The sequence below is a fragment of the Brachypodium distachyon genome, chromosome 4, assembly GCF_000005505.3.
Source record: "Brachypodium distachyon strain Bd21 chromosome 4, Brachypodium_distachyon_v3.0, whole genome shotgun sequence".
NCBI lineage: Eukaryota > Viridiplantae > Streptophyta > Magnoliopsida > Poales > Poaceae > Brachypodium > Brachypodium distachyon.
In genome coordinates, this window is record NC_016134.3 from 11,537,729 (window position 1) to 11,679,783 (window position 142,055).

Here is a 142,055-nt window from a genome sequence, read left to right on the forward strand (position 1 = left end):
AACTGATGAGATCTTCATGGAATATGTGGAACCATTATGGACATCCAGGTCCCGCTATTGGTTATTGATCGGAGAGGTATCTCGGTCATGTCCACATGTTCTCAAACCCGTAGGGTCACACACTTAACGCTTAATGTCGCTAGGGTTCAATGAAATAATAGATGGTGGTATCGGATATTGATTCGGAGTCTCGGATGGGATCCAGGACATCATGAGGAGCTCCACGTACGTGGGGAGGCCGGACAGAAGGAAAAATCCTTCCGGGACTCCCTAGCCAGCCCTAGCCCCTTCTTGGAGGAGGGGCAAACCCTGGCCACCACCTCCTATATAAATAGAGGCGAGCGGCAGGGGGAGAGAACACACCAAGCCCTCAGCTGGATCTCTCTCCCCTGAGCCCCTCTCCTTCTCTCCCGTGCGCAGCGAAGCCCTGCCCGCGGAGCTCTCCACCGTATCCTACACCACGCCGTCGTGCTGCCGGGATCTCGTCAACCTCTCCCCCTCGTCTTGCTGGATCAAGAAGGAGGAGACGACATCAAGCCGTACGTGTGGATACCAAGGAGGTGCCGTACGTTCGGCATTGAGATCGATCTCATCAAAAGTACCACTACGCCAACAATGATCCCGTGATCGTAACACTTTGTGGTCTACGAGGGTACGATGCTCATAATCCCTCTCGTTACTTACATCTAGTAGATATTATCTTGGGTTTCTTCCGCACTTCTCGTAGGAATTTTTTTGTTTTTCATGCAATGAACCCATCAGCGACCACATAAAGAACTGGACTTTGCCCTCCCCTTTGTATCAGTGTGACAGAAGATTCTGCCGGTGGATTCCTGGTGCTGCTCAACGGGTCTCCAGATGTATCAATGAAACGATCTCCAGATGTATCAGTGTGACGGAAGATTCTGCCGGTGGCAATTGAATTGCATTTTTCCCTCCTGGAATTCTGAGTTACGGTTTTATTCATTTTTCCCTGTTCTTGTTATAACACAAGTTTGTTTGTGAAGATATGCATTTGTACATATCTATCACCATCCTTGTACATTGGAGAATTTGGAAGGAACGGAATGCCAGAGTCTTCCATCAGGAAGCGAGTTCGTCGGACAGAGTTTTTGAGCTTATATTAGATGATCTTCAAGTGTGGAGAGCCGCAGGTTGTGTTGTAGCTCTTTAGTAGATCTCCTCCTATCTGTATTTGCTCTGTTTTTTAGATGCTATCTGAGAGATGTTCCTATGTAGTCGCTGCCTGAGAGGGGCGCAGGTCTGTGGTGTGGTTGTTGTTTCTCTATCTCCTTCGCCTGTACCCCTGTACTTTGTCTCTTGTTCCTTCTAATAAAATTTTCGGCCTCTGGCCCTTTGAAGATATGCATTTGTCCTGCAACCTGTTTAAACGCGACAAAAGGGAAAGAAAAAGCATGAACTTTGGCTACCGACATTTTAGCACTGTCGTAAGTCTCGACCATTTAAAATTGCATAGTGCAATATTATGCAGTTTCTACTCCGTTGGTACATCTGTCCTCTGTACGAAGATTTGAATAGAAACGATTGAAATTTGGATGATACAGATTTTTCTTTTTCCAAAAAAAAACCTGATTGACGAATACACTTGCAATTTCATCCAATCAAACAAACCGTGCGTCGGGAAGTAATTACTTCCTCCGTTTCATAATTTTTGTTAAAATCTTACATGTATGTATCTAGACACTTTAAAATAGATACATTCATTTTTGGGCAAATTTGAGACAAGAATTATGGAAAAGAGGAAGTACCAAAAAATTGAATGTCAAAAGAGTGATACGCTTGAGCCCACATAGGCCTCTTAGACTCTTACCGGCTTGCTCGTCTCCTCGACCTGGCATCTGCCAGCCCAAACTGCACCTGGGTGTAGCCCTTTTCAATATGGGAGCGATTGGCGCCGGCTTCATGAGCTTGTCTCCAACCCAACGACGCCTGCCATGATCTCATCCTCGGCAGCCATCATCGAGTTCGCGTTGTCTTCTCGTCACCAAACACGCCGGACTTTATAGATGTTCAGGTTTTAGAGGCACAGACACCGAAGTCGGATTTGGGTCTACTCATATTTGTTTTTCTCCAAAATCTCAGGATTTGGACAGAACTAAAACAAAAGGCCTACAATTACAATACAAACACTGCTATGCAGACGAAGATTTGTTCCGAGAAGCATACGCACCAGAAAGCATAGACATGTGTATATATGGAGAACAGGGGATGCATATATAGCAAATGGTAATTGCTAGTGTCATGCATTTTGATCCACTCTCTCGGTTATCATGCATTTCTCATGAAAGCAATCTCTTGGTGGATCAGCATGATAGAAGAATCAGTCGGTGACAACTGAGTTAAATTTTCTCCTCTAAGAATTCACAATTGCAGTTTTATTCAATTTTCTCACTCTCTCGGTTATCATGCATTTCTCATGAAAGTAATCTCTTGATGGATCGGCATGACAAAAGATTCAGTCGGTGGCAACTGAGTTAAATTTTCTCCTCTAAGATTTCACAATTACAGTTTATTCATTTTTCTCACTTTTTTTGCATGTAAGTATCTGAAATTCTCACTTTACCGGTCCATGTCCACGGAAGCCCACAAACAACTATTGATAAGTGAGGTTTGCTCCATTTTATATGTTGAGCTACCCACAATCAATTTCCGATATGAAACTAAACCCGACACAACGTGGACGTGTATGCTGGCCCTTATGACCCCGACAACAGCCACATCCAAAGCAGCAAAGCTCCCTGCTGACTTGCCGAGTATATTTGGCACCTGTTGCCACCTTGCTGGCATGACCTGCAGTGTTGACCTCGACGACGACGACCTACGTCATCGGAGTGCAGATCCTAAGGCCATAGAGAACGTGTTGGGTTCTTGGGGACAATTCTGTCACCCGCGGAAGCCCTCGATTATTAAGGCTTCTGGCTGTTGTTCCTCGCCGCGGACTGTTTTGCCTGCTTTGCCTTCCGAGCCGCTGTCTCGTTATGAGCCATGGCTCTGCTACCAGGCTTAGTGTGAAATCATAAGTGATGTGTAACATTGGCAAGTGTTTTAGATGAAACATTGATGTGGATATTTTGAATAATATGGATACTTATGTAATGACATGTATCTTGTGTTGAAACTTACCCTGAATCAAGTCGTGAAATTGTGTTTGTACTGGTTATTTGTGTTCGCTTTCAGGTGTTGCTGGAGCTAGAGGAACGTAGTCGATGACGGGATCGAGAGACGAAGCTTGGGAGAAACTGAGGTCGAGGGATCAAGGTCATGCGGGACGTTCGTGCGAAGGAACAATGAAATTGAAGTCTGCGATGATCCGGGAGGGCACCGGTTTGTCGTACGTTGTTTATACCGGAGATGTACGGTACTGGAGATATTCGACATGTGATGGTCGAGTTTTGAAGACATCACAAGAAAAGTTGATGTCATGGAGTGGCATTGACTGGCATCGACGTGAAGACATGTAGGTCCAATCGTGGCTGGATGAGAGCTGTTTAAAAATTAAACAGTAGCGTCATCAAGATGGCGTCCTATGAAAAAGTGGTCCACATGAAAGTTGTGTGCGTCGTCGAAACGAACAACTTTGTTTTTTGACTCATCTCAATCCGAGATTGTATGCGGGCCCCACAGGCAAAATACTGACCGGGACAGAGGAGTTGGTGTTGGATTCGGACTCGGTTTAGGATCGCGAATTTTCTCTTATAAATAGAGGCCGTCCTAGCTAGGTTTTAGTAAGGACGTGAGGGAACTCAGAGATTTGGATCTAGATCAATTCTTGGAGAGTTCTAGGATGCATGGTTGCATCTTTTGTAATTGAACGACATCGTTGCAATTAAAAAATTCGTTGGCGGTGTCATCTTTGTTCTTCTCAGATCTTCATGGATTCTTCGTGCTATATCTTTCTAACACTTTGCTGCAGGTTTATCACGAGTTCATAATACTTTGCTGCGGGTTTACCACGAAATGAAAGAAAGATCGCGATTACTTCATCTTTCTTGTTATTCCTTAAAATCGATTATAGATTAATTCTCGTAACTTTCTGTCAGCTGTTACTGTTTTGATAATATCTTTTGATTGGTACGTCAGACTGAGCTGATTCTTGTTGCGTTAGTTAGATAATTTCAATACCTTTCTTTTGCATATTCGTACGTATTTTTTGGTTCATCTAATCGAAAGTTACGGTTGTTTTACTATCACGGACAGAAAAATGATTTAGGGTTTGAACTTTCGAGAAAAGTTTTAATTTGCTTCTCCGCAATCATTCACCCCCTTTGATTGCCTATCTCGATCTCACACTTAGGCTTGCTCTGATCGTGGTTAGCAATAGCGAGGTTTTGGTGGAACAGAAGAAGCGGCCGGCGCTGGATCCAGGGGAAGACCGACGGTCGAATCGAAACGTATCGTAGTAAATGGAGAACTGTCAATCTGGTGCGCTAATGGCAGTTCAAATACGTAAAAAATCTCTTCATAACTTCAACAAATAGATCAACCGGCAAACTGCATTCTGAACTTATCGTTGCGGTAGTACATCTTGTACTGTAATTATGTCCAACAGAACATGTGCTTCTTTCCTCGGATAGTCGGATATAGTGTTAGGAATCTCCTCTACTTCTTTGAAAACATCATGAAAGCATGGAAACCAAGGTTATGTCCGGACTCGTCGCATTACAACGGTAGCTTCGATTCATTTGGCTCTCTCCACTGTCTCACTCCACACTTATTATGCTGAATCATGGTACATAAAGGATATCTCGTAACGAAATGCAGCTTCAAACACATTCTAATCAAGATAGATGCGTATAGATATAGAGATATCCCATCTCGATCTCTCTTTATATAGATCTCTTCTGAACTGTCATGAGTTTGTGAATGTTTGTGGTTGGTTGCTTCTTGTTTTCTGTCACATAATACTGGTGACAGAGCATCCTAGCGTGGATCCCACTATTTTGGTTCTAAAATCTGGAGCAGAACACAAAATCTCTAGAATCATGCTAAACAACTGGACAGAACTTCGGTACGGAAACTTTTAGTTCTCCACGACTTCTCTAAGTTCTAGTCACTTAAAATTGCAGTGTGGGCATAGTTCAACATAATGCTATTTTTAGTCCATAGGTTGCATGTAGAGAGAGAATGGAATGAAAAGGACCGAATTGTACAAAAACATACGTAGGTGACCGATACTTTTTGTAACAAAACCGACAGACTTTTTCATGTAAATATAATTAAATCCAAACAACAAACCATGGGTCTAGCTGCCGATGTTTTGAGGAACTGGAGTCTAGTTATTTACTTGCTAATCGTTGTTTTTGAAAAAATGGTAAGTAACGTGTCAATTTACGTCTTGGCTCTCAACTATCTCTGTGGATCATGGGAAAGTTCACCCAACATACGAAACTGGACTTTCTTTTCAAGAAATATTATGTAAATAGTGCCGGAAAGATTTAATGGTACTCTTTTTTTTCTGTTATTGCAAATTTATCAATATCGTCACATTTTAAGGTCTTACATACAATCTTAAGAACAAGAGAGTTGTCGAGAGTTCTTACGGACATGCATCATCGGGCTCGGCTTTGTGGTGAAGGCGATCTAGATCAGAACTCTGCCAGAAAGGTGTTTACACAGGTTCTGCTACCCCTTCTCTTGGAGGCAGTTCTACGTCATGCTAAATTGTATTACCGTGTAATATCGATTACAGGAGATTGTCTGCCCTGTCGTCGTGCGCACCTAGCCCGGGTTTATATAGTCGGACGGCTAGGGTATTGCTACCAACTCATTCACGGATTCTAATGTTCCTAATATAATAGGAATCCTTCTTTTACAAGTTTTCTACTACACCGATTTAGGAGTGCCGACTTGTACAATAAGCCGTCCCTACCCTTAGGTCGGCCTGAGGTTACACGGCTGGTATATATCCTCGACAAAAGTGATTTCATCAAAAGAAAGAAAAGGGTATTGCTACCGACTCATTCACGGATTCTACTGTTCCTAATGTAATAGGAGTCCTTCTTTTACAAGTTTTCTACTACACCGATCTAGGAGTGCCAACTTGTACAATAAGCCGTCCCTACCCTTAGGTCGGCCTGAGGTTACACGGCTGGTATATATCCTCGACAAAAGTGATTTCATCAAAAGAAAGAAAAGTGTAAATATCTCATCACACTTTTTCTTACGTTCTTAAATCTTGTTTGTGGGATCATCTTGTTCTCCCATCATTTTCTCCTTGTCGTTACCCACGAGATAAGCTTTCTACCAGGAAACGCCATGTGCTCAATTGCATAGAAACCAGCACTAAAAAGACAGATATTTCTTATCAACCTCAGAATACGTTGTTGGTTTTGCTTTTCTCCAAAATCTCAGCATCTGGCGGATACAGAACTAGAGCGAAATGCCAAGAATACAAGAATTGTCATAACGATGATGATTACCTTTGAGAAGCATAGGCATGCATGCATCTAAGGACATCCATATATAGTCGGTCGTAACTGTTATCATGCATTTGGATCCTCATTTATCATGGAAACGGAATCATGCATTTCTCATGGAAGCAATCTCGAGAGATGAATCGGCGTGGCAGAAGATTCTGTCAATTGCAATTGACTTGCATTTTCCTGTCCTGGAATTCACATTTACAGTTTTACTCATTTTTCCCCAGTTTAATGATGATGTAAGTTTCTGAATACATGTATTTGTCCAGCCATCTGCTAAAAGAACGCCACAAGTGCTAATATATGCTTTGTGCACAGGTTCTGAGATTTCAAGCAAACTGATGAACCTTGTGTGCACATAAAAACATATATACGCAACAAACGGTCTTCCGCCATGGAAGAAATGTTTGGCAAGCATTCTTAGCTCTTAGGTCGTGAGAAAAGGTGATTCGACTAGGCCAGATCTGAACATTGGCTGGCTACTGACATTTTTTTAGTAGTCTGGAAATGCTGTAAATTTCAACCATCTAAAATTGCAGCAGTGCAACTGAACGCAGTTTCTTACTCCATTGGTTACATCTGGATACAGACACAGGAATGGAAGTGATTGAAATTTGGATACAATGGCGAACAGGCTGCAGCGCCGGTGACGCAGCAAAGATACTCCGGTACTCCATCTCGAAACCCGGCAAACACCAGCCACGACCTCATCGATCGTCAGCAGCAGGCGGCCGTGGCGGCATCACCATGTCGCCCACCACCTGTTCGATGAATGGCTTGAACTGCAATGTGGACGTGCCATGCTGTGCCAGAGCCCAACCACCTGTTCGACGAATAGCTTGAACAAGCCGCTGCTGAATTTTTGGCACCTGTTGCCACTTGCCACCCCGCCGTCTATGCCTACCGCAGACGTTGACCTCCACGTCTTCAATGTTCAGGACTTGGAGTTGACCATGGAGAACGTGTTGCAGAGCACTCTAATATTCGAAGATGAGGTCTGATAAACATGGACATGCATGTATATTTATATGGATCGAGATCGATGCATACGTACGTAGCACCTCCCTGGTAATCGTTGTTATCGTGCATTTCAATCCTCTCCCTCAGTTAGCATGCAGGCTAACAAAAGATTCAGTCGGTGGCAATTGTACTGCTCCCTCTGTCCAACAAAAAATGTCTCAAGTTTGTTAAAATTTGGATGTATCTAGACATGACTTAGTGTATAGATACATTCAAATTTAGTCAAAGTTGAGACATCTTTTGTTGGACAGAGGAAGTACATTTTCTTCTCTAGGAATTCGCAAGTACTGTACAATTTAATTTGAACCATTCAAAATTACAGTATAGTAGTGAAGTTCTCAAGCTGAATACAGTTTGTAGTGTTCACGGTTACTTGATAGAGTCACGGAGATAGGCGCGAAAATGATTGGATTTGGATATCAAGATACGGAGATTGAAACTGATTGATAGGCGTACAAACTGATTGAAAATGCCCACAGCAATATATATAAGAATTGCCATGTAGAAGAAGATTATCTCTTGAAGCATAGGCATGTATATATGGACACATCCATATAGGTAACTTTTCTGTTATCATGCATTTCGATCCCTCTCCCTCATTTATCATGCATTTCTCATGGAAAGGGAATCCTGCATTTCTCAAGGAAACAATCCCCATCCTGGAATGCAGAGTTACAGTTTCTGAAGAAAAAAAAAGGAAAGAACGCCACAAGTGCTAATATATGCCTTGATGCACAAATTACTGAGTTCTCGAGAGAAATGCGGGAAGCATGCGTAGTTCGTGAGACAAGGTGATTTCAGTGTTCCATCGAGCAGGCCCTATCTGAAATTTGGCTACAGACATTTCTAGTCTAAAAATTTCAGTCTTAACCATTTGAACATTTCAAATTGCAGTAGTGCAACTCCATTGGTTACATCTGGACAGAGATTGGAATATAAATGATCGAAATTTGGATACAAAAATTACAGATTTTTTTTCCAAAGAAAACTGTTCGACAGACTTGTGAATACACGTAGAATTTCATCCAATCAAACAAAGCCCGGTTTTCAGGAACCAGGAACTAATTACCAAAAATTGAATTTCAAAGTCTGATACACATGACGCACATACGCATACTCTTGCTCGTCTCTGCACTTGAGCTCTGCCGGTCCAACTACAACAGGGCGTAGCCCAGGTCAGCTGCGAGCGATTGGCTTCCGAGTAGCTGGTTGTTGGAGGAGCCGGCTTCCACGCTCGCTGCTAGACATGATGAGCTTGACTCGAACCCGACAACTGCTGCCACTGCCTCATCGATCCTCGGCAGCATCATCGAGGTCCCGTTTATCTCCTTGTCACCAAGCCAGTGGAATCACCATGCCGCCTACCACCTGTTCGACGGCTGGCTCAAACTATGACGTCGACACGCCCACCTGTTGCCACCTCGCCGTTGATGCCTAATCCACCGACGTGACCCCCAGTGTTGGCTCCAACGTCTTCGGTGTTCAGGTATTCGAGTTACACATGGCGACGCGATAGGTCAGCGCATTTGGGACAACTTATATTTGTTTTTCTCCAAAATCTCAGAATTTGGATGGAAGTAAAGCAAAACGCCTACAAATTACAATATAAAAACTACTATGAAGACGAAGATTAGCTCTGAGAAGCAAACGCATCAGAAGCAGACATGTATATATGGAAGAACAGGAGATGCATATATAGCAGATGGTAATTGCTGTCATGCATTTTGATCCTCTCTCTCCGTCGTAATGCATTTGTCACGGAAGCAATCGCTAGATGGATCAGCCTGACAGAAGATTCAGTCGGTATTGAATTACTTCTCTCCACAATTACGCCTTGTTTGTTTTTTAGAGGAATTACGCCTTGTTTATCACAAAACCCCTAGTTTCTGACGAACTGTATCACAGAAGTACATATTTTTCTTTTCACTTGACCCGTATTTTTAGACTAATCCGTATCACAAAACCCGTAATTTTGCTATCAACGTTGCTAATAGGAAAACTGCCATGGGGCCCCCACATGTCGGCCTCTGAAGCGAAATTTTACTTATCTTAGTAACACCTGCCCTACCCCAAGCCCCCTCCCGCGGGTCTTCTTCCCCAAGACCGGCGGAGCGCCGCCCGCGCCAATCCCCCTGTTTGCAACCTCCCGCGCCAAGACGACGCCAGCAAAAGCAGCGTGACATCTCCAAGATTCCTCTGGCGCACTCGCCCTCATCCACGGCTTCCCCGAGCGCCCCCGCACCGAGCTCCTCCTCCACCGTCCGCGCCTCGCCGTTGACTCGCCTCAACTGGCTTCCTCTTCCCCGACCGACCCCGCCTACGAGTTCGTGGTGAGCTTCTCCTTCTTTCCCCCTATTGTTGTTCTTGACAACAATTAGAGTAAGGGGTGCCAATGCACGATGGCACAAGTTCGGATATATAAGTAGGGCGTGTACGCCGGCCTTATAGTGAAGGTCGCCGTATACTTGGACAAGTTGACACGTCGATATTTTTTGAATAGATTCGGTTGACCCTGCGGGTGCGACTTAATCCTATGTTAGGAAAGGCTTCGAGGGGGTTGTTAGCCGAGGGTTTGAGCCAAGCGGATCTTCCCAAGACACCTTTTGGCGAGAGACTTGTCGGGACCGCCTCGTACTTGGACCGAACGCGTCTTTCCAAGTATCGAGGTTAGGATACCCTCGGAACTCTAACCCAACCCCTTCTCCTTCGAACCCGTCCCAACCAAGGTTAGTTCGGAGCCTCGAAACTAGAGTCCCCTAGAAGGCTTCCTCGAGGCCGATCGACTTTTAGTCGAGAGCGGCGCACGAGAGCGAACCTTAGAGGGAGCACTCTAGCCCTCTCCCCTTGAGTTTATTCAAGTGAGAGTGAATGGTACATGCCCCCATGGGGGGTATTTATAGCCTAGGGGTACATGACAAAAGACCATGGCTACCCTTAAGGGAGAGAGAAAAGTGAGGGCAAAATGGTAAAAGTAGCTCCTTTGGTCTATAACTTTTGTGTGCACCATGTGAGAAAAGGAAGACTTGGTCTATGGTCCACCATGGACTAGGAGCCCCCCCTCACACCTTTCTTGCCCCCTATTCTAGCTCATTTGACCATTTGACCATGGCATGAGAGGCTTGACTTATTGACTTGTCTTCCTTTGCCATGTAGGATTGACCGCGCCACGTGGGCGTCTTGACTCATGCTTGGGAAATGTTGACTTAGTCGTCGCCGCGTAGAATTTACGGCCCGGCCCATATAAGGGTTTTATTTTACTACAACACCCCCTATTCCCCCCCTCGGATCCACCCCCTAGAGCTCTGCCGTGTTGGACGCCGCCGGCGAGTTTCTCCCATGAGCGTTCTACTCCCCTGCGCCGTCCATGGTGGGAGCATTCCAGTCCAAACCAGGCCCGCAGCCCAGCCGCACCTGCAGCCCCCCTGGCTAGCCGCACCGCCCGCTCGTCGTCCCGGACGGAGGCAAGGCCGCCACCGCCCGTCAGTTTCCCCGTTAGCGTCATTGACAGCAAGATTTAGAGTTTTGCGATACAGTTTAGTCCAAGAATACGGGTTAAGTGATAAAAAACCAAAAAGTGTAGTTTTGCGATACAGTTCGTTAGAAATTAGGGTTTTTTTAGTGGAGTCAGAAAGGTTTTGTTATATTTACTCAGATTTTTATGTGTGTTTCCTAACGTTTTTGCCGGCCCAGTCCAGAGACACCAAAAGAAAAACGGAAGTGCTCCACGTAGGACGAACCAGTGCGTCCGACGGTTGTACGACGTGATATCAACCGCAAGATGATTTGATCGATGGTTCATGCCTTGCGTCGGACTGAATCGTAAGTGAATCTGGTACGTATAGCAGTGCTCAAAGAAAAAAACACTAGTGGCCCGTGGCAGGCCGGTTTTGGTATGTACAACCCTTAGAAAACCCACCAAAACACTTCGGGCCGGCTAAACACCCACACGCGGGTCGTTCTCGCGTCTCCGCACTCTGCGCCGTCGCCCGCCTCCGCCACCGCCCACCGTCGGCCGTCGGCCCCCGCCTCCCCGCCGTCTCCTCCAATCTCAGGCCGCCCGCGACCTCTGCAAACCCGACGCGTGGCAACGGCGGAGTTGCCGTCCTCCATGGCCGTCGGCCGCCCGCTCCACTCTCCGCCGCAGGGGCAGCGACCTAGCACCTTCGCCGGAATTCTGGGCTTGAGTTTCCTGCGAAAACTCCGCCGTTGGTTGGTTCTTCTTATCCTTGTGTCTGGTTTCCCAAGTCTACACTCAGGTACCTTACTCAACGCCGTTGTTCTTCTCTGCAACCCAACCCAATAGACTTGATGTCTAGCACCGTATCAGTGCTTGAAGCACATCAAAAAATCTGTTTTATTACATTGCATCAGAAGATCAAACATATGTTGTGCACGTCATGGATCTTGGAATTGCACTCAAACCAAAACATACGTAGGATGATGGTGGCTTTGTGCCAATATTGCCAACAGTTAATTTTTTTGCGACGAAGCGGATCAGATAGTGTTTGGTTCCATGTCACTAGCAAGCAGCATGTGCTCTATTTTGTCAAATACCTTTTGTTTGACAATGTAACCATCATAACCTGCATATTAGAGCCATCCCATTTCTCTAATCCTATAATATTCCAGTTTCCAGTCGTCTTTTAAATATAAATTGTCTTTTTCTGCTTAAACCAAGATTATCTTGCAATTAGTTTTCTTTGGTCCTACACATCTGCCAAGGAATTGCTGGTGTTTTTTTTGTCTAATAAAGCTCATTTGTCAGTCATTCTAATGCATTGCATTTACACTTTTGGGACCATGAGCAAAACTGGTGACTGTTGAGTGCGACTTGTACCACTAGATTCAGCACATCAAGTCTCAATCACTGTGCGATGTTTGAATGCCCTGTTCAGAATTGCATTAATGTATTTTTCAGCATTAGCACAACATTGTTTACTGACCATCTCTTCGCATTTTGATGTAAAAAAATACCTTTTGATGTATTTTTAAACTGGCTGTGTTTTACAGGTAGAGGCATCTGATATCTGGATTCAACTCCTAGAGAGAGCCCAACGAATCAAAACTGGAGGCTTGTCAAAAACTGCTTCGGCTCAGAATGTTTCATCTGAAGACATCGATGTTTTTGTTGCATTATGATTTGAGGCTTGCCAAAAACTAGAGGATTTGTATTGTTTCATCTGAAGTCTACGAATCGATGTACTTGCTTGCCTCAACTTCCATGTACTGGTATACTCCAACATTCGCTTTTGAAATCACTTTTGAAAAAATAGACCGAGCTGAAGTTGTAAAAATTAGATTTTTTATTACAGTTCCATGTATTGATATACTTCAGTTTGAAAACCCTTCTTACAAAACACTTGTGACAAACACTGGAAATTGAGGGAATTAAGGAAATAAGTTTTTTTGGTGATAGGGGTGTTTTCACTCAAAACACTAGGTAAAAAACTAGAAAGCACATAAAAACCCCTGTGCCAAACAAAGCCTTATCATTTAATTCTTTTTCTATATTATTTCTTGTAAATGTCTGAAGACATGCAGTGGCTCCAGTAAAGCAGAAGGAAAGATAAAAAGAAAGCCACGACCCACAAGTGCTGTGATGCTTGATACTTTCATGCACATATTGTATAAATGTGTACATTTCAACAATTTAAAATTGCAGTACTGAAGTTGTTGACCTGAATGCAGTTTCTAGCTTTCTACTCTGTCAGTTGCATCTAGATAGAGATAGATATGAAAATGATTTAATTTGGATAGAAAGATGACATAGCTTCAGTCTCCTACCTCATGTGCTGCGGGGTGTTAATAGTCCCGGCCTTACTTTTGGGTTCTCGATTGGATCTGAAAATATAACTAGTGCTTCATGTAAATAGTGGTTCTCGTACTGTAGTTTGTTTTGCATGTGCGATTCTCAATTGGATTCCGTACTGTAGATTGTTTGCATGTAGTTAACAATAAGAGTTACGTTTATGATTTTGTATATGTAATTTTAATGTTAAGAGTTACTTTTATGATTTTGGTAGATGTAGTTGCAATATTTTTGTGGATATAGCTTCACATCTTATTTCAAGTAAGAATTATTTTCACATATTAAATAGTTGGATCTGAAGTGGTTCATGTAAATCATCATGCGTAACTATACTTGGTTGTAATTAATCCTGAGAGCTTTTGAATTACCTAGGAATTAATCAAAGTAACTTCTAGACGATCTGCTGTAGATAATCCCCGCTGCATGTTTGTAATTCTTGCATAGTTGCTCCTTGGTTCATGGAGATCTGGTGGGACAAAGGAGGTGGTGGAGGGGAAGAGAAGTAGAAGGGGAAAGTTGGAGTAGAGTTTCTCAACTCTTCCCTCTTTCGGGCAGACAAATCCACACGACACGCCCACCTACCCCTTCCTTTATCTCTCTTTCTCTCTCATTCTCTCCACCGTCCCCCAAGATCTAGACTACCAAAACGGTCGCTCTAGGGCGTGCCCATTCCTCGCACCGTGCTCACGCCCGGCTCAAGGGAGCCGCCGTGCTGGCCTTCCCTCGTTCCGCCTTGCACCACCGTGCCCGCCTCCCCTCGCGTTGCTGGTGGCCCTCTTCCTACGCTTTACCGTTGTGAGGCCACCGCCATCATTGACGGGATCCGACAGATTCAAGCCTGGTGTTCCGAGATCTGGTGGATCTCGACTGCGTCGACGAGATCCGGAAGATTCAAGACTGGCGTTCCGAGATCCGGCGGATCTCGACCTTCTTGACGAGATCCGGCAGATTCAAGCCCGGCGACCGGATCTCAACTTCCTCCCTGCACTCCGTCATTGCAGCGGATCCCCCTCACGGCCGCACGCTCCGCCATCGCTTGCCGCCGGCCGACGCACCAGCAGGAGGCTACCACAGCTCGCCACCAGGGCCAGGAGGTGAGTCTCCTCTTTGTGTCTCTGTGTTTTTTATTTAAATTTTATAAAGGCCGCAAAATAAAAAGGTTATAAAAGTATAAGTGTAAAAGAGAAACTTAAAAAATAAAAGTTGAGAAACCAAAATTTGATACTAAAAGTTATTACAAGAAAAGGTCAAAAATAAAAGTTGATAAAAGTAAAAGTTCAGAGATTGAACAGAAAGTAAACCAAAAAAAGGCAAAAAAAACCTATCCCGACAGCATCTTTTCTTTTGGCGGAGCACCGCCAAACAGCAGCTTTGCCCAGATTTTGCCTTGCAAAAAAGCCAAAAGTAACTTGCCGTCTGCAATGAGTGCTCCCGCTCCCGCTGTTACTAGCACCCCCATGCACAGTAGCAAATTAGATTGGTGGTGGGGGACTGTTTGGCTTGGTAGAAGGGTCTCCAAAAAACAACCTGTAATTTTTCTTAGTGGAGATTTCTTTGTACAAATCTTCAAAACATCTGTCTTTATCGTTGTCACATGTGTGTATGCGTCTAACTTGTTGTTTAATAAATTACGTGGCTACTTTTAAAAAAAAAGAAGTACTCCCTCTGTCCCATATTAAGTGACGAAATATTACATGTATCTAAACGCTTTTTGGGTATAGATACATCCATATTTGGGCAAATTTGAGTCACTTAATACGGGACGGAGGGAGTAGCAAATTAGATTGCTTTTGTGGAAATCTTGGAACCACAGGTTTGTTTCCTAATACGAACTGTCCCCTTTGGAGAACACAGATTTGGAATGAGGCCTTATGTACATGGAAGGACGGAGTAGATTTTTGACATTTACAACTATGAGATGCGATATATGTACAGATATTATGATAAAACGCGACACATAAATCCAGCAAGAGACCTGCACGAAGATTTGAAGCTGCCAATGATGCACATCCGTGTATATATGTCGAGCAAGGTACAGAACCGGTCCTCCAAGAAGTGTGCACCAACCTTCAAGACTACAACACCTCACCACCTACTGTTGTAGCGGAGATGGGATTTATCTCTTAAATGTTCTTCTTAACACTAGACAATATTAGGCATGGTTTTGATGGGCCACTATTGCCCAAGATCTTGGCCCATCCACATGGAATTTAGTTCAATGTGTCCCAGGCCATCTCGGCGCAAACAAGGCCGTATTATGTTGCTATAACAATTTCAGACAACTGAACTTACATGTGAATACTAAGAATAATCAAAATCATGCAAATGAGAAATAATATGAACAACTAAAAGCAGCACTTGTCAAATTGAAACTATCGACTTATGGTAATCCAAGATTTTCCAACCTCCTCTGGATTGATGTGTATGTAGGATCACAGGTATCACATTCGTTTTTATACTGGTGGCATTAGTTATTTCTATGTTCTTCCTTCGGGGCCTAAGAAAAGTTCTAGAACTGCTCTAATTTCTACTGAAACTGGAGTAACATTTCTTTCCTTAGTAAAATCTTGATTCAGATTAGTTGCAGTTATACCTTATTTACTGCTGCAAGAAGTTAGATTTTCCAGCAGGATCCGATCCTATTCTTGGATACTTGTTAGCAAAAAGATTTAATGCTATCTTACTGATGTAATATCTATGCATATTGTTTGGTTCTTTGTGCAGGCACTTCTTGTGTGTGGTTGTGCGTGCTGATTTCGGTGGTTTCCTGTGACACCACGGGAATCGAGGTGCTTGCTAGCAAGGATGCCAGGTCTACCATTACCTAGCGATGATGCAACGTAAGGCGCTATCCACTTTTCTAATTTTACTGTTCTGTTTGAGGTATGTTTCTTTTACTTTGAGCATCCATGATCACTACGACTGATGAAGTTACGCTATTAAATTATTTTACAAAATGTCAGAATGGTTGGGAAGTGCGCTGGTTAGTGTCTGGTCAGGTTCCATGTGAGCAAGTATTTTTTTTTATGGTAAATGACCATTAATTTATGGTTCCATGTAAGCAAGTATTTTTTTATGGTAAATGACCATTAATTTATGGGAGTTAATGATTACTCACTGGAAATCTATGTGAAAACACTAGTAGTGACAGAACCAGTTAAGTTACTTTGCTTGTATGGTGTCTAGCTTCCTTGTTTTTACAAGAGATAGATTCCTCCTTTATTTTGATGCAACTATTGTTTGCGTAGGAAAAATGGAGGTGGATCCAGGTCTGCAGATGAGACTTGTGAAAAGGATACAAGAGTTGGACTGCTTCCAAATGAGGAACTTTCACTTCAGGAATACTGCAAGCCAGTTATGCTTTATGAAATTTTTCAAGCAAGGGCTATTGAAAAAGTAAATTTTTATCCAAAAATTGTGACTTTTCTTTTAGCATTCAAAATGGTTTATGTACCTTTGGTTTTAGATACCGGTGACTCAACTCAATTTTGCAGCCCCCTTGGCTTCAAAGATGCCTTCGCTATAGGATAGACGCGAAACGGAAAACGAGGTAAAATTATTGAATGGTTCAAAATTGAAATATTTCCACTTAATAGATGTCTTATTACATATTTAGCTGAGCATCTTGAGAAACTTGATTTGGTATTGTTCTTGAATTTATTTCATAGTAGAAACATGAATGGTAGCTCGGTCGAACAATGCTTAACAACTTACTTAAGCTTTTTCAAAGAGCAATCACTGTAATATGCTAGTGACATGATAGAAAGTTGGAACTCATTATGTGGAATGGGAGTACTGACAGATGTGTGTATTAATAAATGTAGGAGTTGGATAACAGTATCAATTTCTAGAAACAGAAATGATGTATTGCCAACACAGGGTATATTTCCACTTCACATTTTATATGCCACACCAGCTAGTAACGTTTCGCATGAAGGGGTAAGTTATTTTGTTATTCATACAATTAGAAGTTAATTTGTGTCTATCAGATGGTATATTTTCTCATTTATGGCTTCATGTTGCATGCAGCATTCTCCAGTATATCAGTTCAGTCGGGCTTGTCCACTGACCTCTTTTATTGAATCTGGAGATAGTGGCCAAGCTAAAGCCACATTCTGTATCCCTGGGTTGGAGAGTTTAGCAGACTCCAAAGATAATATAATCCTCATTAGCTACGGTATAGTGTGCATCCTATGTTATTATTTGTGCATAACATTTATTTGCTGTCATGAAATTTGATTCCGCTTATTTTCTTCATTTCAAAAAGGCCAACGTGGACAAAATCTTTGTGAGAAATACCCAGAGACCCCTGTGCAGTATTCTTCTTCTGAAAGTAAGTTGTAGTTGACATGAATGTGGCTGACAATTACAATGTATTGTTCGTTAAGTTGGATTGGTCTATTTGTTTTTCCTGAAACACCAAATTCTTGGCTGAAAATTTTCTTTTTTTCTTTGAAGGATAACAAGGTTCTGTTTCAACTATATGTCTAGCACACACCCTGTATTAATAGGGAAACAACCCAACCCTTTAAATCTAGGTGTTACACTGTGAACAGCAACATGCCAAGCTTTCTTTTTATGTGGATTCATGGGGAATATCCAAAATTTTCAGTTCTACTCCAAGCCTAAGAAACAGCAGACACGACATTCTAGTTCCATCTGTAACTACTCAACAAAAGGAAGTGTTGTGTTAGTTGACCAAGAATAGGCTATATTTGCCAATCTTTTTGAGTATTTAAAATGTGGATTGTTGTAGCTTGTTGTGTTAGTTGACCAAGAATAGGCTATATTTGCCAATCTTTTTGAGTATTTAAAATGTGGATTGTTGTAGCTTCCATTGTAGTAGCCAATATAATCTCAAACTTGTGACTTCTAAAATAATTAAGTACATGGAAGGTTTAATTTCTCAGCAACCAGCAATATGTTTGTAGTCTTATTTAATGGTCTGACTATTGTACATTGGTACATTTTATCAGAGCTTGGAGGCAAATGTTCCTGGGGTACAATACCAATTGATTTACTCGTTTCAACTCTGGAGAATTCCATACCTTTCAGCTTGGGGCACACTGTTGAACTGACAAAAGAAATTAGGATGAGCCCAGGCTTCGTAGAGGTATGCTGCAAAGTTCTTGAAGCATGTGTTACATATTCTGACAACCATTATATTCAAAATTGTGGGATAGATCAGCCCCACTTGTTGTATGACACTAGTTTCAAGAAAGAAATCACTTTACGACGTTCACTTGCACTTTGCGACCTGTTTGAGTTTTAAGAATTTATTAAGCATATTCCTGCCCATACTTTCATTTTTGACACTATTTAACAGCTTGTACATATTACAACCAAAAATATCCAAGCTTCAGTATTTGATGCAAATTTCTAATTACATGCATGGTGCAAATTAACAACTATTCTTATTTCATTGATTTTTTAAATGCTTGCTAAAGTGTACGGGTATGCTTGTTCTATAACAGTAGAAGACTGAAGTGCTCGTGGTAAATTAGCACCATACTTCAGATGTACCAGTGGCAAATTTCCCACATTTAACACTATTGATCGTATATCAACTTATATATTTGCATGCGAAAAACTCAAAAAATGAGAAAACGGCAGGAAAGCTGTCTTTCATTAGAAGAAATGGAGTATGATTTATAAAGAGGCTTGGAACTAAACTCTAAAAATTAAAAGCACCACAATCTGTAGTTATGGAGTATCGATGTGTCTTCGGCAATTTATCCTTGTTTTCATTCCCAGCCTGCTCAGATTTCTCTCTTGTCTTTGATTTCTATATAGATTGTATGTTGACTCTTCTTTTCTTCTTTTTGTACACACACAGCAAACATTTCTTGAGAAAAACAATTGCTTGACATTTTGTTATCGTAAGACTGATGCTACAGTAAGTCCTTCTCTTTTTCTTTCAGTAATCTAGTTATTATCGCTTCCGAATATGAGGAATCAATATTGTTTTTTTTAAAGGTGGAGTCAATATTGTTGATGTAGTATAGAAGCACCTTAGTTTTCTGAAAATTGCAAGTTATTTCCCACAGTTTTGCTTAGATCCAACATTTTTGTTTGTTATATACAGGGTTCATATGGACTACATGCAAGTATATATGCGCAAGAGGCTGGTGCAAGAGGCTTATCTCCTTACAGTTCTTACTCTGACGATGATGTTCCACTTTTTTCATCACCACGTGTCATAAGGTAACAGTACAACCAAGCATACATACTCCCTCCGATCCACAATATAAGTGTCTCAGACTTAGTATAACTTCGTACTAAATCTGAGACACTTATTATGGATCAGAGGGAGTAGCTCATTTCTGATATTTAATGGTGCTTTGTTCTCTTGTTACACACTGTTGCCATGCATGTTCTCAATGCTTATGTGTGTTATCCCCCGAATGCGATATTTTGTATGTTCCTTTGGAGTATCATGTGATGGTGCGTTGCATGCTCTCCTTAGGTGGCTGGCGTAAAAGCGTTCATATCGATTAGGTCGAGTATATTGCAAGTGCTTGCTCTCATGAAGTGCGCTGGAGCATAACTTCTAAAGATGTTTTTTTTCTGGATTGTGCTGCAATTGACAGTATCTTCTATAATACCGTGTAAATAATATAAATCCATATATGAATTTATATTCAACACTTCAGCTCATATCAGCAGCATCGTGGTACCATCCCATCTTCCCCACTATTGGATTCAAACACTTCCAAAATTCAGCGTTCTAACTAATATTCACAAAACGTATCGATTCAGGGATTTTCAGCTGAGGTTTCAAACCGACTCTGAATTGAAGAATTTTCAACCGAGATTGAAATGATCTTGCCCTACATTGAGGGCTTGCAAGCTGTCCTGGATTTTTATCCAGCGGACTTCGGTGACTTGCAAAACCAAATAAACATTCTATGCCCACCAAGCCTATTCTGTAACCTGGTTTAGCCTGGGAGAGGGTTACACCCGGCCTAGTCATTGCATGTTTAAACCTTGCTTGAATAAACAATTACCGAGTTCCATTCTTATCTAATACTCCCTCCGATCCATAATAAGTGTCTCTGATTTAGTGCAAAGTTGGACACTTACTATCGATCGGAGGGAGTATTGAAATGTATGTTTTAACTAAAATGTAACAAATTTCACTGCAAACTATCTACAGGATAAGAACAGGAAATGTGTCCTTTATCTACAAATGTAAGGATAAGAAATTTATTGATGGTTAGTTCTCTCTCTCTCTCTCTCTCTCTCTCTCTCCTATTTGGTTGTCACATGTTTGCATCATGTATTGGCATTTGTCCCTAGGTCCAATGTTTTTCCCATTCCATTTTTTGTATCTTTGTTTGAAATAGAAGCTAATGACTTCGCTTTTGTATCCATGCTGTGTATGATAAGTACATATAGTTATGGACTTGTGAGGTTTGGTTTGGGAAGAAGATAGGCTTGGAGGAGATGAACAACAGGCGTTGAGAGAGGACGAATTGCAGAAACCAGGCAGACATAACAGCAGGGAGAAAGAAAAAAGAACGTACAGGAATAAATAGAATTTTGGAAACAATATATTTGTTTGTTTCTTGCTTAGTTAAATAATATCTTTAAGCAAATGTAAAAGATTAGGACTATGTATGCTAACTTAACAAAACCATAGCTGACTTAAGTATCCTGAGTTTGTTTAGTCCCACTACATTGTTAATACCTACTTCTCATTGAATAGACAGAAACCACCTTTCTTACTTTAATATTTATTGTGTGCATTGGTACTATACAAGAAAGTGAACTAGTAGACAATTTTATAATGTTGAACTTTTGTCATGGAGTTAAACTTGCCATTCATCACCAATTATACTGATTTGATTCTCCAGTTCCAGTACCAGTTTTTGAACCTAAGGGAAAATGGCTTTTCAGAAAATACTTTTTCACAAGCTGTAGTCATCTCTACTTTATTGTGTGTCTATCTTTCTTACATCAAGCTACATGCATCTGCATTGTTATCTGTTGGCACTTTCTTCGACCCCTCTTCATGCTCAAGGTCCAAAGTTTAGTTACCTGTTTCAGTTCAGTTATGTGTCACGTCACTAATGGATATGTGTTAGTCTAGATTATTTTTTTCCTATTCTTCACTATTATGATTTTCTGTTTTTTTATTAATACACTTATACATTGTTACCAGTTACAGCAGATTTTTCTTGCTCCATTTGCTTAGTACGCTGTGGAAGCTTCAAGGTAAAGTTTGAAGCAAACTTTCTTTTTCTTTTTCTTTATCTTTCGCCATATATATGTTTCCAGTTGTTCCGCAGGAATGGTTCTAAAGATCATGCTACACACCTCATTTATGTTAAAGTCAAATATTTTTTTTGTTACTTCACACAGCACCATTGATGTTTCTCTTTTCTTGTCAGGAAATTAAGTGTGCATTTCCTTTCTCCATAGCTCCAACTCACCTTTATGTTAAAATCAATAGCCTTTTTTTTCATACTCAAGTCATATCTCATATTCTGATTTTTTTTGTGGTACAAGGGTTTGGAATGCCATTTAACCTCATCGCATGACCTACTATTCCGCTTCGAATTCTCGGTTTGTTAGCGTCTTAACTCTTCATTGCAAAATCTTATTCAATCATGATGTCTGATAATTAGTTCCTTTATTTCAATTCAGGCATCTAAAGACTGCCAAGCTGTTAATGTTAGTCTGAAGACTGTTGCCTTGGGACCAGAGGTAATTGTGATAATGAACTACTATCCAGTAACTGAGAAACAAAATGACGTTGATACATTTAGAGTCATTGTCGCTTAATTCGGTACTTCCCAAGTGTTTCAACTATAGAGAAAGATAAAGATGAGTCAGAATATTTCCCTAAAAAAACATGTCTCAGAATATTACACCAATGCAATCTCAACGTTGGTCCTAGCATTGTTTTGCTTTCTTTAAATTCAATAGGCAAGGGTGCACCCAGTGGGCTCAATTTGGATGTGCTGGTACCAGATGGGAGCCCACCCAAGCTGTGCAAATATTTGACATGCATGGCATTAAAGTTCCACGTTCATTAAATACTGCTTTCAATTGGGAAAACTAATTGTCTGTTCGATTTCCAGCTCCTGCCTGCAGGGATGGATCCGAGAGAAAGAATGTTTTTCTACCGCCGGTGCGCTCATATATACTTCATTGCTTTTAACAATAGTAAATTGTCTCCTCAAGTTGCCTAACTGTGTTCCATCATATGAAGGTTTAAGAGGTGTAGAAGATTAGAAGCGACAACTGAGAAGATCAAACTTGTAGATCCAAATATTATGGAACCAGGATCACCCAGAAATATGGGCCATATACACGCACATATTACGGAATCAGGATCGCCCGAAAAAGCCCAGAAGGAATCTGATGTGGACCATGTCCCAAAGGAAAATGGTACATTACACATCTTATGGGTAGTACATTAAAATGGAAACACAGGAGTATTTATGATGGTATCTTTATTCAGTGTTCAGTGGATTGAAATGATTCACATTTCTCATCTTAATTGATGTGTGGTCTTCAAATTATATGGCACCGGATGTTGAAGTTTGATTTTGCACCAATAAAATATATTACTTCAGTCCCACCCGTTTCCAAAACATGCCCTTATTTTGCCACTATCGTGTCGCCAACCCCAATAAATCTGCCAGTCTTTTCGCCTAAATGCCTCAAGGATCTTGTCAGATTACAGACCCAAGTGTGAGTTCTTCTCTCCCAATTCAACCACCCTATCCAAATCCCAAACCAATGTCTCCAAACAACAATGTTTATAGTAGCATCTGCTATCTGTTATCATTGAAGCAGCAAGGTCCAGGAGTACGGAGCTGGATTCTTTTTGGCTAAATTGAGACAGAGCTTGCCATGTTATCACTTGTGTAGATGGTGTGGAGGCGATGAGGCATGGCAACTTTTTTCCCATATGCTACTGAGTTGCCCACAAGGGCAGGTAAGGGCGATATGTTCGCTTGGGAATCCACTTACAGCAGCTGGATCGTGGACGGTGGTAGTGGGGAATTCATGCCAGGTTTCAAAATGGATTTTTTTTCTGAAAAAAAAGCAAAACCTCCCAGTCTCTGCATCCTCGGATGCACAAGACCATATTTTTATTAGAAATATGCCACATGTCAATGCACTGAAGAAAAAGGAATTTCTTCCCTGGTAGATTTGGGGGTGCCTTCCACCGTTGGTGACTTTGTGGCAAGGAATTTGTTGTGTCAGCTTGTTAAATTGATGGAAAGAGCCACCCGTCATTTTTTTTTGGAGAGACAAAGCCTAGAGAACCAGAGCATCACCGAGTGAGTTGCACGGTTAAAAATCCTGTCATTTCTCATCTTCCAGATCTCCCAAGCAGCAGATATGAAGACCACGCGGTGAATGCTCATAGGGAGGAGAGTCTTGGACAGCCCCAGACGATCCTTGCAAGTGGGGCTTGCACCCAGCGAGGACCAGCTGATGCCCAGGCGCTGCCAGCAAGCCCGGCTGAACGAGCAATTGAAGAAAAGATGACCACGTGTTTCCCTAATACCATCAGAACAAAGAGGACAGGCAAGCATCCCATACCTGTTACAGTGCCTTCTATCCATCATATCACGCGTATTCAGGCGATCCTTTGGTTTTCAACTTCAGTTTGACAGTTTTATCGTGGATTTATACATTGTGAAGAACTAATTTTATAAACACTTTATGCACTGGAGCCCTAGAAAATTCAACACTGCAACAGTTTAACCTGTACCTTAGTATAGAGTTTGGTAGAGTACTGATATGGTCTCCAGATCGACTAGCTACTGTATGGTGAACTAGTTATTGTTAGATTTGCAATTGTCATTCTGCTAGTAGTTGAAAACCTACAACTAGGTCTGTTTCCTGTTGATTTGGCATGATCCGTGTTGGTAGTCATACCCCCATCGTTAATTTCGTCCCTTATTCTGGTGGGTAACTGATTTGGTATTCATGTATTCATCCTGAAATCTGTTGCATATCATATCTTGTTCCTGATGTTATCTAACATTTTGAGGGATTTTCCTGATGTTCCTATATTTTCAGGAATTTCGGTAGCACAACCTTCAATTGATCCTTCTCCTGCATTACATGGCCGCAATCATTTACCACCATCAGTTCTCAAGTTTGGGAAGACAAGAAAGCTCCCAGTTGATCAAGATGATCACCACAGAAAGTAGTCCACTCTGTTTATGTTCTTGAACTACTTACCATTTAATGTTCCTCAGACTCTTCTGTAGAAGTTCTTCAACTAACTTGTTTGTTTGTTATTATATCAATCATTTGGCAGCCGTCTACTTCTGCAAAAACGTGAGTTCTTCCATTCTCAGAAGGCACAGGTGATTGAAATAGTAGTGCAGCCTTCAGCTATCTCTTGTGCTCGCGTGTTTGACCGGTGCATGTGCACGCACATGTTTGTTGCAAATTAGGCTTTCACCTACGTCGCTTGTTGCATGTACCTGTTGAGACTTTAGGACATGCATAATTATGTTTGCAAAGTAACTGCACGTACTGAGGACTTTTTGTGTATGCACATATTGAGGTTATTTAAATATTATCTTTACACATTAATTTATGACTGTCTGATGCTGCTTCACGTTTATATCATGCATGGGAAAATAATAGTTGAACCTTGTTTTGTTATTTCATCGCTGCCCTGTCAAAAAATACTCCCCGACAAAAAATGTTTCATAGCTAGTTTCTGGATGAAGCATGTGAAAATGTATGGAAGGCGTGCTGACATCATTTTCAAACAACTGTGAAAAATTGATCATGTTTTGCCACTTAACATTATTTCTTATGGTACTGCTAGATCTAGGTTTCGTTATCTCACATTGAGCTTTGCTAGACTTTCAAGTTATGTTCCTACATTTTGTTTCATATGCTCGTTAATGTAAGTTGACCATCTGTACTGATATTTTATTTCCTAAGATCGTAATGATGTACTCATTTTTAGTTATTTTGCAAACTCCAATGAAATTTATCTTACATTGTAGAGAATGGAACTAGAAGAAGTTTTGGGGGATCATGACAGTGAAAAGGAGATTGATTATGACATAGCGGACCTTGAAGATAGAAGGGTAAGATCAGATAGTATTTTTGTTCAGCTCATGCAGAAAAACTTGAAATATGTGCAAGCTTCTTATATTCACCTGAGCTCAATCAATTCCTGAATGGATGTTTAATTCTGGTTAACTTCGCTGAGTAAATGCAGTTGCTTGATGATTTTTCTGATGTTCGAAAAGACGAGAAGCGTATTATGCATATGTGGAATTCATTTGTTCGGAGACAAAGGTTAGTCTATCCCAAAATTTTCATGGTACATAAGAGAGATTTGATCTATTGCAACTATTTAGTATTTTGTTATTTTTTGTGGTACCCAGTTTGGGCCTTGGTGGACCAAGTCTAATTGTTTTTACTCATAATCTGTTTAAGGCATTTTTATTGTTAAAAAGCAACTGTTGGGATGGCAAAACAGATAAGGACTAGGTAATTTCCTGGGAAGGGCATCAGTAGAGTTTAGAACCAAGTTTTGGCTGAGTTCTGCCAAGTTCAGATTTACTGAATTTTGATACCTACTTCGTTTGGCCCTTTTATAAATTATTTCATAATTAAGCATGTTGGATCGTTTTTAATCAAATGTTTGCCTATTTTGAGCTATGTTCAGTATGGTGGTTAAGGTAAATCTTCCTTGGCTTAAAGCTTTCATGAGAACATGGCTATATGGGGGGGAGACTGCCTATTGTTAACGGAGCAAGTAACTCCTTTTCTAGAGAATCTTAAAACAACATTTGCACATCTTTTTATTAAGAGAGCATGTATACACATACAAGAAATGAGTTTGAATTGCAAAACTTACATGTTAACTTAGCCAGTAACTCATTTTTGCATGTTGGGATAAAATGAGCACTTCAGCCACGGTGCATGCCTTTGTTTGTAAAATTCAAATTATGAAATTTGCTGCATTAGACGAAGAGGATTTGGGCATAACAGGGATAGGGCCCATCCCACGCGTCTCCTCTGGCGACTCAGGAGGCGACGCCGCCCAGGAGCGGCCGACGCTCCGCTGCCTCCCCCCTGTTAACAAATGCCAAATCGATTTTTCCATTAGGTGACAGAACAATATACAGAGGAGTTTACATGGGCCTTGGGCCTAGGATATCTAGAAGCATATAATACTCTAATACTCTTAACAGCCCCCTACAAACTCAAGGTGGATCTGAAACATTGAGTTTGAGAATATGGAATTTGTGTTGTTCTCTAGTTTGAGCTTTGGTGAAGAAATCTGCCACTTGAAGCTCCGATGGAACATATTGGAGATGAATAGTTGATTGTTGACAATGAGAACGTGTAAATGATGCATCCACACCAATGTGCTTGGTTAGCTCATGTTTGACAGGATCATTAGCAATCTGAATCGCTGCAGTGCTATCACAAAGAAGTGATGTTGGTGCATCACATGAGACACCAAGATCAGCCAATAACCAACGAAGCCAAACAATCTCTGATGTAGTAGTAGCAAGTGCTTGAATCTCGGCTTCAGCACTAGAACGAGACACATCAGTCTGTTTCTTGGACTTCCATGCAATGAGAGATGTACCAAGAAAGAGGCAGTAGCCAGTGACTGACCGACGATCAACTGAGTCACTCGCCCAAGTAGAGTCAGAATAAGCACAAAGTTGAAGCTTATTATTGCGAGCATAGAACAAAAACCGGCGCGATGTTGTCCCCCGCAAGTACCGAAGAACACGAAGCAAGTGACTAGTGAACTGAGGTAGGAGCACTGACAAACTGACTGAGGATGTGAACTGCATGTGAAATGTCAGGTCAGGTCACAGTGAGGTACACAAGACTGCCAACAAGATGACGATAACGAGATGGGCCTTCAAGCGGAGTGCCATCAGTGTGGCGCAGTTGCAGATGGAGCTCCATTGGTGTAGCAGCAGTGCGTGTATCACTAAGGCCCGAGCGAGAAATCAATCATGGGTATACCTTTGTTGAGAGAGATAATAACCATCATCATTGTGCTTAACCTCAATTCCTAGAAAGTAAGTGAGAGACCCCAAATCTGACATTTTAAATTGCTCACTCAACTTCTTCTTGACAAAAGCAATATACCCCATATCATCTCCAGTTATCAACATGTCATCAACATAGAGTAAAAGAAGCGTACGACCACGCTCAGAAGTATGAATGAAGAGTGCAGGGTCATGGTCACTGGGCGAAAAACCAGCAGCTCGAACAACAGAACTGAACCGCTCAAACCAAGCACGAGGGGCTTGTTTGAGTCCATAAAGAGCCTTCCGAAGGCGACATACATGACCCAGCGGAACCTCAACACCTGGGGGCGGCTGCATATAAACTTCCTTGTGTAGATCACCATGAAGAAAAGCATTTTTCACATCCATTTGGGAAAATTTCCATGACCGAGCTGCAGCAACAACAATTAAAGTACGAATAGACGTCATGTGAGCAACAGGAGCAAAAGTCTCATCATAATCTCTCCCATGAGTCTGTTGAAATCCTCTTGCAACAAGCCGAGCTTTATGACGCTCCACAGAGCCATCTGACTTGGTTTTGACCTTGTACACCCATTTGCAAGTAATAGGGGCTGACCGAGGAGGAAGTGGTACCAAATCCCATGTACCGGTACCTTCCAGGGCAGCAAGCTCCTCAGACATAGCTTGTTGCCACTCAGGCAATACAACCGCTTCCTGATAAGTTGTAGGCTCATAAGCTGCCCCTACAGAGAAATCATTTCTATATCTGTTTGGAAGCTCAAGAGAGGAGCGATCACGAAGAGCATACCTTATGGTTTGAGAGGAGTCATCAGTGCAAGGATCTATGGGACTAGCTGGAGGAACATAAGATGAAGGAATAGACGTTTGAGTATCAGGTGAGACTCTAGGATGACGAGTGTAATGGAAAGGAAAGCTATCTAGAAGAGGTGGAGCTAGTGGAGCTGGCGGAGGAGAAGGTGGAGCTGGCGGAGAAGGTGGCGCTGGTGGAGGAGAAGGTGGAACTGGTGGTGACTGATCAGGAATAGACTCATCTGAAGAGAAGATAGGTGGAAGTGAAAGAAAAGAGGTGGACTCTAAGGAGGTGGAAGATGATGGCTGAGTCGAAGAGGAATAGAAGAAAGGTTGATCCTCAGCAAAAGTGACATCTCGAGAAAAGCGAACGCGATGAGCAGAAGGATCATAGCAACGATAACCCTTATGCTCAAGACTGTATCCAAGAAAAACACACTGAACAGATTGTGCAGTTAACTTGGTACGCTCACGAGGTGCTAAAAGAACATAGCAAGTACAACCAAAAACACGAAGATGGTCATATGTGGGAGGAGAACCGAACAGAACCTCACCAGGACACTTGCCCTGAAGACGAGAGGAAGGTTGCATGTTGATGAGATACACATCCGTAGAGATAGCTTCGCCCCAAAAATGAGTAGGGACAAAGGAAGAAATCAAAAGTGTATGAGCTGTCTCGATAATATGACGATGCTTACGTTCAGCGACACCATTTTGAGCATGAGCACTTGGACATGAAATCTGATGAAGACTACCCTCAGAAGAGAGAAACTCACGAAAAGTTGTAGATAGATACTCCCCCCTAGAGTTTGAACGAAAAACACAAATAGCACTAGAGAATTGTGTATGGACCATGCGTGCAAATGCTTGATATATGGAAATCAGTTGAGAACGATGCTTCATGAAATAGACCCAAGTATACCCAGAATGATCATCAACAAAGATGACATAGTGTTTGTGACCACCCTTCGAAACAAAAGGAGAGGGACCCCATACATCAGAGGGTACTAAATCAAATGGGCGACTAGAAAAAGTGGTGCTCGAAGGATATGGAAGCTGTATCTGTTTTCCTAGCTTACAGCCCTTACAATGAAAACCAGTGTCAATCGGAACACGACCCAAAACGCCCTGCTGAACAAGAGTAGATAAATGAGAACCACATAAATGACCTAAACGATGATGCCACTGGGCAAAAGAAAAAGGCAAAATGGATCTCGACAAAGATGCAGCAGGGTGAAACACGGATGAAGCAAAGGATGGATGAAGGTATAAGGTGTCAAGAACATAGTGGGATGTGGATCCTCTGTGACGACGACCAATCCCAATGATCCTCTTGCTCTGACGATCCTGCACATAGCAAGAGACATCATCAAATCCAATAAAATAGTTTTTATCAGCCAACTGACCAACTGACATGAGATTCATTGAGAGCTTAGGAGCTAGGGACACATCTGAAACTGCAAACTGAGAGGTGGAAAGAGTCCCCTTATGGATGACTTTGCATGAAGTACCATCAGCTGTATGAACACAAGTACCATCCGCAATAGGTCGACATGATGTAAGGCAAGAGCTATCAGATGTCACATGGAAAGAAGCCCCCAGAGTCCAACACCCAAGGAGAACCAACACTTGACACTGAACATGATGAAACATGATTGCCCGCTGATCCATCAAGCAATGCTTGCAACCGACATAGTTGGGTCTGAAAATTGCTAAGCTGATTCTGAAGTTGACTCAGTTGAGTTGCAAAATATTGCATACTTGTGGAGGCCGAAATGGAAACATTAGCATCATCTCTGTGACACAAGGAAGGACAAGGACCAAGCAGACCATTAGAGTCCATGATGTGCAACCAAACAATAAGGAGCAACACTACACCGGCACCGATAACCAAGTTCTGATCCAAACAAATGAGTAGATAAGTAAATATCCCCAGCTTCTCTGCTCGTAACCGGCACACTTATGCAGCAGCAATCTGAGAACCAAACTGCAGAAACAGACCGAATACCTCTGTGTCCCCGCACACAACACGTACAGAAGAGAGCGAGCAGACCAGAAGCACTGTAGCAGCAGAGGAAAGGAAATCCAATGGAGACGGAGGGCAAACAGACCAGCACCAGAGGAAGGAATCCAGTGGGAGAGGCGGAGCAGAACTACAGGAGAGGTGGATGCGGAGCAGAGCAGCAGCAGGGGAGGTGGAGGCTGAGCAGAGCAGCAGCAGGAGAGCAGGGGAGGCAGAGGCTGAGCAGAGCAGTAGCAGGGGAAGAGAAGCACGGCCGAGTCCGACGTGGACTCATGCGGTCGGCGCGACGGGAGCAGTGGCCGGCGAATCGCCGCCGGCGGCGGCGGCCAGCAAGGGTAAGCTACGGTGGAGATGGCCAAGGCTCTGATACCATGTTAACAAATGCCAAATCGATTTTTCCATTAGGTGACCAGAACAATATACAGAGGAGTTTACATGGGCATTGGGCCTACTATATCTAGAAGCATATAATACTCAAATGTATCTCTGTAGCCGCATACTTCCCTGAAGTAGAAAACCGTCTAATTTAGACCCTAAAATTCTTAATACCAGATAAATCACCCCTTTAGCGGTTTTGGGGCTGACGTGGCACATAGGACGGCTTACGGGCTGATTCACACTGCAAGTGGGCCCCGATCCAGCTCCTGTGCGTGTCATCTCTCTCGTTCTATTCACCGACCACATCAGTCATTGGAGCCTCATCCTTCCCCTGCCGGTGCCATGGCGCCGTCCCCTCTCTGCCCACCTCCTCCATCTCCGTATTTCTCCTCCTCTCCCGAGATCTCTCCCCCTGCGCCTCTTCTCTTCTCTTTTCCGTTAGATGAAAGCTTCCTCCTCCTCTGCCATTTTTGGCGAGCTCGTCCGGCACACCCCAGGCTCAGCGTCGGCCGCCTCTCGCTTCGCATCGCCTCGCCAACCTCCCACGCGAGCGCTTGGACCCACGCGTGCTCTGAGCCGCCGCCAGTGCTTGTCTTCCCCGACACCGGCCGGATGCCGCCCGACACCAAGCCACGCTTCCATCCACTTCGCTGACTCGCCTTCGGCGATTCGGCCCCTCGAGCAGCCCTCGAAACGGGCAGCAGCGACTTGGCACGGGCGTCGCCATCCGTCTCGTCCGACCACGGCCTTAACGGGAGGCGAATGTCGAGGACGGAGACGGCGGCGGGGCGGGGGATGAGGGAGGGCGCCGGCCGCGACCTCACCGACCACCGGCGCAAGAGGAGGCCCGTGCGCGCGGCGGGGCGGGGCGGGGGACGAGGGAGAGCGGGCCACGACCTCGTCGGCCACCGGCGCGAGACGAGGCCCGTCCGCGCGGCGGCGCGGGCACAGCGTAGGCGCGCGAGGACCTCGAAGAGCGTGTCGTCGGGGAGGGCGCTGACACGGTCGTCATCTTCGCCGACGGAGCGAGCTCCATGTCCAGGCAGCGCTGGCGGCGTGGGTATGATCTGACGCATCGGCCACTAACCCATCCAAGAAGAGAATGAGCGGGGACCTGCAAACTTTTTCTTAGAAAAAGAGTAAGAGTCTCAACAGTAGCCCTTTCGGTCAGCCAACACCACCTCATCGGTCAAACAAATGAGTCAACAATCCTTATCAGTCTCTAAACCGCCTTAAATGTGCCACGTCACCCAGCAAAACTGTTAGGGGGTTGATTTATTAAATTAGACGGTTTTGCACTTGAGAAGGGTATGCAGCCAGAGATACATTTGAGGGTGAAATATGAACTTCTTCTGCTCTAATACTGTTAACACCCCCCACATCAAGCCCAGCCTTTGCCCCCACCGGTCCTCCCGTCTGCCATGTCTCTCCCCTGCTCCTGTGCCCGTTGGCTTCGATCTGGATCTGGATTCATATTCATCGGCAGAGAAGCTCGATTGGGGATCCTATGGGGATTCCGACGGCTTTGGGGTCCCGGATTCCCCTGCTGCGGCACGGAGCTCACCCCCTGCCGCGCCTCCGTGCGATTTGCTGGCTCCCGTTTCAATTCCTCCGTCGCTAGCCGTGTCGGGCGAGTCTTCGGTGCACAATTCGATTCCTTCGCCTTCACTGCCGCCGCCGGCCGGGCTTTCGACGCCGCTAGTGGCTGCTGCTGCTCCTGAGGTCAATGTTGCTAGGCAAGGATGGATTGAAGTCTGTGGAAGGCACCGCCCGCAGCAGGTTGTGCCGTCTCCTTCTGCTCCGGGGGAGGGATCTGGCAGCAGGCTCGCCTTCCTGCAGAAGCTGCGCGGCAGGTGCTTTCGGTGCCTGGCTCATGACCACTTCGTCTCGGCCTGTCGTGACCCTGTTTGATGCCTTGCTCGTCTCTGTTCGGGTCATCAGCAGCGCGACTGCCGCCAGCACCTTCCTGCTCGCTCTCCTCTGCCGGATTGCCTGCTACCTCGCTCTTGGGCCTCTGTTGTTGCGCCTTCTGCCATGCCTGAGAGGCAGCATGTAGCTGAGAAGCAGTTTGTTCCTGAGGTGTTGGTCGAGCATGTGGCTTCTGCTGATATTTCGGCGGCGATTGAGGTTGCTCTGAAGTCCCTTATCCCTGCACAGGCTGAGCTGCTGTGTGTCGAGCTGCAAAAGATGGCGACCGTTTGCTTGGACGAGACTGTCCAGCCCCTGCATGATATCGCCGCCTCCATTCAGAGTTTGGTCTTGCAATTGGGAACTATCCTGGAGCGTTCCGAGGTCACTCTTGGTAAGCTCGCCTCTGTGCCTGTTGTGCAGGTGGAGGCTGCCCCTGACGCTGATGCTTCACAGGCTTCTCCAACTCTGCTTGACCCGCCGAAGAAGCTTGTTGTCAACTTCACTGACGGGGGGCAGACTGTCATTTTGGCCATTGCTCTCCTCGTTGCCGGGCTTCTTCTGCGACTGATGAGGTTGATATACCTGTGGCACATCCCGCCGAGTTGGTGCCGGATCTGATCCGTGCTCCCTGGAATCTGATGTTCAGTGTATTCCGTCTGCTACGCTGTCGTGCGCTGAGCTCGTCCCTCCCGTGGAGATGTTGTGCCCGCTTGAGGAGATGCCACCTCGGGTGGGGCACCCAATCTCCTCCCATACGATCAAGAAGAATGGTGGTTTCAATGTGGCGCGCATGATGAAGGCCTTTGGTGCTCCTGATGAGACTCCAGCTAATGTTGATGAGACTCGAGATGAGGCGTGAGGTGTCGCCTACCACGATGGCGGATTTCATCAACAAGTTTACTTGCACACCCCAGTGCTCTGCTCGGAACCCCCATGCCCCAGCAAGTCAAGATGGTTGCTTCCCCTCGTGTCGTTCGGTGTAGCGGCAGGCTGGTCAAGGAAAACAAAGGTTGCACTGTCCCGGTGGCTAAGAGGGCCGAGATTAGGTTAGCTGAGGCTTTTGGAGAGATGCCAAATGGTAAGGAAAAAGAGGGTGACCCCGAGGAGAGCGCAAAGACGACGATGAAGGCATACCTGGAGATGTACAAGAAGACGCTCACGCTCAAGGCGATCGAGGCGATTCATGTCTTGGCTGGCATCAGCGGAAAGGCACAAATGGACCTCACGACGTTAGGGTTCACTTGTGATGATCTATCGGTGGATACTCAGGAGGTTAATGTATAAACATGTGACTCCTGACAGTTGTTCAGCCTCTTTGGTTTCGAGCCGTTGTCGTCGCCAAGAACCAGCGCTATTCGAATGGAGACACGTCGGCATATGGAGCTTTTCAAGGGTGGAGTGAATGTGCAAGTTGTTTTTGAGTTGCACCTTGTAGTGACCTTGAGTTTGGGTGCTTTCGTGTCCGGATCAGATGATGTTCCTTAGGTTGTTTTTCGACCGTTCTTTGGCAATAAATAATCCGTTGATGGTTGTTTCGTCAAAAAAAAAATTTGCTGCATTATTTCCATATATAGCGAAAGAGCCATTGGAACTGACAGTTGTGCTCCATTCTGTTTAATTTGACAGAATACGTAATTATGGTATTCATCTGTCCTGGATTAACGTACATGCTATTCCCTCCGTCCAACAAAAGATGTCTCAAGTTTGTCAAAATTTGGATGCATCTAAACATGACTTAGTGTTTAGATGCATCTAAATTTAATCAAAGTTGAGACATCCGTTGTCGGAAGGAGGAAGTACTAGATTTGGTTCTGTAGCAAATAGCCATAGAAACTGATTGTTGTACTATACTACTACATTTCTGTTTGCTTGTATCCTGGAGATAGATATTGTGGTTTTCCTACTGAAGAGTGAAAAGGGTTAAGTGCAGGGTAGTTGCCGATCGTCATGTACCTTGGGCTTGTGAAGCATTCTCCCGGCATCATGCACAAGAACTTGTGGACGACCCTGATCTACGATGGTAAATGACTGCTTTAGAAACCTGCCATAAACATCTCGCGGTTCTTGCTGTTCAGTTTTTTTCTTTCTTTTTTTGCTTGTTTTACAACATTCTTGCTTGATGACCAAACAGGTGCTGGAGACTTCTCATGATAGAACTCTGGAAGCACGGTTTACTAAATGGCCGCACCATGGATAGCTGCAACGTTTTTCTCGACAACTTCAAGAAAGAAAGCACCGACCCCAAGGAACCATAAATGTTCGTGGAAAACATTGGCAAACTTGATTTGTAGGAAATATTGGCAAAACCGAGTAGTAGACGCCGCTCAGCAGAGTTTAACTTTAATTTCCTTGTCCGTCCGGATGCACTCATCTGGATCTCTATGTTGCATTCTGGAATTGTGGTTCTTTGCGGTATCAAATGACTGGATGTTTTTCTTTTTTCCGTTGAAGAAGAGTAACTACTAGGCAGTAGTATATTTTTCATAACGTTTTAAGTGTGTCATCTTCTTCTTGTTTTGCTGGTAGAAGAAAACTCAAAGATGGAAACAAAGCAAATGTACAGTCCATGGAACTGAACATCCAACAAAACAAACTCCTCTCTGATCATCTTCCTTCTTCCTCTTGTAGCGACACGGCTGGCGCGCTCCTCTTTTCCAAGCTCCCGCACCACCGCGGCAGCCTGCTGCTCGTGAGAGAATGGCAAACCGAGAGCGTGCCCATGCCCACGCCCACCCTGACCACGGGGATGGCAATGGCCGCAAGGCTTCTTTTGTTTTCCTCCAAAATTTCATTGGAAACTTGCACAATGACATTCGGTTGATCACCCAAGATCACATTTCACTGCCTCTCCCGCCCGCTTGATTTGTAGCTAGCTACGACTACTGAACTGCCTGCCATGGAAGGGGGATCAGGACATCGTGGTCTCGGATGCAGGGTATGCACGCATGTATATATTTGTACAGAGATCACGCACACTGTATGCAACCATGGATGCATGAGTTTATCTTCAATTCAACCTCCTTTTCGAAAGAAAATAATGAGTTTCTCTTCAAATAAATTACAGAAACAGAAGGGGTTACAAACTGAAAAGAAAGACATGACAATGTGAGGTTGGCGCAAAGGCTTGACACCGCAAGTATATATCAGTTCTAAGCCAGTCGCATAACAAAGTTGTGTTCTATACAGGAAAAGATAAGTGCATACATAAGCGATTTAGTTTGTTTCAACTTCAAGTGGCAATAGAGGCGCCAACTTCCAATTATCATGATAAGCGATTTAGGTCGTTTCAGAAAAATGCATAAAATATTTCTAGACAATACGAAACTAGAGACATTTGAAACCGTACGTAATACTATCGGGAAACCATAGCAAGGAAGAGATGCAAACACCAAAATAACTAGTCCTTTTGCTCGTCATTTCAAATGGATTTCTTGGACTTTTCTGGTCAGTGCAACGTCGTTATCTCTTGCCCATGGTCTGATCAAATAAAAAGCACACAGCTTTGGGAATAACGACGAGCAGCTAGCTGATACATCTAGTTCTTTAGCGCGATGCTCGTGACCAGCACGGGCCGTACACTTGAGCCACATCTTGGAAAGTTGTCCTGTGAAGCTTTTTTTACTCTGAATTCTCCGGCTTCGTGACACCATGAAGGTCGCTTGTGTTTAATAGAAAGGTTTTCCACCTGCATTTCTACCTCGCAGCGGTACTTGGTTCCAGTAGATATCTTTGTTTTCCTCCAAAGTCCTGTCAGCACCTAACATAATTTCAATCTGATCAATCTTGTTATGACTGGTTGGTTAATGGAACTGTGAAAAAGGGATATTTTAGGCACTGTGATTGCTCAGAGAAGTGTGGTTGTGTATTCGGAGAGTTATATATGTGGACAGATCGATCACACGATGCTATCATGCTGATCAGACCTCCACATAAGATGTGTGTGCGCGCGGTTCATCTTCAGATGTGTTTAGAAGGTGAAAAGGAAAGCATGACACTGTGTCACAGTCACACTTGTTTCACGCAGCAAGCCCGGGGAATCTCCTTCATTTCCATCACTTGCAAGTGCAGTTTGGGCCACACTCACCCTGGTATATCTCTTATGTATGTTCACTAGCAAGGATTTCCAACATTGATCAAGGAGCAAAACAGGGGCGGCCGAGGCCAAAAAGGCCAAGGCATAAGACTTGCCAGGTGTTTCGCACTGGCTAAAGCCCAACCACTTCCCTCGTCTTTGATCCGCTGGAGGAGCACCATGGGCGGGGTAGAAACGCTGTTGAAAACATCGACGCGCGGTTACTTCCTCAAACACGTCCCTCATCTCTGTGATGCGGCCGCCGCATCCGCCTTCTTTGCGCCGAGGAGCTCCAACACATCTCTGCACGTGGAAGCCGTGGAAGCAGTGTGTTTCCTTTTGATCACTCAGAAACCGGAGCTGGAGAGATCTTACGTAAAACCAGATTACGATGTGACAAAAGCAAAAACAAATTTTATTGTTTCCAAAAAGAAGCAAAACAAGTCAAGAAGAGAAGACATGGATGAATGCGCTAAGCCGGGTCGAGTATAAAGCTTTGACTCGTTTCTGCGGCAAATATGGCTGAATCTTCCACTTTCGACATTACATCTAACATCCAACAAGTTGAATTCCTGTCGGCCGTCCCTGTTTTGCCATCACCTGAATCTGTGTGGTCACGAATAAGGCTATAACTGTTCAATTAAATCTGCTATCTATCTACTGGATGAGTAAAATCTAAAACCAACTAAGCCTTCTATTCCTCTCACATTCCGCACTTCACTGTTAGTTGCTCCTTGGGCCTCAGCATGGCCTAAGCCACTCGCTGGAATGGAAAACTTGTAAGGGATCGCCATTATCTAGAGCTGGCAGAGTAGGATGAGCTGAGAACATGCGCATGTCTATACCCACACTGATAACAAAGGATGACATTAGACATGCAGCAACCAAGGGCCGCACACACGATGGTTACTTTGTTTTCCTCCAAAATTTCACCTGGAACCTAACAGGATGACAATTTGAGCTGATATTCTAAGAGCATCATTTCCATTGCCACTACCACTTGTTTCTACCTAGTACTGAACTGTCATGATCGAAAGGGAGATCAAGACAGTGTTATCTCTCAGGGAGTGTATGCACGTATATATATTTGCACAGAGATCATGCAACATATTATGTAGAGATCACACACTGTACGCGTGAGTTTCTCTTCAAATAAATTTCAGAAACAGAAGGGTTTGGAAGCTGAAAAGAAAGGCATGACAATGCTGTGTCCCATATAGGAAAATATAAGTCTATACATACATAATAATGTTTTCCCTGCACAACAAAAATGACCAACAACTACCGGTTAAATATTGAAGTGTGGCAATAAGTACCTATTTCTACATGTAACACTTCAACTCACATGGAAAAATTTCATGCAAGCGGTCTCCATCAACTTTCTGATATCAATTAATTAGCACAAATTTGTGATGTTATTTGACAGTTTCCATTGAGAACCACATATATTTGAGACCTACAAGAATTTTGAGAAAGCAAAACCGAAAAAGGATTCCAATTCTTTCAGATACAAGTTTTACAATGGTTGGCGATCCTAGAACCGTCCAACCTAATTGATTCGATGGTGGAAAAATAAGAAATACTTGAAAATACTAAAACAAAAGTACTAAAAAGTATCCTCTCTGAACCCACCCGTCAGAAATTCTCCACCGAACCTCTTCCTCCTCTGGTTTCCTCACCGTTCTCCCCTCCTTCCCCGACCCTCCCCGACCCCCTCCCATCCACGTACCCTGCGCGCCCCCGACGCCTGCCGCGCCACCGCCGCCCACCTCGCGCCGCCGCCGCCCCTCCTCTTCTCCCCTCGCGCCGCCGATGCCTCCTCCCCTCCGCCCGCCGCGCCGCCGCCGCCTCGTGCTCCCCTCCTCCCCTCCGCCCTGGCCGCCGCCGCCGCCCGAGCAGAAGGAGGCGCCCGAGGCCTCCTCCTCGCGCCGCCCACCTCGTGCTCCCCCAAGCGTCGGCCTCCTCCTCGTCCTGGACGCTGCCACCGCCAAGCGCCGGCCGCCGGCCTCCTCCTCCTCTTGGCCGCTGCAGCCCCCAAGCGACCCACGAGGCGCCCTCAAGGAACCAGTGCTAGAGGCGGTCAGTCCAATTCTCCAGTGCAGGCGGGTTGGGAGCAGCGGGAAAGACCGGTGGTTGCAGCGCAAATTCTCCAATTCTCCAGTACACAAATTTGTACACGAAGTTCCTTGTTGTAGAAAAACAAAGGCACTTCGTGTACAAATGTGTGAATGAGCAAAAGCATGTTGCACTTATTGCTACATTGTCTCTGCACTGGACAGTGTAGTACAGTACTTTGAATTAGAACAAACACCTGCATAATTTGCTTGGTCATCCTCATCAGCATTCTCTCTGGATTTCCTTGTTCCACGTGTCGCTGTTTTATTGTTTGCTCCAGAACACTCACATGTGGGTCCATGTTTCAGTCAATAATGTATCCAGTAGATCACAAGATATATTGACATTATACTGCTAGATACTACTCCTTCCATCCGTACATACGAGGCGTCTTTTCCAAATCCCCCTGTCCATCTATATGAGGCGGGCTTGATTCCATTCAGCCGAATGGGTGCAGCAGCTAAAGTATTAAATAACAACAGCCCAAGTGAGCAATGTTGCATGCTATAGTCCAAGCGAGTAAAAGCGAGGGGCCTGGACCCATGAAAGGACACATAGAAATGAAGCTACGCATCGGCCCGCGGAAAGATTTCAGCATCTTGGTATGTGTGAGAAAACAAACACGCCTCATATACATGGACGGAGGGAGTAGTTAACAACAATAACAAGACTAAAGTATTAAAACTCCTGGAACATCTTGTATCTTTTATGATTTGTCAGATATGAACACTATAGTCCAAGATATATTGACATTACTAGTGAAGCGTCCATGCGTTGCAACGAAGAGATAATCATCCTATCATTTAAAAAGTATGATGAAAGGATCATTGTGTAGAGAACAACAAAATAGCCATTTACAAAATTTCATCTACTTCTACCCTCGTCATGTAAGCTGCATAATTCATCTTCCTCCATTTCCTGTCTTCTCTCTTCATGTGCTTTTCACGCGAACCTTCACGACTGCAGACAAATTTCCTCAAAATTTTCTCCTCGTTGGCTTCATCCCACTCAACATAGCTTATCCGCACACTAAAACCTTTCTCAAGAGCATAACTGTTATAGAACTCGAAACCATCATCCTCGTTACCAAACGTCCTCTCGACGATGTCAAGGTACTCATCAATGGACTCATCAACCATGTCTTTTAATCACATACAAATCAAGATTATGTCACGAAAGCGAACCAAAACATGTAAATCATGGGCCTAACAGAAGAAGGGAACATCCACTGCTGAAATACAATACACATACACTTGCATCATCGTTAAACAGGAACTCTAAAACGGCACTATAGCATTGGAATTATGGAATTTCAATGGATTGAGTTCATCAAGATCATGAAATTAACGTAATAAGCGATCTTTAAAAAGATTCAGTCATGCCAGAAACCTCAGTGTGCATGAAAAAAGGGTGACTTTTTGGACTTTAATTTTACACGAAAAAATAAAAAATAATAAAAGTTACCTCGGCAGCGGCCAGGGCGGCGTGAGGCGAGGCTCGACGAGGGCGGGGCCGCCGGATCCGGCCGGGGGGGAGGTGGGCAGCGACGCGGGCGGAGCACGGGGCGGCCGCCCAAGGGGAGCACGCGGCGGTGGCGGCACCGGCGGAACGCGCGGCGGGGGGAAGGGAGGCGGCGGCGGCGCGAGGGAGCAGGTGGGAGGCGGCGCCGGCCAGAGGGGACGAGGCGGCGCCGGCGCGAGGTGAGGGGGGCGAGCGGGCGAGTAGCTCGGGGAAGGAGACGCGTGCGAGTTAGCGGGGAACGGGTTCAGATCTTAGAACAATCCAAAAATCAACGGTCCTAATTAATTCTCGCGAGAGTACTGAGAAATACTGAAAAGTACTCGCCAATCATCGTAAAAAAGCTCTCTTTCAAAACTGGAAAATCTACCATCTAAATTTATTCACCACAACTATTGAAGCGACGGCATGCCTTTCAAAATATAGAAGGCATGAAAACTTGAGATAGTTAGGTATGGTACCGGACTGCCCGTGCCTAGTCTCATGGCATTTTTATGTTCTAGACATGAAAAAAAAATAACTGCATACCGATGGTTTTCTCCAAGAACAAAGAAGAACATTAAGTATATATTGTTTGAATCAAAGAAAGTATTCTAATTTTTTTCATCATAAAAAATTATGAACCTCCAAAAATAAGCAATATTATGCACAAAAAAGTCTTCACAGTCTGCACACCAGCACATTTGCAATTTACAGGAGAAGTGAACAGAATTTCACCACGGACAGAGTTGACCTTGGTCATACTCTTACTGATGCTCCTGGGATCCTGCCAATTCCCACCGCTTAGGCCAATCCCTTGCCCCTCCTAATACTCATCATGGTTATTGGCATCCTGCCAACCATGCTCGCGGGTGCAACCGTCGGCTCAAAGATTGAGCGGGGGTAACCGATGCCTTCTACAAGCATGCGGCACACGACGCCCCTGACCACCACAGTACACAAGCGGTCATCCATTAACTTCGATCATGAAGCTCTTTTGCTACAAATCTGCCCATTCTTTTGCAAGCCAGGACTTCCTCAAACATTACTATCTCACGTAAATGGCCGGTGATGATACAAAATTTTGTTTTTCTCCAAAATCTCATCAAAGCCTTAAGATGTACAAGATCATTTCGCAGCCTCCTGCCTTTTTAATTTGCTTTCTTTTGGATGATAACCTCTCATGAAAGAAGGAAACATATTATTAGACACAGTACTGGAACCTCTCGTTCTCGTAGCTCATCAAAGTGTATGCATGCATATATATTGGCAAAGAGGCTGCGCAGAGACCATGCAGGATCATGCATAATGCATGTTGACACCCTCACATCGTACGCGCAAAGATATCATCTTCAAAAGGGTTTACAAGTGAAACGAAAAACATGAGATAGGCACCGGTGGTTTCTTAAAACATGAGATAGGCACGGGTGGCCTCTCCATCGGTTGATGCAATGTGTTCAAATTACCTAGAGAAACATGTAAAATGTGTGCGTACATCCATGGAATAGCTGAAATTGTGTATAGAATTGATGGGTCTGAACTTTCTAAGAGCAGACAACCTTATCGTTAACAAATCATTTGGCCAAACATATTCCATTGACATTGCAGATCTTCAATAACGCCAACTGCTAGTTTCCAGCATAGAGAGCTACATCGACATGCAGACCTTTTTTTTTTGAGGGGAAACATGCAGACATATGAAAATCTTCATGGACCAAGCACATTCTAGAGATTTTGAACTTAACGATCCATGAGAGCCAGGAATTTCAATTTATTTCTCACCGGGCCGGTTAATTTTTCGAGAAATTTGACAAAATGCCATGCCTTTCTTTGGTCTTTGTTCCAAACGCACGCATTTCCTTTTGTTAGACAAAATGACACATTTTTCTTTGGTATTTTAACAAAATAGCATTTTCTGTTTTTTAATCACGTTTTCCACCGTGGCCCACATGGCAGATATTTTTTAGGACGAAATTTTCCTTGCTCCTTCAGTGGTGAACTGCTGATCGAGCCGATGGACCGTCTCATACCTAAGATCGATACAAACAGAGACTTCGTCACCGCTACCTTGTTCTTTTCCGCCGCTGCCGCTCACGTACTCCCCATCCACCGTGACCGCGTGACGCTATCCGCGACCGCGTCGTCGGACCAGCCGCCGCCGCCGCCGCGCTCTATAGTAGGCCATGGCAAACAATCAGCAGCAACAACCTACAGCGCTGCTACATGCTACAGCAGATAGCGGAGCAGATTGATCTACATGCTACATCGCTAGTTCCAATGGGGGTTTGAGAAGATGGATCGATCAATCAGGAAATGAGATCGATCAAGTACAAAATGGGCACGCGCAATTCATCGTGAAAAATCTCACATGTGGGCCATGATGGAAAAGTGATTAAAAAAACAGAAAATGCTATCTTGTCAAAGTTTCAAAGAAAAATGTGTCATTTTGTCTAACAAAAGGAAAGGTGTGCATTTGGGGCAAAGACCAAAGAAAGGTGTGGCATTTTGTCAAATTTCTCTTTTTTTTCATGCTTCTCAGGTTGTAAGTATGGGCCGGATAGGTGTTGCTGGGCTTCTTGATCCTCTTGGTACGCCCTGCCCCTCCCTTGTGCGCTTGGCCCGCTTTCTCTTCTTCCTCCTGGCCAGCCGTCCCACTCGCACCTGCCGCTGCCTTCTCTGCTGCTGCTGGTGCTTTCTGCTACTTCTTCTCCCTCGCCGCAGCAGCCGCCCCACTCGCCGCCGCCTTCCTCTCCCTCGTTCCAGGCTCCACCGCCGAACCCAGCAGATCGGCGACCCGACAAAAGCGGCGGTCGGCGGCGGCGGCGGCGGCAGCGACCGTGGGAGGCGTCGCGAACTGGACCGCGGGCCTGGCGGGTCCCGCCGGGGTGGCCGGTGCCGCAGCCGCCGCCACGGGAGCCTTCTTCTTCCTCTCCTTCTGCTGCTTCCCTTCCGGCTCGATGACATTGGACGAGGCCGAGGAGTACGAGGTCTGCAGGTCCATGGCCGCCTCCGCCTCCTTGGCGCCCAGGAGCTCCATTGCATGGCGCCTCTCAGCTTCCGCCGCCTCTAGCTGCTCCTCCATGGCGGCCACGCGCACCTGCAGCAGCGATGCCTCCTCCTCCGCCTCCTCCTCGGCGGACGACTCTTCCACGCCGGTTACGGCGGAGAGCTCGCCGTCAACGCTGGTTGTTGGATTGTGATCCAAATTCGAGGGCCGGAAGTTCCGGCCCAACTTCCGGCCGAACTTCTGGTTGTTCTCTATTACTTTTCGGGAAAATGCGGAACTTGCTGTGGAACTTCCGGATATTCAAGAATTAGCCGAATTTCCGGCCTCCAGAACTTTCAGTGTGCTCGTTACGGATCTGACTTGTCCTAATGCTCCTATTATATATACGTCTTGTAAGCCGCCGTTTTGGGACGAGTTGAGTTCGTGAAATCTTCCTGACATTGTAAACAATTCCATATAGTGAAGTTTCGCTGGCTGGCGCCCGTGGTTTTTCTCTCTCGTTGTTTGAGAGGGTTTTCCACGTTAAATCCGTGTGTCCTTGTGCTGTGATTTTTTCTTTGTTGTTCGTTCTTGCTTGTCGCGTTCATAACAAGTGGTAACAGAGCCCCAGGTTCCGCATAGGGTTTGCGACATGTCTACCTTGAAGTTCGATCTGCCGCAAGTGAAGATGCGGGTGATTCTCGCCCAAACTTCAGATCTGAATGAAGCGTTTTATTCCTTTGGCAAGAAGGATGCAAAGAAGTGGACTGCTGAAGAGAAACGCAAAGATCGTAAGGCTTTGTCTTTGATTCAACTTCATCTGTCCAATAATATTTTGCAGGAAGTGTTGGATGAGAAATCCGCAGCAGTCCTATGGCTGAAACTGGAATCGATCTGCATGTCTAAAGATCTAACCAGTAAGATGCATGTAAAGATGAAGTTGTTCACCCATAAGCTGCAAGAAGGTGGATCAGTAATATCTCATATAACTCTTTTTTGAGAGATAGTTTCTGACTTGCAAGCTTTGGAGGTTAAGTATGATGACGAGGATTTAGCCATCTTACTCTTATGCTCGTTGCCTAGTTACTATACAAATTTCCGCGATTCCGTTCTTTATAGACTTGACTTTCTAACCCTTAATGAGGTTTTAGAAGCACTTAGACAGACAGAAAAGATGAAATCTATGATGCAGATCGATGGGTCATCGTCAAAGGCAAAAGCTCTGCAGGTTCGTGGAAGGATCGAGCAAAGGAACAACAACTGTGGCTACCGAGACAAGAGCCGGGATGGAAAAGCTCGTTCAAAGTCACGTGGAAAAGATAAGTTCTGCAGATATTGTAAGAAAAATAATCATGTCATTGAAGATTGTTATAAACTGCAGAACAAGGAGAAAAGGAACGGTACTTATAAACCGAAAGACAAGTCCGATGGTAATGGTAAGGCCACTGTCGTTTCTACCGACAGCTCTAAGGGTGAATGCCTCGCTGTTCTTGCTGCTTGTACTTCCCGTGATGATGAATGGATTCTTGATACAGCATGTTCCTTTCATATTTGTTGTAACAAGCATTGGTTCAGTTCTTATGAGTCTGTGCAGACTGGAGATTTTGTGCGTGTGGGCAATGACAATCCTTCTCATATTGTTGGCGTTGGGTCCGTTCAGATCAAGACCCATGATGGCATGACACGCACGTTGAAAGAGGTGAAGCACATACCAAGCATGGCCAGAAATTTGATCTCACTTAGTACCATGGATTGTGACGGGTACAAGTACGCCGGAGGGCGTAGACTTTTAAAACTATCTAGAGGTTCTTTCATTCACATGATAGGTGATATGAATTCTGCCAAATTATATGTTCTTAGAGGTAGCACTTTGCTTGGTTTTGCTGCTGCCGTTACACCTAATGATTCTGATGATTGTGCTAAAACGAATCTGTGCATATGCGTCTTGGGCATATGAGTGAACATGGAATGGCAGAGTTGGTCAAGAGAGAGTTGATCGATGGCTGCAACTTGAGTAAGCTTCAGTTTTGTGAGCACTGCATTTATGGTAAGCACAAAAGGGTTAAGTTCATTTCTTCCGTTCATACCACCAAAGGCATATTAGATTATGTGTATGCTGATGTTTGGGGACCCTCCCGTAAGACTTCTATTGGTGATGCTAATTACATGCTTATCATTATTGATGATTACTCAAGAAAAGTTGGCCTTATTTTCTAAAAAACAAATCTGATGTTTTTGGTGCGTTCAAGAAGTGGAAAGGTATCATAGAAAAGCAAACTGAAAGGAAGGTAAAAAATTTGCGTACTGATAATGGTGGTGAATTTGTTTCTGATGAGTTTGAGGAGTTTTGCAGCAACGATGGTGTTGTTAGGCTTACAAGGTTGCCCGTACTCCACAGCAAAATGGAGCGCATGAACAGAACCATCATATCGAGGGCCCGTTGCATGCTGTCCAATGCAGGTTTGGGCAGGCATTTTTGGGCTAAGGCAGCTTTCACCGCATGCTGCCTCATAAACAGGTCACCTTTTATTCCACTTGACAAGAAAACTCCCATTGAGGTATGGTCTAGTAAACCTGCTGATTATTCACAGTTGAAAGTTTTCGGTTGCACCGCTTATGCTCATGTTGATAATGGAAAGTTAGAGTCTAGAGTTGTTAAGTGCATTTTTCTTGGCTATGGTTCTGGAGTTAAAGCTTTCAGGTTGTGGAATCCTAAAGCTAAAAAGATTTTGCTGAGCAGGAATGTTGTCTTTAATGAAAAGATTATGTATCATGATACTTTGTCCACTGATGCCTCTCGCATTGAAGAGGAGAGACTAAGAGTGCAGGTGGAGCGCGTTGATGAAATTGTTGACAACGATGATGCTCAAGTTGATCATGGTAATGATGATGGGAACAATCATGACAATAATGATGATATTGTTCCACCCTCACCGCCTGTTTTGCAGCAACCCACACGGTCTATTGCAGCTGACCATCCAAAGAGGAATAAAGGTCATCACCCACGTTTAATTGAAGAGTGTGATCTTGTTTATTATGCTTTGAGTTGTGCAGAACAGGTGGAGCATGATAGTGAACCGACCATATATAATGAAACTATTGTTTCCGGCGACCGTGTGAAGTGGTTGTCTGCCATGCAAGAGAAGATGCAATCTTTTGAGAAGAATGGTACATGGGATGTTGTGCCCTTGCCTAAACAAAAGAAGGCCATTCACTGCCAGTGGATTTTCAAGAGAAAGGAGGGTTTATCTTCTAATGAGCCTAGGAGGTTTAAGGCAAGGTTAGTGGCAAAATGTTTCAGTCAAATATCAGGTATTGATTACAATGATGTGTTCTCTCCGGTGGTAAAACATAGTTCCATCCGTACTTTCTTTGATATTGTTGCTATGCATGATCTTGAGTTTGAGAAGTTAGATGTGAAGATTGCATTTTTGCATGGAGAGCTTGAGGAGGAAATATACATGGACCAACCTGAAGGGTTCATAGTTCCTGGTAAAGAGGAGTTTGTGTGTAAGTTGAAGAAGTCTCTCTATGGTTTGAAGCAATCTCCTAGACAGTGGTATAAAAGTTTTGATTCATTTATGATCTCACGTGGTTTTAGTAGATCTCAGTATGACAGTTGTGTCTACATTAAATTTGTTGGTGGATCACCTACATACTTGTTGTTATATGTTGATGATATTTTAATTACTACCAAGAGCATGAAAGTAATCAGTACTTTGAAGGCACAACTAAGAAAATCCTAAGTATGGAAATTAAAAGGGACAGAAAAACTAGGTTGCTATTTCTTAGTCAGCAAAGTTACATTGAGAAAGTACTTCACCGTTTTAATATGCATGATGCAAAGTGTGTTAGTACTCCTATTGCTTATCATTTCAAGTTGCCAGCGTTGCAATGTCCTATTTCTGATGAAGATATTGAGTACATGTCACGAGTTTCCTATTCTAGTGCTTTTGGTTCCTTGATGTATGCCATGGTTTGTTCACGTCCTGACTTATCATATGCTATGAGTTTGGTCAGTCGTTACATGGGTAATCCCGGTAAAGAACATTGGAAAGCTGTTCAGTAGATTTTCAGTTACCTCCGTGGCACATCCAATGCTTGCTTGAAGTTTGGCAAGACTGATGAGGGACTCGCTGGCTTTGTGAATTCAGATTTTGCTGCCGACTTGGATAAGAGGAGATTCCTCACAGGTTATGTGTTCACGGTAGGTGGATGTGCTGTGAGTTGGAAGGCAACATTGTAACCAGTTGTTGCTCAATTTACAACCGAAGGAGAATATATGGCTATTACTGAAACTTGCAAAGAATCTGTTTGGTTGAAGGGTTTATATTTTAAACTTTGTCAAAATGTTTCTTGCATTAACCTGTTTTGTGACAGTCAAAGTGCTATTTACCTTAGTAAGCTTAATCAGATGCTTCATGAGAGAACCAAGCACATTGATGTCAAGTACCATTTTGTTCGCGACGTTGTTGCATAAGGTAAATTGAAGGTCTGCAAGATCAGCACTCATGATAATCTTGCTGATATGATGAAAAACCATGTTCTTATTGCTAAGTTTGAGCACTATGCTCAAACTTAGTTGGTATAACTATTTAGCCCCTAGTGGCTGTTGGCGCCAAAAGTGTTTTTTTTTGTTGATTCAGGAGTTGTTGTTGTTCATGCTACAAGGAGGAATTTGCTATAAGGAAGAATCTGTCTTAAGGTAGAGTTATTTGGATTTTGATCCAAATTCCAGGACCGGAAGTTCCGGCCCAACTTCCGGCCAAACCTCCGGTTGCTCTCTGTTACTTTTCGAGAAAATGCGGAACTTGCTGCGAAACTTCCGGATATTCAAGAATTAGCCGAATTTCCGGTCTCCAACCGAAACTTCTGGTGTGCCCGTTACGGAGCTGACTTGCCCTAATGCTCCTGCTATATATATACGTCTTGTAAGCCGCCGTTTTACGACGAGTTGAGTTCGTGAAATCTACCTAGCGTTGTAAACACTTCCATATAGTGAAGTTTTGCTGGCTGGCGTCCTTGGTTTTTCTCTCTCTTTGTTTGAAAGGATTTTCCACGTTAAATCCGTGTGTCCTTGTGCTGTGATTTCTTCTTCATTCTTTGTTCTTGCTTGTCGCATTCATAACATTGGTGGCCTTCTTCTCCTGGTCTCCACATTGGTCCCGCACCGATTCCCCCTGACCCCCTGTCGGGGCGCCAACCCAGATAATTGCCAAGCAATCATCTCTCGTGAATGCATAAGAATTGCAGATCGAAAAAGAACATCGCACGAACTCTTGCCGAACTCTTCACAGGCCCCATGGATCTGCAGCAGGCAATTGCCATCCCTAAAATCCTGCACGTGCTTCTCCCAAAAAAACAAGCACAAAAATCACTGGGACACACCAGAATTGAGATCTGACCAAGAAATTCAGCGTCAATGCTGTAGCTTGGCAAGAAAATTAATGAGGCAATGCAACACAAGAACACAATGACTTAGGTCAGTTTTACAGAAGTTGCTCCTAGGGTACACATAATTTTGCATGTTCTCCAATCCATGGAACACACCAGAATTCAAATCAGGCCAGGAAATTAAGTGGGCATGCTATAGCTAGGCAATAAATTAATCAGGCAACACAAGAACAAATGTGGAGTAGGTCAGTTTAACACGAGTTGCTCCTAGGGGACACACACACAGAATTGTGCATGTTTTCCAATCCCTACTGGTAAGGAAAGTAAGTGTTGCTTCCTGGTTCATCTCATAAGTGACTTTCCTCCACTTGTTTGGCAAATCAAAAACCCTCTGTACACTTTCTGCATCAACTGGGATGCTACCCCTCCCTGATATAACAAGTTCTGATGTTTCTAGGTTGTAACACCTCATTAGCCACTTGCTAAAATTCTTTGGACATTGATTGAACCTTGACATTCAATAACCCTCTAAATTGCTTCCCCTTGATCATTGTCACCTGATCTGGCGGAAAAAATTTGGTTGATTTTGAAGAACCTAGCCGGTGATGCTCTATTTCTTCCAACCTTGATGTTGCAAAAAGAAAAGAAAGGTATAGAAAATCAGTAAACAATCAGGTTCTGGGCAGCTATATCAACTACCATGAACCTATTCAATCAATTATATAGCTTCTCAAGACCTGTGTTAGAAAATCAACTATAACAGCAACAAAAGCAAACTATGTAGGACAAAAAAAGCAACTATATTATTGACACAGTATCAAGGGAATTTTAAAAAGCAACTATATGGCCTAATATGAACCCCTCTATCAAGCAAATATATAGCTATTGGAAAAGCAAGCATATCAGTAAACAAAAGCAAAGTATATAGCAAAATATATAGCCAAAGTATATCAGTCCGGCCAATGAGGCTGAGGTTGCACACCCCACAATAGCCAAGGGATGTGAAAGGGGCTTCTTGATTCCTGTGCGATCGTTGCAATGCAAAAACTTCTTGGAGTAGCATCGATCGTCATCAAAGCCAGTCAGTCCCTCGCAAAAAAAAAAAAAGACGGTCACCCGTTCAAACTTCAGAGCATGTTTCTCCCATCACAGAAGAGGAGATTTGTTTTCATCTCTTTCGTCCATTTTTCCTTCCATCAAGGCGTCACTAAACAGAGCTGCATTTCCTTCTAGCAACAGGGAACACATCAGCTAGTACAATCTGCATCGGAGCATTCCAATGCATCCAACTGAAGGAAATAGCAGCTGACTGAAAACTCAAGACTTGAGCTTAAATTCAGAATGAACAATATTTACACAAGAGAGATACAAATGCAGAGAGCTATGAAGTGCACACGGATCGTGCAGTAGAGGAGGTAAACACTAAAATTTTCACTTCATGATTCAAACAGTACCTATACTTAACACCAACCATTTGCCAGTCCAGAACGAGGCGATCTTGCCCATTGCCGATCGTAACACAAGTACGAGCTGCCAGAAACCTGTTTGCTGTCCATGTTGTCGCGAGGAATAGGCGATCCACTAGGGGGGAAATGGGCGTTGCGGGAGGCCCAAAACCTCCGGCAAAGGCTTTGCCGGCGGCTTTCTGTCGGGGCCTCCGACAAAGGCCATAGGTACCAAGACCTGCCGATAAAGGTTTTTTTGTCTGAGGCTTTTTCATGGGCCCTTCGGCAAAGCCTTTGCCGGAGACATTTTTGGAGTCCTCGGCAAAGAAAAGTAGCCAACGGTATGAAACGGCAGAGGATGACTTTGCCGGAGGCCAACCTTCGGCAAAGAAATTCCACATGAAAATAAAAATAGCAGCCGAGAAATTTGTTTGCCGTCAACTGCAGCCCTCGGTAAAGAAAATAAAATATATGTAAAAAAAAGCAACGCTGCCGGCCGGCGCTGCTGCTGCTGCTTGCTGGCCGCCGGCCACCCAGCCACTGCTGCTGCTGCTTGCGCTTGCGCACACCGTCGCCTGCTGCTCGCGTGCGCCGTCCGCTGCTACTGCTCGCGAGGGCTGCTTGCTGGCCGCCGCCCCTGCTGCTGCTCTTGCTTGCGCTTGCGCACACGGGCCGCTGGAACTGCTGCTTGCTGGCCGCCGGCCAACCGGCCACTGCTGCTGCTGCTTGCGCACGCCGTCGCCTGCTGCCCGTGCGCCGTCCGCTGCTGCTGCTCGCGCGCACCGGCCGCTGCCGCTCGCTGGAGGGAGAAGGGAGAGAAAGAGAGAGGAGGAAGAAGGGAGAGACGCACAGGAGGGCCGGCCCCCGCCGCTCGCTGCCTGCCGACGCCTCGCACGCCGCTGCTCCTCACCAGTTGCCCCGCTGCCTCTGCTCGTCCTCGTTGCTGCTGCAGGCTGCCGCTGCTACGTACTCCTCCCGCCGCCGGTGCTGCTGCAGGTCACAGCCGCAGCTTCTCGCAGAAGAGAGAGAGGAGGGAGAGTGGAGAGCAGAAGCAGGAGGGCAGAGGATCTTCGGCCTCAGTCGCCAGCCGGCCACAGGAGAGAGGAGCCGATGGAGGGAGAGAGATAAGAGAGACGATGTGTGGCTGGGAGAAGAGACAGAGAGACGATATGTGCTTTCAGATGAACAGTTAGGAGCATGCCACGTCACCGATCCGAGGCGCGGTCACACGGATCGGTGACGTGGCAAACAGTCTTTGCCGGAGGCTAGGCCGCCGCAAAGATAATATAAGTCTTTGCCGAAGGCCTAGCCTCCGACAAAGAATTTTTTTCTTTCTTTTTTTTTTGCATGTACACATTTGATGAGGTTTGTCCCATTTTAATTATGTGTATTGACCTGAAATTTTTACCTTGACCTTATATACCCATAATATGACTCCATGCCAAAAATTGCTAATCTTTGACAACGTTTTAGTATTATTGAATATTTTCTATAAAACGGCTCTAAAAAGTGATAAATAATTATTTGTACATAAAAGTTGGTGATTTTCATTCACATTACTCAGCATTAGTAGAAAATGAAACTGCAGTAAACAAATCAACTCAAAAAGTGAAAACATTATAGCAAAACTTGGTTCAAAACTCAAATTGGACGTTTGAGAGCTAAGTTGGGTAACTTATACGAAAATGTTACAATTTGTGAAGCACGTATCATTTTGATTTTGCGTATAGACCTGTAGTTTTTATGCTAAGTTTATGTACCCATAAAATGACACCAAACCAAAATTTGTTCTTTTTTGACAATGTTTTAGTATTATTTGATTATTTTTTCTATTAAACGGATCTAGAAAATGATAAGTAATTATTTGTACATAAAATATGGTGATTTTAATTCATACTAGTAATCATTAATGACAAATGAAACTATAGTAAAAGTTTCAACTCAAGAATGGATCAAATTAATCCAACACGTGGTTCGGGATTCAAATTTGGAGGTTCACTCTCGAGATCGTGCATTTTGTGAAGTATGTAGCATTTTTTTTTGTGTATTGACTTGTAATTTTTATCCCAGTGTTATATACCTATAACTTGGTACCATGCCAAAAATTGTGATTTTTGTGACAAAGTTTTAATATTATTTTCTTTTTTCATATTAAACGGCTCTAGAAAATGATAATTAATTATTTTTACATAAATAATTATGAATTTAGTTCACATTACTCATCATCAATGTCAAATGGAATTACAGTAAAAATTTGAACTCAAAATGAGGTGGTTTACATCATAATGTGAAATAAGAGAGAAATGGGAAAGGAAAGAAAAAATACGAAAAAACATCATTGTCGTAGGCCTGCCCGCCGGCAAAGGCCGGTCCCATTTTCTCGCTGTTACCGCAGCGGCAAGTCCACGTGGTCACCTTCTTTGCCGGAGACCATTTTTATTCTTTGTCGGAAGCTTTTTGTATTCTTTGCCGTAGGCCTTTTTATTGCCGGAGGCCCAAAAAATTGCTGCCGGCAAAGTCAGGTTTTCCCGTAGTGATCCTTTCCAAGGCCTGTCTCTAAAGTCCCACTAGAACCATAACGAGGCCGTCCTGCTTCATGTCATGTTCAACTTAATTTGGGGCTCTCAACTTAACTTGCAAAGTTTTTCCCCAGGCATCAAAACGGCAATGCAATGTAATTTATTTACTTATTTCCTCGTTCAAGGAGTGCAGCCTGATCCAACTAAGGTGAAAACAAAATTTGTTTAGGTACTTCAGTTTTTTTTTAAAAAAACTTTGTATAAGTACTTGGCAATGAATCAGATTTCTTTTGCAAAGATAATCAGGCTAATTTCTGGTACCGACAACTTTTCTTTTGTTAGAGCACCCCAGATAATCTCACCAAAATCCGATGTGGTAGATATATAAAAGCGACCTGATGAACATAATCTCACCAAAATCTTAATGGACCAAACACATTCCTGAGATTTCGAATTACCAATCCATAAGAGCCAGGAATTTCGATTTATTTCTCTAAAGGCCGGTTAGTTTTTCTTGCTTCTCAGGTTATAAGTATGGGCCGGATAGGTGTTACTGGGCCTCTTGATCCTGGTGGAACGCCCTGGCCCTGCCCCTCCCTGCGCTTTGCCCGCTTCGTCTTCCTCCTCCTGGCCTTTCGCCTTGATCGGCGGTGCAGTCGCAGCCACGGCAGACTTCTCCTTCACGGCCTCGCGGCGACCTCGAGCTGCTGCTGCTGGAGCTTTCTTCTGCTGCTGATTTGGCTTCGCGGGTGCAGCCACATCGGCGCTCTTTTTCTTCCCCTCCGTCTCGCCGCCGCCGCTAGGTGAGTAAGAGGAGGACGAGCTCTGCAGGTCCCTGGCCGCGAGCCGCTTCTCGAGCTCGGCGACCCTCAGCGACGCGGCGGCCGCCTCCGCCTCCATGGCGCCCAGTAGCTCCAGTGCGCGGCGATTCGCCACGGCCGCCGCCTCCATCGACTCCTCCATGGCCGCCACGCGCGCCTGCAGCGACGCCGCCGACGCCTGCTCCTCCTCCTCCTCCTTCTTCTTCTGCTTAATCATGGCGCCATTGCCTGCCTCGGTCATCTTCTCCGGCTCCGGCGGCTCCTCCTCCTGCTGCCGCTGGCGCACGTCGTCGCCCGCCTTGATCCGCATGGCGGCGATCTCGGCGACGAGCAGGGCGTTGAGGGCCCTCAGCTTCTCCACTCGCCTTCCTCCTCCTTGGGCTCCGGCGCCGGGATGCCATGGCCGCCGCGGCGCTTACCCATGGCTGCCGCTGCTCTCTCGGTAGCTTGGGTGGGGATGTGAGAACTCTGCACTTCGTTATTAATAGGGGGCCCGGAATGCGGTCAACCGCGGGTCCGCGTCTTGGAAACATGATTAGATGGAGATTAATTAGCTACGGGATGTGGAAGGGCTTCGGCATGAATTCTCGTGCGATGCGAGCCGCGTCCAAAGGAATCCGGTTCGACAGGAAGCTGCATGCACTTGCTGAATTTTTAGTCCATAGAGCAATGAACGGATCAATCTGATTCTCAGCGTTAAACACTATAACTTACCCCAAATGCTTCAAAGTGCTTATGCACTTTCTGCAGTCGTCGGGTGCACATGCGCCGGAGCCGTCCGATGCGGCACGGGCGACGCGATCGTCTCGTTACTGCAGCGCCACTTTTCGGACAGGACTAGACGAACGATTTCGGAGTGGGGTCCAGCTGTCAGCGCTGCTTATCTTCCTCTTTGTTTTCCCCACCCGGCCACCTGTATTTCCCCTCTTCAATTTTCTCCTCCGTGCCGGGCGCCCCCAGTGGTGCTTCCGGCAGCGATTTCGTTCGGCGGCGAGTGGGGCGGCGCTGCGTCGAACTAGGAGCTCCACGCTAGGTGCAGGCGAGTGGGGCGGCGCTGAGTCCGACAGGGGTTTTGGGGATTGCCGAGGAATTCGGAACTGCATGTTGGGGAGTGGGGCGGCACTGCGTCGAACTAGGAGCTATGCTTATCTCTGTGTGTGTTGAGAAGAGATTGGGGGAGTTGAGTATCGCATCGCACTCGACCAGATGGATTGAGCAACTTCGGGGGCGATTTCGGGCATGTTTTTTACCTAGGTCGTAGGTATCGATTGAGAAGAGATTTTTGGGGTGCCGGAGGTGTTTGTTTGAGAAGAGATTTTGCCGGGGACAGTTGCGTGGGTTGAGCATGATTTCGAGCAGCTTCGGGGGAGATTGGGGAAGCAATTTTTCGCAGCTGTGCACGTTTGTTTCGCTGTTGTTGGGTTCTATCTAGGGGTAGGTGTTGATTCCCTCGGTGGCTGGGACCAGCATGAGCCATGGCAGCACGTAGAACACAGAGGAGGTTCTCTGTGCTCCGGTTTTCTCTTCGTTTTGTAAGGGGTTTCCGGTGGTCAAATCATGTGCCAATTTCTGGAGTGGGGACTATTTTTCGGATGTGTTTGCCTAGGCTAGATCCTACTTTTCTCCAAGAGTTTGCCTCCCAAATACACATGCAAGTTCCAGGCAAGTTTCTGCGTCCAATATGAGCTAACTCAGTTCATATTTGTAGAACTGCAGGAGCCTGATTGCCTGAGCTTTCAAGGTTAGATCCTTCTCAAATCCCCCAAATCCATGGATCTAAGCATGTTCCTTGTTGATTTTAGCTCTAGGTTTGGGTATGTGGTCGAGCATGCCTACGCATCCCGCTCTATGGCGCGGCCGCTGAAGTTTCATGGATGTCAGCCGGGGAAAAACAACTTGAGTACCGTGTCCAACAATGTTTCGTTATAGCCACTGACTGCTAGCCAGTTATACTAATTGGTGTGCTCATCTAAAAAAATGGTGTATCATACACAAGTGTGGATAGGTTTGGAGATTGATGGATGTATGGAGTCACTACTACAGAAAACCCCATCCGTGATCCTCCTCCAATGGTGATAGTCACCGCCACTGGCGCTGCTCGTGGATGCCCCATATGTTAGCAATGGCAGGCACCTGAAAAAACCGCCATTGGTGAGCCCGCACCTGATGGGTTAGCTACTCGGCCAACCGTGACCTTCTCTTGACCGCTGCAGCACCAAACTGATCACGTTTCGTACTCCAGCGGCCTGGGAAGTCACTGTTGACTGGTTAGCCACCGATAGGATGGGCGGCCGAATCCATTTTATGTTGGTCACATCGTTTGTAAACAAGCGAGGTGGAACTAAATTTCTCAACAGTGGCGGTTGTTTCTTTGTCACCGTCACTGGCTGTCTTCCAGTGGCGGGTCCAATAAAATAACCGCCACTGGTGAGTCGGCACGTTATGGGACTACCCAGTCAATAGTGATCTTCCCTTAGCCGCTGCAGCACCAAACTGATCGTGTTTGGTACTCCAGCGCAAGGGGAAGACACTGTTGACTGGGTAGCCACCGATAGGATGGGCGGCCGAACCCCTTTTATGCTGGTCAGATCGGTTGTAAACAAGCGAGGTGGGACTAAAGTTGGGGAACTGGTGGGAGATCACCAGTGGCGGGTGTAATCTTACCCGCCACTGGTGAGGCCCCCAGTGGCGGTTTATTTCTCTGCCCGCCGTTGGAGGTCACCAGTGGCGGTTATTCAGTTTGCCCGCCACTGGAGACCTCCCTATATATAACCCCTGTACGAGCGCTAAGTTGTTCGAGCTCGCGCGTCTGTCTTGGACCAGCTGCGGCTCTGCTTCTCACCGGCGGCGAAGCCCTACCAAAATTTGATGGCGGCGACCGGAAGGTAGCTCTCCCCCCTTCTCCTCCCTCTTCCTCTCCCTTCTTCCTCCTCCTATTCTTCTCCAATTTTGCAAAATGGCCATTAATGGTGCCTTGGCCGCCGGCGGGAAATTCGGCCCCGATCTCTCTCCGGCGGCTCTCCCGGGCTGCCCCTGCTGTCTCTGGAGCTCCCCCTCACCCTAGTGATGATCCTCCCTCTCTCTCTCGCTTTAATTTTGCTCGGATGAACTCCCTCTCTCTCTCTAGATCTCTCTCTCTAGCTCTCTCTCTGCAGCTCTCTCTCTAGCTCTCTCTCTATATAGCTGGTATGGGGGAGCTTAGCCCCTGGGGGTTAGCCCTAGGGTTAAGCTTAACCTCGGGACCGGTGTACGTGCATGTTCAAACATATTAAATGTGTGTTGACACCGGCCTTCGTGCCGTGTATTTCTTATGTGATGTGATACCGGTCGTCGTGCCGATGTGGGTGGAGGTAATTTGTTTTTGATGCAGGCATCAAATTTCATAGTGCAAAATGCTATTTTTTTAGCAAAGGTCATGCCGTAATTTTCCATTTTTGTCGAGCAAGCTGATTTGTTTATTTTTAAAAAAAATTGTGTTGTAGCTTGATGGGCTGTGCTTGGATGTACGAGGACAGGTTACGTGTTGAGTGGATAGAGCGGCTGAAGACTTTTGTCGATGCCGGTGTGGAAGATATGCATAGGAAAGGGGGTGATAAGATGTGTTGTCCCTGTGTGAGATGTCAGAACAGCAAGCTGTACGAGGCAGAGGATGTGGAGATGCACTTGCTCATGCGGGGATTTGTGTCAGGTTATTCAAGGTGGACTTCTCACTGAGAGGATGGCATTGAAGCCAATGGCGGCATTGAGATGGAAAACATGGAGTCTGACGACCAGTCTTGTGAAGAAGCATACTGTGGCCTGGATCCAGTACAGGATGTTTCAACTGGTAGGATGGTTGAAATGCTGGACGATCAGCATCTGCAGAATCAGTTGGATGACCCCGAGGATGAGAGGGTGTCCCGTAAGTTCGAGAAGCTGAGGGAGGATGCCGAGACACCGTTATATGAAAATGCCGGCATGGATAAGAGTGTGCTAGAAATAACGCTCAAGCTTTTGCGTATAAGGGCAAAATACAACATCGTGGACTCGGGATTCACGGAGATTCTGAGTTACCTACGTACGGTACTTCCTCCGGGCAACAAGTTGGCTAAGAGCACGTACGAGGCGAAGAAAGTTACAGGCCCACTCGGGTTAGAGGTCATCAGATACCATGCTTGTCCGCTGGACTGCATCATATATAAGGGCGACTACAAAGACATGCACAGCTGTCCAGTATGCAAAACATCCCGATACAGGAAGAAAGACCCCAATCCTGACGGCGGCGAGGAGGAAGAATTGAAGCGTGGTGCGGCGGCAAAGACGGTCTAGTATCTCTCGTGTGGCACCAGGCTGGAGCGTTGGTTCCAGAACGAGAAGGAGGCCAGGTGGTTCATCTACCACGACGCGACTCAGGCGGATATCGATCCTGAGGGCGTGTACCACAACGATGATGGAGTCCTTAGACACCCCGCAGATGCGGCTCAATGTAGGACTCTGGACGACGAATTCCCCGAGTTCGGCGCAGAGCCCAGGAACATCAGGTTCGGGATGAGTACGGACGGGATGAGCCCAGGAACATCAGGTTCGGAAACTTGAGCAGCAAACACAGCACATGGCCGGTGATCCTGTTCATATACAACCTCCCCCCGTGGCTTGTCATGAAGAGGAAGTACATCCACCTATCAATGCTCATACAGGGCCCTAAGCAGCCTGGAGCTGATCTGAACGTGTATCTGGAATTGCTGAAGGATGAGCTCAAGGCGCTTTGGGAGAAGGGTCGAAAGGTTTGGGACGCTCATAAGAAGGAGGAGTTCACCCTTCGAGCAGCTCTCTTGACATGTGTGCATGACTACCCGGCAAACGGGAACTCATCGTGCTAGTCAACACATGGGTACAAAGCGTGCACAAAGTGTGGGGATGAGACAGACGGGTTGTTCCTGCCAGAATCAAAAAAGATTGTGTACATGGGACACCGTAAGTGGCTGGAGATGAAAAACCCGTGGAGGGATGATAAAAAAAGCTTCAACAGGAGGGCAAAGAAGCGGCACAAACCGAGGGACCTGACTGGACACGAAGTATACGAAATTGTCAGGGATCTCGAAGTCATGGCCGGGAAAGCACAGCCGGCTGCAGGTCCAAATGGTGGCGGCCTTACGTACAAGAGGAGGTCCGTGTTCTGGGACCTGCCTTGCTGGAGGTTCTTACAGAGCCGTCACACCATAGACGTTGTGCATGTCGAGAAGAACGTGTGCGACAGCCTGTTGGGCTTGATGATGCACCACGCGGACAAGTCAAAAGATGGACCAAAGGCACGGAAGGACCTGCAGTGCATGGGGATAAGGGAGAAGCTGTGGCCGATAGAGGAAGTGGCGCCGCAGGAAAACAAGGATGGTGAACGCATGATATATACACGATGCAAACCTGCGTGTTACAGTCTGAGCAAAGCCGAGCTGCATAGAATGTGCGAGTGTCTCCATGGCATCAAAGTTCCATCGAACTACTCATCCAGCATCAAGAAACTCGTTGACATGAAGAGCCACAAGCTGGTTGGCATGAAGTCTCATGACTGCCACGTGATTTTCACGCAGCTACTTCCGGTTGCAATAAGAGGCTGCATGGAGCCATGGGTGAGAGAGACGGTCATGAAGCTCTGTGACTTCTTCGACACGATCGGCCAGAAGTCCATCACGATGGACCGTTGCCTGCAACTAAGGGACGCAATGATACAGATATTGTGCGAATGTGAGATGTTCTTTCCCCCAACGTTCTTCGACATTATGGTCCATCTGATGGTCCACGTCGCCAATGAGATCTTGTTGTTAGGGCCATCGTTCCTGCACAACATGTTTGGGCCCGAACGATACAACGGGGTGCTGAAGCGATATGTTCGTAACAGAGGGCGTCCCGAAGGAAGCATCATGGAAGGCTATCATGCAGAAGAGTGCGTTGGGTTCTGCACTGATTGGTTGGCGGACCGCAAACCCATAGGGGTCCCCGAATCACGACATAAGGGGAAACTAGAAGGTGAAGGTGGGCTTGGCTGGAAGGAGCTTGATGTGCATGCCCGCCAAAGAATGGACGACTTTATAAGAGCACACACAATGGTGCTGCAACTCACGCCAGAGGTCGAGCCGTTCATCGACATGCACATCGAAGAACTTCGAAACCTCAACCCTAACAAGAATGATGATTGGATCCAGCGAAAACACAATTCTACATTCGTCATGTGGCTGAAGGATCTTTGGTATCCGAGGGCTGCGGCGAATGAAGATGAGAAGATTGTCCAGAAGTTGTCACGGCTTCCCGACCGCAACATCGTGACATACCAGTCATACGCAATGAATGGGTATACGTACTACACCGAGGCTCAAGACCGTAAGAGTACGTACCAAAACAGCGGTATAGTGCTCGTAGCTGAGACGGGGACCGACAGCGAAGGCCAAACTGAAGCGTACTACGGCGTGGTCGAAGAGATCTGGAAGCTTGACTACACCTTCACCACCATCGCCATGTTTCGCATCAGATGGGCACGCGATGTCAGGCATGAAGATCATAGGTTCACAACAATTATTCTGCCAAAAGAGATTCCCCGTCATCAAGTGAACGTCAAAAGAATCTCGGCACTGCATGAACCATGGCAGTTTGCTTCCAAATGCAAACAAGTCTTCTTCGTAGAAGACCCGATAGCGAAAAACCGCGTAGTCGTGAGGAGAGGTAAAAGGAGCATTGTTGGGGTCGATGGAGTAACTTCACAACAAGACTATGAAGGTTTCCCCGATCCCACGACCAGGCAAGAAAAAGAGGTGGCAAGACAGACGATCCAGACAAGAAAGAAGTCAAAATTACTCACACAAGACGGGGCCTACGCCAAAAACAGCCATGATGAGGTCCAAACGTATAAGAGGAAAGAGAAGACAACAAAGAAGAAAGACAAGATTGTCCAATAGTTCACTATTTGTGTAATTTGAATTCTAACGAGGTTTGAATCTTAACTTATTCAAATTTGAAAACAAATGTCGTAAATTTGTTCGCAATATTTTTCTGCTATGAATGCATATTTTATTTGCTTGTTTCATCATTATAAAGGAGAAAAAAAAAGTTTTTAAGCCCGCCCGGGTCAACTAGGTTGTTCGGGTTCGGGCCCAACCAGGCGAACCCGGGAGTAGCCTACTACCTACTAGACCAGAGGGGACCCGGGCCCACGGGCAGTTAATCGAGCCCACAAAGAACATTACAGGCACCGGGCCCACGGGCCAGGCGAGGAGCACAGGAGACAGGCGAGATGATTAATCGGAAGCTGATGCACAGATGGGAGAAAGCCTTATATGTTGGTTGAAACGCGTGTAAACTAGCGAGGTGGGACTAAACTCCCACCTCGCCTCGCGCGGAGCCCGCAGAAGGACAGCAGTGGCGGTTATTACAAGGAAAACCGCCACTGGAAGGGGACCAGTGGCGGTTATTACCAGGAAAACCGCCACTGGAAGCAGACACCAGTGGCGGTGGTTTCGCTAAAACCCGCCACTGGTGTGTGCTACAGGACTTGGAATTTCCCAAATCTTCTCCAACTCACCAGTGGCGGTTATTTTCTTGAAACCCGCCACTGATAATTATTTCAGAATGCACTATTATAATCCTATTATATTCTCTGCGTTCCCAAAAAATATAGAAGTTGTACTTTTAGGTGTATAGCAATATTTTTTGTTCCCAATACTAGTTTTAGACATTAATTCGGCCCCCTTCTTTTGGGCTTCAGCTTGTGTAGAAGCTGGCTTCAGCCTAGTTTCTCATGAAAGCTGCTGCTGGGGGAAGCTGTTTGATCCCCTTCTTTTCGGCTTCTAAAATTGAGCTTATTTTTTGATTTAACAGAAAAGGCCAGAAATGCCCAAGACGTGATTGTAATCCCCTTAATATGTCAGATACAAACATATATATCTATGCTCAGATTACACATACGTCTCAGAAAATTGACCACTTTATATAGCTATATAATTTAAATTTTGCTATCCACAGACTGCATATACGTATCAAATGTTCAGAAATCTTCAGATTTTTGCACAAATAAGGAGTACATCTGATCCTCCACAAATACAAATCGAGTACATCTGCCGCTCCACACAAACACAAATCTTCAGATTTTTCCCGTATTGCGTACTGCGCCACACAAACACAAATGTTCAAACAAGAATAATCTTCACATCTTTTCTCAATGATGAAGTAAATCCAATGGGCAATGGGGTAGATGAGCCGGCGGCCAGCGAGGGGAAGGGAGGCGGAGGCGTCTGTGGGCAGCATGCAAGGGAGCCAAAAAAAAAATTTACGGATCTCGCTAGCCTCACCTTCTCGCAGCCTGCAACCTTGCAGTTGGCAGGCAACCTGAAATTGCGCCAAGCAGCAGCGAAGCCCGTAGGGCCTGGGAGGACTCCCCTTGAAGACCCGCTTTCGCTGGGAAGGGGAGATGGGGAAGCCGGCCGGCAGTGGGGAAGAGGTGGGGCGGCCGGTTGCGGGGGAGATGGGGAAAACCGCCGGCGGTGGGAGGAGGAGGGGCGGGGGAGGAGCAGCGGTGGGGAGGAGGCGGGGCGGCCGGAGGTGGAGAGGAGGTGGGGCGGGGGAGGAGCGATGGCGGCATGGAGACGAGCCTAGCGGGATTGGGCGATGCGTTTTCTGCTCGCTCGGGGAACGCTCGGTGCTGGGGAAAAAACGTTTTGCTCGATAGAACTTAGCGGTGGCATTTGGGCTGTAAAAACGGTTCGCCGTCAGGGTAAGTCCAAATATGAAGCGCGGAGAAGCCCGAGAAACTGGTCCGGACCAGTTTCTCCTGGCAGCTCCTTTTACACATGAGTTGGGTTGGGCTTCTCGTGGCAGCTGTTGAGAAATTTTCTCTTCTTTTGCGCTTCAGCTGCCTGGAACCTAAAAACTGGCTTAGAAGCCCAAAAGAAGGTGGCCATCATAGTCTTTCATACAAATTTCTATGATTATGTGTTGCTTTCGTGCTAATTTAATTCCATCAAATTTAATTTTCATCAAAATGAGCTGAAACTTGGCATGGGAACACCTCTCAATCTAATGAAGCCACATGGAAAAAAATCAAGCCCAAAGTTGTTATAATGTTACAATTTGGATGTTGCCTTAGAAGGTATCACAGATATATAACTAGATGATCCCAACATGTTATTTTTATGGGTTTTATTTGGAATTTTGACACCAAACTTCATATACAGGCATATTGTTGTGTGAGAAGCCTCCATGCCAAATATCAGACCATTCTGAGCAATTTTGTAATTTATAACAATTTTTAACCACGGTAAACACTACAAAAGCATAAATATTTCAATTTCAGTAATGTATTTAGCATCGAAATATTTAGTAATACAAGAAATAATTATTATACACTTGAAAGTACAGGTGCCATAATTTTCAGAGAGACACAGAATATAATAAAAATATAATACTAGAGCCAAAATAATAACTAGTGGCGGGTATATACAATACCACCGCCACTGGTGCGTGGAACAGGGATGTGGCTAACCCTCACTCCTGTTCCAATTACCAGCGGCGGGGATTTCACATACCCGCCACTGGTGGTTCACCAATGGCGGGTATCCGGAAATACCCGCCACCGGTGGTCTCCCGCACCGGTAACCCTAGGAAGGGTCTCCAGTGGCGGGTATTTCGCGGATACCCGCCACTGGAAAACCTTCCTATATATATTACAGGGCGAGACTTCGCGAAATTTTTGTATCCGAGACGCGTGTCTTTCTCACAGACCAGCAGCGCTCATCCCCAAAACCCTAGGCGAAGACCTGCCCAATTCCGCCGCCGCCATGTCGCAGCCAGACAAATTCGGGGCCGGGGGGTCGCAACGGACGACGAGGAGCAGGAAGCCCCTCGCCCCGCAGGCCCCCCAGCCGGCCGCCGGACCTGCCTTGCCGCCGCCCGGCCCGTATCGCCGGGGGCGCGGCCGGGCCGCCTCGACGCCGCCACCTCCACCGGCCGCCTCTGCCCCGGCCGTCTCCGCCGCCGACCCCACGACCCCCTCTGCCCCGGCCGTCTCCGCCGCCGACCCCACGACCCCCTCTGCCCCGGCCCCCTCCGCCGCCTCGACTCCTCCGCCGGCTGACGAAGCCCCTGTCCCGGTGAGTCAAATTAGGGTTCAATTAGGGTTAAATTAGGTTCAATTAGGTTCAATTAGGGTTCAATTAGGGTTAAATGTTTTCTTAATTAGGGTTGAATCTTATTGTTTATGTTTAGTTAGGGTTTAAATATTATTGTTTATGTTTAGTTTTATAGTTAGTTAGGGTTGAATCTTGTTGTTTTTTTTAATTAGGGTTGTTGTTTATGTTTAGTTAGGGTTTAAATATTGTTGTTTATGGTTAAGTATTGATGTTATTGCTGTTTATTGTTTAATGATACATGCATGTGATCCCGACCATCGTGTCGGTTGATATGAGGAATGTGGGCCCGGCCATCGTGCCTGGTCGTTGAGAAGGGTCCGGCCATCGTGCCGAGGGGGTATATGTGGTTGGGAGTTTTTTTAATGCAGTTATAACATTCGGGTAGACTCATTTGTTGTTTTACAGCAATGGTCATGCCGAAATTTTCTTGTTTTACAGCATAGGTCATGCCGAATTTTTCCTTTTTTTAAATTACTTTTATAAATGTTGGATAGGAACCTCAGGCTCGCGTTGAAGCGGGGGCATCTTCCTCGGGCTCGGAAATTGCCATGAGCGAGGAGCAGCTGCTCCTTGAAGGAGCAGCTAACGAGGAAGAAGCTCAGGCTACGGAGGCGACTACTCAGTCGAAGTCCAAGCGGGGACCGAACAAGGTGCTGACGGAGTCGTGGGTCGTCACCAAGCTGAACAAAGAAAACTACCCGGAGGAACTGGTGGAGGCCGCAGAAAGATTCTCCAACACATGTAACGCCATCGTACGGGTACGCGCTCGGATCTATCAAAGATGCAACGACGTCCCGGAAGCTGTGAAGCAGGACTGTTACGAGGCGGCATGGAAGCGGTTCGTGCCTGCCAATGATGAGATTAGGAGACGGTTGGAGTGGCGGATGCACCAAGTCATGAGGAAGGGCCAGAGCACGTGGCAGTATAACTGCCGGAAGCTCATCGACAAAGACTGGAAGACAGAGGTGAACAAGCACTGGAAGGGGATCTCAGAGGAGGACTGGGAGAGGTTCAAGGTGTGGGTCAGCTCAGATGAATTCAAGGCCAGCCAAAAATGGTGCAAGGAGCTTCGTGAGAAAAGGCCCTTCGACCACCGCCTCGGCAGTCGTGGACGCCCCAGAAAGGAGAAGGTGTGGGAGAAGGAGGACGCAGCATTGGACCAAACCGGTATACAGCCGAGGGTCCCAACATTGCTTCGCGGTGAGCGCTCCAGCAAATGGATGCGGTAGTCCATGACTGCAAATCAGTGGGCGGGCCTGGAGCCTGTGTCAGAGAAGCAAGAGGCTGCACTTGTAAGGCCTCGTCTTGACATCTTCTTTTATCGGTTGGGCTTCTTATACTCACATATAACATTAACACCGAGCATGTTGTTTTTTGTATACAGGGTGCAATGGCAGAGTGGGAGTCGGATGGCTCCCACTCGTCTATCAACCAACAGTGGGATGATGCCATTAGCTACGCTCTGCAACGAAATGAGCACGGGGGCCATATGCGAGGTGTCGGTTCCGGGCCCTTTCGCAGGCAGATGGCGAAAGAGCAAGGTTCCCGCAAACGCAGAAGGGCGTCCAGAAAAGAACAGAGCTCAGAGGACCTAGATGAGAAGATCTAGGTGTTGGCGAGGGAGGAGCCCAGGAAGCTGATGCGGCTTGCAAGGGACCAGCGTGACGTCGACAACTACATCGATCACGGTGTTTTCCCGGAGGCGCCCATCCAACCAACCCCAACCGCACCGAATCCGTCCCCGCGAGGGAATAAGAGCACCTCATGCTCTGGCACCGAGTGCCAGCTTGACCCGCTTGGGCCATCCGACGAGAACCTCACGGTAAGCGTCTTCGCCCGCTACGAAAAATTGATAAATACCACTATAATGCTCCAATCCATTAATGATGTTGCCATGTTTGTCATGCGCAGAAGGGCGTCAAATGCCGGCTACACATGCCGACGGTGGGGAATCCTCTGGGCGCGCGCGGGTTGCTGATGTCGCGTACGGCCGTGGTGCACCACGTGACCCTGCGAGACGACATGGTCAGGGTGCAGGTGGACTCCGTGCTCAGGGGCTTCGAGGACGAACTGGTCCCTTATCCTCCGCACGAAGAGACGACGACCCTAATGGATTGCGTCAACTCCTACCTCATCTGGCCTAGGAGGTTGGTGGTCCTCGCTACGGAGCCGTCTCCATCTCCGTCCCCCCGCCTCGGTCCATCTCCACCCGCCCGGCGCATGACGTCTCCGTCGCCGCTTGGCGCCTCACCCGGTCCTTTCGACTATGAGCCCGCAGAACGAGACTTCTCCCCTGCGGCGGAGTGCAGCGACGACAATGCAGGCGAAAATCCTCTGTCGCCGCCCAAACCCGAAGCCCCGAAGCCATCCGCACCAAGACCCGTCCCTCGGAGAGCCGCCGCACAATCGGCCCCGTTGGAGAGCCGTCCAAGTGCCCCTGCTGGGATACAGGTCCCCCAGAAACCGGACAGATCCGATTTCCTGAGACGCAGGAAAAACAAAAGGGGGACAGGTGGCAAGGCAAGCAAGGGCTCCTCCAAGGAGGCGAAAGAGTCGTTTTCTACGGGAAGACAACCAAAGACCGCGCCGCAGATAGAAGAGATTTGGGAAGAGCGGCCAGACATTCTGAAGATGCCCACCCACCCCCGTGTTGGAGATAGATTGCCTGATGGGTCTTATTTCGTGGACAGGCTATTCTCCCAATTTTTGTTGTTCCACCCCGGACAACCGATGGTGACCCAGGATGACCTGTATCGCCTACCACGGGAGATGCAAGAGCTCCATGATAAATACATGAATGCGGCATCATCAGGCGCAGACCTCCAGAATCTGGAAATCAGGGTTCGAGTGCCAAAGCATTATGGCTTCTTCGACTCCAATACGGGGGGAATCCAGAAGGAAAACGACGTTACCTTCGGCATTGACTTCCTCGACTTGTTTCACCTCTTCAACCGCAAGTGCCTCGACAACGCCATATTAAGACTGTGGTATGTACACTACACGATGGAGGCCTATAGGGTGAAGCAATATGGGATGGCCGTCACCGACTCCCTACTCTTCAACGCCACTTTGCTTGGTCCAGACCCATTGTTGGCCGAAAGTAGAAGGTTGGCGATTGAATACCTCACTCAATTCATCTTGAAGCACAGAGACCGCAATTTCGTATTGATATTGTACCATCTACAGTAAGTTGTTTTCAATTCGCGTGAATACATAAATCTTTTTCCGTCGGAAGACTTGTTTGTTATATTATTTGGCTAATACAATGTGCTCTTTTTGTGAAACAGCGGCCATTGGGTGACAATCGCCATCTGCCTCGATATGGGAGGGGTCACATATTTTGATCCACTAAGACGCAAGGGGAATGAACCAGCGACTTTGGGCCCATCAAATATGTCATCGACTCGGCCTATCACGACGCGGTGAAATGTTAAGGGATGACTGGCTTCAGCCGCAATCCTGACGCTCCCCTCAGGCACAATTTCAACTTCCCCTGCGAGCAACAGCCTGAAGGATCCGTCTACTGCGGTTACTACTGCGCGCACACTATTCAGCAGATGATCAACGACTTCAAGCCAATGGGGAAGAAGACCTTCGAAGAAGTGAGGAATTGGTTTCTGGCCAACGCCGAGTTAGGGCACAACTCTGAAATTCTCGTGTACGAGATCCAGAAGGTCAACGGCGAAATCCTCAACAAGGAGGTCCTCAAATCGAGCGGGGATTACTACGGCGGCAGGATTGTCGCCAAAAGTGGCTAAATTGTGTGGAATACTTTTATTTGTGGCTCATTCTTTCAAACACTTTGTATACACATGCATGTGACTTGAATGTTTAACTCATGTGGAACTTTGTAATATATTTGTTGCTATTTCTGTTTATTTGGTGTTGTATATTGTGCTACTGTTATTATCTGTGTTGTGCTGTATTCCTGCTATTTCTATGCTACAAGAATATTTATTTTTATAAATAACTCATTTATTTATTTTCAGAAAAAAAATAGGTGGCCATAGACACCTATGTTAAGAACCACCGCCACTGAACACATAGCAGTGGCGGTTAGGCAGGACCGCCACTGGACAAAGTTTTAGTGACGGTGGCCATAGACCGCCACTAGAAAATGTCCAGTGGCGGGTACTTCGCCCGCCACTGATGTACTCCACGCACTTTTCGGGTGGTGCCGGAGAGATTTACAGTGGCGGTTTGTGGGTATTCGGTGGCGGGTATTTTACCCGCCATTGTTGATCTCGGAGCAGCAGTGGCGGGTATTTTACCCGCCACCGGTACCAAAATCTCTAGTGACGCAGAGTTGGTGGCGAGCATGATCACCGCCACCAACCCCGTTTTTTGACCGCCACTGGAGGGGTTTTCTGGAGTAGTGAGTGGAGCTAGATTAGCTATAGCTTATGTGTGGGAATCTTGATGACACTGCATCAGATATTAGTGACTAACAACCGGTGTATTATAAGTTGCTTAACTAACATGTCTAGCATATTAGTAAGCTAACATAGTTGCTTTTGAATAATTTAGTGGCTTCAGATTTAACTTGTCAATCTGACCTTACTACACATTTTTTTTTAATTGGTTGCTTGCCTAAACATGCAAGATCTTTTATGTGTGGTTTTACTTTGTTGCCTTTTGTTTTGGATTCAATCCAGTGAGGCATTTTCCCCAATTAACTTGCTCACATCTGACCTGCAGTTTGCTTTGTAAGTAAGTTTTTTTGCTTCTATTAGTTGCTTATGAATTCTTCAAAATTTACCTTGCCAATAGCAATCCCATTTGATGCACAAAATTTTGGTTAATTAGGTGTCCTAAAGTGCACGTGTTTACCTCTCCATGTGTTTATGTCTCTTTTACACAACAATCCCATTTTTTGCTCCCTGCGTATGTGTTTATGTCTCATGCGTTTTTGCAGCGGACATCATGAATTCATTTGAGGATAACGCAGCGCCTGAAGAAGGTAAATTTGGAGATTTAATTCCTCGTCGTCAGCGTAGTAGACGGAAATCACTTGAGGTTCAAATTCCGGTGCTTGATAATGTGGGACATATTGCTCCAGGGGTTGACAACGTGAAGCGTGTATGGTAACCTGGTTTCTAGTTTCTTTTTGCCCTATAGTCTCACTTAGAGTTGCCTACAATATATCTTTTTCCATGATAAATTGATAACGATGAGATTAATAAGCTTACATAGTTAATTTTCGTCCTGTAGTTGCCTTTTTTCTTTCCAAAACCAACTAAGCTAAGACAGTTGGTTTTTCCAATAGCATGTATAGTTGCTTGATATAGGTGCACAGCAGTCGATATAGTTGCTTTTTAATCTTTTTCCACTGATATATGTGCCCACAATATAGTTGCTTTGTTTTTTTTTCCTTGTATAGGTTGTTTTGTTTACTGATATAGTTGCTTTTCCAATAGCTATATAGTTGCTTGATAGGGTTCATACTAGGCGATATAGTTGCTTTTTTATAAAAGCCCATAATATAGGCGGGTTTTTTTTTGTCCTATAGGGTATTGTTTGCTTTGTTTACTGATATAGTTGTTTTTTTCTAATAGCATGTATAGTTGCTTGATACCGGTGCATAGTAGTCGATATGGTTGCTTTTAAATCTCCCCTGATACATGTGCATGCCCACAATACGGTTGATTTTTTTGCCCTATATACTTTGCTTTTGTTTACTGGTATACTTGCTTTTCCAATAGCTATATAGTTGCTTGATATAGGGTTTCATATTAGGCGACATAGTTGCTTTTTAATTTTTTTTCCCTGATTCATGTGCCCACAATATAGGTGTTTTTTTCCCTATAGGATATAGTTTGCTTTGTTTACTGATATAGATGCTTTTTTCTAATAGCATGTATAGTTGCTTGATATAGGTGCATAGTAGTCGATATAGTTGCTTTTTAATCTTCCCTTATACATGTGCCCACAATATAGTTGCTTTTTTTTGCCCTATATACTTTGCTTTTGTTTACTGATATGCTTGCTTTTCCAATAGCTATATATTTGCTTGATAGAGGGGTTCATATTAGGCCATATAGTTGCTTTTTAAAATTCCCTTGATACTGAGTCCATAATATTTGCTTTTTTTGTCCTACATAGTTTGCTTTTGTTGCTGTTATAGTTGATTTTCTAACATAGGTCTTGAGAAGCTATATAATTGATTGATATAGGTTCATGGTAGTTGATATAGCTGCCCAGAACCTGATTGTTTACTGATTTTCTATACCTTTCTTTTCTTTTTGCAACATCAAGGTTGGAAGAAATAGAGCATCACCTGCTAGGTTCTTCAAAATCAACCAAAAAAAATTCGCCAGATCAGGTGACAATGATCAAGGTGAAGCAATTTAGAGGGTTATTGAATGTCAAGGTTCAATCAATGTCCAAAGAATTTTAGCAAGTGGCTAATGAGGTGTTACAACCCAGAAACATCAGAACTTGTTATATCAGGGAGGGGTAGCATCCCAGTTGATGCAGAAAGTGTACAGAGGGTTTTTGATTTGCCAAACAAGTGGAGGAAAGTCACTTATGAGATGAACCAGAAAGCAACACTTACTTTCCTTGCCAGTAGGGATTGGAAAACATGCACAATTCTGTGTGTTTGTCCCCTAGGAGCAACTCGTGTTAAACTGACATACTCCACATTTGTTCTTGTGTTGCCTGATTAATTTATTGCCTAGCTATAGCATGCCCACTTAATTTCCTGGCCTGATTTGAATTCTGGTGTGTTCCATGGATTGGAGAACATGCAAAATTATGTGTACCCTAGGAGCAACTTCTGTAAAACTGACCTAAGTCATTGTGTCCTTGTGTTGCATTGCCTCATTAATTTTCTTGCCAAGCTACAGCATTGACGCTGAATTTCTTGGTCAAATCTCAATTCTGGTGTGTCCCAGTGATTTTTGTGCTTGTTTTTTTGGGAGAAGCACGTGCAGGATTTTGGGGATGGCAATTGCCTGCTGCAGATCCATGGGGCCTGTGAAGAGTTCGGCAAGAGTTCGTCCGATGTTCTTTTTCGATCTGCAATTCTTATGGATTCACGAGAGATGATTTCTTGGCAATTATCTAGGTTGGCGGCCAGACAGGGGGTCAGGGGGAATCGGTGCGGGACCAATGTGGAGACCAAAACTTTCCTTTATTGGAAAGGTGCAATAGAGTTTTCCATATCTAGGCTGTGCACTCTCGGTAGGGGAAAAGTGCACGAGCACTTCCTAGTCTCGTCCCTTACACTCGGCCGTCTGTCTTCATCTTCAGCTTTGGGGCTCCGAACTTAACTTGCAAAGTTTTTCCCCGGCCCGGGCATGAAAACGCAGTGCATAGTAATTTATTTACTCCCTGATCCTAAATTCTTGACTCAAATTTGTCCAAATATGGATGTATCTATTCTTAAAAAGCGTCTAGATACATGTAATATTTTGATAACAATTTAGGATCGGAGGGAGTACTTATTTTTTCGCTCAAGGAGAAGTGTACTCCTTGAACAATAGAACGACGATGCCTGCAGCCTGTGCCAGGTGAAAACCAAATTTGCTTAAGTATGGCAATGAATCAAATTTCTTTTGCAAAGATGTTCTGCCTAATTCCTAGTACCGGCAACTTTTCTTTTATCAGAGCATCATTTATTCCACACATCACACAAAGTTTGCTACATTGGAGAGATTCATGAAGGATCTACTTGATAACTAAGTGGAACCTAGACCTGCAACAGCGACGATCGGACTACGCACAATATGGTTTGCTGAAACCCACCTCAAGCTCCCCTCCACGAATTTTTGCCCTTCAACGCCACCACCGCTCACTGTTACACTGAACGACTTCCTCTCTCCGGCCTTGGAGAACACCAGCGTATTCGGCAAGACACGCACTTTCAGACTCTCGGGCACATCCAACTTGAGTTCGTATGTCGAATTTGCAGGCCCAACGTTGGTCACCGTCCGGTTCACTGTGAACGGCGTGGGCTTGAGCGGCACCGTTATGGTTGGGTAGTTCAGCTGCGCTTCAGGTACCTTGGTAAGATCCTTGCAAGTCAAGCTTGAGTTACGCACGATGGTTGCCAAGGCATGGTCTCCTAGCAGCGTGCAGATATAGCCGGCATATTCAGTGACGCCTAGATCATAAACTAGCCCAGGATCGATGGCTCTTGCAGGGTTTACATGCCCTGCACCTGTGGCATATGCGTTTGCCCTTTGATGTTGCTCGTCCAAGATCGGTCCATCGTTGCTATCTGTGGCATCAGATGTAGTGAGGGTAGCTGACTTGATGGCGGCCGCTGACCAGTCCGGATGAGAGCTCTTGACAAGAGCAGCAACGCCACTAATGTGCGGAGTTGACATGGATGTCCCGGATCTGATATTAAAAGGCCCGGTGCCGAAGTTGGTGACCGGTGGCCACGCAGCGATGATGTTGAGCCCTGGAGCTAATATGTCTGGCTTGAGAACGCCAGGGCAATACTTGCTTGGACCACGGGATGAGAACGACGCGACGGTTGGAGATGGACGAATACCGAGCAGGGTGTTTTTGTAGACGAAACTTGCAGCTGCTTTGCTTCCTGACAACACATATTTTTTTATGATATTTCCATCGGCAACTGTCACCTGGACGAGACCTGAACCATAATCTTGGAGAAGAGTGGTGAAGCCAGCATCTTCATTGTTGATCAGTACCACACCAGCTGCGCCAGCACTTATTATGCCACGGATGTCAGACTTAGTTATCGAGCCCGTATCATGACAAATCACAATTTTGCCAGTCACGCTGCCTTGGCTAAATGACTTACAGTTGTGTTGTTCATCCATATAGAGAGGGAATGTCTTGGAGCTTGAATTTGATACCTGGGTAAATGCTTCCCCGTTAATTTGATAGCCGTTGCCGAGTTGCATGAGAACCCGAAAGCTTCTGTCCACCGAACCGGCACCGACCGTGAGGATCCATGGTGCATCATTGGCAAGAAACCCCTTGGGACCATTATTGCCGGCCGCACCTACCACGACAATGCCCTTAGATACAGCACTAAAGGCACCAATGGAAATCGGGTCTTCATCAAAGCGGAGACTTTTAAAGGGTGCTAGGGAGAGTGAGATCACATCGACCCCATCCTTGATCGCCGCGTCTAGTCCGGCCAATAAGGCTGAGGTTGCACACCCCACAATAGTGCATACCTTGTACATGGCGACGTGCGCCCCGGCTGCAATCCCTGCCGCGGTGCCCATGCCGAGACCACGGGCAGACACACCACTGACAAAGTTCCCAGCAGCAGTGGATGCGATGTGTGTCCCGTGCCCTATATCATCTCCGGAATCATTTCCTGCAAAGAACTTGGCACCGATGAGCTTGTTGTTGCACCGGGCACCGGAGCCTTGGCATGAACCCTTCCACTTTGCTGGGGGTGGCGGGATGCCAGTGTCATCGAAGGAAGGATGCGCAGCATAGATTCCGGCGTCAAGAACCCCGATGATGGTCCCCTTCCCGTAACCAACGCCTCTCCAAAACCCCATGTCTTTGTTCAGCCCAAGGAATTTTGGTGTGTGTGTGGTCATGGGCTGGAAAATCCGGTCAGGGAATGCTCGCACGAACCCAGGCTTCTTGGACACCAAACTGAGCTCGGAGTTTGTGAGTCTCACGGCGAAGCCACTGAACACCTCGGTGTAGGAGTGGACGAGACGCGGCTCGCCAGATCCGGTGAGTGAGCTTGGCAAGAAAGACTCATGCCATAAACCGTGCTCATTTTCGCTGGCGGTGTCGATGGATGGAGGAGGGTTAACCAGCAATATGTATGTCTGATAGCTAGAAGTAGAACTTTGTGTGGCATTTGGATGGTGTCCTCCACCTGGATTGATTGAGGATAATGCAGTTGCAGGAGAGAGGAAGGTAATGGTGAGCAAGAGAAGTGGAAGAAGAAGAAACAAATGGGTACATGATGACATTGTTTCTTGTATGAATGAAAATGATTGGAAGATGGTGCCGACTAGATTGCAGACTGATGTCCTTTTATATACCACTGGTGGATTGCAACTTTGGCAAACAATTAATGCATTAATTCGAGACATTAATGCTTTCCAAATTTATCACAGGCGATTTGTACTAGAATTAATGTATCATAACTTCGTTCCAAAGTTTCTTCAAATTTGGCATGGAATTAATACATTATTGCTCTGCTTTGCTTCTTCTTCTTTTAGCGACTTTGCTAACTGCAGGGGATAAGGAGAACTTGAAAAGCAAATAAGACGGCAGCCCAACACCGGCCCAATCAACCAGGATGCTTTGATTTTTGTCACAGTAGCAGCCCATAAGGAATTTGGTCCAAGTGAGGTCCAATCCCCCCGATGGAAAATCACTCAAAATCATTCAAAATCGATCACTGATTTTCACTCGTCCTCCAAATTTATTAGGTTTCTCATTTTGTTAGTACTACATGGGAAAATATGCATCAATGAGGATAGTAAAGAGTTAATTCACGCAGCAACAGTTGCCTTTGTTGGGCGGCGGGCACTCGGCGCCCTTGTTGAAGCCCTGCGCCTTGCACAAGTCGGTGCAGTTCTGCCCCCAAGGGCTAAGACGAATGCTAAACGAGCCCTTGCTTATCGTCACCACCTCCACCTCTTCCGTCGCCTCCGCTCCCCTTCCTGCAAAGCAATCCAACATTGCATATCAATACTTAGGTTCCGTTTGGCATTCCGGTAGATTATCATAATCACGTTTTTTTATTTATTTTTGACTATTTCTGTGTTTGGCTAACCAACTTTCAGGTGAGATCATATGAGAGGAAGACTTGAAAACAACATATATTATATGTGTACACACACATGGTACTTAATTACCTACGGACACGAGGAGAATGGCGATGGCTGCGACGATGATCAGAGCGGAAGAAAACTTGTGTGCCATCTCAAATGGATGTGTATCGGTGTATGACGATTTGAGATGCTTTTTCTGATGGAAATGTCTGCTATGGCACGTGATCTTATATATAGGGGGTGGTATAATAATTCTCTAAAAAAATCCCTCAAAAAAAGGGGCGGTATAATAATTGCAAAAGATTGTGGAGTACATATGTGGCAGGAAAATAGTGGAGAATATTAATAGGATTAATTTGTTTTAAAACAATTGTGAGACTCACTAAACCGTTAAATATTCTGTAGGACATGCAGGGGAAATTAAGGAATTAATTGATGGGATAAATATTTATATCACGGAGTATACATGATAATAATAATAATAATAATAATAATAATAATAATAATAATAATAGTAATAATAATAATAAAAGGGAATCATGCCAATTACTTGCTCTATAAAAAAATAAATACTCACAATACATTACTATCCTAAGCCATATTTATACGTGATAAAAATAAATATCAATTCGACAAGCCATATCGTATACATTAAATATTCAATTAATGAAATCATGCCGATTCTCCGAAACTGTGTGCACCATGGAAGACATGTAGCAAACAAAAGAAGTGAAAAAAAATAGATTGGAGCAGCAGAGGTTTCCAGGCAGATGATACACTGCCTGCTCATGATTCTTCAGAACATGCTGCTGCCAAGAACATGTATGATTGCTTGCCTTCTTGCGTACTACACAACTATACAGGCATCATTCATTCTGCACATCTTGTGCTGTGTGAGAATACACAAAAGAGGAGGATTTGAGGTCATGATGCAGAAAGTGAAAAGATTGCTTTGCAGCAGTATGATACGAAGCCCTCGGATTCTTCCCAGATTTTGAGACTCTGGCTTTGGTTGTTTTCTACCTTTGTTTAAAGTTCTTAAAAACACATGCAGAGAGAGCAGACATGAAAGTGGAATCCAATATGAGAGACTGTTTGCCAACAGATCATTCCTGTGAAATCTTGTTCGGTTCCCGATTCCCGAAGCGCGATTTCGGAAATGAGAAAGGAGAGAAGAAGAAAGCTGGTCCTTAACTTGTCAAAGCAGCAAGGCTGCAGTTGGGTTGAAAATATGCAGTTCAGTGTTACTGAACCAAAGGCATTATACATCACAGAACAATCTCTGTTTTTGCATATCCAAATCACCTACTGCATTTGTTGTACAGCTAGGATCTGACTGTTGCGGCGTTTCTGAGATCAAATGTAGCAAGGCAGTTCTTAGTTTGTACAATGGTGAAACCAAACATAGCAACGCATTTCCTAGTTTGTCCCTGAATTATTCTTCAGTCCTGCAATGCATGTCCTCAGAAGAAACCGTATATGGAAACGCATATGTGAGCTGAACCTGAACCGTACATGAATTTGGTTTTATGTGAGCTGAACCAGCAAACTTGCAGAAACTGAAAAGATTGCTTTGGAGTAGTATGATATGCAAAGGCCTTCGGATTCTTCCTAGATTTTGAGACTATGGCTTTGTTTAATGTTTTAGAAAACACACATGCAGAGACAGCAGGCATGAAAGTGGAATCCAATATGTGCCAACAGATCGTTCTCGTGAAATCTTGTTCGGCTCCCAAAGTGATTTCCGAAAGGTGGAAGGAGACGAGAAGAAAGCTGTTCTGTTAACTTGTCGAAGCAGCAAAGTTCAGTGTTTCTGGACCAAGGGCATTACAGCACAGCACAATCTCTGCTCTCTTTCCACAAAACACCTACTGTATCTGTACAACTAGGATCTAACAGAATCACAGCATGAAATGAAGCATGGCAAACACATTTCCTCGTTTGTGCTTGAATTATTCTTCAGTTATACAATGTATATATGTCCAGAGGCTGAACTCATGGAGTACTACAGCACTACTAGTCCATGAACTTGGTTTTATGTGAGCCTGAATCAGCGAACTTGCACAAAAATTGCAACATCAACTTGCAAATACAAGATGGAATCCATTACAAATTCCAAGTTTCCAACCATGTAGGCTCGAATGTAGCAACAATTTGGCCCTAATTTGATCTGAAATGACATAGCACTAGCAGAACCCAACATTTCTTTACACAAAAGTCTTCCTATGGAATAAATCGCAACCACCAACACCAAAACACACACCAGATCCACCGTCCACGTTTACTCCTGACAAAATCACAGCCGTATGATCATATACACCAAAAATACCTGTTATTCACCCGTCTCATAAGCCATGAGACCACCACTAACCCACTAAACTAAACCCAGCCTTAAACCCCCTTCCCTACCCCCTCCGGCCGCCGCACTGCGCCGGCGGCCGGCGCCGGCCCCTGCCGCCCTTGGCCGGGCACGCCGCCACCACCCCCGCCGGCGGCGCGACGCAGTTCCAGTGCGCGCAGACCGCGGCCCTCGACGGCACACCCCTCAAACCAATCCCCGTGAGAAAGTTATCCTGCAAGAACAGCACCCGCATCCTCCCTTCCTCCGCCGCCGCCGCGACCTCCCTGGGCAATGCCCCCACAAACCTGTTCCCGTTCAGGTACACCGCCGCCGCCGCCGCCAGCTCCGGCGGGACCCGCCCGGACAGCGCGTTATGGCTGAGGTCCACGGTGGCTCCCGCAGGCACCTTCCCCGCCGGCCGGAGCTCGCCGGAGAATCCATTCTTCCTCAGCTGCAGGTACATGATGCCCCGGAACGAAAAGAGCTCCCCGGGGATTTCCCCCGAGAACCAGTTCCCGCCGAGGTCGAGGAAGGCGAGCCTGGTGAGCCGCTGCAGGGCCGGCCCCACGCGGCCGGAGAGCTTGTTCCCGGCCAGGCTGAGGTACGCCAGGGACCCCGGTAGCAGCGGCGGGAGCCCCCCAGAGAGCCGGTTGCCGCGGAGGTCGAGGTGGATCAGCGGGGAGGTTATGGACGGCGGGATTGAGCCGGAGAAGGAGTTGTGGGAGAGGATTAGGGTTCGGAGGGATCGGATTTGGAGGATTCCGGGGGGGATTGTGCCGGAGAGGGAGTTCTTGCTGAGATCGACCGTGCGGAGATTTGGGGGGAGTGTGGAAGGGAGGGGGCCGGAGATGAGGTTTCCGGGGAGCGCGAGGAAGCGGAGGGAGGAGGACATGGATGGGGGGAGGGCGCCGGAGACGCGGCCGGGGACGAGGGAGAGGGAGTTGAGGGCGGAGAGGCGGGAGAGGGCGGCGGAGGGGAGGGCCCCCGTGAGGCCTGGCGCGCCGGCGCGGGGGTCGCCGAGGGAGAGGGAGACGACGCGGGAGGTGGTGGTGGGGGAGGAGGAGGAGGAGCAGGAGACGCCGGCGAAGGCGCAGGGGTCGCCGGTGAAGTCCCAGGAGGCGAAGAAGTTGGAGCCCGGGAGGTCGGAGAGCGCGCGGCGGATTGATTGGAGCGCCAGGTAGTCCACCGGGTGCAGCGTCGCCGCCGCTGGCGACGGGAGGAGGAGCTGCAGCAGCGTCGCTAAGAGGAGGAGGACGGCGCCGGAAGCCTGGTGTCGTGGCGTCGCCGCCATTGCGTTCTGCAGTCTGTAGGCGAGGCAGCGGCAATGGAGCTCGCTGTGTAGTGTAGCACTGCTGTTGAGTGGCAATGGCGGATGGTGAGTTTGGGGGAGGAGAAGGCGCCTTGGGGAAGATGGATGGGTTCTCCCCCGCATTGATAAGCGTGCTTGTCGTGAGAGTGGGTCCCACGCTACGCGCTGTCTCGTGGGACCACGTTGTAGCGGGACCTACATGGCATTGGCTGTCCACCGGTGAACTGTGCTTTGAAAGCCGTGCAGGTGGAGGCAGAGGCGTGGTGGTCAATGTGGGGTGTACAGAGCCTGACGTGTGGGGCCCCGTTGAGCCCAGTGGTAGGACGGTGGGGGGAGCTTGCGGCAGAAGCTGAGGTAGTTGCTGCTGCTTTGATTCGCTAAAACCAAAGACACAGCACCCTTTCGATGACAGGCGGGGCCCGATGGGACGCTTGTCCCACCTGGCAGTCATGCGTACAGGGTGGTGTTCTCTGGCGCGTGAGCCTTGGGGTGGAAGCCAGAGCTCAACAGTCTCGCTTTCACTCCCCGCCGCAGCGCGACGGGCCCATACCCTGTACTTCCACCGCTCGGCCCTCCTGTCACCTCTCCTGGGTCCGCGACTCTACGGTCCCACGTGGCAGCCTGCTTTGCCAGCGCTGAGTAAAGACACAACTAGCAGAGTCTGTGTGTCCCCTCCTGTGCCTTGTTCTCCGCGTCGCCGCGCTCTCACTGACGTGTGGGCCCGCGTGTCCCCACATGTCACTGTGACGCGGTCACTTGGCGCCGAACCGGGTGAAAAAAGGCTGTCACCGCTTTTACCGGTGCGGCGCAGGAACAGAGGCAAGGGTCAAACACACGCAAAGGGATGACGCCCGGCTCTCCGGCTGCCATGTGGGGGCACCCGGACCGCGCGAGCACGAATCTCCACGCGCCATGCCCCTTCTGCGTCCTGGTCCTGATGATTGTCCAGCTTTCCTCGGTACGAGAGACAACAAGAAGATGATAAAGCTCCCTTGGAGGATTTGGGACACCAAATTTGTTTTATTTTTAATTAATCCTATGGGACATGCATTGCCGGTGCAGCATCTTCTTTCTTTTCCCCTTTGCTCTTGTCTGGTTGTGATTCGTTTCGCTTGGCTTATTTGCCCCTAATGATGGGTTAAAAGATAGAACAAGAGACTGAGAGAGAGACAAAAAGTTGATTGAAAGCACGAGCTAGTTAGTACTTGTCTGAGACGGAGCATCATGGTTCTTGGGTCACCTTTTCCAAGCTAAGGAGCTAGCGTACTCCAATCGAGCTCGAGTGTGACGTGAGTGACATTTCCATGCACGGAGAGGAGCAGCGACAAAATTATTAAACACTACGGTGGCTAATTAATCGAGTCATTCAGGTGTGTTGATGCTACCCCACGGCTGTAATTTTCACTTTAATTCAGGTGCTAGCTAAGATGGTAAATCCACGTTTCTCTTTTGCTCCCTTTGGCCATGCAGGCCGGGGACATGCTGCATAAATGTACTTGTCCGGAGAGGTGGCTTGCTTACAAAGGCACAAATTAGTTGGTTTACAAAGGCACTCAGGAGGGACGCCTAGCTGTATAATACTAGTAGTGTACAGGGTTGCAGGTACATTGCTGGTTTTGCAACTAGGCAGGCAGCTCAGCTCAGCTGGCTCTGCCCGGCGACACTGGATTTTCAGACAGGGCCGGCCAGGTCACTCTAGGCGCAGTGGTCTATACTAAAACTGCAAGCATGGCGTGCAATGCAAGGCACCATGCTCTGTTGCTCTACTCCCACTGAATGCAACAACAATACGAGCTCCATGATAGGGGGATCGATAAACCAAAACCAAATTATGTCGCTATTCCACATTTCTCATCATGGGGTTTTGGACATAATATATAAGAGCGTTGATCTTGGATTAATACGGGGAAAATACTGTTGATTTACGGTTAGACGGTTCGATCATATACCACTATGGATTATCAACAAACCTAGGTTAAATTTCATAATTTCGATCCGCTTTTGTGAAGCTTCAGATACCTTTTTTTAATTCGTGGGGCATAAAAAGTGATTAAATTTTACATAATTTTCGTTTTCTAGACAATCTCAACAGAAAAACAATTGAGCACTTCTCCTTTGCTCTTGTCTGGTACTCCTCTGGTTTTGTCTTTGTTTTATGAGAGAATTTCATATTTACCACTGAGAATTTGCCCATATGTCCAAATGCCACTGAGAATTTACCTGTTCCGCATATGCCACTCAAATTTTTCTTGGGGTACAAATATGTCACTACCGTTAGTTGACCGCTAGTTGACCGTTAAGTCAATTTCATATTGACCGAAATACCTCTGGTCCACAGGTCAGAAAAAACAAAAAGAAACAAGAAAACTAAAATATCCTCTCGGTCTCTTCTCCCTCTCTCTCTCCACAAATTATGATGAGTTTTAGTATATTAATATGCTGAATCTATTATGAATCTTGTTGTGATGTTAATTAAAATCAAAGGGAAGTGCTATTGAAATTTTACAATTTTTCATGCTAAAATCATTATTGCTGAAACTTACTCCGAAATGGTACTATGGACATCCTAAAAACCTTGAAAAGCTAAGTTTTCTAAAATAAGTAATTTGTTGTAAACAGAACATCAACATATTACGTAGGGGCAAAATTGTCTTTTCATCTTTTACTTAACGGTCAACTAGCGGTCAACTAACGGTAGTGGGATATTTGTATCCCGTGCAAAATTTGAGTGGCATATTTGAAACAGGGAAATTCTCAGTGACATTTGAGCATACGGGCAAATTATCAATGGCAAATATGGAATTCTCTCTTGTTTTATTTGATACTCCCATATATCTTTGGCCTGATGATGGGTTAGAACAAGAGACAGACCAAAAAGGTGGATAATACTTTTGAGCTTTACCCCATTGTCCTCTACCTTTATCTTCTCCCTGCCCTAGGTAGCATGGCCTTAGCTTAGATCGCTAGGCTCCAATGGGCTCCAAGCGAGACTGATACTTCCATGCCAGAATTCACTCAGCTGCCTGCATGCGTGTGAATGTATATATGTACAAAAATGAAAAACTGTTAGTTGCGCAGAATCTGATTTCGAGAGCGCAAATAATTTGGTCAAGCTATGCACCACACGTGCATAATCTCTGCTTTGCTCGTGGTTCTGAAGAAATTCCATGTTTACCGGCCAGAATTTTCCCAGGTGTTGTTCAAATGCCAGTTGAAATTTCTGCCTTCCAAATTTACCGCTGAAATTCTGCATTGTGTACGAATAAGTCACCACCGGCGGTCGAGCGGTGTCTGAGCGTCGGTGCAACTTCTAAGATTTGTTTTCCTCCATCCGTGGTTTTCGGTTTTGGCATTGGTTTGTGATTACTGCTGACGGTTAGCTAGATATAAGTGGACCTTAAAAATCAAGAATTGAGTTTCGACCGACCTGATTAACAGAGCTAGCTAGTTTTCACCCCCACAAGGCCGCCCAAACTAACACAGAAGGGCTTGCTTGCTTGCACGGGCGCTTGCATTGCATTGCCCGATCTGGATCGGCAGGCAGTACCTGGTTTGAGTTGTCGTTGCTGTGTTTGGCCATACATCTAGATGACGTACCCAGGGAACACACGCCAGCCACAGCACGCGTAAATACTTGTCCTGGAGGTAGCTCGCTAGCTATAGCTGCCTGAACAGAAAGGGACAAGCTCATCATCGATCCCTATGAACATTGTTGCTGGAGGGAGGCTTGGTTTCATGCATTGCATGGTCGGCCAGGCCAGGCCTGGTTTGCACTGAAACTGCAGTTCTGCGTGCGATGCATGCCCCTGCCTGCCTGCCTCCCTCTGAAACCTCTGATGAAATTGAATGTTGTAGCTAGCTGTGTGGCGTAGCAGATCGATTTGAACGAAACGCAAGCCAGCAGAGCAGAGCCAGAGCGCGACGCATTCAATGGCGATCATCTGCTTTGCTGATGCTTTGGCATGGTCGGCAGGGAAAGGCACACGCTGATCAGATCAGATATTCAGAGGTGTGGTGGGCGGAGTCTTTTAATTCCTCGGCCCGTTGCTTATGGACAACGATTCCATTTCCCCGGTTTGTCTAAGCAGTCATACTACCTGTCCTTCAGTAAATATACTTCCCTGCAATGTGTGGATCAGTATTGGACTCAACCAAGTCTGGAATTTTGGTTGTGGGTTGCAGCTCATCTGGAAGCTCCAACAGACGATTGATAAGGTCATAAGGTGGACAATTTGTCAGCAGCAATGTTAGTTCTTACCGTTCTACACTGTTTCAACGTGTTAATATCTGTACACACAAAAAAGTCATCGCAAAAAAGAAGAACAAGTTCTGTGCTAAAATGATATACACATATTCAGATATTCTAGACCCACTTTAACCAATTAGGCATCGATCATTTCATCACATTCCACATCGGCATCCCTGCCGCCCCGGCCCTAGAAGTCGAAAGCCAGCGCCTGGTGCCGGCTGAGATCATCCTGGGACCTCCGGGGCGTCAACGTCTCATAACAATCCGCCTCATTCACCTCAACAACGCTCTGATCGCTTCTCGCCCTCCGGTGCGCCGCCGTCTCCTCCTCGCCCCTCAACATCCTGGCCACCTGGCTCATCTGCGGCCGGAGCGCCGGCGAGGCATGGATGCAGAGCTTGGCAGCGTCCCGCACCCGGCCGAGCTGGTCCATGTCGTAGCGGCCCCCCAACGCCGGGTCGACCATCTTGAACACCTCGTCCTTGCTCCCCAGGAACGGCCTCGCCCATGTCACCAGGCTCAGGTTCTTGCCGTCCACGGCGCGCCGGCCCGTGAGGAGCTCCAGGAGCACGACGCCGAACGCGAACACGTCCGTCTTCTCGTTGTAGATGCCGTGCGTCGTGTACTCCGGCGGCACGTAACTGTTGGTAAATCAATTAATTACCGATTAGATCAACAAAGATTGTTAGATGTTAAATTTAGTGTTAGACGATGGTGAACAGAAGGCAAGACGTACCCAAATGTGCCTTCGAAGGTGGTCACTTGGTAGTGCGTCGTCTTGGCCGGCATCCACTTGGCCAGCCCAAAATCACAGATCTGACCAAAAATAAATAAAACAAAATTAAGCACATTCACCAAACCAAATCAACAAATAAAGTAATAATTTAAAGGAAACAAGAAAAAAAAAGACTTACCAGGGGCTCGTAGTCATCTTTGAGGAGGATGTTGGCGGGCTTGACATCCCTATGCACGATCCTCCTCGCACACCTCTCATGGAGGTACTCGAGCCCGGCCGCCGCGCCGACCGCGACCCGAAACCTCGCGTCCCACGGCATGGCCCCCTCGGCTCCCCCCTCATGCAACCTTCTCGAGAGGCATCCTAGTCGTGAGAAAGGGAAAACCAGATGCTCGCCGCCATCGACGCCGACACCGACGAGCCGGGCCACGTTGGCGTGGCGCACGTTCACGGCGTGGCCCAGCTCCGACAGGAAGCTCTCCATCCTCTCCGGCGCCGTCAGGGACGTTGAGGAGGACGTCTGGGAGAGGCGCTTGACGGCGACGAGGGTGCCGTCGGGGAGCCGGCCGCGGTACACCATGGCGTGGCCGCCCTTGCCCACCACGTTGTCCTTGCTGAAGTTGGCCGTGGCCTTCTTGAGCTCGGATAAGGTGAAGGTCCTGAAGGAGAGACGCAGCGCGCAGAGCTCGTGCTCTGCCAGGCTGTGGTGGAGGCCTGTTGTTGTCATCGTTGGCCACCGCCATTTGTTCGTTGTGGATGGAGTGCCGGTGCGGATGCTGAGGGTGCGGAGGGATGACATGGTGGGCGCCAGCAGCCGGCGCTTGGTCTTGGACCTCCAAGTGTCCATGGCGCCCTTCCATTGGGGCGCCTCGTCGGCGCTTCTCGGCGACGGCGACGGCGATGGCTCCGTGGAGTCGTTGTTTAATGTGGCGTCGGTCGGCGCCGTTGTGGTGTGGCCGGTGTTGTGGAGGAGGACGCTCCGGGGAGAGACCTGGTCGCCGTTGTCGTTGTCCCGCCGCGGCGCCTGCTGCGGCTCCGTCGCCATGGGAGGATCGATCGGTCTTCAATTCAGCCGAGAATTGATGGACACATCGCGGTTCAGGTGCGATTAATTGATGGATTATGATTTATGATCCTCTTTCTCCCTCCTTGGCAGCAAGAACAAGAACCAGAAAGACGATAATCCAGAACGGGTATACAGAGCGGCAGAGCAAAGGGGGAGGTGGTTTTGGCGCGAGGTATCCGGTAGGCCTCTTCTTCGAACTTTGCTCAAACGTGGCCAGAGCACGCGGAAAGGAGAGAAAATGATCTTCTTGTGAGCTAAGGCGCGTACTAAACGTGGAGTTGATCTCTGTGGACACCAGAGATCAAATAGTGGTGAAAAAAAATCACGAGTCAAATACTTTTTTTTTTTAGCAGCGAGTCAAATACTGTAGGTTGTCTCAAGGGGAGGCTGTGTTCTTGGGCCTCCGGCCGGGCCGGCTTACCTATGACAGGAGGCCGGGCCGGCTTACCTATGCTGGACCGAGCAAGCGGCCTTGATAATCGAATTCATGGGACCTAAATCGGCCCAGGTGGCATCCTTTAAGATGCGAAGCCTGGACACGTTTGGGCCAGTCCACCTTGGTTCTTCAGGCCAGACACTCCATAGGACAAAAAAATCCTCCTCTTTGATTCACTACTACAGTACTAAAAACAAAGCAAAATCCAAGGAACCGCTGATTCGGATCGGAGTCGATTGGATTGGATCCTCTAAATGACCACGGGTGAACACTCGCTCAACAGAGAAGAGTTCAGTCAACGGTCAACACACCTACCAACGAACAAGAACATGGCCTTCTGTGCTCCGAGACAGAATTAAAAAAAGGAGCATGCATGGCACCATCAGCCAACGACACAACTAATTCCAAACAATATGGAACCAACTGTATACATACAACTACTGTAGTACTACCATTGAAGATGCATGTGTATGTACATAGAACTAGTACATGCACGTGCTTTTGCACTGTTCTCTCCAAGTTCCCTTTATAAATAAATAAAATCACATCTTGCAATGCACATATGCGTGAGCTGACCGGCCACCGGTAAATTACTCGGTAGCCATGTGACAAAGATCAAATGGCTGTTAAATTTGTGACAATAAGCAAACGTGGCTGTGAAGACTTACTTGTACTAATAAACCAAAATTCATATAGACATGGTATGCAAAATCCATGCCAATGTACTTTTAAAAGAAGTGTCTGTTTTAACCCGCAAAGTCTCGATGATCCAGCTAAATTGGTATTCTATGTATGTTATTGGTTGGACTACTGGACATCATTACAGAACCCTGAATCTCGAAGGAGGATGCAGAATGCTGTTGTGCTGCTGCGAGCAATGGTGACTAATGTGCTTGGCAGATCGCATGGCTGGGGTTTAATGAAGTGTTTGGCTGCCGGCCGATGGTGTGCGACTTGGTTCTTAGACTGTTTTGGTCCTTATGTTGAGCACTTTGGTTTGCTCCCTGTGATGTATTGGTTGTTTTGAATTTGGCTGGCAGTCGGTAGTGCTGTCAGTTTTTCTTTTTTCCTGTTGAGCCTCTAGAATACTGAACCATGTTGGTTCCATTAATTGGAATCGGGAGCGTGCTCCTTTTCTCTAAAAAAACCCGCAAAAGAAAGTGTCTATTTTTCGGAAATAGTCGACACATCTGATGAAGATCTTCTCATCTGATCCCTTTCAACATGTTTGCACGGATCTCAGTAGCTGGATCGGATGGTGGTTAGCGTCGATTGTTAAATAATCACTTTTCAGAATATAAATATCAAATGTTAGCTGCGAGCAAACTGCGTAGACTAACAAGAAGATCCAGGCAAAAATGAGGGTAGAAAATGCTCGAACACCAAAAACTAGCTAGAGAAGCAACAACGAAAGTAGACCAACAACCGGTCAATGAGAAATCTCTACCTTACTCTTTGCCGAAACCTTTAAACCACACACTGTACCCACTGAGCTCGGAAGCGTGCACATGAAAAGCCACGAGCGAAGCCAATGACGTGTGGGGACCCATGAGGCAAGCTGAGCGCAGTTGGTTCTTTTGTCTGCAACCTAGCTGGTATGCACATATGTAATGCAAGATGCACATTACTTGGGGTCATGGACATACGGCAGTTCAAGGTGTGGTACGTACGTTAGACGATCCTCATGATCTTCACGGTTATAAGATCGCGTACAAGCGAGAACTTCTTATTGAAGAAGAGCCATTTTCATTTTTTCCGGTGGGCCAAGCATTTTTTTTGGTTAACTCGACAAACTAGCCTAGCAAAACAAGATTTTAGAACAGCTAAAAAAAAGCAAGATTTTAGAAGGCTACCAAACACCTAATCTTTGCTGCCTAGGATCCAAATATACACCCAGAACACTTTGTTCAGAACGCACGGCTGAGATCGCCTGCGAGGCATGATCCGACGGCCGAGATCTCCCGAAGCGCCGCTGACAGGCTTTCCGTACCGGCCGAGGTTCTTCTAACAGCAAAGAGGATTATTCACCCTGAAAACAAAGAAAAAAAAAACTCGGTCCATTCTTCCATCTCTCCCAACCCCATCGCGAAACCCGTCCACAGCTCCTCCGAATCTCCCGATCCACCTCTCCCCGAATCCAACCTCCTTAAGATCGATCTCCCCAGACTCCCCCGATCCATCTCCGCACGATTCTCTCGTCTCCCGATGGCGGCGGGCCTAGCAGGCGGCGCCGGGCGGGCGTAGCAGTGCAGGGAAGAAGAGGAAACGCGCAGGTGGGGGGCGGCGTCGGCGGCCACAGCCGGGGGGAATCGGAGGGAACCAGTGGGCGTTGGCCACAGCCGGGCAGAGAGGTGGAGGCGAGCAGGGGCGGCGTGGGGCACAGCTTCTGCAGTCAGTTTTCAGACTCCTTCCCCAACCCAAGGTATATGCCCTAAACGCTTCTGCAATGCTTGGTTATAGTGGTAGGACAACAACTGGCTAGGGCACGGGTGCCTAGGGGAAGCAATTGGAATCGCCATGCCCTAGTCCACTTGCTCGTGGAGATTGTATTTTTATGTCTATTCTATGTGACTTGAGGAGGAGGTGTAGTGCCCTTTGTTTCTATCCATGGTCAGTTTGCTATTTAGTTTTATGGCTGTCCTTAAAAAATATGTGTGGCTGGATGCTATTGTTCATGTGCTGTTGACTGGGACGCTTTGTTTAGCAGCATTTCGAGTAGATACCTGCATTCCAGTTTCCAGGGTGGAAGTGTAGTCAAAGTAGAATTATGTATTACACAATACATACTGGCTTTTGTGTAGGCCTCATGGAGTTCTGTAGAAAAGTGAATCTATTTGCTGTATCCACATCTTGTTACTTTCTCTAATTGTGTTTCAGAGTTAGCCAGCTAGTAGTGTGTTACCAGCTTAGATCTTTTTTGTGCCTCTATGGATGTGAACTTTGATCTAATATAAGGCTTGACAATTTAATTAGTTTCTTGCTAGGCCTTGGGCCATTGTTTGTCTTGTGTGGTGTATTCATATAAATATCCAAGATTAATAGGAGCACTGCATGTCTGCCTTCGGTTCATCATTTCACAAAGTGAATTCAGCCAATGCAGAATTAGTCTTGTAATAGGCATCTAGTTACCATGTGCGTTTTCTATCTTTCACGTTGTATTTCTTTCTTTGATGAGAGTTGAGACTACAGATGGATAATGTCGTAAATACTGTTTTGTTTTGGTAGGTGCAAGGATTGACAAACCGTGTGGATCAATACCGATATCTCAGTCTTTGGGTTGGAAATCTGTCTGAGCCTCCTGAAGCTTCATAGTCTTTGTCTTCTCAGTAATACATTGGAGTTCAAGATGCCAAAAATAAAGAACCTTTCTGAGGCATGTAAAGTATCATTTTCTCCTGGTGGACCCATATCTGAAGAAGCACTCGAGCGGGTTCGTGCTCTGTTAGGTGAGTCAAACTTAGATATGTGTTATTTTACATTAGGAATTGCTATGATACAGGGTATATACAACAGTTCAAAACAAAAATACTTTTCCTGCCCTAACATTTTTCTCACTCCTCATCAACTCGCTCTTGTAGAATGACCAACAGATAGTGGGAAAAGTGTATACGAATAGCATAAGTTGCGTACAGATGTACCATAATCATACTCTTTACTTTTGTCTAACGTTTTTTCTCATCCTAACTCAATATCAGATCATTATGCTGACAAATGCTTTTACCTAATGCAACTCTATGTTAACCAAGTCGAATCCCTTGTTACTTTTATGGAAGTTCTTACCAGTAACATATAGCCAAGCTACTCCCTATAGTTTATTTAATATACAGCAGTAAGAAAGCATATACATTTCATTCACGAAAAGGAGGGGAAAACTTTAGAAGATCTCAAGATGACGGTTGCAAGAGTAACTTATAACTAGCTGGAAGCTAGTTACTCTTATTTCTTTAGTTTATGTCTTTGTGACCCATCTGCTGATTCATATACAATGATTTCTATTCTAAAAAAGTTCCAAAATACCTTTCTTTTAAAATAACTCACTTGCTACATTCTCTGCTGAACAATACGAACTTGCTGATCAGCAAGAGCAGAGTGTCTGTTTCTGCCAGAGTTTCTTTGATTGTCTTAATTGTTGGCGTACGTGAAGAGGTATGGTCAACAGTGAACTACAGCACTTACACAAATTGCATGGTGAAAGCTGCATGCTTATCTGAAATAGAATGGTCCACTTTGAACCCTAAACTCTGGCAAAAGTGCCACTTTTCAACACTAAACTTACCATGCATAGCAAAAGTGTGAGTTACCTTGAACTATCAAAATGATCCACATATCGCTGTTTGTTGATTTCACAAGTGGTTTTGGGTGATATAGATGCCATATGTCCACGATCAACAGACAGGCACTACGGAAACAAACTCTACCAATCCGATAAAAAAACCCTCCAGCAATAATGCTTGCAATGAACAAAATTGGTACAAAACTGAATCTGAATGACATGGCAACGACATTGCAACGACTTCGACAATTTTTTTTCTTAGCTGCTTTGTCTATCTGCAGTTTGATATCAGCTTGTGATGTAAACAGTTTATCAGTGAGACTGGAGCATCAGCAGATTTACAGTATTGATTCTGTTTTGTATTCCCAGATGAGATCAGACCTTTAGACGTTGGCCTAGATAATGAAGCACAAATTGCACGTAATTGGAACAGTTCTGCACGTCAACAAAACGGGAGGCGAGGACGTAATGGGTCTAATCAGTGCGCACCTCCAATCAAATATCTGCATATTCATGAATGTGAAAGTTTCTCTGTAAGATCTCCTGTCTTATTCATCATCTGAACATTATGTTAATTATCATGGTGTGTTTCAAGTACATGGATGATCTCCTCTTTGGTAACCATTGAATCCATAATTTATTACATATGCAGATGGGCATATTTTGTATGCCACCTTCATCAGTTATTCCACTTCACAATCATCCAGGAATGACAGTGCTGAGCAAGCTTCTTTATGGCAAGCTGCATGCAGAGTCTTATGATTGGATTGATGTAGCTGATCCACCTGGCCAATTACAGCGTGAGTTCCGTCACTCCAATCAATTTTATTCTGCTACATAACAATAATTGGTCTTGGCCAGTCATCTGTTTGGTTAATTATTCTGTATGATATTTGTCATGTCCTCATCTATTCCTTTGTTCCCTCGCTATGCAAAACAAAAGAAATATGTTTTTACACAATTCGAAGATAATTTATTTGCATGTAAAGACCAGTATCTGGTTCTGCAATAAAGTGGTTCTGTTGAAATATATTGCCCACCTCTCTCCATGAGCTCAGACTGTTCGGTGAATTGGTTAGGTGCATGCAGTTCAATTTGGTATCAGAGCAGAGCCAGGAGGTCTTGAATTCAAGATCTGGCCGACATATATTGATAATATTTTGGCCTACATCGGTTCAATGTGGCATAGAGGAGCCTAGACGTAAGGGGTAATCTTGAGCTTTTGGGCAATTCAATAGATTTTGCACATATCAGTAGTGGTCATTGCATACTGCTGTTTCGATGACAATAAACATGCAAAGCAATGAACATAGCCAATTATGTTTTTCAAGTCGATAAGTCGAGTCGAGTTGCCCCCCAACAGACTTGGAGACTGGTCTGATTAGTCGGAGACTAGTCTCAACCGACTCAAGTTGAGCCTAGTAACCAGGGGGGTTTAGCAGGGAGCATGAGAGGAAAGGGGGAAGTCGCGGCAGAGGGGAATCTCGAGGGCACAGTTGTTGTGGTGCTGGTGCTCTAAGGAGAGTTCAGGCTGGAGAGAAGGAAGGTCTTGTCGGCTGGGATCTCAGTGGCGGTGGACTTCAGAGCCTCCGTGTTCAGGAAAACGACTTCAGGGGTGGGCTGGTCAACTATTAAGGTAGGTGCATGCCTGGCCCATAAAGGCCCATTAAAAAAACTTGGCTTTCTTTAAGCCATCTAAACCGTCCATACTTCCTGAAGCCATCCAGACCATCCATGAAGATTGAAGCCATCCAGCAGCCGCAATTTTCTTCTCTCCCTCCTTGTGCCTTCTTCTCCCAACACACACGGGCGCACCAATGGCGGAGCAGATCGATTCTCCCTCCCCATGCCTTCTCCCCCTCTCCAAAAATTCCTCTCTGACTCAAGTCGTGAGGCTCGCGACATTCCTAGTCGCGCTGCTAGTCGGAGAAGTCGCAGTTCTAGCCGACGGGTCGCGTGACTTGCTCTGCGAGGCGAGTCGCAGCAGCAAGCTGCCATCACTGCGCCGACTAGGGGACTAGTCAGCGACTAATCGGCGACTCAAAAACCATTTAGCCAAGTGGAATAATGTTACTTCATATGTTTTTCTATATGTCAAGCAAAGAACAATATGTGTTATCTAATATAAATCCACATTCATTGTCCATCCTGCCCATGCATCATGTTAGAAGGTTACATTGGACATCCATGGTCATTGATCATGCGAGAAGCTTCAGATGTTGTGTAGTTTTTTATCCCCTATGATGTAGTACCATACTATTGCTAGCCATAGCCAACATGATATTTTCACACCCAAGATATTCCATGTTTGCAATGTCTGGTCCTTGGCTCCTTGCTATAAATTTGATAGGGAAACCTTGCATATCTGGATCCGTGGGATTTTAAAAATCTATCTGGGTTCCTTCGGTTCTGGCATCATTTATAGTCCCTCTGTTGACTGAACAAATCTAGGTCCTCTCACCGATGGCCCCAAACAATGTGCTGCAGCTATTCGTTTCTACGCTGCTGCTCATCTGCTTCTCCCCTTGAATTTAGGTGGCTTTGGAGAACATTTATTTCTATTTTCAGATCTAATCCTGGTTAGTTGAAAATTATCCTTTCTTAGATTTAGTAGCAAAACCTTGATGTAATTAATAAAGATGCCCCCAATTGGATTGTACAGCACTATTGCCTTCACCATCTAAGTAGATAAACTGGATATTTTTCATTGTTGACTATCCTAAACAAAGTCTTTGCTCCCACTCGCAGTCTTACTGATGGTGCCTAATATCTGAACGCAATATCTGTGATGCCAAGTTTGTATCATGCCATCTGTTTCCACATGCTTCTTTGTGTTCCCATTATGTACATGGTGCAACTTGCCTTCTATCCTACACCAAGTTTCTGAGAAGTGGCTGTATACATACGACATTGTTAATCATAATTTGTTCTAAATGACATATGCATACACTGACTTGTGATTAACAATGTCATGCATTTAATTACAACGGGAAATGCTCTATTGTCTGCTATTTGATAGTTCTAAAAATGGCCATGTGTAGCAGACCAATGTTTTAGGGATCATTTTATTAAAGATGCAAATGTTTGTGACTAAATAGTTTTCTATGGTTTTGTCAAACTATGTTTGTGACTCCCTTGGATGCTTTGCAGCAAGACCAGCAAAGTGTGTAAGAGATCGTGAAATGACTGCGCCAGAGACAACCATTCTTTATCCTGATAGAGGTGGTAACATCCACACTTTCAGAGCAGTCACACCTTGTGCTCTCTTTGATGTCCTTTCTCCACCATATTCTGCTGAGAATGGGAGGGACTGTTCATACTTTCGGAAGTCTCTAGTGAAGGAACCATCTGGTACATACAAACTCTTGGAACCTGATTATTAATTTTGTACATTGTTATGGCAGATCCGAGTTGTTTTAACTTCTTCTTTTCTGCAACAATTTACCAGTTGTGTTACCCAGTGAAATAAATAGCTCCGAGGTAGTCTGGTTGGAGGAATTGGAGGACCATCAGCCTCCGGAGGGCTTTGTTGTTGCTAGAGGTCTGTACAAAGGCCCTGTGATAAGGAGATAGTTAGGTTTAAAGCACTTTTGTCCACGGACCGTGGATCAGCTGCATGTGGCTTAGTAGAGCAAGCATCGTCCAGTTGACCTGCACCCTGCGACTCCCAAAGTACACAAAGTCATCTGCGATGATTTAGGGGCAATTTTACAGAAGAATGGAGCATATTTAAGGCCATTTTGATCGTGTCTGCTCGCTACTTGGAGCAAAATGCTGTTTGTGATGTAGTTACTGGCTCTTATCAGCTGAAGGCCGTGGAGTATATACTTGTGTTGAGAAGAGGAGAGAGCTGTCTGTCATTCTGTATTAGGTAGAAGGAACGGCGGGTGCTTCTCGTCTGATATGATTATTCCAGAAGAAAAGAAGATTTGGTGTGGTGAACCGATTTGTCCATCTCATGATGTAAACAGTCTTCATAAATATTCTTTTGTACCAACTTTTATGTCTATGGATGAACAGTGTCATCGGTGAGTTGCCATTGTTGAGTTGTAGAGGGCTTAAAAAATTACATCTCTTTTTAGTTCATTTGCGTTTTAGTACATCACAATTTGAACTAAAACCATTTGAACTAAAACCACGACAAGAATTTAGGAACGGAGGATTAACAAAACTAATTTGATACTCTCTCCGGTCCTAAATTATTGTCGAAATATTACATGTATCTAGACGCTTTTTAAGAATAGACACATCCATATTTGAACAAATTTGAGTCAAAAATTTAGGATCAGAGGAGTATGTTTTTAGGTTTTTTTTATTAATTTTGTCAAACTTTAAGAAATTTGAATTAGAAGAAATGCAAGACATCTAAATATAACGAAGGTGGTTAAGTTATAAAAATAGAGTTTTGCGTATTGTCTCGGAGAGGCCAACGAGACTGCTCACTTGCTAGCTTATAAAGGACCAGAACCTACACAGACATGGCTTGACTACCACTGAAGCTTCTTAAAGATAAAATAAAGCGTTGTTTGTGTTTTGAAAAAGTGTTATACAAGAAAAACCTCATTCTACAACATAAAACTAATTATCACAACTAGAACAGAGTACTATTACATGTATCATACTATTCACTACTAAGTTTGAAAAAGGCACTTCCCAGAAAGGAAAAAAAGAAAGAACAGAGTACTATTACGTGTATCTAAACGTTCTTTGGACATAGATACATCAATATTTGGATAAAATTGAGTCACTTAACATGGGACATGGGGAGTATATCGTATACCCTTTGTCCCACCGGCAGACCCCTACAACATTTGCTATTAGCTTCCTCAAAAAAAAAAATAACATTTGCTACTGTATAAGGTAGAACTACGCATTGTTCACGTGCAAAATCACGACAATTAAACGGAGAATTAAAGCTAACAACAAAGGAGTGTGTCCATATACAATCTTGACGCGGCAGGTAGTTGCGTCGCAATGCAATGAAATGCGATCGAGTATACATCACCAGTTTTGAATGTGTCCCGACAGACAGAGAACAGTCCAAGCACGTTAGTACGTTACGGCTGTATTACCGGTATAAAAATGGCAATGGAGTTAAATAAGCAACAACTCCAGCGCGCCTCTTGCTTACACAAAGAGAGCACGCAGAGTATAACAACATATATATATACACATACACATGTGTGTTGCCCAGCTGCCCACATCAGACAGATCGACCGATCGATCGAGGCATATAAGAATTGCCAGTGTACATACATACATGTAGTAGGCAGCTCAGCTAAGCTTGGCTTTGCTTTGGTTGCTAGCTAAGGTAGTTGCAATGGTGATGGAGAGCGGCGACAATGGTGCCTCGGCGAGGGAGAGGCTCCTTGGCGGGGACGGCGGCGAGGCGGGTTCGGAGTCGGCGGTGGCGGCGGGGACGCTGGGGATGGTCTTTGCCAGCACCGGGGTCGCCGTGCTCGGCTCCTTCGCCTACGGCGTCGCGGTGAGCTTAACTAGCTAGCGGCATTCAAAAAAAGAGTACTATCTCACACACAGCCATCATACATCTATACTGCCCCACCTTCTCTTGAGGAACACTTGTGAAATTAATTTGTGTAATTTGTTTTTTTCTTCTGTTGAGGAAAACTTGTGAGATTAATTTGTATGTCGTCTTTTTGATGCAGATCGGCTACTCGGCGCCGACGCAGGCCGAGATCAGGCAGGACCTGCAGCTAACACTCTCCGAGGTGCGTACGTACGTAGTACGGAGTATGTCTCAGATTGATGACATGTGGGGCCGGATCAAGCATTCCCAAACTGGATGTCAACGGCGTTTAATTTGTGTCTGTCGGCCAAGCGAATTTTTAGAATCTGGATACATGTGCACCTACTATATATTTAGAAATACCTACTTTTAAGATTTTGATAAAAAATTTTGAGAATACAGACAGCTATCGTAGTTTATAAATTTTGTTGAAGTAAATATAATCATTTGATTTCTTAGACGTGAGAAAATCACAAAAGGAGTTACTAAAATAAGTTACCAACATGTTGTGCATAAATTTATTTTGTGAGTTTTGCACATAACTCCAGTAATCATAACTATATATCGTTTTACAGTAATTTACCAAGATAAATGTGTACTCATCCTCTCTACCGTGATGTTTTTCTTTTTTTAAAATTTTCATAAGCTTAAATACGATTGTCGCGAAATTTCAATAAAGGGATGCCTAATAAGTAGCACTTTCTGTTTCACAGTAGTTCTACCATTGACATTCCCAGCTTCTCATCGTTGTATATAATTCTGATCTGCAGTACTCGGTTTTCGGTTCGGTAATAACAATTGGGGCGATGATCGGAGCAGTTGCAAGCGGGCAGATTGCCGATGTTGCTGGACGAAAAGGGGTATGTACACACCAGAATAATCATCTTTTTCTAAATGTTAATTCAACTATTCTTCACAATCTTTGCAAATGAAGAATATTCTTTGCAAAAACACTACAACATTAGTTAATAACTCTACTCTTTTCTCTGTGTATGTTGGGAGCAGGCTATGAGGGCTTCTGCTCTTGTCTGCATTGTCGGATGGCTGGCAATCTTCTTTGCACAAGTACATTTCGATTCTCTTTTTTTCTTGTGCATCATACCATTGTCTAAAGAAAGTTGATGATGATGTGCCTCATGATCTAAATTTTCAGAGTGCTGCTTCACTTGATTTTGGGAGATTCTGCACCGGGTTTGGCGTGGGGGTGTTTTCATACGTGGTATGATCATCATCGCGTGGAATTACTGAATTTTCAAATGATTCTCCAACTTCACTGACAGGAGCTCTATTGACTGAACAGGTGCCGGTTTTCATCGCAGAAATAGCTCCCAAGGCTCTTCGTGGGGGGCTTACAACTCTGAACCAAGTAAATATTTTCCTCTTTTAAGAAGAATAGGAAGTTGTATTGACTGAAAAGGTGCCGGTTTTCGTAGCAGAACTTTTAGTGAAAGGTCTGAAATTGTTGCTTGGATTGCAGTTGCTGGTATGTACTGGATTATCTGTGACGTATATTGTCGGAACGGTTGTATCATGGCGCATGCTGGTCATAGCTGGTACATACATACAAATGGAAGATCTTATGGTACATGGTTTTGTGGTCATTAAACTCATGTCCTGATAAGTTTTCCTTTTTGACAGGACTTGTTCCATGCATGATCCTCATAGTTGGTCTCTTCTTCATCCCCGAATCTCCTCGATGGCTGGTAATTTATCAAAATGACATCTTAAAATTTGAGCCTGGAAAAAGATTGTCACTCTTAACAAATTCAGCACCAAATGTTGTCCACAGGCAAAAGTGGGCCGGCAAAAGGAGTTTGAAATAGCACTGCAGCGCCTCCGTGGGAAAGATGCAGATGTGTCCCTTGAAGCAGCTGAAATCAAGGTTTGAAGCTCCTAACATATTGTTTCTAGATATTTTGTCGGTGCAGAAACGTACGACGTTGACATGGAGTTTCTCTACATGCAGGAATTCATCGAAACTATTGAAAATCTTCCGAAGGCCGGAATTCAGGATCTCTTCAGTAGGTCTTACATCCGGCCTGTCATTATCGGTGTCGGTCTAATGGTTTTCCAGCAATTTGTAGGGATAAATGGCATCCTATTCTATGCCAGTGAAACTTTTGTATCAGCTGGTAAACTCACAAATCTCAGACTTTGGCGCACTTGGTTTCATCAGTCCTGGAACTCTTAACTAAATTTTCACTGGTGACCTGCAGGGTTCACTTCTGGAAACCTGGGAACCATCTTGATGGGTTGTATACAGGTGAAAAGAATAATCGATATATGCACATATTGATCAATTTCTCAGGTAAAAGTTAGTTTTGACTGCGTATGCAACTCATAATAGGCGCCAATCACAGCACTTGGAGCTCTACTGATGGACAGAAGTGGGAGAAGGCCACTATTGTTGGTAAGTTGTGTACAGCAATTTTAGAGTGCTAAATATTTTACTCCGGAAAGTACTAAAAACTGAACAATTTGGACATTCCGATTCCTCTTTCAGATTTCAACATCTGGACTCCTCGTTGGATCTCTTATGTCAGGGATATCATTCTATCTCAAGGTACTTTTCAATGCGTCGCAACCTGATGGGGTTGTTTATATCTTTTTTTAATGCAATTTTAATCGTATCGGATTATCTGTCCAATGTAGACTCATGGGATATTTGCAGAGCAAGTCCCGGTAATCGCACTCACTGGCATACTGGTATGTGTTCATCTGAAAAGGATTCAATTTGTTTTTTTCTTTACCGAGAAGGATTCATTTTGTTGAACAAACCTGATATTAAATCCTTTTGTAACTGAAACAGGTCTACATTGCAAGCTTTTCACTAGGAATGGGTTCAGTTCCTTGGGTCATAATGTCAGAGGTAGAGTTGGCAAGAACTAAAATATCAAAAATCATTTCCCCACTGATGATTTCAACGAACACCATATTAACTGATGGATGTTACACTGGATTGGATGCAGATATTTCCCATAAATATGAAGGGAATCGGCGGGAGCTTCGTGACTCTGGTGAACTGGTTCGGTTCGCTTGCAGTTTCTTTCGCCTTCAACTTCTTCATGAGCTGGAGTTCTTCAGGTGAGCCAAATCTTCTCCCAACCATACATATATAGTTCATGGTTGCCTATCTTCTGAATCATGTAGGGATATTACATAATTCATGTTTGTCTAATTTGCAGGGACATTCTTCTTCTTCGCCTTTGTTTGCGCCATGGCCATTCTTTTCATTGTGAAGGTCGTGCCAGAGACAAAAGGCAAGACCTTGGAAGAGATTCAGGTTTCCATAAACCATGGCACATAGTGGATTGGAGAAGAACCAAAATAATACGATGTATCTTTGCTTGTCCGTGCAATTGTAGAAAATGTGTATGAATATGTAACAAAGATGGATATGCCACAGGTGCTCTATACTGTCCTTGATAAAATCAGGGCAGCCAAACGACACAGAAAATTGATGCATTGATGTATCTATCCTTCAAATAGAGTTACAAGTGCCTCTTCTGTTAGATTTGAGACCAGTCTTTGTGCTTCCACAGTAGTAGTATGACAGAACGATCTAAAGTGAGCCAAATCTCATCTGCTGCTGTCATCAGCTGAGAGCGATGGGCATGCAGTCAAATAATATTATATAACACCTATACAACAAATTTCATCTCCGCCTTTCTCGACATCGACAAGGTCACAATCTCACATAAATTACAGCCGGTTCTCGACCGATGGTGTGACATGTCGCCACTTGCAAGTCCTGACTTCTGATTTTGTCAACTAGTAGAGCATGCCCCATGACTACTATTCCAAGATTCTGGCCCTACAAGAATATCACAATATCATAAATTTTGAAGCAACCATAATGCAGCAAGGCAGCATGGCTAAGAAAGCATCAGATATTGTTGTGATGGCTAAGAAAGCAGCAAGGCAGCATGGCTAAGAAAAGCATCAGATAAGGTAAACAGCATAAGAAATATGAGGTATTGTGAACTTGTGATGAATAAAAATAAAATAAATGGCTTCACACCAGATATTACTATTTTTAAAAACAAGATGTCAAATATTTCTGTTTAAAGTGAAGTATCACACTAGAATACGCCATACTATTGCACCATCTTTCTACATAAATACATTTGCACTGCAGGTGCCACACCTGATGAGACTTAGCCATCAGTAGGTATCTGCTCTTCCTCAAGCTCCATTTTAGATATGAAGCATTCCCTCTCAAAAATCAGGAACTCCTGAATAGAACAATTACGACAATTTTGTCTGATATTAGGAAAGCTCAGCAGTTATTCGACTAACAAAGCAAAGAATGTAAGGCAACCTGTAACTGCTGCTGGCTGAACAAATGCATCAATCCGGAATCTGATGAAGCAACTAACTCGATGAGTTTGTCACAATGATCTAGAGAATCCCCTGCTTCGGAAAGCGAGATAGATGCCTGAAAAATAATGTCAGATATGGATATACCACATATATTTAGTCTATGACTGAATTTAATAGGCAGACACTTGTAGAATCTATTAACAAGATCACCTGCATAGATCGTAAAATTGTTTCTGGTAGGCAGCATCTTCGGCAAAGCCCTCGAATAATATAAGCAGCAGTACATTCAACCGAACCATGACCATCAGAATACCAAGCATCAAGTCGAGATATTTCCATTGAAACTCCAGGTTGAAAACGATTGAGTTCACCTGTCACAATAAATCATTCACATAGCTGCTACACAATATTATTTGGCTTAAAAAAGAACCTAGATCATACTAACACCCTAAATTGTAGATACCTTTAAAACCAGCAGCCATAATTGCAGCAAGAAGACCTCCATCATTGGCTTCATGAAGTGCAATCCCATCACCTTCTTTTGCCAAGCAGCGAAGTGCAACTTCTATACAACAAGGATCTTTAGAAGAAACCTTAACATCAACCTGATCCATGATTGGTACAGTCAGAAGTTGCACAACAGACATGATAACCAATAACTAGAAATTGAAATGTAAGTTTCAGTAGTCCTTATTAAGCTCCACGAGGTAGGTTAGATTGACCAACGAGCAACGGGTGAAGAGAGGTGTACTCAACCTTCAACTGGCGATGCAGCACATCCTGTTCGCTGACAGTTGAATACAGTGCACTTGTCAGTGCCGTGCATGATGTTGCATCTGGTAGCATGCATTCTCCAGAAGGTAGACAGAGTATTGCAGTTGCATGCAACTCAAGGAAAACAGTGTCTGTCCACTCAAATGGACTTTTCTCAGCGGCATTTAACCATGGTCTTTCTTCCCCTGATTACGAAGGAACGTCACATATAAAACAATGTCAAAAAGAAGTTCAATACTTCCATATACTATCACAAGTTTTGCAGTTTAAAAACCTATTCGTAATACTGATGCACCATGTATTTATGAGTGTTTATTTACTCTTGAGAAAAAAATAATAGAGGCTTTCCATTTCAATGTGTCAATGAACATCTATTGACTTACTGAGTAGTAACAAGAATGCCAATTCCAGCGTTTGTCTTGCTGCAGCAACAGCTTGATCTTTTTCTTCTGCTGAAAGCATTTCAGGAGGAACAGAAGAATTCTCCATCTCATATCTAAGCCAACCCCGGTATGTTGCATCCAGGGAGTAATATTCATGCTGTTTCACCAAACAAGAGCAATTAGTTTGACAAGAACAACAAGTTACTAACTAGATTATAAATGGAAATAACAGAACTAACAGCATCAAGAAAAGATGCACATCACATTAGATAAAAACAGAGATCTTACCCAATCTTCAAACTCTCGTAAATTATCAGATACCTCCTGATCTTCAAATGAAAATAAATTTTCCTTCTGTTTCAATGGTTCCGCAAGGATGGCAAGTAACTTATGTGGGCCTATTGGTAATTCAGGAACTCTCCTCATTGATATCAGGGAAAACTCTCTGAATAGCGTGTTGCTGATGACAAAGAAATTAACAAAGAAGGATGAGTATCATTTCAGCAATAAAAAATAATTCCACACTCACAAATAAAAAAAAATGAATAGGGTTTCATAAATCAAAGAGATATTCAATGGTAACAAAGTATAAAAAGACAAATGAGTGCTGTTTTATGAAAATAAAGATGGAATGAAACAAGAGGATAAACCAAGTTTCTTTTTTTTTCGAGACCTTGTAGGAGGACTACATGTATGATAACCATGCTTTTCTCTGGCAAAAGAACAAATTAGATACTCCCTCCGTCCAACAAAAGATGTCTCAAGTTTGTCAAAATTTGGAGACATGACTTAGTGTATAGATGCATTCGAATTTGGTCAAAGTTGAGACATCCTTTGTTGGACGGAGGGAGTATATATTTACCTATGCATCAACGCCCGTATCAGAAGTTTCCCTGTGATCATCTGAAAGCCTGGAATTGAGGATGGTGGTGTGAAGCAAAGCCACTGAATGACCATTGCCTTCTGAAGTGCTTGCAAGTGATGCCGTTCCGCAACATCAGAAAAATCTTCATCATACTTGCTAGGTTTCATTTCTCGAGATCTTGAAAGAACTCTGCATTGATTAAAATCTTGTTAGAACATCTCCACAGGACAGGTGAGCTAGATATCTGGACTTAGGTGTATTCTGTAGCTATATGTATCCCCACAATCACCAAACCTCTCAATTATCTCTTCAAAACAAGCCTTGGACGCATCTCCAGATGAGAATGGCAGATACTCCACAGCAGAGAGGAAAAGCTTGTACATGGTATGCAAGCTGTTGCAGGAAAAAAAAAGTGAGGCCAGCTAACCAGAGTCTTGCAAGTCAGCAAAATAAAGCATCAAAGATAATAAGTTTGAGAATGTTTCAGCATGAAACAACAAAAACATTAATATTACACATTTTATTGATGGAAGAAAAACAGATGAATAAACCTATAGTTAACAGTGTAACTATTGTGCCTACTAGAACTGTATCAACTCAAACTTTGGAGAGAGAGTATTACTGTATTAGGAAGTATCATAAATCTAAGATTACATGCAAGTGATGGAAGTAAGATAGCTAGTAAATTACAACACAGAGAAATATTGGGAACAAACATGAATGGTTTATAACATGTACAGTTCTACATCATGCACTAGTATGTCAAAAGACAAAAACCAAATAAATACCTATGTGACTTTCCACCAGATCGCAAAGGATTAAAGGGTATAAGCATATGGTAGTAATACCTGCTATTTAACCTTAGTTCCATCATTTCCACAAACAAATCAATGCAAACATCACGTTCAAGCTGAGAGGCATATACTCCAACCAACTCCTCTTGCTGCTCTGAAAACAAGTACCTCACATACCTGGAAAGAATCATTAGTGTTACTATTGTGATAAAATAAAAGCAAATGCAATGTACCAACATAATGTGGAGAAACATGTGAATAAAAGATTCTACAGAAGATAAACAGGTAAGTTTAGTCTGTAGGCAAGACGCCACTAGAAGCAAAGGATTAGGCCTTTTATTCAATCAAAAGAAGGTTTGCTACTTATGCAATTTCAATATTATGACACCTATAATTTAACTGCCACCAAACAAAATTGATAGTTGAAAACTAACGGATAACAACAGCTATACCATTTTGATATGGCATAACTCAAAGAGGCTAAAGAAAGGGTCAAAGGAACAGTTTACAACAAAATATTACTTACATGTTGATGATGAGATCACCAACAGTAACCAGCTTTTCCTCAAACTCGTCCTCCATTTCCTCGCCGAATAGGTATCTCAGAACAAGAACAATATGTGCCCCAAAACGTATCATCTCAGGATCATCACGGGACCTAAGTGGACTTAGAAGTTATTATATGATAAGCACATTAAATATTTGGATGATATCTCCACTAACAAAAAAGCAATACCTTAAAATGTTTTGATCCTCTTCAGAGGGTGACACCCATGACCATAGAAGGTCAAGAAGATGAGCTATATTTCCACTCATGAGATTCATCTACCAAATAAACAAACATGAAGTGGATAGACAAGCAAGTGATCTTATGTTTCAATTATATAATGGTTAAAGCAATGGAGGTCTTCAATTTCATGGCTGTTTAAGTATTTTTCAACATATGCGTATTCTAGTTAGTGTCATGAGTGACCAGAATATACGATCAGAAGTCCCGTCGGTGCACGCATGTGCTACATGTACTTGAGGCCACCCCTCCCTATGTTTGCTTCTCCTCTTAATGAAAGGATGCGCAAACGCTTGCTACAGTATGAAAAGAGAAAACAGTATAATATTCAAATGCTTGGATTTCCAGAAGAATTATCTACAAAATTGAAAAGCATGTCTAAACTAGTCCACAAACTGACAAATTGTACAATTTAACTGCACAATCAGTCCCCCACTTCCAGTTATTTAATTAATATCAAACAGTTTATTGAGATGTACTAGACTAAACCACATTAGACTGAGCACTTAGTAGACATAATGCATAGGAACTAAGGAATAAAAAGTCAGCTTTCTTCAGTCTTCGGAATGCATCTTACCTCAATTTGACGGTGCTGCTCCCGACATGCTCGAGAAACAGTTTCATGAACAAGGTCACTGCATCAGAAGAAAAGAGTGGCACATAAAATAGGCAGGCAAACTGTGGATACATGCAAGGACTAAATAATATACCTTGAATGGAGTTTCTGCAGAAGTGCAGCAATATCACGAGGTTGCTGATCAAGAACATGGTGTGGCCAATTTTCTGGGCCGGCTGAGCTGACCATAGGCTGGGTTCCATTCATGTCATCATCAAACTGTTTCTCTTCTGGTCTGCTCGTTTGGTATTGAGATAATTCTAAATCCACTTGAACATCTAGCCAGGATTTTGCAATTGCCCAACAAGCTGACTAGGAAACGGGAAGGAAATAGATGGATCACATGGAGGTACATACCAGCATCAAAAGGAGAGAATAATACATTAAATACAATTTGGAAGGCACGCTTATAAATGAGTTAAGTAAGCAACATACCTCCCAGTCAGTACAGATCGGCAAGGTACGCTTCAAGTTACTGCACTGTAAAGCATATACAGCCATCTCATACCGACCACCATCATGTTCAGCAATTTTCTGCAACAGCATTATTAGTTGAGTTTGAAAAGGCATCAAATATTGGCCACACACACATAATGAACTAAAAGTCATTTGCAGAACATTTAAATATAACAGCAAAAAAGGTGCTCCCTTCGTTCCAATACAAGGCGTATTAGATTTCAATAAGATAAGGCCTTGACCAAGAATAACTTTTTTTTTGAGCTTAAGAATAACTTTGTTAATATGTGGTTTATATGACATGAAGTTGGTATTACTATATTCATTTTCAAAAATACTTAACAATAACTGTGGTTTCAGATCTTATAAGCCACAAATTAATGGAGTAATTCTTAGTCAAAGGCTGGCCTTAACGAAACCTAATGCGCCTTATATTTATGGAACAGAGGAAGTACTTCAAATGAGTACAGTACATGAGCTTACTTCTGAAGCACTATATGATGCCCATTTCCAAAGACGCCACTGCCGTCCAACACCACTTTCCAATTCAATGGCTTGTAGTGTTCTAGCCTTTCCATTCTTTAGCATGGCCTCCAGGGAAGGAAAGAGATCTATGCCACCAAAGGGGCAAAGAGTGGCAGCTCTCCATGCCTGAATATACTCGGTATCAGCATTCAAATAAGTAAAGACCATCATATGAAATACATAAGCCAAAAAAAGCTGACCTACCTGTCCAGCAGACCGGCACAATTCACACGCCTCTTCTAATCTTCCAGCTCTTAAGAGAGTCCAGATATCTTCTAAAAGCAATTCACCTTGCTTCTGCTTGCACATAAAGGAAAGATGATTTCTAGATTTACTAAAGGAAAATTCTAGTTGCTTCACTAGCGATGCTTAATGAGAAGGGATCCCTGGAACCAGGTTTGCTTTTCTTTCTTATAGTGCTGTTGGTCCAGTAGATTTTGCTATATTTAGTTAAGATTAAATTTGTAAGATTAGATACAATCCAACAAATGCTATGTTAAAGTGGGGTTAGGGAGGTAAACTTGGTCTTTTGTGACATAAATAATATTAAAAATACTCCCTCTGATCCTAAATTCTTGACTCAAATTTGCCCAAATATGGATGTATCTATTCTTAAAAAGCGTCTAGATACATGTAATATTTCGACAACAATTTAGGATCGGAGGGAGTAGTTCTGATAAGGTTAAATGGAACCAATTATAACTCATATCTGCTGAATTTACATATCTTCATAAACAATTGGCATCTCTACGAGAGGATCTTTACACTGTATTTTAGATAGTAAAAATAGCCTACCTTGTCATCGGGAAGAAGTTGGGCTCCTTCACGAGTCGGAGCATCAAAATCCACATGCTTCACTATGGTAGAATCATCATTATTCTTTCTCTTTAAGTACCTCTGCGTACGATGCCAAACACCAGAACTTGGTAGATATGAACCAACATGAGATCCTCTCACCTACATAACATACATAAACACCACAAAAACTGCATCATCAATTCGCTTGTGAATAGAGGCTAAAATGTCACCTATTTCTTAAAAACTCAGCTACTCTACAACTTATCGTGTGAGTAATAACTATTCAAAATAAGACGGCCAGGACAAATTTTATGAAAGAGCCAAGTTAAGACGGTCATGATACATCTTTGTAAAAGAGCCATGTGTACATCAGAATTACTTTCCTCCATCCAGTTTATTAGGCATCTTTCATTTTGGCTGTTGTCAAGAATTACAAGGTGCACACTTCTTTCAATACATGTTCGTTCAGTTTTTCTCTCATGTACTTAGTGCATGCCATTAATGTTCTAGAGTTTGCATGAAAACTTCAAAACGACGCAATGCACTCAGGGTTTAATGCCCTTGCTCTGTCATCTTGCATCTCTCTCTTTCCGCTTAAATTCTGGCTCCGATTCACCTCATGTAGCGCCTGGTGGCAGTGCAATGTCTTAGGCTGGTGCATGTAAGTGCAGATGCACATGCATGCCTGCATTTTCCTTTCACTGATAATTCAATGCTGCTGTAGTTAGTAGGTGGTGGTGACACAGAGAAGAGTTGCACTGACTATATTAAGAAGGGTTCATTAGGGTTGTTTAAACAATTCTAGTGCCACAATGGTCCATGTGCTTTATATTCCTGCATGGGGATTGTATATTGTGCCTTAATCACTTTAAATCAAATACTCTGCACTACGTTAACATATTATAGGGAGATGCATCTCTTTACTTTCCTAATTGATCATGGAACTTCTCGAATTTATATAACTTAAGACAGGTTGCTTCATTCTATCAATCATAAGCCGTTACACAACTCCCATATTCAGAACAGGAAATAGGAGAGATTAAAATTCTTAATTGAAAAACTACCATGAGACTCTTACTTTTTTCTCCAAATCGAGACCTTCAGAAGCAAGTCCTTCAAGCCAAAGTACAATCCTGAGACACAATTGTGCTGTAAGATCTGTTGCAACAAAGCGGCAAGACTCCTGATGGGATGTAGTTGGTGACTGTCAACAAAAAATAATGCATTCTTTAGATGGATCTATCTACAGATGAAAGGAGGACAACGTGCACAGAAAAAAGACTTCAATACATTCACAATTAGACGTGTAGCTTACCACGAATAGCTCTTCAGGAAACTCCTCGTTTCCTGTCATGTGGAAAATAAAATTTCAGTGTTCACCAGTCATTGCTACTGCAAGGAAAAAAGGATCTATGGAGCAGTATATTTAAGTGATTTGTTATCAAGGCTGTTACCTTTCCCATAGAGGTACCAAAGAAGTGACCAAGAAGCAGCTTCGTCGAGCAATAGTTGTGCTTTTTGCTGCATAAGTTTATCGTCCACCATTCGGAGCTTTCCTGTGGTAGCAGACCTGAAAAATTCAAAAGCATTACCTGAATATCCCAAAATTGGCATACGAGCTTGAATTATCCATCTTTTCATGATGAAAGATTGGAGTGGATAACATGACGTTTAATTGGATCATACAGATATAATTAGGCTAAGGTACTCTAAGAAATGCCAAATAAACTATTCTTAATTAGTACAAGGTACACATCTCTTATGTAGGGAGATGGATGACCTGTCCACTAAGGAACTAATCATATCATTCCTAACTACCGGGATATTTTTCCCTAATTGGATAACTGTGGCAAATGGCAGAGTGGCAAAGAGTTCCATCAAGAGTTAGTGAGAAGGAGAACCTAGTTGATCTTAGGAAGTTATACATATTGAAGATATTGCTAGTGTATGTTAATACAAACCTTATTGACTCTGAAGCATTTCTGCATGCTCTCTCAAATTGTAAAATTGCATCTGGGAAGGGAATCAATCCTGCAAACAAATGAAAATGCCACATAACACAATTAGCTCCTTGAAAATCCAATCGGCTGGAATGAAAGAAAAGGGATTACTATACATCATGCAAAGATATAGCTAGAACCTAGAAATATGCATTAGCCCAACTCATGTTTCAGGTAACCAAACAGTGCAATGTTTCTGGTAATAGATAACTGTATAGCAAGGTCCTCTGAGCCTGAGCCCTGAGCTCCAGAAAAAAGAAAGGAAGAAAAGGCACATTAAAAAAACGACTACGAACATAACTCCAGATATGAGCAATTTAGTTTGCAAAGGGTCCTCTCTAATTGTGTTGATGAAAAAGTAAAAAGAAAACAAAAGGTTGCACATTGACAGTAAGACATCGATCATAATCATATAAACATCAGCTAATAATAATTCAAAAAGGTGCAAAAAATATCCAGATTAATAACTATCAATTACCAAAGGCATGCAAGATATAAATAAATGCTCATGTAAAAAGCTTACTAACCAGATTACATTTCTACACCAACCTTGTATCGCAGAATCAAGAAGGGATGCAAAGATTGTAAAAGTTGTTTCTCCTTCTTGTGGCACATCACCCTCCAGCTTGACCGGATTAAATGCCGACCTCGCCGCCTTCCTACCTGAACTGAAATCCGTGTCTGGTGCAGAACCACCATCCAGTGATGTCCTTCTTTTTGCTGATCCAAACAGCTTCGATCCATCCAAGCCATCAATGTCAGAATAATCAGAAGCCTCCTGTTTGATTTCTTCAAGGAGTAGACCAGCATTGGGCTGCCTGTGTATGCTGTTGCCATCACGCAACACCCTTGCTTCAGAGAATCTGGAGACTGAGGTCCCCAACAGTGGGGAGTCATTTGAAGAAGATAGTCTCTTTCTGGCAAATTGCAAAGGAAAACAATAAAATCAGCTAGTTTAGCAACTGCTCTCACATTTCACACAAGTAGGGCACATTAACCCTTCCATGTATTTTTAGCTAAACCAAGTATTCCACCACACACAAAAACGGAGCTTGGTGAAGAAATATGAACTAGAGTACTTGTATTGTCTTGCAGACATCTTAAATAGTACAACCTGGTGGGGCAATCAGCACTTGCATGAACAACGAATGAAGAACTACCACACAGTTCATTATGTATCCCAATAGTAAGTCACCAATTTGGTTGTCTACTTTTATTTGAAAATGAGATTGGGCTATCTAATTGTATGTTCTATCCCTGGACGCTAAATAACCAAGTCTCACATCAGAATAGAGCTACTAAATACTTGAGAAAATGAAGAGCATGCCCCCATTTGTCGAATCACGATGGTCATTCTCAGAAAGAAAAAATGCTCCGACTAAATGAACAAACCATTTGCTTGCCGCATCTAAGCATCCACTGCCGAGGCCAACAGATCTCCCCCACTCAGCACTCACCATATTTCGCCACCCGATTACCGGCGAGCCACCAACGCACACCTCGAGCGCTCTACCAAACCACGGCAACATACGAACAAACGCGCCCAGCGAGAAAGCGGGAGGGGGAATAGGGCAGGCGGGGCGTCTCTCACCTGTAGCGGCGGTACTCCTCCCGGAGGCGGGAGGACTCCAGGTCCAGGTATCCCGGCGTCGGCAGCGGCCGCCGCGGGGACGCGGACGGCGACGGGTCCACCTCCATGTCGCTCGCCGGGAGACGCTAGGGTTTTGATCCCTCCCGCACTCTCCTCCTCGACTCCAATGGCTCCGCGCCGGCGAGACCTCGAAAGCCCAAACCCTAGCGGCGAGCGCCAAACGCCCAAACCCGGTTTCTTCCCCCCCCCCCCCCCTCTCTCTTTGCTCGATACAACCGGGCCGGCCCACGTGTATAGAGCGGAAAAGAAAGTCCGGCCCACCATGGGCCTCGCGGCTGGCCCGGGCCAGAACTTCGGCCACGGCTTCACCGGCGCGCCCGCGGCTGACTGCGGCTACTTTTCTTTTAATACTGACGTTGACGGTTGCAAAGCTCAAGCTCAATGGAAAGGGACGTCAGCTATTGTCTGCAGAGATGAGAAAGGAAGGTACCAAGGATCGTTGGCTCGAGTTTTTGAAGCAATCACATTGTGTCACCCTCGAGGCGTACAAGCTCTATCTCTAGCCAAGGATATTCATGCACAAAAACTTTATATCGCATCTGATGCATCGGTGGTGATCAAGGAGATTATTGAAGGTAGCAGATGCTTCTATAGTGCCATTCTTCAGGAAATTGGAGTCTGGAGTCGAGAATTTAAAGATGTTTTTTTTTTCATGAAAGGTGTGACTCTAACACAGATGCCCATAGTGGGTGTGTTATCCCTCCAGCATGGTGGATTTGTACCTGTTTCGATAAAGACCGCGTTTTGAAAAAAAAAGCACGTTCTTCTATGAGTCCAGATTATTCTAAAAAAATAATTGTATTAGTCCAGATCCGCTGTGGACGACCATGGCGGCGGAAGCGGCCGCCGGCGTGCCGCAACTCCCCGAGGAGCTGATCATCTGGGAGATCCTGACGCGTCTCCCTGCCAAGCCCGTCGGCCGGTGCCGCGCCGTGTGCCGCTCCTGGCGCCGCGGCCTCACATCCGACCCCAAATTCCTCCTCGCCCACCACCGCCGCCAGCCCTCCCTCCCGCTCCTCACCACCGAAGACGACCATGAGCGGCGGATCGACGCCATGGACCACCGCACCGGAGAGCAGCTCCCCGTCTTGCGCACGGACCGCGTTTCCGCCGCCGCGAAGAACCTCGACCTCGACCTCGACGTGCTCGCCTCCTGCGACGGCCTCCTCCTCGTCATCGCCTACGGCGGCCTCCACATCTGCAACCCGGCGACCCGCGAGCGCGCGCCGGTCCCGCTGCCCCAACAAGTCTCCTGCGTCGCCGGGCTCTACGCCCACCGCCCGTCGGGGTCGTACCGGGTGCTTCGTCAAGAGGGACGAGGACGGCCACGCCGTGTACCACGTGCACACCGTCGGGTCCGGCGAGAGCGAGCTCCGGTGCGTCGGGGAGCCTCCGGCGCCGTGGGCGTCCGGGGACATGGTGCTGGCGATGCCCATGATGGGGTACCTGCAGCCGCACGTCCTGGCGGGCGGCAGGATCTACTGGCACCCGGTGATGCTGCCCGGCGACGGCAGCACCGGCAAGGTCAACAGCATGCTGGTGTTCGACACGGTGGCCGAGTCGTTCCAGCACCTGCTGTCGCCCGTCGACGGCCCATTCCTTGAGCTGTTTGAGATTGATGGCACTCTCGGGTTGTACAACTACAGAGGCAGCACTGCTAATCTCTGGGTTCTACAGGATCACGAGCGATGGGTCTGGTCGTGCAAGCACCGGATCAAACTGCCGGAGATGCCTTTTCTTCTCGTGCCGTACTCTAACGCCGATATGATCGTGCTTTGTGCGAAAGGGAAGGGGACAGGCATTCGATGGCAATATCTGCAGCACGTTTCTGCTACGGATGGCAGTTCGTCGATACGGTATAAATGGAGTGTTTTTCTCAAGCTTAGGAAGCTGAGGTTCAAAGAAAGTCTTGTTCGGCATTCCTTCTTCTCGGCAAATGATGGTGATTCCGTTGAAAACCCGTTGTTCCATGGGCTGTCAACTGTGACAGTTCTTCCCGATGAAGCTCTGAGGAATCCATGATGGCAATGTCTGCTGCAGAGTGATGATTTCGAACTATCATTAATGATGTTTAGTACTCCCTCCGTCCCAAAAATAAGTGACGTGGATTTGTATATTTTGGGACGGAGGCAGTAGTAGTTTTGTTTGTCGTGCTAGGTCGCCAAGTATCCAATAAGCAACAAAAGTACTGATGAGTAACCTGTTATGCAATTAGAAACCATGTTTTTTTCCCTCTTCACATACATTTGTGTTTTGCCATTTTGGCTTTGTGCGTTTTGTCACTGGTAAGTATCTCCGAAGATCAATTGATGTTTCGTGGAGATTTAGATAAGTTGTACTTTATCAAATTCTGATGCTTTCAATGTAAATTTCTTTCTTAGCTTTCTTCCCTTATGCCTACTACACGGACTCTTAATGTTTATAGTCTAGACACATTTTTTGGATCTATGTATCTCGTGTAATTTCTGTTGTGCTACTCTTTGCGTACCCCTTTTGCTGTTTTTGCAATTCTTGTAGTAAATCTCATATAATTTAGGGCTTTGAGCTACCAAATTGTGATAAATTTCTACTTGTTTGCTAATTTTACTGTGTACAAAGTTAATCTGCCAGACTATCAGGATCATGAGGACTATCACTTCGTCTCATTGCAAGATTGGTACCCGGGTCACAAAATGAATGCTAGTAAGATACATCATGTTTGTTTTCGTGATCTTGATGACGTTATCTCCATGAAATACATTTCTTCCATGGGAACGTATCCAGTGAAAATTCTTACAGACAACGACCACATAGTGTTGAGGAGCCCAGTAATACACTGATAGGTGTATCTGTCTAACATTTCAAGTCATTCGGATGAGAGTTCTCTAAAATAATTCAGATGACTTTGGAGTATCTGTCATTATGTTTGACATTTCAAGGGAAATTCAGGTGAGAAGGGATGAAATCTCTTGGAGTTTTTGCTGTGTCAAGCAAAATCGTACAGACAAACCATGATCATGAGATACGATATTATCACTAAGATAGTGATATCTGTCTGTAGCATTTGCAGGCATTCATAATTTCAGATGCAGAAAAGGAAGCACTGACATGGGAGTGAGTGTTCATGGAAGGCGAGGACGGGCGTACCAGAGGTGGGCGGTGGCATGACGATGAGGAGCAGGATGAAGACATGAAGTCGCTGTGATGCGAGAATTAGAATTTCTGCTTGATTTTTCCACTTCTGTTTTGATTTTGAATCTGGGCTGTACTTGTTTCTTTCTTAATCAATATTTGTATTCAGTGGGCCGTTCTGGTGTGCGCCTAGCGTATGGGAGAGAGGCCGAGTGCTAAGTTTTCTAGGCCCAATGAAGCGGTGATCCAATGGCACTACAAGCACAGATTCCACATGTGAGAGGGCTCAGAGCTCACCCGTGGCACTTTTCCCAAAAAAAACACATTGCATGAGAATATGAATATCGATAGGTCAAGTAGTGATAAAAATAAAAATGCAAGATAGTGATACATATACGGATGCACAAGTATGCACCTGGCTTGCTTTTTAGTACTCCCTTTGATCGGTATTATTTGTCTCAAATTTGTCCAAATACGGATAGATATATGTATGTGTAAAAAACGTCTAGATACATGTAATATTTCGACAAGTAATCCAGGTCGGAGTGAATATCATTTTCATGTAGTATCAAACCATAAAACAAAATGGTACATATACACTGGGGTATGAAGTTTGTACTAAATTGATAAGTTTTGATCAAAAAGTATGTACATATAATTTCCGAGTCATTGTATATAGCAAAGAAAAATCAAGTACACTTATAGTTAATTATTTTTTTATTGCTGCCGAGAAGTCTACATATTGCCGAGAAGATATGATGCACCCATATATCAAACATATTGTTCTGCTGATGTTTGAAAACACTACACATCAACCAGAAATAAGTACATGCTAAAATGGCTCCACATCACTGCAATAAAAAGAAGAAACCTCCGAGTCTACCAACTATTTAAAAACTGCTGAAACTTCACCTCTGTGACACCCTGGGCAACACTTACGGTTGCCACACGTTTAATGCCAGGAAGTTCTCCTGCAGACATTTTAGAGAACAATGATCTAGGAAATAAGAAATGCCCAAACGCATGAGAATACTAAAAAATAAAGTACAGGATTACTCTAAAATCTAAATCTTCTGTTTCCATGGCTGAGAAAGTCTAATGAGGTGCTTCAGAAGGTCTGTATTTTATATCTTTAACAAAGAGCTGAATGCATGAAAGAATTTGTGAAGAGGACTAAATGGCGTCCTACTTTGTCGGATATGATGCAGAGGAACTACATAATTCTTGGTGCAAGAAACAAGACTTCTGTTCTGTTTATTGATGTTCTACCCAATAGGTCAGAAGTCGTTTGACTGATCACACCGACAAACAAACCAAAATATTGACAGTTGAAAAATGAGTTACAATTGCTTTGAGCACTATTTGATTGTTTACATGAGACGGAGAAATAAACTGAAACAAGAAGAACAGCAACCCCCCAATACGCCACAAAATTCATGTAACCAACAATCAAATAGTGCTAAAAATTCATGGAGAAGATCAGCACTATTCGGAGATTACCTGGTTTTGTGTGCAGGATTGGTATTGTAAGGGGAGTCACGAGAAGGATAGACAATATACTTAACCAACACAACAACCCCCCAATACGCCACAAAATTCATCCACCACACTAATGTGCAATGATATCATGTGTGCGATAAGTTAGCAAAGGGGCATGGCAGAATACACACACATCGGGGTGTGGTCACAGCCTCAATCCGCAGCAGAAGATAGAGAACGAGCTGGGCATCGATCAAGCATGTTTGTGTGCAAGTGTACCGTGTACGTGCATGCATGCAACATACTATCTCCGTCTCATATTAAGTGATTTTCTATTACACATGTATCTATATAGACGCTTTATAAACTTTCTATTACATGTATCTATTTTTTTTAACTGAACGGAAGGGGAGTCCCCTACCTTATTATAAACATTGCCAAGAAAGGCATCATCTTACAGGGAGATATGCAAGAAGTACAGGGGGGAGAGGAGGAACAAATGCAAAAGACTACTTTTTGATTACATCATGTAAGAATACCACACACACATTTAATCAGTCCATGAGTCTATCAAGTGCTGGGCAGCCTGTTTCTCGATCTTTTTCATACGTAAAAACCACAATTTGAGGGTATCTTGACATTGACGGACAACCATGGGGATGGTAAAACGAACATTGTCAAATACTTTACAGTTTCTTGCTAACCATAAATTCCAAAGAATTGCCACAGTCATCGTGTCCCAAACTCGCAGCCACACCGAAGGTATTAGATTCTTAACCAAAGAGAAAAGGTCCTGGACTTCGTGGTTAGTAGAAATAGGAAAACCAAATGATTGCCGGACAGCTACAGCTCTTGGACATGAGATCGCAAGATGGTGTACAGTTTTAGAGTTACCACAACCATACGGACAGGCGTTGGAAGCAATCACACCTTGGAGTTGAAGCGTAGCTCTAACCTTAATCCTCTTTTTCAGCATCAGCCATGCAAAAATCTTGCAATTTTTTGGTGCAGAACTTTGCCAGACTGCCATGGATGCTTGGCCTAGAATTCCCCCAAAGTTTTCAAGTTGATATAAGTTCTTAACTGAAGAAGGATTTAGAACTATCAAATTTCCAGATCCTAACATCCGAAACTCCTGGCTGAAGTTGAAGGTTTGTTAATAAGAGGCGAAGATCTTGCATTTCAGAACAGGCTCTGTCTGAGGTGAGGTAACGGTGAGGAAATACCCAGAGATTATTGACAACACAATCTTTAACTGAGATGTTCTGTCAAAGGGCATGCGAGAACAAGGCCGGAAACCTAATGGAAAGAGGTTCATTCACAAGCCAAGTGTCATGCCAAAATGAGATTGAGGATCCTTCTCCAATGACCACCGTAGTGACATCTCTATAGATACTAATATAAGAACTAATTTGTTTCCAAATAACACTTGTCTTCTTTAAGGAGTCACCAAAGTCTTTATTATCATAATGTGCTCTTTTTACCCACTTTGTCCAGGAAGAGTCTTGATTGATCATAAGTTTCTGAATAAATTTTGTCATTAGACACTCATTTTGAATCGCAAGATTCTTAATGTTCAATCCTCCTTCATTGATAGGACAACAAAGTTTATCCCAAGCAAACAAACAATCACTGCCTTTAACTTTGTTCTTTCCTTTCCACAAGAAAGAACGACAAAGTTTGTCAATACTCTCAATAACCCATTTAGGAAGTTTGATACAAGACATATATAAAACTGGGAGAGACGATAGAACCGAATTTGTCAGTGTCAGTCTTCCACCTTTCGAAAGAAAATTCATAGCAAATCCAGAGAGTCTTTTGTCTACAACATCAATAACCGGCTGGAATGCTGCTTTAGGGAGTTTAGAATCAGATATAGGCATAGATACATCTATATTTGGACAAATTTGAGTCACTTAATATGAGATGGAGGAAGTATATACGTGCTCGCTTGCGTCCAAAGATTTCCATGCATCATATACCTATATATCTACTAGTTGTATCTCTTGGCTACTTGGGAGTGTGACCGGCTTACATCTTAACATCTGCAGCCCGGCCGGCATGGAGAAACCAATATTGCTCTAGCCAGGGATGGAACCAGCAATTTGAGATGGGAGAAGCAATTTGGGTTTAGGGAGGCAAAATTAGAAACTAACCCATTTTAAAAGAATTTTTAATGCGGCCCGCCCACTTGTCTCCGTCCCTGGCTCTAGCTTCAGCTGGATTTGGATGGCTTTGGTGTCTGGCTAAATTTTCGGAAGAGCTCCTTGAGAGTTCAATTTATTTTACCGCGCTAACTAAACACACTCGGTCGTCGATCTTTTTTTCTCTCTCAGCTCATATGTTTTAGAGAGTGCTTTTTATGTGGTTCCAACACTTGTTATTGGTTCAACACTATGTGAGATATGTTTAATCATGTGTGTCCTCCACACTTAGCTATTTGTCACTTGTACACAAGAAGTTGCCGGTGGCTTTACGCGGTGCCTACGCTCCCATGATTACCACCGTCTACCAAACGGAGTGCATCCGTCTTGTTAGAAACCCGTGATCGACTCTCTCGTTGCAATCCAGCTCAACCGCGCTGCCATCCCCGCGCGAGCTTTGCACCTGAAGCGACGAACCCACGCACGTTGGCAGCTCGGCCTCTCAGCGACTGTGCGCGCGACGGTGTGAGCTATTATGTGGTTAACTGGATTAGCTTGACATGAACTAAGATTTGGCTAACTCATCATGTGCATGCTACATTTTAGCTATTTGTCACTTGTACGCAAGAAGCCCCGAGCAGCTTTACGCGGTGCACACTCTCCTCTCGCTCACCACCGTCCATTGAACCGAATGCGCTCGCCACGATAAAAACTCATTCCTCTCTCGTTGCATTCCAGCTCAACCGCACGCGCTGCCCCTAGCCACCCCTATGCGAGTTCTCTCTTGGCGCGACCGACCCATACAGGTTGGGAACCCATGCCTCTCAACAACCTTCCACGTGGCAGCATGAGTTAACTGGATTAGCTCAACATGAGCTAAGAATTGGCTTACTCACGGTGTATCGCTACCTCTTAGCTTTTTGCCACTTGTACGCAAGAAGCCCGGTCCCGACAGCTACTTTACGCGGCGCCCACGCTCGCTCGATTACCACTGTCTACTGTTCTAAATGCGCCCGCCTCAGTAGAACCCACCTGAGCCGCTCTCGTTGCATTCCAGCTCAACCGTGCTACCCCCGCTCCCCTTTCTCCGTGCACGGCGCCAAGCTTTACCCCGGACGCGACAGTAACGAGTAACCCACTCACACCGGTAACCCCCCGCTTCTCAACGATCGTCCGCGTGACAGCGTGAGCATGCACGCGCCGTCTTTGGCCTCTTCTCCCCTGAGTTAGAACTGCCGCGGGGTTACGCCAAACGCAAACTTATCTCCAGCTGACGTGCGGGACCGGGCGGTGTGTGAGTGACGCCAGAGCCAGAGATCATGCTTTTCGACGTGACCGGGCAGAGCCGCAGCCCACTGGCAAGATGACGTGAACTCTCACTCACTCAGGCCACAGCTAGCTGTAACGACTAACGTACAGCCAGCTGCAACCCAACGGACGCGTGACCCAGACGACAGAGCACGCTGACGAGCGGGCCACGCCACGCAGCTGGTCCACCATGTCAGTGACCCATCCCTTGCGGCGCCCTCGTGTTCTGCGGGAAACGGAAACGGCAGAGAAATTACGGGCCTCTGCCACTGTGAGCGCGCTATATAAACCCCAGTTCGTCAGCAATTCCGAAGAAAGGAGAAGATATACAGTAGTGTATCCCAAAACTAGCTTAGCCATGCTGCGGCGAGCAATGTCGCCGGCGTCGGGGCACTACTACGCGGGCCACCGGCAGTGGGGGCCCTGCACGGAGTGCCTAGGCACCGAGAGTGGCGAGGTCGGCGGCCAGGAGGACGAGGTCGTCCAGCGGCATTTGTCCGCCGCCGCTGCCGGAGCCGAGGAAGAAGAAGACCAGGATGAAGGGGCGGAGGAGCAGAAGCAGCAGGAGGAAGCGAAGGAGAAGAGGCGGCGACGCACGGCGGCGAAGGCGAGGCCTCTGTTCCCGCCGGTGATGCGGAGCGTGGCGGAGGCGTCCCTGCGCGCGGAGCGGCGCGGCGGGCGGCTCATCCTCACCGAGGTCCCGCGCCCGCCGGGGATGCCACGCGGCTTCTCCCGCGAGTGCGGCGCCGACGGCCGCCTTCGAATTCGCTTCTTCTACGCCGTCGCCCCCGCCGTCGCCGAGGAAGAAGAAGAAGGCGAAGACGAGGCCGCCGACGAGGTTCAGAAGAAGCAGCAGAACCAGGAGGAGGAGGAGAAGGGGGCAAAGAAGGAGGATCAGGAAGCGGCGGCGCCGCCCGATCAGAGCAGCAACAGCGGAGGCGCCGCGGCGGCCGGCGGAGGCTGCGGTGCCAACGCGGCCGGAGCGGAGAAGCGCGTGCAGATGGGCGCCGTCGTGGGGATGTGAGAGCGATCGATTCGATCGATGGAGGATTTTGAGATTCGAGCTCTGGATTTGAATGCCGTTACAGGATTGGGTGTCATCGATCGTCCTTGGTTGCTACTAGCTGGATTGGAGTAGCTGCCGCTGCCGCTGCCATCTTTAGCTATAGCTTTGTGAGCTGCGTTTCGCATTAGTATTCATTTCCGTTCTTCCGTTTATTTCGGTTTTGTTTGAGAGGCTTCAATTTTCCTTGCGCGAGAGCTGCTAGCTAGCTGCGCGTCGTCGGTGTAGATTTGAGTTTCGTCGATCGATCTTTGTATGTGGGCAGAGTGAGTGAGTGAGTGAGTGATCGATTTGGTTTGCGGATTGTACTAGGATCGAATAAGCTAACCAGCAGCTGGCTAGTATCTCTGTCTGCGTGATTATCTCTTTTGTGTTATTATGGAACTTTGTTTAATTATCTCTTGATCGAACGATGCCTTATCAGGTGGATAACTTGGCGTGAATGATAATTTGGCGCATGCAGCAGTTAGTGTCGCGCCTCAAGCAAGCAATTAAGCAATGCGGCCGGATTAACTCTTGGATATATATGGCCGGCCGTTGCGTAATTATTATTACCAGGTAGTGTTCCATAATTTATATACGGAGCAAAAAGAGAAAGTACTAACTTAGTAAAAAGCATACACTCTCGTTTCTAAATTATACTCTAGCCGATTGTGTCTCTTGCGTTGACTAGCTTCACTTTCCACGCCAAATGAAATCTTTTATTTTGGTTGCCACAGCTATTGCTTACGACTGATCGATGGGCATGGGTTATAAGGCGACTGCATGTTTCGAGATTCGATTTTAACCATCAATTTAAATAGTAAAATGTGGGTTATGTGCTGGAAAAATTATACGATTCAATTCATATTCCAAAAAATTAATCAATGTTTGTTATATTGATGTTTCGAGATTCAGTTTTGACCATCATCAATTTAAACAGTAAAATGTGGGTTATGTGCCGTAAAAATTATACGGTTCAATTTGTATTAAAAAAAACCAATGCTGCTATTATGCTGTTAATAATTGCTTAATTGGTGGCCAAAATTGGAGCTTGGCATTTGAGGATGCACTATAACTCAGGAAATGAGAGAGTACTACATATAGTCGACCATCTTAACTGGTTGTGGCGCCCCTTCCCAATGCACGACTTATCTCCTTATCTACATCTTAACTTAGTTGCTTACTAGCTAGATCTAGTTTCAACCTACTCTAGATCTTAACAAATTGTGCCATCCCTTGCCAATGCGTGACTTATCCTTTTCTACATTGTAATTAGCTGCCAACTATGACTAGCTCAATGTTTGTAGTTGTGCCGTCCCTTACAAATGAGTCGCTCATCCTTCTCTGCGTCTTATGTGTGATGCCACCGTCACGCTCATTCGACCTACGGACTTACACCTCCGGCCATGAGGATCCAGTATCTAGCCATGTTTCTTTTGCAAACTTTGGTCCTCGCTCTTCAAATTTTCCTTGACTTTCAATATTAACTTGAAACTCATTTGAAAAATGAGATATAAATATTAAAAGAAAAGATTTAAGGTTCCAAAAAATTAGGAGAACTTCCAAAATTTCTGAACCAAATTTGAAAAGTTTAGGGAGAAAATCAAAAAATTATGAAGAACTTTTGAAATTAAGAACAACCTTCCTACAAATCTTTATTAAACTTCCAAAAAATCTGGTCCAGACCTAGACCTTTCAGAAATTGGGAACAAGCTTTCAACTAACTTGGGACAAGCTTTTCATCTAATTTGAGACAATCGTTCAGCCAGGGGTTTGTACAAAGATAGCAATAAATGACAATAGGTGGGTGGGTGAGTGTATGCGTGCGCGTGTGTGAGAGAACACTTGCATCTCTAAAACATTAAAGGACGCTTATCGATATACCTTAAAATCATTGGGAGGTAGTTTTTCTTATTCAACGTCCGTATCTCTAATCTTTGGATTTTTTTTTAGAAACTCTAATCTTTGGATTTTGGTACAATGCCTTTCATCTTTCCTCCGCGTCAACCTTTTTTTTTTTACGTCCCACAAAGGAATTGGCTGGGGTCACGTCACCACTGCGGACACCCTCCAAGATTTATTTAAGAAAAAAAAACAAATTACACAGTTTCTTCTCGTCCTTTATCGATACACTACTCATATTAGCAAATGGATAGCCAAAGGGTGGTACACTATTTACTTACGTCGTGATTAATTATCTCATCACCTATTGGTTTACATTATCAAGACCTTTTGTGTGACGGCGACGGGCGTAGGCAGACAGGCATCATTGCAGTGACAGGCTTGGCCGCTTGGGCTTGCATTGCATTATAAATTTGTAACAGAACTATTTGCTTCTGGGGATGGCGATAGATATCTATAGCTAGAGTTTTGTTTTGTTCTTCCGTTTTGTCTTCCAATTCCAATGCGCATGTCTTCTCTTCCTTCCTTTCCTTCAACGAATTCGCTGGCCAACACTGCTGTAAATTTGCAACGTGGCTAGATTATTTTCCTTTTATTGCTGCCAGAAGCTCAGATGGGCTTGGCCCAATAATGAAGCCCGCACCTACCCATTTTACCGCTATTCTTTTTTTTTGAGAGGAACATTTTACCGCTATTCGCTCTTTCTTGAAAGTTCTCTTTGGCCCAAATGGGCCAGATGATCTCTCAGGATAAATTATCCTCGTCAGTCGCCACCATGGCCTAGACTTCAGTAGCACGATATTGGCTCAACAACGAGAACTATTGATGTTCCCTAAAAGAGAAAATAGAACAATCGATGTTTAGCAAAAAAGAAAAGGAAAACTGTACTCAGAAAACATTATTGTTCTATAAAGAACAGAAGTACTGAACTCCTGCACCAACAACCAGGCAGAACATCACATTCATCATATGATCATGTTTGAAGTGCGGGAGAAATGAGGTTGGCAGGCTCACCTGCCAACAGGGTTTTTATTTTACATCTACATCATTCCAGTGAAACAATGGTCTCTATCCCTGAACCTGACCACCATTTGTAGCTGAATACAGTAACACATGCAACCTAATTTATCCAATTATCCTCCCTTTCCAAGGGCTAAACCAATTGTAATCCGTGTTGCATCCTCATCTCATGTGTGGCAAAGTTGCGCATGCAATTGGTTATTTTCTAAGCTATCCACATTGTTTCCAATGCCAAAAGGAACAGATGCTCCTACACAATTTCGACACTGCAACCTTTTTGCTGTCAGATTCATTCCTAGAACAGTGCCTGCTGTCACTTGTAAGTTGTAACTCTGCTGCCTTCCTGCATCACTGAAAGAAGGCAAACACAAAATGCAGATTCGATTCAAAATAGTACTCCTCTGATCCTAAATTCTTGACTCAAATTTGCCCAAATATGAATGTATCTATTCTTAAAAAGCATCTAGATACATGTAATATTTCGACAACAATTTAGGATCGGAGGGAGTAATAGACAAATCAGAGTAATTACCACTGTTGCAAGGAAATCGATAGGTTTTGGTCAGTTAGAAAAAAATATTACGGTTCACTATAAATAGTTGTTCGTCGTAATTAATCACCTCATCTGTGAGGATAATGCTGTCCAGAACAGCAAATCCTGCAGCAACTCCACCTTCGTTTGATGAAGAAACTTTTGTGCGCATTAAGTAACCACACTGATCATTTATGACTATATTGTCTTTGTTCCTGCGTTGAGCATTGAAAATTGTATCACTTGGTGAAAAGAAAACATAGGACATACATAGAGCACAAGAGTTCAGGACACCCAAAGGGTTAACTACCGCAGGTAAGCTCCGAATATTCCAAGCTCAGAGATTGTAAGGTCCTCAAAGCAAACACCGCCCTGGACAAGCTGAGTAAGAGAAGCTCTGGGAAAAATCCGCTGCATCAAAATGTAGGCCGCAAGTGCCTCTCCCTGTTCCTTCTGCAATCTGATCAGCGTTTCTCTCAAATCATGACCATACAAGTTGTTCCCTGGAGAGAGATGTCAGGGTCAGCATATTTTTGTGGTAATTTATTGTGAAAAGGGTGGTTTTAAGTTCTGAGGAAACTGACCTCCACCTTCTCGCTGAGGTTTAAGGACAAACAAGTCAGGTTTTTCTATTGCTGATTTCACTATTTCATCATTGTCCAAGCTCCATAACCCTGCGAAACATTTCCGTAGCTTGGCAATGTGTGTCTTGTTGTCAACAAATCTAAATATAAATAAGATCAGGTACTGATTAGGATTTAGAAATGTGCGACTGAAATTAGAAGTACAGCGGTAGGAATTTAATACTCTGCCAAGTCTATCATGAATTCAATATATCTTTAATGTCATATTCACATCACAGGAATATTCAAAATACATAGCCACACATTCGAAGTAGAGAAAACTTTTATCACCTTTCAAGAACATTAGGCTTTGCTAGTTCTTGCTGGATCTTTTTCGTTCCCACTAAGTGGTAGGATATCGAAGGGCACTTAATAGCGGATGACTCTTCAATCAAAAGCCTTCCACTCCATTCCTGAAATTAATGCAAGAAGCACATGCCATGGTGAAAACCTGTATGCAATCACATCACTTGAAATTGCTGGACTTTAGCTTTAAAATACATACAATGAAATTAACAATAGAAAAACTTGTTTCCTTTTCCACGTAGCAAAAGTAAAGAAGCATCACACTAGAAGAAAAACAAACACATGATTATTAAAGAAATGTTCTTCAAAGAATTTTGTTTTGAAGATAGAATTGGCTCTCTACTGAGAATGGGTGCTGGTGAACAAATGCAGTAGTTGCATACCACTTCTGAAGGGTAATCGTTTGGCGCATACCCAGCTCTAAAGTACACAACAGCAACACGCCGACCATCTCTGCATTTTCACAAATATTAATATTAGAGTGAAAATAGTTAATAAGTCTTTGTACATGTCTATACAAGATACATACACCACAAGCGTTCCATCCGGGAGCACCTGCCCTTCGGCCTCCACCTGTGCCAAAGTTTTCCTAATAGCCGTCACACCATGCGTAATACATTGTTAAGGAAATGCCCATTCCGATGCTGTTAATTGTGATGTCAATCAGATGACAATTAAATTGAACGATCAAAACATCAACACAGCACAAAGTCCGTATTGTATAGGTGAACTACAGCACCATCATAAACTAACCAAGCAGCCAGTACATTAGGAAACTCTATGGCTGAAAATAGCATGTCCAGAAAGGTAAGTTGTAGATACAGCTCTGTAATAGCTCAAATTTTCCTAACAACTTTGTCTAAGCAAGAACATTGACTTAAGGAGACATTTGAGGTTTGTTGTTTTAGAGGTTGAAAATAAAAGTGAAATGAAAGCACATAATAAGAGGATATGATTCCTTCAAATGATTGACGAGCCAGTATTGATCGTACATATTTCTTTCTTCAGGTTGAACAACCATCATAACTACAGCACTGAGCAACCAAGAGAGCAAAAACTATGTTAGTTGATGCTTGCATAACCCTTCTGAATAAAGCAAACACAGACTGCATAGGTAAAGTGTAGACCTGTCATGATGATACTCAGCCCATGCTTTGTACAATGCTTCAGCAAATTGACTGGCTGCCCAATTTGGGGGAATCCTTTCAGAATCAAGACCTAACACTTCACCATATCGATTAAGTAAGCTCCTGTACTTCTCAAAAATAATAGCACTCATCAGATTAACTGAGAATCAAAATGAGGGAATCGTGCACCCATTTTAAAATAAGAAACTGATGCTATTATTGCTTGAGAATGTCTGCCTAATTTCTCTATCGTCGACGTAGACATAAAATAGCTCACTCCTCATGTGTCAGACAAGTTTAAAGAGACACAGTTTTACAACTAAGGGTAATGAACATAATTTATTCCGGAAAGATCAAGCTGAGGCATACAAAATGTCAAAATTGAATATTTCTCACGTTCTTGTAGGTAGACAGCTATGTTAAGCAGGCCAATTGACTGAGTTAAGAATACTCACCTTGGGTGCTTCAATAGACTAAATATTTACTAATGGCTAGCAATAATGCTATTTACAATTGGATGCAGAACACATGCGGGCATCCAGTATGCCAATGCAATGTCTCTTATCACATGTTTTCCAGATATTACTAAAAGTCAAGGGACAAAATGCAAGATGATCCTACAAAAAGACTGCAAGATAGCACAACTACTGCACCTGTGAAGTTTGCTAACAAGGGAGCCAAGACCAGGAAATGAGGTTGAGATAGTGTTGAGCTCAATTTGAAGAAGTGAATTTGTTTCAGAATCCAGCATGTAGTCAGATCGGTGCAACCCTAAGCGGATGTCCTGATGGTTCATTAAGCACTTGTTAGTACCTTACCAATAAACATATAACTAAGAAGCACAAAGTAAAGACTCATTTCTCAGAATATGGAATAAGGATGTAACAACAAACTCAGTTAGTTACCTCCTTCTTGTTTACTGCCATCATCTTTGCATGAATTTCCAACAGCCTAGCAGTGAAATCGTCAACCTGCCTTGTTCTGGAATCACAAAATAATGAATCTCTATTAATCTGGCATTATCATCTGAAAACAAAATAAACCTAACTGGTATTTATTTATTGAAAAATAAAAAATGGACTGGTCATGTCAAATTGTCAATGATCAAACTAAGGGATATCAAAATGGTTCTGAAAAACTTAAGGCAGCAGCCTTCTTATGATTTCAATCAGTTGAGACTTTAACCCACTTTAAACAAAGTTCTAGCTCTACACACGAATATCAAGAAAATATAAATGAAATTTAGAACTTGCCTAGACAAAGAACTTTGTAAGAACTCCCCATCCAAGCTCACACGGTCCACGAGCTCATTGAAAATAGGAGCCAGTTCGCATGCTTGCTTCCAAAAAGATGATGGAAAACGTGCCGGAAGTAGCGAAAATGGAGCATGAACCAGGCCGACACCTGGGACTGTTCCCGATCTCTGAAAGGGGTCAATATTATGTTAATTTGCTAATCCCACAATGATGATAGTAGCTTACAACTACATATATTTCTCGATTCAAATAGTGCTTGAGCAAAGCAAGGTGACACATGAAGGAAGACACCAGTACATCTTGTGGCATTTGAGCGTGAACACAACAACAACATGTCACAGAGAGACTCCAGGTAATGTTCTGTTCAAATGACTTTAATGCAACCTCAGCATATCACATTCCAATTTCTCACAGAAAGGATCTTCTGATAGCAACACCTAACATCAGCTTAATTCAACTGTAGCGCCTTACGCTCCAATTTCTCATTAAAAAGGATCCTCAAATAGTAACATCTAGCATCAAATTACATCCTATTGATCCCTTGTTGGTGGTTTCCCCTTCCGGGCCTAATGCAGCTAATCCCACAAAGATGCTAGTATACGACCACGTTTATTTCTCATTCAAATAGCACTTGAGCAAAGCAAGGTGACGCATGAGTAAAGACACCATTACATCTTGTGGCATCTGTTATGTCCGACTTTAATGCAAGCTCAGCGCGTCACATTCCAATTTTCTCATAGAAATGGTCTTTGACAGTAACACCGAAGGGCAGCTTAATGCAACTTTAGTGCTTTATGCTCCAATTTTTCTCATACAAAGGATCTCCTGATAGCAACACCTAACGCCAGCTTAATGCAACCTTAGTGCTTTATGCTCTAATTTCTCAGACAACGGTCTTCAAACAGCAGCACCTAACATCAGCTTAATGCAACTTTAGTGCTCCACGCTCCAATTTCTCAGAAAAAAACGGGTCTTCAAACAGCAACACCTAACATAAGTTCCATCCTATGGATCCCTTGCTGTTGGTTTTCCCCTTCCTGGAATCTGCCCTTGATTCTCGCACAAGTTTCAGTTCCATGTAAAGTGTGAATCAATCCTGTGGGGGCCAACCAATGCGGCGATACCCAGCTATGGAAAAATTAGGCAGAAGCAAACCTAGAAATAGAAAGTCTACCGGACTTGTGTATTTGGTCGTCCGGTGAAACGCCGAGCCGAGAGGACAGACAGACAGTGTGCCGTTCCATTTGTTTCAAAATTCTCTGCGAAAGAGTTGTTCTACAATTGACAGAACGCTGATGTTCACGGCTAAAAATCTGCTGCGTTCTCGTGCCCTGAAGTCAGACTCAGCCAACCGAGACTCGCATCGCAATTTCAAATGTCCGTGATCTGGCGAAACGAGCCATCCAGAGCTCACAGAAATAATAGAATGCGGCAGACTTTTCGAGTGAGAAAAAAGAAGAAGAGAAACCGTACGTACCGGGTCGGCGCGGTCGCCGACGACGAGCCCGTGCAAGGCGCACCAAACGGCCGCCGCCTCCGCCATCTCCGCCCGCACCGCCGCCGCCTTCCCAGCATCCCCTGTCGGCGCCACGTCCGGGCCCGCCGCGGCCTCGGTGCTCGTCGCCCTCAGGGACACGAAGCTTCGGCGTAGAGAGGGCCGCACGGCGGCGAGGCTCGCCCGCGGGACGGGGGGAGCGAGGAGGCGGCCGACGCATTGGTGGCGGTGAGAGGAGGAGGGGGAGGAGACGCAGGAGGAGGGCATGGCGAGGAAAAAAGCTCGGGAAAGTCCGGAGGTGTTTTCTGCAATTTGTTCGGGTTCGTGGTCAGGGAAGAGAGATTGGGCACCGGACGGGGTCTTCGGAAGTTCAGATCATCAGATGTGGGAGTCGCTTCCTACTGCGTCACGCGACATTTTTTGATTTTCCCTTTGCGGAATGATGACGTGTGCGCGGCGGCGTGCGGTCGTCACGCCGGCGGCGGATCCGCTGTGCACCCCCAGCTCGTGTGACACGTGCGTCAGAGCAAGATTCATAGAAAAGCCAGCTGCTGGCTATAATCTCATGCCATGTCATCTAAAGTCTTCATAAATAAATATTCATACAAGCTATTAGGTTGGCTCTATTAGATGTCTAGACATTTAATGTTTTCATGCAGTTTACCAATAGAAAAGCGAGAAGGCTAAAAAACAATTGAAAGGAAGAAGCAAGCGCCGGCCTTTAATGCTGGCATGGTCTGCAAGCCGGCTGCTTTTCCTCGTGAACTGTGCTACAGCCAGGCGATTGTTTAGTTGCCAGCTTCTTTCTCTCTACTTGTTTCTCTTCCTTTCACATAAGATTTGGATGACATGCATATCTTAAAGCCTGCTGACTAGGTCTTATTATTCTTGTTCTTAAACAAGAGTTAGATCCACTAGAAGAGGAACAGTGAGATGCCGAAAGCCCGAAACCATAAATTTGACCTTTTTTGAAACATGAGCCAAAAATAACCCTTCCTCAAAACTAATTCCTAGTGTGATAACGTTTCAAATGCGTAGGAAACGTCAGTACCTATGGCGTTTGGGATCTTTGGCATATGCGTAACGCCACGTTTTTCTTGATAGCATGACGGGTAAGCTCAGCTTGGTTGATCGGGTGTCTTGACTACGTGCACTAGCTAGCAAAAGACGGTTGCTCGTCTTAACGAGAAAAAAGGACACCCGTGCAAGCATTTCCGGTCCCACCACATGCATATGAACCATTAGGTAAAACACTACGCAGTTTACACACCACATGGATGTGAACCATTAGGCATAAACACACTACACAATTTACACATATGAACTTGCAGCCTTTGTCACAAACTGATTTGAGTTAGAACCGCGTTTGAGCGAATATTTACTATCTCCTCCCTCCGTTTCATATTAAGTGACACAAATTTGTCTAAATACATATATATCTACACACTAAAACGCATCTAGATACATTCAAAAGTTGCGACACTTAATACGGAACGGAACGAGTTATGTATAAATGTGTCCTCGAACTGCGGACGAGGAACCAAACGCCATAAGTCATGGCGTTTCCGTCGGACTTGAAACGCTAGCATGAGCGGCGTTTCCAAAATAGGTCAGATTAGGAATTAGTTTCGAAAAAGGTTATTTTGCCTCAAGTTTCAGAAACAGGTCAATTTTGTCGTTTGGTCCACAGTGACAAGAGAGACGATTAGCTAGAGCCTGGCGGCAGGACGAACACTAACTCCCGTGGAACCGCGGCTCAGCCCGGTTAATGGCCAAATTCGTCTTGACCTTAGATGCACATAAATACCAAGTTATCAGATATATTGGTGGCAAAAATAACATTTGGCCATTATCATAAACGCTTAGATGCCATCAATAAGTACTAAGTTCAAGGTAACAATGTAGAATTGGTAATGTGTGAACAAAAGTGTGGTGTGCACTTCTTTTCTTCGGTGATGGAACAAATAATCAACATTGCGGTCGACATTCCCATCTTTACTACCGCTATTTTCTGCTCTTTTATTTATGCCTCCTAGGATCCAGATTTTGATGTGGCTTCTTTCTCACAAAATAACTCTACAAATAATCACATTGACATTTCACCTTCATTCAAATGGCTATGGGACTCATGCTGCCAGCTCAAACACAAAGTATTTTTCCGGCTTCTCCTAATTGATAGACTGAATCGAAGAGGCAACCTACATAAGAAGAATTTCTACTTGCCATCATAGCATTTGTAGAGTTTTTGGCAAATAGTAAACATGTGGTGCTATTTTGTGGGTGTTGTTAGGAATGTAGTAACTGTTGATGTTGCTAAAGTAGGTAGTAGCTGCCAGTTTTCGAGGATGCCGCTATGTTTCAGAGATAGCCCAATTCCGTGCTTGCTTTCTTCTGAACGCGGAGGGGATATTTGATGCATTGTGTTTGCGGAATTGGCATACTCATTTTTTTCCAATCTCCAAAGAGCTGGTCACGGTGAAATAAGACGTAATGCAGATATGCAATAATAAGCCAATAACGTATATATCTTCTGAAGGGGGTGGCAATCGTCATGTAGTTCCAACTTCCACTTGAGAGCTGAACAACACGAGCACACGCCATGTCGATGCCTCCAGCATCAACCAGCACAGATGCTTCACAAACCTGAATGGATGACAATTTTATATGAACATTTTTGAATCCAAACCTGAATCAGCTATAACTTTTTTATACTACCCATGGGATCAAAATTGGAACAATTTACAGCTGTTGAGTTTCCACGAAACGGTATAGACACACGAAAATCACTGCATTTGTATATGACAAATTCTCTTCTCTCTACCTACCTACCTCTTTCTAGCTAGGCACCAAGAGCCACAATAGAGGCAAGACCTGGAGATTTTCTGCAGTCTCAGCATCCATAATCTCAGTTATGCTGATCTTGCAATCATTGCAGTCTCAGTACACATATTAGGCACTTCTGGATGACATTGGCACTACTCCAGAAAACCCCTCCAGTGGCGGTCAAAAAATGGGGTTGGTGGCAGTGATCACGCCCGCCACCAACTCTGCGTCACTGGAGATTTGGGCACCGGTGATGGGTAAAATACCCGCCAATGCTGCTCCGAGATCACCAATGGCGGGTAAAATACCCGCCACCAAATACCCACAAACTGCCACTGTAAATCCCTCCGACACCACTCGAAAAGTGCGTGGAGTACATCAGTGGCGGGCGAAGTACCCGCCACTGGACATTTTTTAGTGGCGGTCTATGGCCACCGCCACTAGAACCTTTTCTAGTGGCGGTCCTGCCTAACCGCCACTGCTATGTGCTGGTACTATTTTTTCTCGAAAAAAATAAATGAGTTATTTATAAAAATAAATATTCCTGTAGCACATAAATAGCAGGAATACAGCACAACACAGATAATAACAACAGCACAATATATAACACCAAAGAAACAGAAATAGCAGCAAATATATTACAAAGTTCCACACGAGTTAAACATTTAAGTCACATGCATGTGTATACAAAGTGTTTGAAAGAATGAGCCACAAATAAAAGTATTCCACACAATTTAGCCACTTTTGGCGACAATCCCGCCGCCGTAGTAATCCCCGCTCGATTTGAGGACCTCCTGTTGGGCTCGTTGCATAGGAAACAAAAATTTTCCTACGAGAAGTGCGGAAGAAAACCCAATAATATATATACTAGATGTATGTAACGAGAGGGATCATGAACACCATACCCTCGTAGACCGCTAAGCGTTACGATCACGATATCGTTGTTGGTGTAGTGGAACTTTCAATGAGATCAATCTCAGTGCCGAACGGACAGCACCTCCTTGGTATCCACACGTTCAGCTTCACGTTGTCTCCTCCTTCCTCGATCCAGCAAGCGAGAGGGAGAGGTAGACGAGATCCCGGCAGCACGACGGCGTGGTGACTATGGTGAATATTCTCACGGGCAGGGCTACGCCGTGCGCGTGAGAAGAGGAGGAGAGGAGGGCTCAGGGGAGAGAGATCCAACTGAAAGCTTGGAGTGTCTCTCTCCCTTGCCCCCCCTTCTATTTATATAGGGGTAGAGGAGGCGTGGCCGGCCAGGACTATCCCGTGGCCAGGACTCTCATGCGGCCAGGACTCTCATGCGGCCAGGACTCTCCCGCGGCCAGGACTCTCCTCCTGGCCGCATGGGCCCTGTGGGCTAGCCCCTCGGCCCATTAAGGCCAGGGTGCTCCCTCACAGGCCCATTTAGCCCAGGGATAGGTGGGCCTCAAGGTGGAACCCTCCGGATCCCTCCGGAACCTTCTAGAAGCTTCCCGGTCAAAACCGGGAAATATTCCAAACTTTCCAGAACCCTGAAAACAAATTTCCATATATAAATCTTTATCTCCGGAACATTCCGGAGCTCCTCGTTGCGTCTAGGATCCCATCCAAGACTCCGAATCATAATTCGATATCATCATCATTTATCTCATCTAACCCAAGCAACATGAAACGTTAAGTGTGTGACCCTACGGGTTCGAGAACATGTGGACATGATCAAATATCAATAACCAATAGCGGGACCTGGATGTCCATAATAGTTCCCACATATTCCACGAAGATCTCATCGGTTGAACCACTATGTCGAGGATTCAATTAATCCAGTATCCAATTCTCTTTGTCTCGCGATATATTACTTGCCCGAGATTTGATCGTCGGTATCGCCATACCTAGTTTAATCTCGTTACCGGCAAGTTCTCTTTACTCGTTCCGTAATATAATACCCCCGCAACTAAACACATTAGTTGCATGCTTGCAAGCTCATTAGGATGTTATATTACCGAGAGGGCCCAGAGATATCTCTCCGTCACAAGGAGTGACAAATCCCAGTCTTGATCCATACAACCCAACAAGTACCTTCTGGGATACCTGAAAAACACCTTTATGATCACCCAGTTACGAGATGACGGTTGATGCCCACAAAGTATTCTTCCGGTACTAGGGAGTGGCATGATCTCATGGTCTAAAGAAATAATACTTGACATAATAAAACATAAGCAACTTAAACTTAAGTGACACGATCAAAAGCTATGTTTAGGTTTGGGTCTGTCCATCACATCATTCTCCTAATGATATGACCTCGTTATTAAATGACAACACATGTCTATGGTTAGGAAACCTTAACCATCTTTAATCAACGAGCTAATCTAGTAGAGGCGTATTAGGGACACGGTATTTGTTTATTTATCCACACATGTATTTGAGTTTCCAATCAATACAATTATAGCATGGGCAATAAACATTTATCAAGAACAATGAAATATGATAATAACAAATTTATTATTGCCTCTAGGGCATATTTCCAACAGTCTCCCACTTGCACTAGAGTCAATAATCTAGTTTACATTGTAATAAATCTAACACCCATGGAGTCTTGGTGTTGATCATGTTTTGCTCGTGGAAGAGGTTTAGTCAACGGGTCTGCGACATTCAGATCCGTATGTACTTTGCAAATCTTTATGTCACCATCCTTGACATATTCACGAATAGTGTGAAACCGGCGTTTAATATGCTTGGAATTCTTGTGAGACCTCGGCTCCTTGGCGTTGGCTATGGCACCAGTGTTGTCACAATAGATGTCCATGGGATCCAACGCACTCGGAACCACACCAAGTTCAGATATGAACTCCTTCATCCAAACTCCTTCCTGTGCCGCTTCTGAAGCAGCCACATATTCTGCTTCAGTTGTTGATGCTGCCACAACGCTCTGCTTGGAACTCCTCCAGCTAACTGCACCACCATTCAAAATAAATACGTATCCGGATTGAGACTTAGAGTCATCCGGATCAGTGTCAAAACTAGCATCGACGTAACCCTTTACGACGAGCTGTTCGTCACCTCCATAAACGAGAAACATTTCTTTAGTCCTTTTTAGGTACTTAAGGATATTCTTAACTGCTGTCCAGTGTTCCACTCCTGGATCACTTTGGTACCTGCTAGTCAAACTAACAGCATGACACACGTCTGGTCTAGTACACAGCATGGCATACATAATAGAGCCTATGGCTGAGGCATAGGGGATACTATTCATCTTTTCTCTATCTTCTGCCGAAGCTGGACACTGAGTCTTACTCAATATCTTACCTTGCAACATGGGCAAGAACCCTTTCTTTGCTCGATCCATTTTGAACCTTTTCAAAACTTTGTCAAGGTATGTACTTTGTGTAAGTCCTATCAGGCGTCTTGATCTATCTCTATAAATCTTGATGCCTAATATGTAAGCTGCTTCACCAAGGTCTTTCATTGAAAAACTTTTATTCAAATAGCCTTTAACACTTTTAAGAAGTTCTATATCATTCCCAATCAGCAATATGTCATCCACATACAGTATTAGAAATGCTACAGAGCTCCCACTCACTTTCTTGTAAATACAAGCTTCTCCGTGAGTTTGGACAAATCCAAACCCTTTGATCACCTTATCAAAACGGAGATTCCAACTCCGAGATGCTTGCTTCAGCCCATAAATGGAACGCTGAAGTTTGCATACCTTATTAGCATCCTTAGGATCGACAAAACCTTTGGGCTGAACCATGTATAACTCTTCCTCAATGTGACCATTAAGGAACGCGGTTTTGACATCCATCTGCCAGATTTCGTAATCGAAAAATGCAGCAATTGCTAACATAATCCGAACAGACTTTAGCATCGCTACGGGTGAGAAAGTCTCATCGTAGTCAACTCCTTGAATTTGTCGAAAACCTTTTGCGACAAGTCGAGCTTTATAGACGGTAACATTTCCATCAGCATCTGTTTTCTTCTTGAAAATCCATTTGTTCTCAACGGCCTTTCGGTCATTCGGTAAGTCTACCAAAGTCCATACTTGGTTTTCATACATGGATCCCATTTCGGATTTCATGGCTTCTAACCATTTTTCGGAGTCTGGGTTCATCATCGCTTCCTCATAATTCGCAGGTTCATCGTTGTCCAACAACATGACATTCATGACACGAACATTGTACCACTCAGGAGTATTACATGTTCTTGTCGACCTGCGAAGTTTAGTAGTTGTCTCATTCAAAACTTCATGATCATTATCATTAGCTTCCTCTCTAGCTGATGCAGGATGCACGGGAACAGTTTCTGGTGCTGCGCTACACTCAAATTCGAGAGAAGGTTCAATAACCTCATCGAGCTCTACCTTCCTCCCACTCACTTCTTTCGAGAGAAACTCCTTCTCTAGAAAGGACCCGTTCTTAGCGACAAACACTTTTCCTTCGGATCTGTGATAGAAATTGTACCCAATTGGGTCTGGACCAAGCAAAGTGGCGTTGAAGAGAAGGGGGTCGGCGACGGCCATCCCATATTGCTTCACCCTATAGGCCTCCCTCGTGTAGTGTACACACCACAGTCTTAATATGGCGTTGTCGAGGCACTTGCGGTTGAAGAGGTGAAACAAGTCGAAGAAGTCAATGCTGAAGGTAACGTCGTTTTCCTTCTGGATTTCCCCCGTATTGGAGTCGAAGAAGCCATAATGCTTTGGCACTCGAATCCTGATTTCCAGATTCTGGAGGTCTGCGCCTGATGATGCCACATTCATGTATTTATCATGGAGCTCTTGCATCTCCCGTGGCAGGTGATACAGGTCATCCTGGGTCACCATCGGTTGTCCGGGGTGGAACAACAAAAATTGGGAGAATCGCCTGTCCACGAAATAAGACCCATCAGGCAATCTATCTCCAACACGGGAGTGGGTGGGCATCTTCAGAATGTCTGACCGCTCTTCCCAAATCCCTTCTATCTGCCGCGCGGTCTTTGGTTGTCTTCCCGTAGAAGACGACTCTTTCGCCTCCTTGGAGGAGCCCTTGCTTGCCTTGCCGCCTGTCCCCCTTTTGTTTTTCCTACGTCTCAGGAAATCGGAACTTTCCAGTTTTTGGGAGACCTGCATCCCAGCAGGGGCACTTGGACGGCTCTCCAACGGGGCCGATTGTGCTGCGGCTCTCCGAGGGATGGGTCTTGGTGCGGATGGCTTCGGGGCTTCGGGTTTGGGCGGCGACGGAGGATTTTCGCCTGCATTGTCGTCGCTGCACTCCGCCGCAGGTGAGAAGTCTCGTTCCGTTGGCTCGTAGTTGAAAGGACCGGGTGAGGCGCCAAGCGGCGACGGAGACGTCACGCGCCGGGCAAGTGGAGACGGACCGAGGCAGGGGGACGGAGATGGAGACGGCTCCGTAGCGAGGACCACTAACCTCCTAGGCCAGATGAGGTAGGAGTTGACGCAATCCCTTAGGGTCGTTGCCTCTTCGTGCGGAGGATAAGGGACCGGTTCGTCCTCGAAACCCCTGAGCACGGAGTCCACCTGCACCCTGACCATGTCGTCTCGCAGGGTCACGTGGTGCACCACGGCCGTACGCGGCATCAGCAACCCGCGCGCGCCCAGAGGGTTCCCCAACGTCGGCATGTGTAGCCGTTATTTGACGCCCTTCTGCGCATGACAAACATGGCAACATCATTAATGGATTGGAGCATGATAGTGGTATTTCACAATTTTTCGTAGCGCGCAAAGACGCTTACCGTGAGGTTCTCGTCGGGTGGCCCAAGCGGGTCAAGCTGGCACTCGGTGCCGGAGCATGAGGTGCTCTTATTTCGCAGCGGGGACGGATTCGATGCGGGTGGGGTTGGTTGGATGGGCGCCTCCAGGAAAACACCGTGATCGATGAAGTTGTCGACGTCACGCTGGTCCCTTGCAAGCCGCATGAGCTTCCTGAGCTCCTCCCTCGCCAACGCTCGGATCTTCTCATCTAGTTCCTCTGAGCTCTGTTCTTTGCTGGACGCCCTTCTGCGTTTGCGGGAACCTTGCTCTTTCGCCATCTGCCTGCGAAAGGGCCCGGAACCGACACCTCGCATATGGCCCCCGTGCTCATTTCGTTGCAGAGCGTAGCTGATGGCATCATCCCACTGTTGGTTGATAGACGAGTGGGAGCCATCTGACTCCCACTCTGCCATTGCACCCTGTATACAAAAAACAACATGCTCGGTGTTAATGTTATATGTGAGTATAAGAAGCCCAACCGATAAAAGAAGATGTCAGGACGAGGCCTTACGAGTGCAGCCTCTTGCTTCTCTGACATTGGCTCCAGGCCCGCCCACTGATTTGCGGTCATGGACGACCGCATCCATTTGCTGGAGCGCTCATCGCGAAGCAAAGTTGGGACCCTCGGCTGTATACCGGCTTGGTCCAATGCGGCGTCCTTCTTCGAACACACCTTCTCCTTTCCGGGGCGTTCACGACTGCCGAGGCGGTGGTTGAAGGGCCTTTTCTCACGAAGCTCCTTGTACCATTTTTGGCTGGCCTCGAATTCATCTGACCTAACCCACTCCTTGAACCTCTCCCAGTCCTCCTCCGAGATCCCCTTCCAGTGCTTGTTCACCTCTGTCTTCCAGTCTTTGCCGATGAGGTTCCGGCAGTTATATTGTCACGTGCTCTGGCCCTTCCTCATGACTTGGTGCATCCGCCACTCCAACCGTCTCCTGATCTCATCATTGGCAGGCACGAACCGCTTCCATGCCGCCTCATAACAGTCCTGCTTCACAGCTTCCGGGACGTCGCTCCATGTTTGATAGATCCGAGCTCGTACCCGTACGATGGCGTTGCATGTGTTGGAGAATCTTTCTGCGGCCTCCACCGGTTCCTCTGGGTAGTTTTCTTTGCTCAGCTTGGTGACGACCCACGACTCCGTCGGCACCTTGTTCGCCCCCCGCTTGGACTTTGACTGAGTAGTCGACGCCGCACCTTGTTCGCCCTGGGCTTCTTCCTCGTTAGCTGCTCCTTCAAGGAGCAGCTGCTCCTCGGCTCCTTCAAGGAACAGCTGCTCCTCGCTCATGACAATTTCCGAGGCCGAGGACGATGCCCCCGCTTCTTCTTCGACTTGTCCCTCCACAATTGGTGGCTGCTCAGGCACCTCTTCAACACGAGCCTGAGGTTCCTATCCAACACCTATAAAAGTAATTTAAAAAAACGGAAAATTTCGGCATGACCATTGCTGTAAAACAACAAATGAGTCTACCCGAATGTTATACCTGCATAAAAAAAACTCCCACCCACATATACCCCTCGGCACGATGCCCGGACCCTTCTCAACGACCCGGCACGATGGCCGGGCCCACATTCCTCATATCAACCGACACGGGTCGGGATCACATCCATGTATCATTAAACCATAAACAGCAATAACATCAATACTTAACCATCAACAGCAATATAAAACCTAAATAGCTAGAACTAAACATAAACAACAATATTTAAACCCTAACTAAACATAAACAGCAACCCTAATTTAAAAAACAAAAGCAACCCTAATTTAAAAAAAACTTAAACCCTAATTTAAAACCCTAAGCGTACCGGGGTCGCGACGGCGAGGGTCGTCGGGGCCGGGGCTGGGGTCGGGGTCGGGGTCAGGGCGGGGCTGGGGTGGGGGCCAAGGCGGAGGCTGGCGGGGTCGGGGCGGGGGCCAGGGCAGGGCGAGGGGCTTCCCGCTCCTCGTCGTCCGTTGCGAGCCCCCGGTGGTGTCTTTCTGCGACATGGCGGCGGCGTGGCGGCTAGGGTTTGCGGCTTGGGCTGCGGCGGCGGCAGGGAATGGTGGCGGCGGCGGCGGGAGATTTCGGCAGGGCTTCGCCTAGGATTCGGGCCGTGAGCGCTGCTGTTTTGGGAAAGACGCGCGTCTCGAATACGAAAATTTCGCAAAGTCTCGCCCTGTAATATATATGGGGAGGGTATCCCCGAAATACCCGCCACTAGAGACCCTTCCTAGGGTTACAGGTGCAGGAGAACACCGGTGGCGGGTATATCCGGATACCCGCCATTGGTGACCCACCAGTGGCGGGTATGTGAAACCCCGCCACTGGTAATTGGAATAGGAGTGAGGGTTAACCACATCCCTGTTCCACGTACCAGTGGCGGTGGTATTGCATATACCCGCCACTGGTTATTATTTTGGCTCTAGTATTATATTTTTATTATATTCTGTGTCTCTCTGAAAATTATGGCACCTGTACTTTCAAGAGATATAATAATTATTTCTTGTCTCACTAAATATTTTAGTGCTAGATACATTGCTGAAATTGAAATATTTATGCTTTTGTAGTGTTTACCGTGGTTAAAAATTGTTATAAATTACAAAATTGATCAGAGTGGTCTGATATTTGGCATGGAGGCTTCTCACACAACAATATGCCTGTATATGAAGTTTGGTGTCAAAATTCCAAATGAAGCCCATAAGAATAACATATTGGGATCATCTAGGTAGATATCTCTGATACCTTCTAAGCCAACATCCAAATTGTAACATTATAACAACTTTGGGCCTTATTTTTTTTCCATGTGGCTTCATTAGACTGAGATGTATTCCCATGCCAAGTTTCAGCTCATTTTGATGAAAATTGAATTTTATAGAATTAAATTAGCACCAAAGCCACACATAATCACATAAATTTGTATGAAATACTATGAATTAATGTCTAAAACTTGTATTGGGAACAAACAATATTACTATACACCCAAAAGTACAACTGCTATATTTTTTGGGAACGCAGAGAATATAATAGGATTATAATAGTGCATTCTGAAATCATTACCAGTGGCGGGTTTCAGGAAAATAACCGCCACTGGTAATTTGGAGAAGATTTGGGAAATCCCAAGTGCTATAGCACTCACCAGTGGCGGGTTTCAGCGAAATCACCGCCACTGGTGGCTGCTTCTGGTGGCGGGGTTACCTGTAATCACCGCCACTGGTACCCCTTCTGCAGGCTGCCGCACGAGGCGAGGTGGGAGTTTAGTCCCACCTCGCTAGTTTAAGTGCGGTTCGACCAGCATAAATAGCTTCCTCCCCTTACCGTTGCAGATTCCGAATAAAATCAAATGCCGCTCTCTCCTCTACTCCTATTTGCCTGGCCTGTGGGCCCGGTACCCTTTGTGTGCACTGGTGGGCTCGGATTATAGCCTTATGGGCCCGTGCTCTTCTGGCCTAGTAGACAGCTCCCGGGTTCTCGCCTGGCTAGGCCCGAACCCAAAACGGCCTAGTTGACCGGGCGGGCTAAAAAACTTTTTTGCCTCTTTTTCTGGTAGCACGCAACAGTGGCAGTTTTCCTTGTAATAACCGCCACTGGCCCCCTTCCAGTGGCGGTTTTACTTGTAATAACCGCCACTGGTGTGCTTCTGCGGGCTCCGCGCGAGGCGAGGTGGGAGTTTAGTCCCATCTCGCTAGTTTACGAGCGGTTCGACCAGCATATAAGGCTTTCCTCCCTTCTCCCATCAGCTTCCGATTAATCCTCTCACCTGTCTCCTATGCTCCTCGCCTGGCCCGTGGGCCCGGTGCTTGTACTGTTCTTTGTGGGCTCGGATAACAGCCCCATGGGCCTGGGTCCGCTCTGGCCTAGTAGGTAGTAGGCTGCTCCCGGGTTCGCCTGGCTGGGCCCGAACCCGAACAGCCTAGTTGACCCGGGCGGGCTTAATTTTTTTTTCTCCTTTATAATGATGAAAGAAGCAAATAAAATATTGATTCACAGTAGAAAAATATTGCGAACAAATTTACGGCATTTGTTTTCAAATTTGAACAAGTTAAAATTCGAACCTCGTTAGAATTCAAATTACATTGAAAATCATCAACGAGCATAATTGATCAAAATTACACAAATAGTGAACTATTGGACAATCTTGTCTTTCTTCTTTGTTGTCTTCTCTTTCCTCTTATACGTTTGCATTTGGAAGCAAACTGCCATGGTTCATGAAGTGCCGAGATTCTTTTGACGTTCACCTGATGACGGGTAATCTTTTTTGGCAGAATCATTGTTGTGAACCTATGATCTTCATGCCTGACATAGCGTGCCCATCTGATGCGAAACATGGTGATGGTGGTGAAGGTGTAGTCAAGCTCCCAGATCTCTTCGACCACGCCGTAGTACGCTTCAGTCTGGCCTTCGCTGTCGGTCCCCGTCTCAACTACGAGCACTATACCACTGTTTTGGTACGTACTCTTACGGTCTTGAGCCTTGGTGTAGTACGTATACCCATTCATTGCATACGACTGGTATGTCACGACGTTCTCTCATCTTCATTCGCCGCAGCCCTCGGATACCAAAGATCCTTGAGCCACATGGAGAATGTAGAATTGTGTTTTCGCTGGATCCAATCATCATTCCTGTTAGGGTTGAGGTTTCGAAGTTCTTCGATGTGCATGTCAATGAACGGCTCGACCTCTGGCGTTCGTTGCAGCACCATTGTGTGTGCTCTTATAAAGTCATCCATTATTTGGCGGGCATGCACATCAAGCTCCTTCCGGCCAAGCCCACCTTCACCTTCTAGCTTCCCCTTATGTCGTGATTCAGGGACCCCTATGGGTTTGCGGTCCGCCAACCAATCAGTGTAGAACTCAACGCACTCTTCTGCATGATAGCCTTCCAGGATGCTTCCTTCGGGACGCCCTCTGTTACGAAAATATCGCTTCAGCACCCCATTGTATCGTTCGGGCCCAAACATGTTGTGCAGGAACGATGGCCCTAACAACAAGATCTCATCGACGACGTGGACCATCAGATGGACCATAATGTCGAAGAACGTTGGGGGAAAGAACATCTCACATTCGCACAATATCTGTATCATTGCGTCCCTCAGTTGCAGGCAACGGTCCACTGTGATGGACTTCTGGCCGATCGTGTCGAAGAAGTCACAGAGCTTCATGACCGTCTTTCTCACCCATGGCTCCATGCAGCCTCTTATTGCAACCGGAAGTAGCTGCGTGAGAATCACGTGGCAGTCATGAGACTTCATGCCAACCAGCTTGTGGCTGTTCATGTCAACGAGTTTCTTGATGCTGGATGAGTAGTTCGATGGAACTTTGATGCCAGGGAGACACTCGCACATTCTATGCAGCTTGGCTTTGCTCAGACTGTAACACGCAGGTTTGCATCGCATATATGTCGTGCGTTCACCATCCTTGTTTTCCTGCGGTGCCTCTTCCTCTATCGGCCACAACTTCTCCCTTATCCCCATCCACTGTAGATCCTTCCGTGCCTTTGGTCTATCTTTGACTTGTCCACGTGGTGCATCATCAAGCCCAACAGCTGTCGCACACATTCTTCTCGACATGCATGACGTCTATGGTGTGACATCTCTGTAAGAACCTCCAGTAAGGAAGGTCCCAGAACACGGACCTCCTCTTGTACGTAAGGCCGCCACCATCTGGACCTACAGCCGGCTGTGCTTTCCCGGCCACGACTTCGAGGTCCCTGACAATTTCGTATACTTCGTGTCCAGTCAGTTCCCTCGGTTTGTGCGCCTCTCTACCCTCCCGTTGAAGTTTTTCTTATCATCCCTCCACGGGTCCTTCATCTCCAGCCACTTACGGTGTCCCATGTACACAATCTTTTTTGATTCTGGCAGGAACAACCCGTCTGTCTCGTCCCCGCACTTTGTGCACGCTTTGTACCCATGTGTTGACTGGCACGATGAGTTCCCATTTGCTGGGTAGTCATGCACACATGTTAGGACAGCTGCTCGAAGGGTGAACTCCTCCTTCTTATGAGCGTCCCAAACCTTTCGACCCTTCTCCCAAAGCTCCTTGAGCTCATCCTTCAGCAGTTCCAGATACACGTTCAGATCAGCTCCAGGCTGCTTAGGGCCCTGTATGAGCATTGATAGGTGGATGTACTTCCTCTTCATGACAAGCCACGGGGGGAGGTTGTATATGAACAGGATCACCGGCCATGTGCTGTGTTTGCTGCTCAAGTTTCCAAACGGATTGATCCCGTTCGTACTCATCCCGAACCTGATGTTCCTGGGCTCTGCGCCGAACTCGGGGAATTCGTCGTCCAAAGTCCTCCATTGAGCCGCATCTGCGGGGTGTCTGAGGACTCCATCATCGTTGCGGTACACGCCCTCAGGATCGATATCCGCCTGAGTCGCGTCGTGGTAGATGAACCACCTGGCATCCTTCTCGTTCTAGAACCAATGCTCCAGTGCCACACGGGAGATACTAGACCGTCTTTGCCGCCGCACCACGCTTCAATTCTTCCTCCTCGCCGCCGTCAGGATTGGGGTCTTTCTTCCTGTATCGGGATGTTTTGCATACTGGACAGCTGTGCATGTCTTTGTAGTCGCCCTTATATATGATGCAGTCCAGCGGACAAGCATGGTATCTGATGACCTCTAACCCGAGTGGGCATGTAACTTTCTTCACCTCGTAATTGCTCTTAGCCAACTTGTTGCACGGAGGAAGTACCGTACGTAGGTAACTCAGAATCTCCGTGAATCCCGAGTCCACGATGTTGTATTTTGCCTTTATATGCAAAAGTTCGAGCGTTACTTCTAGCACACTCTTATCCACGCCAGCATTTTCATATAACGGTGTCTCGGCATCCTCCCTTAGCTTCTCGAACTTACGGGACACCCTCTTATCCTCGGGGTCATCCAACTGATTCTGCAGATGCTGATCGTCCAGCATTTCAACCATCCTACCGGTTGGAATGTCCTGTACTGGATCCAGGCCACGGTATGCTTCTTCACCAGGCTGGTCGTCAGACTCCATGTTTTGCCATCTCAATGCCGCCATCGACTTCAATGCCATCCTCCCCGTGAGAAGTCCACCTTGAATAACCTGACACAAATCCCCGCATGAGCAAGTGCATCTCCACATCCTCTGGCTCGTACTGCTTGCTGTTCCAATATCTCACACAGGGACAACACATCTTATCACCCTCTTTCCTATGCATATCTTCCACGCCGGCATCGACAAAAGTCTTCAGCCACTCTATCCACTCAACACGTAACCTGTCCTCGTACATCCAAGCACGGCCCATCGAGCTACAACACAATTTTTTTTTAAAATAAACAAATCAGCTTGATCGACAAAATTGGAAAATTTCGGCATGACATTTGCTAAAAAAATAGCATTTTGCACTACGAAATTCGATGCCTGCATAAAAAATAAATTACCCCCACCCACAGGCACGATGGCCGGTATCACATCACATAAGAAATTACACGGCACGAAGGCCGGTGTCAACACACATTTAATGTGTTTGAACATGCACGTACACCGGTCCCGAGGTTAAGCTTCACCCTAGGGCTAACCCCCAGATGCTAAGCTCCCCCATAAGTAGCCATATATAGAGAGAGCCGCAGAGAGAGAGCTAGAGAGAGAGCTGCAGAGAGAGAGAGAGAGCTAGAGAGAGAGGGGGAGCTCATCCGAGCAAAATTAAAGCGAGAGAGAGGGAGGATCATCACTAGGGTGAGGGGGAGCACCAGAGACAGCGGGGCAGCCCGGGAGAACCGCCGGAGAGAGATCGGGGCCGAATTTCCGCCGTCGGCCAAGGCACCATTAATGGCCATTTTGCAAATTGGAGAAGAATAGGAGGAGGAAGAAGGGAGAGGAAGAGGAAGGAGAAGGGGGGAGAGCTACCTTCCGGCCGCCGCCATCAAATTTTGGCAGGGCTTCGCCGGCGCCAGTGAGGAGAGAGCCGCAGCTGGTCCAGACAGACGCGCGAGCTCGACCAGCTGGGGTTCGCGCAGGGGTTATATATAGACAGGTCACCAGTGGCGGGTTTACAGATAAACCGCCACTGGTGACCTCCAGCGGCGGGCGGAAAAATAAACCGCCACTGGAGGATGCACCAGTGGCGGGTAACATTAGACCCGCCACTGGTGCCTCACCAGTGGCGGGT

General features: G+C 45.2%; 8 protein-coding genes, 1 long non-coding RNA gene and 1 pseudogene across 10 annotated transcripts; 4 read left to right on the forward strand and 6 right to left on the reverse strand.

Moving 5' to 3' along the window:
- The first annotated feature begins 11,363 nt into the window (after positions 1-11,363).
- LOC100830135 (polycomb group protein EMBRYONIC FLOWER 2) lies at positions 11,364-34,879 on the forward strand. 2 transcript variants are annotated; one of them, XM_014903256.2, is made up of 24 exons: positions 11,364-11,716; positions 12,471-14,363; positions 15,994-16,109; positions 16,518-16,665; positions 16,764-16,819; positions 17,094-17,208; positions 17,299-17,446; positions 17,537-17,602; positions 18,246-18,382; positions 19,106-19,165; positions 19,355-19,473; positions 20,426-20,484; positions 21,434-21,486; positions 21,781-21,837; positions 21,919-21,978; positions 22,356-22,405; positions 22,487-22,665; positions 23,611-23,817; positions 24,316-24,445; positions 24,560-24,608; positions 25,266-25,349; positions 25,484-25,563; positions 34,322-34,411; positions 34,523-34,879. In XM_014903256.2, the coding sequence occupies exons 3-24, from the start codon at positions 16,075-16,077 to the stop codon at positions 34,644-34,646; spliced, it is 2,106 nt and encodes a 701-aa protein (XP_014758742.1). In that variant the 5' UTR covers positions 11,364-11,716; positions 12,471-14,363; positions 15,994-16,074; the 3' UTR covers positions 34,647-34,879. The 2 variants fall into 2 exon arrangements, with proteins under 2 accessions (XP_014758742.1, XP_024311060.1); XM_024455292.1 differs by lacking the exon at positions 34,523-34,879 and having other exon boundaries at positions 34,317-34,413.
- A 13,626-nt stretch (positions 34,880-48,505) lies between these two features.
- LOC104584465 lies at positions 48,506-51,058 on the reverse strand. The gene is made up of 2 exons (XR_732173.3): positions 50,751-51,058; positions 48,506-49,079 (listed from the first exon to the last, which is right to left on the reverse strand). It is a non-coding gene; the product is annotated as an uncharacterized LOC104584465 (long non-coding RNA).
- Positions 51,059-70,993: 19,935 nt separating this feature from the next.
- LOC100830756 (subtilisin-like protease SBT1.2) lies at positions 70,994-73,340 on the reverse strand. The gene has a single exon (XM_003575708.4). The coding sequence runs from the start codon at positions 73,312-73,314 to the stop codon at positions 71,074-71,076; it is 2,241 nt and encodes a 746-aa protein (XP_003575756.1). The 5' UTR covers positions 73,315-73,340; the 3' UTR covers positions 70,994-71,073.
- A 2,824-nt stretch (positions 73,341-76,164) lies between these two features.
- On the reverse strand, positions 76,165-78,485 carry LOC100831060 (leucine-rich repeat receptor-like protein FASCIATED EAR2). The gene has a single exon (XM_014902183.2). It carries the CDS (start codon positions 77,895-77,897, stop codon positions 76,530-76,532), a length of 1,368 nt encoding a protein of 455 aa, XP_014757669.2. The 5' UTR covers positions 77,898-78,485; the 3' UTR covers positions 76,165-76,529.
- Positions 78,486-82,081: 3,596 nt separating this feature from the next.
- On the reverse strand, positions 82,082-84,077 carry LOC100831364 (receptor-like cytosolic serine/threonine-protein kinase RBK2). The gene is made up of 3 exons (XM_003575709.4): positions 82,938-84,077; positions 82,760-82,839; positions 82,082-82,664 (listed from the first exon to the last, which is right to left on the reverse strand). The coding sequence occupies exons 1-3, from the start codon at positions 83,802-83,804 to the stop codon at positions 82,211-82,213; spliced, it is 1,401 nt and encodes a 466-aa protein (XP_003575757.1). The 5' UTR covers positions 83,805-84,077; the 3' UTR covers positions 82,082-82,210.
- A 2,209-nt stretch (positions 84,078-86,286) lies between these two features.
- Positions 86,287-92,580, forward strand: LOC100840665 (plant cysteine oxidase 5). Its single transcript, XM_003577243.3, has 6 exons — positions 86,287-86,683; positions 87,487-87,707; positions 88,904-89,067; positions 89,187-89,334; positions 91,685-91,885; positions 91,983-92,580. Exons 2-6 carry the CDS (start codon positions 87,608-87,610, stop codon positions 92,105-92,107), a joined length of 738 nt encoding a protein of 245 aa, XP_003577291.1. The 5' UTR covers positions 86,287-86,683; positions 87,487-87,607; the 3' UTR covers positions 92,108-92,580.
- Positions 92,581-93,723: 1,143 nt separating this feature from the next.
- Positions 93,724-97,573, forward strand: LOC100831664 (sugar transporter ERD6-like 7). Its single transcript, XM_003575710.4, has 17 exons — positions 93,724-94,019; positions 94,201-94,263; positions 94,832-94,921; positions 95,067-95,126; positions 95,215-95,280; positions 95,362-95,427; positions 95,539-95,614; positions 95,700-95,764; positions 95,851-95,943; positions 96,028-96,193; positions 96,278-96,324; positions 96,409-96,471; positions 96,565-96,624; positions 96,714-96,767; positions 96,871-96,930; positions 97,031-97,145; positions 97,247-97,573. The coding sequence occupies exons 1-17, from the start codon at positions 93,855-93,857 to the stop codon at positions 97,366-97,368; spliced, it is 1,431 nt and encodes a 476-aa protein (XP_003575758.3). The 5' UTR covers positions 93,724-93,854; the 3' UTR covers positions 97,369-97,573.
- On the reverse strand, positions 97,474-108,212 carry LOC100840966 (nuclear pore complex protein NUP107). Its single transcript, XM_003577244.4, has 25 exons — positions 107,974-108,212; positions 106,932-107,299; positions 106,344-106,413; positions 105,837-105,952; positions 105,698-105,729; positions 105,461-105,586; positions 104,380-104,541; positions 103,789-103,881; positions 103,543-103,710; positions 103,039-103,137; positions 102,698-102,915; positions 102,565-102,622; positions 101,937-102,025; positions 101,727-101,858; positions 101,255-101,377; positions 100,701-100,799; positions 100,404-100,595; positions 99,830-100,001; positions 99,542-99,698; positions 99,141-99,343; positions 98,848-98,989; positions 98,595-98,755; positions 98,383-98,499; positions 98,209-98,296; positions 97,474-97,875 (listed from the first exon to the last, which is right to left on the reverse strand). The coding sequence occupies exons 1-24, from the start codon at positions 108,078-108,080 to the stop codon at positions 98,219-98,221; spliced, it is 3,282 nt and encodes a 1,093-aa protein (XP_003577292.3). The 5' UTR covers positions 108,081-108,212; the 3' UTR covers positions 97,474-97,875; positions 98,209-98,218.
- A 58-nt stretch (positions 108,213-108,270) lies between these two features.
- LOC100833195 lies at positions 108,271-110,477 on the forward strand (annotated as a pseudogene).
- Positions 110,478-119,944: 9,467 nt separating this feature from the next.
- On the reverse strand, positions 119,945-125,723 carry LOC100833508 (glutathione synthetase, chloroplastic). Its single transcript, XM_003575715.4, has 13 exons — positions 125,364-125,723; positions 123,884-124,053; positions 123,536-123,611; positions 123,284-123,414; positions 122,631-122,753; positions 122,457-122,537; positions 122,033-122,113; positions 121,887-121,956; positions 121,489-121,610; positions 121,159-121,298; positions 120,885-121,077; positions 120,663-120,789; positions 119,945-120,393 (listed from the first exon to the last, which is right to left on the reverse strand). The coding sequence occupies exons 1-13, from the start codon at positions 125,646-125,648 to the stop codon at positions 120,391-120,393; spliced, it is 1,602 nt and encodes a 533-aa protein (XP_003575763.1). The 5' UTR covers positions 125,649-125,723; the 3' UTR covers positions 119,945-120,390.
- Positions 125,724-142,055: the final 16,332 nt, after the last annotated feature.

Coding starts and splice junctions, on each gene's coding strand:
- LOC100840665 (XM_003577243.3), top strand. CDS start 87,608: ATGCCAAAAATAAAGAACCTTTCTGAGGCATGTAAAGTATCATTTTCT. Junction 87,708..88,903: donor GCGGGTTCGTGCTCTGTTAG/GTGAGTCAAACT, acceptor TTGTATTCCCAG/ATGAGATCAGACCTTTAGAC. Junction 91,886..91,982: donor TCTAGTGAAGGAACCATCTG/GTACATACAAAC, acceptor ACAATTTACCAG/TTGTGTTACCCAGTGAAATA.
- LOC100831364 (XM_003575709.4), bottom strand. CDS start 83,804: ATGGCGACGGAGCCGCAGCAGGCGCCGCGGCGGGACAACGACAACGGC. Junction 82,840..82,937: donor AAGATGACTACGAGCCCCTG/GTAAGTCTTTTT, acceptor ATTTTTGGTCAG/ATCTGTGATTTTGGGCTGGC. Junction 82,665..82,759: donor ACCTTCGAAGGCACATTTGG/GTACGTCTTGCC, acceptor ATTTACCAACAG/TTACGTGCCGCCGGAGTACA.
- LOC100840966 (XM_003577244.4), bottom strand. CDS start 108,080: ATGGAGGTGGACCCGTCGCCGTCCGCGTCCCCGCGGCGGCCGCTGCCG. Junction 104,542..105,460: donor GTCTCGATTTGGAGAAAAAA/GTAAGAGTCTCA, acceptor TATGTTATGTAG/GTGAGAGGATCTCATGTTGG. Junction 98,756..98,847: donor TATGGCTGCTGGTTTTAAAG/GTATCTACAATT, acceptor TTATTGTGACAG/GTGAACTCAATCGTTTTCAA.
- LOC100830756 (XM_003575708.4), bottom strand. CDS start 73,314: ATGTCATCATGTACCCATTTGTTTCTTCTTCTTCCACTTCTCTTGCTC.
- LOC100833508 (XM_003575715.4), bottom strand. CDS start 125,648: ATGCCCTCCTCCTGCGTCTCCTCCCCCTCCTCCTCTCACCGCCACCAA. Junction 124,054..125,363: donor TCGGCGACCGCGCCGACCCG/GTACGTACGGTT, acceptor GACCCCTTTCAG/AGATCGGGAACAGTCCCAGG. Junction 122,114..122,456: donor GTCAATCATTTGAAGGAATC/ATATCCTCTTAT, acceptor ACAATGTATTAC/GCATGGTGTGACGGCTATTA.
- LOC100830135 (XM_014903256.2), top strand. CDS start 16,075: ATGCCAGGTCTACCATTACCTAGCGATGATGCAAC. Junction 17,209..17,298: donor GTAACGTTTCGCATGAAGGG/GTAAGTTATTTT, acceptor TGTTGCATGCAG/CATTCTCCAGTATATCAGTT. Junction 17,447..17,536: donor TATAATCCTCATTAGCTACG/GTATAGTGTGCA, acceptor CATTTCAAAAAG/GCCAACGTGGACAAAATCTT.
- LOC100831060 (XM_014902183.2), bottom strand. CDS start 77,897: ATGCGGGGGAGAACCCATCCATCTTCCCCAAGGCGCCTTCTCCTCCCC.
- LOC100831664 (XM_003575710.4), top strand. CDS start 93,855: ATGGTGATGGAGAGCGGCGACAATGGTGCCTCGGCGAGGGAGAGGCTC. Junction 94,020..94,200: donor CCTTCGCCTACGGCGTCGCG/GTGAGCTTAACT, acceptor TTTTTGATGCAG/ATCGGCTACTCGGCGCCGAC. Junction 96,768..96,870: donor TCGCACTCACTGGCATACTG/GTATGTGTTCAT, acceptor TAACTGAAACAG/GTCTACATTGCAAGCTTTTC.